Source organism: Rutidosis leptorrhynchoides, chromosome 5, assembly GCF_046630445.1.
Source record: "Rutidosis leptorrhynchoides isolate AG116_Rl617_1_P2 chromosome 5, CSIRO_AGI_Rlap_v1, whole genome shotgun sequence".
In the NCBI taxonomy this organism is placed as follows: Eukaryota; Viridiplantae; Streptophyta; class Magnoliopsida; order Asterales; family Asteraceae; genus Rutidosis; species Rutidosis leptorrhynchoides.
This window is the reverse complement of record NC_092337.1, coordinates 426,278,553-426,407,513: the sequence shown is the minus strand read 5'-3', so window position 1 is coordinate 426,407,513 and position 128,961 is coordinate 426,278,553. Positions and strand designations below refer to the sequence as shown.

General features: G+C 34.6%; 2 protein-coding genes across 8 annotated transcripts; both read right to left on the bottom strand.

The window, feature by feature from the left end:
- Positions 1-24,011: 24,011 nt before the first annotated feature.
- LOC139850032 (uncharacterized) lies at positions 24,012-81,387 on the bottom strand. Its single transcript, XM_071839631.1, has 4 exons — positions 81,266-81,387; positions 25,706-26,225; positions 25,447-25,626; positions 24,012-24,450 (listed from the first exon to the last, which is right to left on the bottom strand). Exons 1-4 carry the CDS (start codon positions 81,385-81,387, stop codon positions 24,097-24,099), a joined length of 1,176 nt encoding a protein of 391 aa, XP_071695732.1. The 3' UTR covers positions 24,012-24,096.
- A 528-nt stretch (positions 81,388-81,915) lies between these two features.
- Positions 81,916-93,101, bottom strand: LOC139847133 (uncharacterized). Of its 7 annotated transcripts, none has more exons than XR_011759332.1 (11): positions 92,769-93,101; positions 92,616-92,648; positions 92,243-92,332; positions 91,995-92,101; positions 84,072-84,200; positions 83,855-83,934; positions 83,558-83,716; positions 83,307-83,490; positions 83,117-83,212; positions 82,299-82,454; positions 81,916-82,201 (listed from the first exon to the last, which is right to left on the bottom strand). XR_011759332.1 is itself a non-coding variant. In XM_071836746.1 (11 exons), exons 8-11 carry the CDS (start codon positions 83,377-83,379, stop codon positions 82,157-82,159), a joined length of 306 nt encoding a protein of 101 aa, XP_071692847.1. In that variant the 5' UTR covers positions 83,380-83,490; positions 83,558-83,716; positions 83,855-83,934; positions 84,072-84,200; positions 91,995-92,101; positions 92,243-92,332; positions 92,616-92,648; positions 92,769-93,101; the 3' UTR covers positions 81,916-82,156. The 7 variants fall into 7 exon arrangements, 5 of the variants coding, with proteins under 5 accessions (XP_071692847.1, XP_071692851.1, XP_071692849.1 ...); XR_011759331.1 differs by having other exon boundaries at positions 82,299-82,390; positions 83,314-83,490; XM_071836746.1 differs by having other exon boundaries at positions 82,299-82,390.
- Positions 93,102-128,961: the final 35,860 nt, after the last annotated feature.

The window sequence follows — 128,961 nt, the reverse complement described above, 5'->3', positions numbered from 1 at the left end:
CTAAGTATAACTTTGTTGGTTCAATTTGCTGGTTACCCGGCTGAGTGAATTAAAGCTTTACTGGCAGAACTAAGCTCATTTGCTGGTCCGACTAGCTGGTTCTTCTTAATTGCTGGCTTGTCTTCAACTATCAAAAACTTTATTCATGAAAACTTAACTACTTCAGTTTAAGGACTGAAGTAGGGTAACCCCTGAGCTTCTTGAACCAGCTCCAAAAACATTTAGATGATACGAAATAGATGGCAACACGACCATTGCTTGACCAGATTCGAGTGTGACATCATTTGAGGTTGTGCTGGTTGTGTTGCTGGTTATATTGCCTAGCTCACCCGCATCATCCTCCCCCTCTAAAAAGGAACTTGACCTCAAGTTTTCGAGGTTGTCATTGTAGTGACCCGAACTTTTCCATGTTTATATATATTAATTGATATTGATATTTACATGATTAAATGTTTCCAACATGTTAAGCAATCAAACTTGTTAAGACTTGATTAATTGAAATGTGTTTCATATAGACAATTGACCACCCAAGTTAACCGGTGATTCACGAACGTTAAAACTTGTAAAAACTATATGATAACATATATATGGATATATATATAGTTAACATGATACTATGATAAGTAAACATATCATTAAGTATATTAACAATGAACTACATATGTAAAAATAAGACTACTAACTTAATGATTTTAAACGAGACATATATGTAACGATTATCGTTGTAAAGACATTTAATGTATATATATATCATATTAAGAGATATTCATACATGATAATATAATAATTTAAAATCTCATTTGATATTATAAACATTGGGTTAACAACATTTAACAAGATCGTTAACCTAAAGGTTTCAAAACAACACTTACATGTAACGACTAACGATGACTTAACGACTCAGTTAAAATGTATATACATGTAGTGTTTTAATATGTATTTATACACTTTTGAAAGACTTCAATACACTTATCAAAATACTTCTACTTAACAAAAATGCTTACAATTACATCCTCGTTCAGTTTCATCAACAATTCTACTTGTATGCACCCGTATTCGTACTCGTACAATACACAGCTTTTAGATGTATGTACTATTGGTATATACACTCCAATGATCAGCTCTTAGAAGCCCATGTGAGTCACCTAACACATGTGGGAACCATCATTTGGCAACTAGAATGAAATATCTCATAAAATTACAAAAATATGAGTAATCATTCATGACTTATTTTACATGAAAACAAAATTACATATCCTTTATATCTAATCCATACACCAACGACCAAAAACACCTAAAAACACTTTCATTCTTCAATTTTCTTCATCTAATTGATCTCTCTCAAGTTCTATCTTCAAGTTCTAAGTGTTCTTCATATATTCTACAAGTTCTAGTTACATAAAATCAAGAATACTTTCAAGTTTGCTAGCTCACTTCCAATCTTGTAAGGTGATCATCCAACCTCAAGAAATCTTTGTTTCTTACAGTAGGTTATCATTCTAATACAAGGTAATAATCATATTCAAACTTTGGTTCAATTTCTATAACTATAACAATCTTATTTTAAGTGATGATCTTACTTGAACTTGTTTTCGTGTCATGATTCTGCTTCAAGAACTTCGAGCCATCCAAGGATCCGTTGAAGCTAGATCCATTTTTCTCTTTTCCAGTAGGTTTATCCAAGGAACTTAAGGTAGTAATGATGTTCATAACATCATTCGATTCATACATATAAAGCTATCTTATTCGAAGGTTTAAACTTGTAATCACTAGAACATAGTTTAGTTAATTCTAAACTTGTTCGCAAACAAAAGTTAATCCTTCTAACTTGACTTTTAAAATCAACTAAACACATGTTCTATATCTATATGATATGCTAACTTAATGATTTAAAACCTGGAAACACGAAAAACACCGTAAAACCGGATTTACGCCGTCGTAGTAACACCGCGGGCTGTTTTGGGTTAGTTAATTAAAAACTATGATGAAATTTGATTTAAAAGTTGTTATTCTGAGAAAATGATTTTTATTATGAACATGAAACTATATCCAAAAATTATGGTTAAACTCAAAGTGGAAGTATGTTTTCTAAAATGGTCATCTAGACGTCGTTCTTTCGACTGAAATGACTACCTTTACAAAAACGACTTGTAACTTATTGTTCCGACTATAAACCTATACTTTTTCTGTTTAGATTCATAAAATAGAGTTCAATATGAAACCATAGCAATTTGATTCACTCAAAACGGATTTAAAATGAAGAAGTTATGGGTAAAACAAGATTGGATAATTTTTCTCATTTTAGCTACGTGAAAATTGGTAACAAATCTATTCCAACCATAACTTAATCAACTTGTATTGTATATTATGTAATCTTGAGATACCATAGACACGTATACAATGTTTCGACCTATCATGTCGACACATCTATATATATTTCGGAACAACCATAGACACTCTATATGTGAATGTTGGAGTTAGCTATACAGGGTTGAGGTTGATTCCAAAATATATATAGTTTGAGTTGTGATCAATACTGAGATACGTATACACTGGGTCGTGGATTGATTCAAGATAATATTTATCGATTTATTTCTGTACATCTAACTGTGGACAACTAGTTGTAGGTTACTAACGAGGACAGCTGACTTAATAAACTTAAAACATCAAAATATATTAAAAAGTGTTGTAAATATATTTTGAACATACTTTGATATATATGTATATATTGTTATAGGTTCGTGAATCAACCAGTGGCCAAGTCTTACTTCCCGACGAAGTAAAAATCTGTGAAAGTGAGTTATAGTCCCACTTTTAAAATCTAATATTTTTGGGATGAGAATACATGCAGGTTTTATAAATGATTTACAAAATAGACACAAGTACGTGAAACTACATTCTATGGTTGAATTATCGAAATCGAATATGCCCCTTTTTATTAAGTCTGGTAATCTAAGAATTAGGGAACAGACACCCTAATTGACGCGAATCCTAAAGATAGATCTATCGGGCCCAACAAGCCCCATCCAAAGTACCGGATGCTTTAGTACTTCGAAATTTATATCATATCCGAAGGGTGTCCCGGAATGATGGGGATATTCTTATATATGCATCTTGTTAATGTCGGTTACCAGGTGTTCACCATATGAATGATTTTTATCTCTATGTATGAGATGTGTATTGAAATATGAAATCTTGTGGTCTATTATTATGATTTGATATATATAGGTTAAACCTATAACTCACCAACATTTTTTGTTGACGTTTTAAGCATGTTTATTCTCAGGTGATTATTAAGAGCTTTCGCTGTCGCATACTTAAATAAGGACGAGATTTGGAGTCCATGTTTGTATGATATTGTGTAAAAACTGCATTCAAGAAACTTATTTTGTTGTAACATATTTGTATTGTAAACCATTATGTAATGGTCGTGTGTAAACAGGATATTTTAGATTATCATTATTTGATAATCTACGTAAAGCTTTTTAAACCTTTATTGATGAAATAAAGGTTATGGTTTGTTTTAAAATGAATGCAGTCTTTGAAAAACGTCTCATATAGAGGTCAAAACCTCGCAACGAAATCAATTAATATGGAACGTTTTTAATCAATAAGAACGGGACATTTCAGTTGGTATCAGAGCGTTGGTCTTAGAGAACCAGAATTTTGCATTAGTGTGTCTTATCTAGTTTGTTAGGATGCATTAGTGAGTCTGGACTTCGACCGTGTTTACTTGAAAAGTGATTGCTTAACAAATTTTTTGGAAACTATATATTTTTAACATGTGAATATTATGTGATATATTAATCTCTTAACGTGTTTGATATTATGTGATAGATGTCTACCTCTAGAACAAGTCCCATTGACTCACCTAATAATAATGAAGAGTCAAATGTAAATTGGAATGATTCGTGGACTGATTCACAAGTTCCCGAAGAGGAACCGGAAGAAGAGTCGGAACCGGAAGAAGAATCGGAACCGGAAGAAGAATCGGAACCGGATGAAGAAATAGAACCGGTGGGGGAAATAATAAAACGGTTAAGTAAAAGAAAATCTTCAACCAACCGACCAAGGTTAATTATGGTCAATGGTGTTTCCGCCAAGGAAGCAAAATATTGGGAGGATTACCAATTCTCCGATGAATCGGATTCCGACGAGAATTCCGATGATGTTATAGAAATTACCCCAACTGAATTTAAAAAGGCAAAAGAAAATAATAAGGGAAAGGGCATAAAAATAGAGAAATCTAATTCCAACCCCGATGAACTTTATATGTATCGTCAACCCCCGAAGTCCTTAAGTTGTAACAATGACCCGGGAACCTCTAAACCACCAGGTTTTTCTAAACCAATGTGGAAAATTACGGCTCGTATTAGGGGAACATCATATATCCCTAGAAACTTGGCAAAACGAACCAAAACCGAAGAAGAAGAAACAAGCGAGTCGGAATAAGATAGTTGTATTCGTGTGGTGTAATATATGTAATATAGTGTGCTTATGCTTTATGATGTGTAAAAATTGCTTATATTAATAAGTATTTTTTTTTATGAATCTAACTCTTGTCTATTTTACAGTTTAAAAACACAAAATGGATTGACAACCCAATATTTTAAGAGACCTACCCGGAGACATGATTGATGAAATCTTGTCTAGAGTCGGTCAGAATTCCTCGGCACAACTATTTAAGGCGAGATCAGTTTGTAAGACATTCGAAGAACGTTCCAAGAATGTCTTGGTTTATAAGAGACTTTCGTTTGAAAGATGGGGGATATCACATTGGGAAACCCATAAGTTACGATGTGTTTACTTTGACGCATATATTGCGGGGAACCCAAATGCTATTTTACGCAACGGGTTAAAAAATTATTTTGACTCAATATATCCGAATATTGGACTTCGTGATTTAGAAAAAGCGGCTAACATGCAACATAAAGAAGCATGTTATGCTTACGGATTAGTAATGTTCGCTTCTCACCAAAGTGAGAACAAGAACATCGGGCTACAACTATTAAACAAAACGTTCCCACAAGTGACGGAGTCGGTAATTGGGGTAAGAAATGAGGTTTTTAGATTGTTACGGGACTGTTGGACATTACGTAACCCTCGTCCCTTTGACGACGTTACAACACGCTGTCTTATCAACGGCCATAACGGTTATGTTCCACAAGACCAAGGATGGGAAGTAATCCTAGTAAAACCAGAATGTATGACTTGTTTCTGGACGTATGAATTACGTGTCTTTATTGCCTTTGCTGAACGACTTGTGTACTAGCTAGAATTATCTTCACAACCATCTTGTATCAAATTTATTGTGTGCTATATTTCATGCTATATGTAAAATAAGCGGTATTGTAAGTTTGTAAAATATTGTGAAAAAGTTTGAACGCGAAATATTATTATAATCAGTTTTTCATATAGAATTGTAGTAGTTGAATTGTATATTAGCTACTAAGTATGAACTTAACGGGTAGGTACTACCCGAATTTAAACTTATAAAATGCTAATATGAAGAAAAAGCTTTTATAAATGAGTTCATATTATGCTACGAAATACTATTAACTACTCTTAATATTCTGTATGATTAACTTGTTCCATTTGACTATTTTGAAGGAAATGGCACCGACTACTCGACACACCGTGAATATGAATGAAGAGAAATTCCGTACTTTTCTAGCTTCAAACATAGCCGCAGTACAGGCTGCGCTACATACCAACAATAACCTTGGATCTAGCAGTACAGGAAATCGTGTAGGATGCACCTACAAAGAATTCACTGCCTGCAAACCTTTGGAATTTGATGGAACCGAAGGACCGATCGGATTGAAACGGTGGACCGAGAAGGTCGAATCGGTGTTTGCCATAAGTAAGTGTACTGAAGAGGACAAAGTGAAGTACGCTACGCATACCTTCACAGGTTATGCGTTAACATGGTGGAATACCTATCTAGAGCAAGTGGGACAAAACGATGCGTACGCACTACCGTGGTCAGCATTCAAGCACTTGATGAACGAGAAGTACCGTCCCAGAACCGAGGTCAATAAGCTCAAGACAGAACTTAGAGGGTCACGAACCCAAGGATTTGATATTACCACGTACGAAAGACGATTAACAGAATTGTGCCTATTGTGTCCGGGAGCATTCGAAGATGAGGAAGAGAAGATCGACGCGTTTGTGAAAGGATTACCGGAAAGAATCCAAGAAGATATAAGTTCACACGAGCCCGCCTCCATACAACAGGCATGTAGAATAGCTCACAAACTAGTGAACCAGATTGAAGAAAGAATTAAAGAACAAACTGCTGAAGAGGCCAATGTGAAGCAAGTCAAAAGAAAGTGGGAGGAAAACGGTGATAAGAATCACCAATACAACAACAACAACAATTACAACAATAATCGCAACAATTATCCCAACAATCGCAACATCAATCGCAACTACAACAAACGGCCCAACAACAACAACAACTACAACAATCATCCCAACAACAATAATAACCGCAACAACAACAACAATCAGAAGCAGCTATGCCAAAGGTGTGAAAAGAATCACTCGGGGTTCTGCACCAAATTTTGTAACAAGTGTAAAAGAAATGGTCATAGCGCGGCGAAGTGTGAGGTCTACGGACCAGGGGTTAATAGAACGAAAGGAACAAATGGTGTCGGAACGAGTAATGGCGGAGCAAGTAGTGTCGGAGCAAGTTATGCCAATGTAGTTTGTTATAAATGTGGAAAACCGGGCCACATTATTAGAAATTGCCCGAACCAGGAGAACACGAATGGACAAGGCCGCGGAAGAGTTTTCAATATTAATGCGGCAGAGGCACAAGAAGACCCGGAACTTGTTACGGGTACGTTTCTTATTGACAATAAATCTGCTTACGTTTTATTTGATTCGGGTGCGGATAGAAGCTATATGAGTAGAGATTTTTGTGCTAAATTAAGTTGTCCATTGACGCCTTTGGATAGTAAATTTTTACTCGAATTAGCAAATGGTAAATTAATTTCAGCAGATAATATATGTCGGAATCGAGAAATTAAACTGGTTAGCGAAACATTTAAGATTGATTTGATACCAGTAGAGTTAGGGAGTTTTGATGTGATAATCGGTATGGACTGGTTGAAAGAAGTGAAAGCAGAGATCGTTTGTTACAAAAATGCAATTCGCATTATACGAGAAAAAGGAAAACCCTTAATGGTGTACGGAGAAAAGGGCAACACGAAGCTACATCTTATTAGTAATTTGAAGGCACAAAAACTAATAAGAAAAGGTTGCTATGCTGTTCTAGCACACGTCGAGAAAGTACAAACTGAAGAAAAGAGCATCAATGATGTTCCCATTGCAAAAGAATTTCCTGATGTATTTCCGAAAGAATTACCGGGACTACCTCCACATCGATCTGTTGAATTTCAAATAGATCTTGTACCAGGAGCTGCACCAATAGCTCGTGCTCCTTATAGACTCGCACCCAGCGAGATGAAAGAACTGCAAAGCCAACTGCAAGAACTATTAGAACGTGGTTTCATTCGACCAAGCACATCACCGTGGGGAGCTCCTGTTTTGTTTGTCAAGAAGAAAGATGGTACATTCAGGTTGTGTATCGACTACCGAGAGTTGAACAAACTTACCATCAAGAACCGCTACCCACTACCGAGAATCGACGACTTATTTGATCAACTACAAGGCTCGTCTGTTTATTCAAAGATTGACTTACGTTCCGGGTATCATCAAATGCGGGTGAAAGAAGATGATATTCTAAAGACTGCTTTCAGAACACGTTACGGTCATTACGAGTTTATGGTCATGCCGTTTGGTTTAACTAATGCACCAGCTGTGTTCATGGACCTTATGAACCGAGTGTGTGGACCATACCTTGACAAGTTTGTCATTGTTTTCATTGATGACATACTTATTTACTCAAAGAATGACCAAGAACACGGTGAACATTTGAGAAAGGTGTTAGAAGTATTGAGGAAGGAAGAATTGTACGCTAAGTTTTCAACGTGTGCATTTTGGTTGGAAGAAGTTCAATTCCTCGGTCACATAGTGAACAAAGAAGGTATTAAGGTGGATCCGGCAAAGATAGAAACTGTTGAAAAGTGGAAAACCCCGAAAACTCCGAAACACATACGCCAATTTTTAGGACTAGCTGGTTACTACAGAAGGTTCATCCAAGACTTTTCCAGAATAGCAAAACCCTTGACTGCATTAACGCATAAAGGGAAGAAATTTGAATGGAATGATGAACAAGAGAAAGCGTTTCAGTTATTGAAGAAAAAGCTAACTACGGCACCTATATTGTCATTGCCTGAAGGGAATGATGATTTTGTGATTTATTGTGATGCATCAAAGCAAGGTCTCGGTTGTGTATTAATACAACGAACGAAGGTGATTGCTTATGCTTCTAGACAATTGAAGATTCACGAACAAAATTATACGACGCATGATTTGGAATTAGGCGCGGTTGTTTTTGCATTAAAGACTTGGAGGCACTACTTATATGGGGTCAAAAGTATTATATATACCGACCACAAAAGTCTTCAACACATATTTAATCAGAAACAACTGAATATGAGGCAGCGTAGGTGGATTGAATTATTGAATGATTACGACTTTGAGATTCGTTACCACCCGGGGAAGGCAAATGTGGTAGCCGATGCCTTGAGCAGGAAGGACAGAGAACCCATTCGAGTAAAATCTATGAATATAATGATTCATAATAACCTTACTACTCAAATAAAGGAGGCGCAACAAGGAGTTTTAAAAGAGGGAAATTTAAAGGATGAAATAACCAAAGGATCGGAGAAGCATCTTAATATTCGGGAAGACGGAACCTGGTATAGGGCTGAAAGGATTTGGGTACCAAAATTTGGAGATATGAGAGAAATGGTACTTAGAGAAGCTCATAAAACCAGATACTCAATACATCCTGGAACGGGGAAGATGTACAAGGATCTCAAGAAACATTTTTGGTGGCCGGGTATGAAAGCCGATGTTGCTAAATACGTAGGAGAATGTTTGACGTGTTCTAAGGTCAAAGCTGAGCATCAGAAACCATCAGGTCTACTTCAACAACCCGAAATCCCGGAATGGAAATGGGAAAACATTACCATGGATTTCATCACTAAATTGCCAAGGACTGCAAGTGGTTTTGATACTATTTGGGTAATAGTTGATCGTCTCACCAAATCAGCACACTTCCTGCCAATAAGAGAAGATGACAAGATGGAGAAGTTAGCACGACTGTATTTTAAGGAAGTCGTCTCCAGACATGGAATACCAATCTCTATTATCTCTGATAGGGATGGCAGATTTATTTCAAGATTCTGGCAGACATTACAGCAAGCATTAGGAACTCGTCTAGACATGAGTACTGCCTATCATCCACAAACTGATGGGCAGAGCGAAAGGACGATACAAACGCTTGAAGACATGCTACGAGCATGTGTTATTGATTTCGGAAACAGTTGGGATCGACATCTACCGTTAGCAGAATTTTCCTACAACAACAACTACCATTCAAGCATTGAGATGGCGCCGTTTGAAGCACTTTATGGTAGAAAGTGCAGGTCTCCGATTTGTTGGAGTGAAGTGGGGGATAGACAGATTACGGGTCCGGAGATTATACAAGAAACTACCGAGAAGATCATCCAAATTCAACAACGGTTGAAAACCGCCCAAAGTCGACAAAAGAGCTACGCTGACATTAAAAGAAAAGATATAGAATTTGAAATTGGAGAGATGGTCATGCTTAAAGTTGCACCTTGGAAAGGCGTTGTTCGATTTGGTAAACGAGGGAAATTAAATCCAAGGTATATTGGACCATTCAAGATTATTGATCGTGTCAGACCAGTAGCTTACCGACTTGAGTTACCTCAACAACTCGCGGCTGTACATAACACTTTCCACGTCTCGAATTTGAAGAAATGTTTTGCTAAAGAAGATCTCACTATTCCGTTAGATGAAATCCAAATCAACGAAAAACTCCAATTCATCGAAGAACCCGTCGAAATAATGGATCGTGAGGTTAAAAGACTTAAGCAAAACAAGATACCAATTGTTAAGGTTCGATGGAATGCTCGTAGAGGACCCGAGTTCACCTGGGAGCGTGAAGATCAGATGAAGAAGAAATACCCGCATCTATTTCCAGAAGATTCGTCAACACCTTCAACAGCTTAAAATTTCGGGACGAAATTTATTTAACGGGTAGGTACTTCAGTTTAAAGCTTTACTGGCAGAACTAAGCTCATTTGCTGGTCCGACTAGCTGGTTCTTCTTAATTGCTGGCTTGTCTTCAACTATCAAAAACTTTATTCATGAAAACTTAACTACTTCAGTTTAAGGACTGAAGTAGGGTAACCCCTGAGCTTCTTGAACCAGCTCCAAAAACATTTAGATGATACGAAATAGATGGCAACACGACCATTGCTTCACCAGATTCGAGTGTGACATCATTTGAGGTTGTGCTGGTTGTGTTGCTGGTTATATTGCCTAGCTCACCCGCATCATCCTCCCCCTCTAAAAAGGAACTTGACCTCAAGTTTTCGAGGTTGTCATTGTAGTGACCCGAACTTTTCCATGTTTATATATATTAATTGATATTGATATTTACATGATTAAATGTTTCCAACATGTTAAGCAATCAAACTTGTTAAGACTTGATTAATTGAAATATGTTTCATATAGACAATTGACCACCCAAGTTAACCGGTGATTCACGAACGTTAAAACTTGTAAAAACTATATGATAACATATATATGGATATATATATATAGTTAACATGATACTATGATAAGTAAACATATCATTAAGTATATTAACAATGAACTACATATGTAAAAACAAGACTACTAACTTAATGATTTTTAAACGAGACATATATGTAACGATTATCGTTGTAAAGACATTTAATGTATATATATCATATTAAGAGATATTCATACATGATAATATCATGATAATATAATAATTTAAAATCTCATTTGATATTATAAACATTGGGTTAACAACATTTAACAAGATCGTTAACCTAAAGGTTTCAAAACAACACTTACATGTAACGACTAACGATGACTTAACTACTCAGTTAAAATGTATATACATGTAGTGTTTTAATATGTATTTATACACTTTTGAAAGACTTCAATACACTTATCAAAATACTTCTACTTAACAAAAATGCTTACAATTACATCCTCGTTCAGTTTCATCAACAATTCTACTCGTATGCACCCGTATTCGTACTCGTACAATACACAGCTTTTAGATGTATGTACTATTGGTATATACACTCCAATGATCAGCTCTTAGCAGCCCATGTGAGTCACCTAACACATGTGGGAACCATCATTTGGCAACTAGCATGAAATATCTCATAAAATTACAAAAATATGAGTAATCATTCATGACTTATTTTACATGAAAACAAAATTACATATCCTTTATATCTAATCCATACACCAACGACCAAAAACACCTACAAACACTTTCATTCTTCAATAATCTTCATCTAATTGATCTCTCTCAAGTTCTATCTTCAAGTTCTAAGTGTTCTTCATATATTCTACAAGTTCTAGTTACATAAAATCAAGAATACTTTCAAGTTTGCTAGCTCACTTCCAATCTTGTAAGATGATCATCCAACCTCAAGAAATCTTTGTTTCTTACAGTAGGTTATCATTCTAATACAAGGTAATAATCATATTCAAACTTTGGTTCAATTTCTATAACTATAACAATCTTATTTCAAGTGATGATCTTACTTGAACTTGTTTTCGTGTCATGATTCTGCTTCAAGAACTTCGAGCCATCCAAGGATCCGTTGAAGCTAGATCCATTTTTCTCTTTTCCAGTAGGTTTATCCAAGGAACTTAAGGTAGTAATGATGTTCATAACATCATTCGATTCATACATATAAAGCTATCTTATTCGAAGGTTTAAACTTGTAATCACTAGAACATAGTTTAGTTAATTCTAAACTTGTTCGCAAACAAAAGTTAATCCTTCTAACTTGACTTTTAAAATCAACTAAACACATGTTCTATATCTATATGATATGCTAACTTAATGATTTAAAACCTGGAAACACGAAAAACACCGTAAAACCGGATTTACGCCGTCGTAGTAACACCGCGGGCTGTTTTGGGTTAGTTAATTAAAAACTATGATAAACTTTGATTTAAAAGTTGTTATTCTGAGAAAATGATTTTTATTATGAACATGAAACTATATCCAAAAATTATGGTTAAACTCAAAGTGGAAGTATGTTTTCTAAAATGGTCATCTAGACGTCGTTCTTTCGACTGAAATGACTACCTTTACAAAAACGACTTGTAACTTATTGTTCCGACTATAAACCTATACTTTTTCTGTTTAGATTCATAAAATAGAGTTCAATATGAAACCATAGCAATTTGATTCACTCAAAACGGATTTAAAATGAAGAAGTTATGGGTAAAACAAGATTGGATAATTTTTCTCATTTTAGCTACGTGAAAATTGGTAACAAATCTATTCCAACCATAACTTAATCAACTTGTATTGTATATTATGTAATCTTGAGATACCATAGACACGTATACAATGTTTCGACCTATCATGTCGACACATCTATATATATTTCGGAACAACCATAGACACTCTATATGTGAATGTTGGAGTTAGCTATACAGGGTTGAGGTTGATTCCAAAATATATATAGTTTGAGTTGTGATCAATACTGAGATACGTATACACTGGGTCGTGGATTGATTCAAGATAATATTTATCGATTTATTTCTGTACATCTAACTGTGGACAACTAGTTGTAGGTTACTAACGAGGACAGCTGACTTAATAAACTTAAAACATCAAAATATATTAAAAAAGTGTTGTAAATATATTTTGAACATACTTTGATATATATGTATATATTGTTATAGGTTCGTGAATCAACCAGTGGCCAAGTCTTACTTCCTGACGAAGTAAAAATCTGTGAAAGTGAGTTATAGTCCCACTTTTAAAATCTAATATTTTTGGGATGAGAATACATGCAGGTTTTATAAATGATTTAAAAAATAGACACAAGTACGTGAAACTACATTCTATGGTTGAATTATCGAAATCGAATATGCCCCTTTTTATTAAGTCTGGTAATCTTAGAATTAGGGAACAGACACCCTAATTGACGCGAATCCTAAAGATAGATCTATCGGGCCCAACAAGCCCCATCCAAAGTACCGGATGCTTTAGTACTTCGAAATTTATATCATATCCGAAGGGTGTCCCGGAATGATGGGGATATTCTTATATATGCATCTTGTTAATGTCGGTTACCAGGTGTTCACCATATGAATGACTTTTATCTCTATGTATGGGATGTGTATTGAAATATGAAATCTTGTGGTCTATTATTATGATTTGATATATATAGGTTAAACCTATAACTCACCAACATTTTTTGTTGACGTTTTAAGCATGTTTATTCTCAGGTGATTATTAAGAGCTTTCGCTGTCGCATACTTAAATAAGGACGAGATTTGGAGTCCATGTTTGTATGATATTGTGTAAAAACTGCATTCAAGAAACTTATTTTGTTGTAACATATTTGTATTGTAAACCATTATGTAATGGTCGTGTGTAAACATGATATTTTAGATTATCATTATTTGATAATCTACGTAAAGCTTTTTAAACCTTTATTGATGAAATAAAGGTTATGGTTTGTTTTAAAATGAATGCAGTCTTTGAAAAAAGTCTCATATAGAGGTCAAAACCTCGCAACAAAATCAATTAATATGGAACGTTTTTAATCAATAAGAACGGGACATTTCAGTCATCTTCCAAGTAGGTCATTAAATCACCAACATTAAAAGTGCTAGACACAGTAGTATCACAAGGCAGCTCGATTTTGTAAGCATTATCACCAACCTTTTCCAACACTTTAAATGGACCCTCAGCTCTTGGCATCAACTTGTTCTTCCTTTTTGCTGGGAACCTTTCCTTCCTTAGATGAATCCAAACAAGATCACCAGGAATAAAAGTGGGCTGCTTTCTGTGCTGGTTAGCTTTAGCCTTGTATTGCTGGTTGGTCTGCTCAATTTTGGCCTTCACTTGTTCATGCAGCTTCTTTATTTCTTTGGCCTTTGCTACTGCATCAACACTTGCCTTAGGCTCAATTGTAAAAGGAATTAGATCAATGGGTGTGAGTGGATTTGCACCATAGCAGATTTTAAATGGTAATTTTCTAGTGGAGTAATTAGGTGCTCCGTTGAAAGCAAATTCAGCATGTGCAAGCTTCAAATCCCACTCCTTCAAACTTTTCTTCACAAGTGTTCGTAGAAACATTCCCACAGTTCTATTAGTCACTTCAGTTTGACCATCAATTTGGGGATGGTGAGAAGTGCTGAACAAAAGCTTAGTACCAAGCAGCTTCCATAATGTCTTTCAAAAATAACTTAAGAACTTTGTATCTCGATCAGACACAAAGGTTTTGGGAACTCCATGAAGACGAACAATTTCTTTGAAGAATAAAGCAGCAACAATAGTAACATCATTGGTTTTGTTGCAGGCTATGAAATGAGCCATCTCTGAAAACCTGTCAACGACAGCCATAATAGAATCTTTGCCTCGCTAAGTCCTTGGCAATGCAACAATGAAATCCATGCTCAAATCTTCCCATGGCTGGTTGGGGACAGGAAGAGGAGTATACAAACCCTTGTGAAATGCTGACTTAGCTTAAAAGCATGTAGCACAATGATTAATCACAACTTTGACATCTTTATCCATACATGGCCAGTAGAAGTGTTCACTTAGGATATTGTGACGATTGCTCCAAATCCATATGTACGAACACGTCATTCATTGATTTCATTGCGAGGTATTTGACCTCTATATGATACATTTTGTAAACATTGCATTCTTTTGAAAAGGCACACCATAAATGAATATTTAAATTAAAAGTTTTCGACATCTGATGATTTCTACATATAGACAATCACCATAAATAATAGTTTACAACAGTATTTCCGTTGACAATGCAGTCAAAATAAGATACATGGTGATGATTTGGTGAATGCAACGTCTCCTTAAAAAATATGTCATGTAAGACTCCATGCACATAGCTTGTTTAACATCTAAGCAAACAGCGGAAGACTTCTAGGAAACCTGAGAATAAACATGCTAACAAGTGTCAACACAAAGGTTGGTGAGTTCATAGTTTTAATGTTGCGCATAATCTGTATATAAAGGTGGATCACAAGATTTCAGTTGTTTCATCCAGAAACGTTTATCAAAATATTCTATGAAATTGAGCACCCTGGTAAATAAACTTAACGTATATATAATTTATACCCTTTGTATAATTATCTTAATAATACACGCAAACCAACGTGTATGCTTCTCAAATAGCATACGTCCGTTAAAAGGCTAGTGCTTTAGCTCGGACGGGGATATCAAGCCCTATGGATCCATAAACTACTACTCGCGCCCACCAGTTCTTATAACCGGCAGTTACTAGTTACCAAAGCTAAGGGATTTTCGGTTCAAACTCAGTATAGAATTTAGTATGTACTTGTGTCCATTGTTTAAAATAAAGTGCATGTATTCTCAGCCCAAAAATATATATTGCAAAAGCATTTAAAAAGGGAGCAAATGAAACTCACGCATATAAATATTGTAAATCAGTTAATAAAGGATTTGCATGTATTCTCAGCCCAAAAATGTAGAGAGTAAAAGGGATCATATGAAACTCACCTTGGCAGCATATAAAGTCGTTCACCAAAATGTGATAGAAACACGGATTACCAAATAACCGTAGATCTCAACATATCAATATTGAGATTCAATATTGTAGAAAAGTACGTAGACGTAACGGAGATGATAACACTAGGTTTGACTTGCAAATAATACCCATGAATATTACCATAACCTCCTTGGCAATAACCCATAATTTCCTTAGCTTTATCCCGCTCATAAAACTATTTTGAAAGTGACACGCTCATGACCTCGTCGTAGTATTTTATGTATAATACTAATAATAATACAAATACTACTAATAATAATAAGATTAATAATAATATTAATCTTAATAATAATAATAATAATAATAATAATAATAATAGTAATATAATTAATAAATATAATACGGAGTAATTTTTAAATTAAAACAGAGGCAGATATCTCGAGCTTTATAGGTGTGGCCTGTCCAGGACTGCCATGCGATCGCATGGCCTCCAAGACCATTTCCCATGCGATCGCATGGGATGGATTTCCAGCTCATGATCTTTTAACTTCTAGTTTGTCGACATATTTTTTTAATTATTAATATAATATATTTAATTTATATAATTAATTATATATTATATTAAATTCACATGCATAGTTGACTTGTAATTTTCGTTCCGATAAGTCGTACGTCGTCACTCGACTTATGTCCCGGTTCCGGTTTTTCGAACGTCCTATCGTATACTGAGAAAACTTGTACTTTTATGTTTCGTGAATCGTACCTTTGTCAAAATATAGTCTTAAATCATCCATAAGCTATACCACTGTAGCAAGCTACTGTAGCAAAGTCAATTTTTTTACTGTAGCAAGTCAATTTCACTGTAGCAAATAGGGATTTTCAAAAACACTGTAGCATTTTGGTACTGTAGCAATTTGAAAATGTTACTATCGTTTACTAAATAACTTGAAATTATATATATGTATATATCTTTTTAATATACATAAATCAGTTTTTAAATACACATTGGAAGTTATTTATAAATAAATTTTAATAATAAATATTTCAACTTATCATATATATTCAAATAGATATTTAAACCAATAAGTTTAATGTACGGTATCAAACAATTAATACATTGTTACCTTTTCAAGTTATAGTATATATGTATCTATTTACATATAATTGTTCGCGAATCGTCGAAAACAACCGAAGGGTATTTAAATATATAAAGGTAGTTCAAAAATTTTGAGATTCAGTTTTACAGACTTTGCTTATCGTGCCGGAAATGTTAATCATACAAAGATTAAGTTTAAATTTGGTCAGAAATTTCCGGGTCATCACAGATATCCAATGTCTTGTTAATCCCAAAATGACCAGCTAAACCACCTCCATGTGCTTCTCTAATCAGCAACTCCCTGATCGAACCTTTTGGAATGCATAACCTGCTGCCCTTGAATAGAAAACTATCTTGCTCAACATAATCTCTTTTGAACTCAGCAGGAGAACAGTTTAAAATAGGAGCAAAGTCTGGATCAGCTTCATATAACTCCTTAACAAATGAAAATCCAAGAATTCTAGCTTCCAGAATTGACAACAAAGAATATCTTCTTGAAAGAGCATCATCAACAACATTAGAAGTACCAGCCTTGTGTTTAGACACAAAGGAGTACATCTACAAGAATTCCACCCATTTTGCATGCCTTGAATTTAATTTGTGCTGCCCATTAATGTACTTCAACGCTTCATGATCAGAAAAGAGAAAAAACTGCCTTGGCTTCAAATAATGAGACCAGTGATCAATAGCTCGAATGATGGCATAAAATTCTTTATCATAAGTGCTATAATTCAACTTTGACCCATTTTGCTTTTCACTGAAATAAGCTACTGGTCTTTTCCCTTGCACTAGCACAGCCCCAATGCCAACACCACTTGCATCACATTCAAGTTCAAACAGCATATCAAAATTAGGAAAAGCAAGTATAGGTGCTGAACTTAGCTTTTCCTTCAATGATTCAAATGCTGATTGGGCAGAACTAGACCATTCAAATACCCCTTTATTCATACAATCAGTAATTGGAGCAACAATTGTGGAGAAGTCTTTGATAAATCTTCTATAAAATGAAGCTAAACCATGAAAACTTCTGACTTCAGTGATGGAAGAAGGACTAGGCCATGATTTGATTGCTTCCACCTTAGATGGATCCATTGAAATGCCTTCTTCAGAAACCACATACCCAAGAAACACTACTTTGCTGACAAAGAAATCACACTTCTCCAGCTTTTCATATAATTGATACTGCTTTAACAGCTCAAATACTTTTCTTAAATGATCCAAGTGTTCTTCTTTAGTTTTTGAGTACACTAGAATGTCATCAAAGTAAAAAACTACAAACTGCCCAATAAGTGGTCCGAGCACTTCATTCATAAGTCTCATGAATGTGCTAGGTGCATTAGATAATCCAAAAGGCATAACCAACCACTCGAATAAACCATCTTTGATCTTGAAAGCTGTCTTCCATTCATCTCCTTCTTTCATTCAAATATGATGATACCCACTTCTAAGATCAACTTTGGAGAATACACAAGAACCATGGAGCTCATCTAGCATATCATCTAATCTAGGTATGGGATACCTATACTTGATGGTGATGTTGTTAATAGCTCTGCTGTCTACACACATTCTCATGGAACCATCATTCTTTGGAACCAGCAAAGCTGGTACTGAACAAGGACTCATGCTGGTTCTAACATAACCCTTTGCAACCAGCTCATTAACTTACTTCTCTAATTCTTTTGCTTCATGAGGAGAACATCGATAAGCTGCTTTGTTAGGAAGAACAGATCCAGGTACAAGATCAATTTGATGTTCAATACCCTTGATTGGTGGTAAACCAGCTGGTAATTCACTTGGGAACACATCAGCAAATTCAGATAACAATGGTTTTACCCGAGCTGGTACTTCATCATGCTGGTTCAACTCGTCGCTTTCAACCAGCAGCAACAGGTAAGCACCAGTACCCCCCTTTAACTCAGTATCAACTTCAACTTGAGTCATAAACAAACTCTTATCATTTTTAACAGTAGGGTCAGCTCTAGGTATTTCACTGGGTTTTGGTGAAGTGAGGGTGATCTTTTTACCATTCATATACAGCGAGTAATTATTTTGGTGTCCATTATGATAGGCATACTTATCAAATAACCAAGGTCTACCAAGCAGCAAATGACAAGCATCCATAGGAATAACATCACATGTGATCTCATCTTGATAAACAGTACCAATAGAAAATGGAACAGTAACTTGGCGAGTAACCTTTACCTCACTGCCTTGGTTAAGCCATTAAAGTTTGTATGGATGAGGATGCTTCTTTGTAACCAGCTCAAGCTTTTCCACCATGTGAGCAGATGCTGCGTTTGCACAGCTGCCTCCATCAATAATCAGGCTGCACACTTTGCCCTTGACTGTGCACCTTGAGTGAAAGATGTTTTCACGCTGGCTCTTATCTTCAATAGTCTCAGCTGAGTGCATTACTCTTCGAACCACTAAAAAATCTCCAATATCAGCAGCAACAAACTCTTCACTATCAGACTCATCATATGCTGGTTCAGTTTCAAAAACCCCTTCCAAATCTTCAATCTCCTTTAGTGTAAGAGCACGCTGGTTAGGACATTGAGCTTGAAAATGCCCAAATCCATGGCACTTGAAACATTTCCTTCTATCATCTTTAGGACCAGCTACAACCTGCTCTTTGCCTTTAGATACTTTGGATGCTGCCTCGTTATGCCTAGGCAGCATAGATGATTGACCCTTCATAGGCAGCACAACTGGCTTGGAATAAGACTTAAAATTAATTTTCTTCTGTGCTTGTTTCTCTACTTGAATAGCCAGCTTGCAAGCACTCTCAAAAGTCCATAGAGGCTGCATTTCAACTTGATTAGCAATAGAAGCATTTAAGCCTCCAACGAATCTTGCTATAGTGTGTTCTTCAGCTTCTTTAACATTTGTACGAATCTTGAGCTGCTCAAACTCTCTGATGTAATCAACAACATTCATGCTGCCTTGCTTGAGTGTATTCATCTGGATATACAGCTCTTACTTGTAAGCTTGAGGAACAAACCTCTTTTGCATACACTCTTTTAACTTGGACCAGGTTTTGATTGTTTTCTTCCCTTCATATTGACTTTCTTTTCTTAGATTATCATACCACATTGAAGCATACTTCTTTAATCTAATTACAGCAACTTTAAAAGCCTTTTTATCATCATAGCCCTTAATCTCCATAATTCTATCCATGGTCTGAACCCATTCAAAGTAATCTTCAGGGTTAGACGACCCTTCAAAATCAGGTAGATCTATTTTGATATCTTTCAAATCATCAGCTTTTTTCCTATGCCTTCTTCTTCTTTGTGAAGAAGCATGAGATCCATCAGTATATCCATGGCTACCATCTTCTGATTCAGTACTAGAAGACACAATGGTTGTATCTCCATTTTCAGATCTGGCTCTATTTCTTCTTGGCACACCATCTTCCAACAAATTAACCATTCTTTCCATCTGATGTTGTAGAGCTTCAATAGCTCTATCTCTTCTAAGATTATGAGCTTCTTCAAGAGTCATATTTCTAGGAATCTCAGCCATTTTAAATCAGATTTGGAAATAAGCTTTTCAGCTCAAAAACAGAGTATAAACTGAAACAACAATAAAAATGATAAGAAAGCTTCGATTGAACAACCTAAGCTCTGATACCACTTTGATGCATAATTATGACTTTAAAAACGCAATTTAGAACAAGCTTTCTTCACCCAACATATCTGAACACAAAGACCCGATTTGTAACAGTAACAGCCCCAAAACAGAGTATAAAACTCTGAAATAAGAACACAAAGGATAGAAGAATTTAAACCCCAAATTGATAAAGATACCACCACAATTAGAGATCTAGAAACACTCCAAATCTTCAACTACAGCTGATAAAGATTCTACCACAACTATAATATCAGATATGAAGATTTGGATTTCACCACAATGTTTGATAAAGTAACACCACAAACACTGATAAAGAAACCACTCTTAGCCACCGGAATCAAAGATTCGTAAAGGACACAGAGATTTTGTAAATAGATAAGCTCTATCAAACTTTTCATTCAATCATCAACCAAGTTTTACAATTACAAGAGCTCTCTATTTATAGGAGAAGCTTAACAGCTATTTTCTAGATAAGACAAAAACATAAAAAGGAAATAGAGACAAAAAGGACAAACAATTACAAATTAGCCAATAAGAATAAAGGACACAATCTGCAAAAGCCTGCCATTTGATAGTGCTCCTCCCATGATAAACAACAGCCAATGATATATAAGAATCTTCCTTGGACAGCTGAACATTCTATAACAACCACGCACGTGTTAAGCACATGACCTGACCGGTTTATTTTAAGCATTAGATAAACTTTGAATCGTATCAGCAAGCTGGCCCTTTAGAAAAAAATAGCGTCGCCTGCTGGTTGAACTAAGTTTCGTGTGCTGGTTGAACTTACAATTCTTCAGCTGGTTGAACTAGCTGGCTCATCTAAGTATAACTTTGCTGGTTCGATTTGCTGGTTACCCGGCTGAGTGAATTAAAGCTTTACTGGCTGAACTAAGCTCATTTGCTGGTCCGGCTAGCTGGTTCTTCTTAATTGCTGGCTTGTCTTCAACTATCAAAAACTTTATTCATGAAAACTTAACTACTTCAGTTTAAGGACTGAAGTAGGGTAATCCCTGAGCTTCTTGAACCAGCTCCAAAAACACTTAGATGATACGAAATAGATGGCAACACGACCGTTGCTTGACCAGATTCGAGTGTGACATCATTTGAGCTTGTGCTGGTTGTGTTGCTGGTTATATTGCCCAGCTCACCCGCATCATTAAATATAATATTATTTTAATCTATGATGATACTGTTTTTAATTCAATGTTAGACTCTTTTTAATTCAATGCTATAATTACTTTCTAAAAAATAATTTTATAATGTTACATGGTTTAGTGGTTTTTACTAAAGAGCTTAGAACTTAGCGGTATTTAAAGAGCCTATTATTAAACAAAATGAGGTTTAAGTCTCATCGTGAATATATTGGTGGATTAATAAGTATTTAGTGTGTATGATGTCGTTCTAATAAAATATTGTTTAGTCTTCAAGCCTCATACTTTATCCAACATCAGCACTACACTGTCCACACATTTGATGTAGAGTCTATGCGTTGCCATGTTTGAGATAAAAGTTGCAACAATGTATCCGTGAGGGTGTAAATGTTAACCCTGGTAAGAATGAGGGGAATAAATAGAAAACAATAAAGATAAAACAAATCAGCATATTCCGAATTATAATCGCGTGCATGTGGCGCAAGACATGTGGTTGGTTGGTTACCCATCTCGGCGAATAACTACGACACGTCCCTTTTATTAAAGTTAATATTGATAATTTTGTAAAATTTTAAATAATATTTGACATAATTATCTTTTTAAAGGCAAACACACCAACACGACTTGAACCCGTTATTTTAAGATAAGAGAACACCCCAAGTCCTCTCAACCAATAACCCATTGATAAATTGACAAACTTATATCATTTTTTCCCTAAAATACAAAAATTATATATATAAAAATTAACGATTTTCATCAGAAATGTAAGACCAACTGGAAACAATACAACAACAAATCTAGACATTACAACCCAAACTAAGAAAAACTAAACGCAAAACAATCGCGAAAGCAAATGTCACAAAGAAGTTAACTATAAACAGAAACAAAGCAGTCCAACGAAACAAACAAAAAAGGCACAAACCAAAATCCAACAACAAAACCGCTTCTTTAACATTATATACTGTCTACCGTTCATAACTTATTTTTCTAATTTCCGTGAGCATATATTTATGAATAAAATTAAATAGCACAAACGACATCTCATACACCCATAATTAAGAGTCCCTTGATACTCTAAAATCAATTGGTAGTAGAGGGATATTTTCACTAGCAAATTCAGAACTCAAATTAAATGGGGTCTGATTTTTTTCTTTTTTTTTCCAAAACTAATTATATTTTAAGAGTACTTTAGTGGTTGTTACTTCCAAAAATCATAAATTTTAAAAATATACGGAGTTTTATAGCTAAATTTAGTGGTATTTTATAGTCTTATACAATCCGAAGAGTTATTGTTTAAAAAAACTAAAAGTAATGGAGTCATGGGACCCGACACCCCTAAGGGTGGAGTCGCCACTGAATTTCTGCCTAATCTTAGAGACACATATTTGTTTCTTTTCATGTTTGAAGTGAGACTTTAGAAGAACTCGATGGAAAACATCTATTTGAGTAAAATAGCTCCAGCCAACTACTTAACGGACTAAGAAGAATCCCCAACATATTTCCATAACTTTCTTTATAGCATTAACAAATAACTATCTTATTACTAATCTCCGTATACCATTTTTATTGCTTAAATTATATTTTTAGTATAGCTCTTAAGATTATCTTTAAATATATTTTTTTCTTTGTGATTATTGCGATTTGTTTATGCACATTCGCAAATCTCAAATGGCTTTTGCGAATGCGTGACCGAGATCGTGAACCATATATTTTGTAAGGTCATATCTTTGAATTGTAGCTTCAATGTAGTCACCATTTCTTTGAATGTGTGTTTGTTTATTTTGCGATCTATATGCTTTTATTAATGTCGAAGTCCCAATTGATTATCTAAAAATCGATCCCATGTTATGATTTGCATTTTACGTAAAAACATGCAATTTTTCGATTTGAGTTATTTATCCATAATAATTGAGGGGTTTCGTGTACTTTTAGTCAACCACATATTCGTTCCGAGTGTGTGACTAACCGTTCTAAAAAGGATAGTGATATATCCACCACAACTTTTACTACATCCACCATAAATTATGCATTAACTTGTTGTACCGTACAATCCGTTAATACACAGTTATGATGAATGTAGTAAAAATTATGATAGATATATCAATGCCCTTCTAAAAAAGTAAACAAATCTTCCATAAATTCTAGAGCATCACAAACTCCTTTTATTAACTTATATAGTAAAAATAAAGATGGTAGAGTAATTATGATTACATGATAACCGGATTAAGCAGCGTACATCCATGATTCTGGTACAATCAACGTTGATTTTTATAAGGGTTAAAGGATCGTTCAGCTTCCATTTCTAAAACTCGCAACAAATAGGTTTAACGTAATTATTTTCATACAATGTAATTCAACCAAAGGAAGACTCTTTTCATATAAAAGTAGAATCAATGGCAGCAAGTCAGCAACGTAATCAAAAGACATAACTCTTGAATCAAAATGAATCCGAGTCTACACATACTTGATTAAGTTCTAATAAGAGAGAGTACTTGGGATATCAAATACTTACGATGTGCACGAAGAATGACGCTAGGCAATTTAGATCACCAAAGCAGACATTTAGTTTGCCTTGCGATTTACTGAATTGGCTCTTCATGCAATCCATTATGTCATTTATAAGATTGTTAGCCTCTGCACACAGACTAAAAAAAGGAGTAAGAACCATAGCTCTTTTTGATGCAGGAAGCTGCACAATTTTACCTTCAATAAATTCCAACTTTCTAACGATGCAATCAATTTGACCTATACGAGAGATATTCCTCTGAGTATCAAGTTTATCCTTCTCTAACAGCACCCGAGACTTTACAATAAATTCCCGTAAGCATCTGTCCATTGACACACCTCTAGCCTCCTGCATCGCTCATAACAACAGTTTCCATTCATCAAAAAAAAAGTTGTCATTACCGTTGAACAACAAAATAAAAACATGTTGGGGATGTCAATTTTTGTTCTTCAAAAACAAAATCTAATTAAATTTATACCTGGCAAACGAGTCAGGTTGGGTAACAGGTCAATATGGTTTTGGTTTGAAATGAGTCATGGGTCAAGCGGGTCAAATTTTTAAACGGGTCCAAATGGGTCAGGTTGGTTTCTGTTGGGTAAAAGGGTCACAGGTCAAAGGGGTACAAACAGGTCATATACTTATATATTGATTTTTAGACTTTTTATATTATTTATTTATTTATTTATTTATGATATATAAGAAAATATTAATATACATAATAAATGATATAACCATAAATGCTTTCATTAACGTTTGGCAGATAAAACTTGTTATGCTCGACCCATTTGACCCATTAACAAGACCCATTAGACCTATCTATATTTATTGAGCTTTGGAAACCAATACCCATTAGACCTGTTCTTTAATATTTTTATAGGAACAAATAGATTGGAGGGAAACTTATTGGACCTTTTTTCAAGTTTTGATTTACATTGCTAGACCTAGTTTTTCTAAAGACCCAATTGACCCGAAACCTTGACCCAATTGACCCGAAACCTTGACCCAATTGATCCAAATTTGAGAGTATGGGTCTCAATTGCCGGGTAAAGTCGTAATCATAAGCTTGAAATCTCAATCTCAATCCCAACCCATATAGACTCAATCATTCAACGCAATATTTCTCTCGTTGAAAATATCTAATCTAATATCATGATTAAACACGATTGCCAACCCCTGAATAAACAAAGACTCGAACTTGCTCTTTTTTGGATAGACACCAATACAGAAATCAAACTAAAGTCTATAAAAACACCCTCTGTTTCAGATTGAAGATATAAGACAGATAAAGGCTGATCAGGTGACCTAAACTCCTAAAGTTCAGTTCAATTACAATGGTGTAAATACCTCACGTGAGATCAATGTAAAGGCGGCACTCGTTGAACGACTTAGAAAATAGTTTTTGACTTCAGTAGACATAGATACTTTTCGATCCACTTCTAAATTTTCTGGATATATCTTTAAACTCCTCAAGTTAGCAAACGGACAAGGTTGTTGTGATATCAATTTCGAATGCGAGGATAGAAACTGCATAAGGATTAACAAAAGAAAATCACAAACAAAATGCAATATTAACATAAATTAACATAAATAAAGGACTATATACCTTAACAAGTTCTAAGTTAACTGTCAGAAATTTGACAGTGTTGAGCTGTTGAAGAAAACTGACAATTTTAAGCACATCTCCCCTGTTAAGATTTTCAATACAAAGATGCATCGTCTCCAAACAACGAAAACCATCTGCAGAGACATCTAAAGGATTATAACCTTTAAAAAGAAAAAAAGCTAGTTCGGGTGCAGAAATAAGATGTTTGCGTCCGCAGTCCCTAATGATGAGATTTACCAATTTAGGTGCTACAATATTAATAACCTTCCCATCTCCATTTTGAAGTCCATTTTCAAGCGTTAGATTTGATATCATGGGATGACATATATAAAAACCATCCAATCCCTTCACCTCACAATGTTTTAAGGTGAGATTCTGCAAGTTTGTGCACTTGGAGAAAAGACCAATGCCCTTATGATCAATATCATCATCATCATCATCATCGTATAATGTGACATAATCGAGGTACAATGTTGTTAAACCTAGGAGCTCCCATTTTGATGCGGGAATAAGCAACTGACTGTATTGAGAACCAGTTAAAGTGATATGTGTAAGGATATTAGGACCCAAAACAACGCAAGTGATTCAACAAGATCACTCACCGATAGTAATTCTACAAGATTATTAACCCACTTAATGAACGAAAGATTATAAATGCAAGAAATGTAAATAGACACAAGAGATAACGTGGTTATATGCAATCGTTGTGATTGCTTTAGTCCACGGACCAACTAGAGAATGTATTTACTGAATATTTGTGGTGTATTTACAATGAGTTACAAGAGGGTCTATTTATAGAATGGTTTAAGGATTAAGCTAAAAAACAATTTCTTGAAGCTTCATGTGAGTTTCCTGACAGCTTCATGGAGGCTACATGTGAGTTTCCTGACAGCTTCGTGGAAGCTACATGTGAGTTTTCTAACAACTTCGTGGAAACTACATGTGAGTTTCCTAACAACTTCGTGGAAGCTTCGTGTGAGTTTCCTGAAATCTTCCCTCTAATTGTTTAAAGTTCTCCATATGTCCAACAATCTCCCACTTGGAGACTTTGAACAAACCCAGCATTCGTCAACCCAAAAATATCAACGATCTAACCAAGAACGTTAAACCACCATTATACCGCCAAACTCCATTTGGGACACGCACACTCAACACATACTTCGGATGAGCAGACTTTCGATACAAGGTCTTCAACACTACTTGTTAGAATTGAAATATCAACTCTCTAATTCTCCAGTTGGGGTCTTCTCTCATCAATTCATTAGAAGACCAATTGAGGTAATGCAAAACTTCAATTTCTCTGTCGTAACAACCTTAGTAAACATATCAGCAGGATTCTTCGTACCAAGAATTTTCTCCAATAATAAAGTACCATCATTTATATGTTGTCGAATAAAATGATACCTTATCTTGATGTGTTTCGTACGACTATGAAACACCGGATTCTTCCCAAGATGAACCGCACTTTGATTATCACAATTCAAGACGCAATAGTCTTGTCTTTTACCCAACTCACCTAAGAAGTTTTTCAACCAAACAAGCTCTTTAGAAGCTTCTGCAATAGCCATATATTCGGCTTCGGTGGTTGATAAAGCAACACTCTTTTGTAGTCGAGACATCCAACTAACCGCCGTCTTCCCTATTGTGAAAACATAACCCGTAGTGCTTTTCCCCGAATCATCACATCCACCCAAATCAGCATCCGCATAACCCCTAAGTATGAGATTATTTTTGGAGAAACACAATCCCATATTAGAAGTACCTTTCAAATAACGAAGCAACCATTTGACCGCTTCCCGATGCTCTTTCCCCGGATTAGACATATAACGACTTACAACTCCCACTGCTTGAGCAATATCGGGTCTTGTACAAACCATGGCATACATAATACTACTTACGGCCGATGCATATGGTGTAGTGACCCGAACTTTTCCATGTTTATATATATATTAAATGAAATTGTTATTTACATGATTAAGTGTTTCCAACATGTTAAGCAATCAAACTTGTTAAGACTTGATTAATTGAAATAGGTTTCATATGAACGATTGACCACCCAAGTTGACCGGTGATTCACGAACGTTAAAACTTGTAAAAACTATATGATGACATATATATGGATATATATATAGTTAACATGATATTATGATAAGTAAACATATCATTAAGTATATTAACAATGAACTACATATGTAAAAACAAGACTACTAACTTAATGATTTTGAAACGAGACATATATGTAACGATTATCGTTGTAACGACATATAATGTATATATATCATATTAAGAGATATTTATACATCATAATATCATGATAATATAATAATTTAAAATCTCATTTGATATTATAAACATTGGGTTAACAACACTTAACAAGATCGTTAACCTAAAGGTTTCAAAACAACACTTACATGTAACGACTAACGATGACTTAACGACTCAGTTAAAATGTATATATATGTAGTGTTTTAATATGTATTCATACACTTTTGAAAGACTTCAAGACACTTATCAAAATACTTCTACTTAACAAAAATGCTTACAATTACATCCTCGTTCAGTTTCATCAACAATTCTACTCGTATGCACCCGTATTCGTACTCGTATAATACACAACTTTTAGATGTATGTACTATTGGTATATACACTCCAATGATCAGATTTTAGCAGCTCATGTGAGTCACCTAACACATGTGGGAACCATCATTTGGCAACTAGCATGAAATATCTCATAAAATTACAAAAATATGAGTAATCATTCATGACTTATTTACATGAAAACAAAATTACATATCCTTTATATCTAATCCATACACCAACGACCAAAAACACCTACAAACACTTTAATTCTTCAATTTTCTTCATCTAATTGATCTCTCTCAAGTTCTATCTTCAAGTTCTAAGTGTTCTTCATAAATTCCAAAAGTTCTAGTTTCATAAAATCAAGAATACTTCCAAGATTGCAAGTTTACTTCCAAGTTTTCTAAATCCATTCCAAGTAATCATCCAAGATCAAGAAACCTTTGTTACTTACAGTAGGTTATCTTTCTAATACAAGGTAATAATCATATTCAAACTTTAATTCAATTTCTATAACTATAACAATCTTATTTCGAGTGGAAATCTTACTTGAAATTGTTTTCGTGTCATGATTCTGCTTCAAGAACTTTCAAGCCATCCAAGGATCCTTTGAAGCTAGATCCATTTTTTTCATTTCCAGTAGGTTTATCCAAGGAACTTTAGGTAGTAATGATGTTCATAACATCATTCGATTCGTACATAAAAAGCTGTCTTATTCAACGTTATAAACTTGTAATCACTAGAACATAGTTTAGTTAATTCTAAACTTGTTCGCAAATAAAGTTAATCCTTCTAACTAGACTTTTAAAATCAACTAAAAACATGTTCTATATCTATATGATATGCTAACTTAATGATTTAAAACCCGGAAACACGATAAACACCATAAAACTGGATATACGCCGTCGTAGTAAAACCGGAGGCTGTTTTGGTTGGGATAATTAAAAGCTAAGAAGAACTTTGATTTAAAAGCTATACTTCTGGAAAAATGATTTTTCTTATGAACATGAAACTATATCCAAAAATCATGGTTAAACTCAAAGTGAAAGTATGTTTTTCAAAATGGTCATCAAGATGTCGTTCTTTCGACGGAAATGACTACCTCTTTCAAAAACGACGTGTAACTTGTATTTCCGACTATAAACTTATACTTTTTCTATTTAGATTCATAAAGTTAAGTTCAATACGAAACCGTGGCCACTGGAATCACTCAAAACGGATTAGAAACGAAGAAATGGCGAGTAAAACAAGATTGATAAAAACTACTCATTTTACCTACGTGAAAGTTAGTAATAAATCTATTCCAACCATAACCTAATCAACTTATATTGTATATTATGTAATCTTGAGATACCATAGACACATATACAATGTTTCGACCTATCATGTCGACCCATCCATATATATATATTGCGGAACAACCATAGACACTCTATATGTGAATGTTGGAGTTAGCTATACAGGGTTGAGGTTGATTCCAAAATATATATATATAGTTTGAGTTGTGATCTATACTGAGATACATATACACTGGGTTGTGGATTGATTCAAGATAATATTTATCGATTTATTTCTGTACATCTAACTGTGGACAAGTAGTTGTAGGTTACTAACGAGGACAGCTGACTTAATAAACTTAAAACATCAAAATGTATTAAAAGAATTGTAAATATATTTTGAACATACTTTGATATATATGTATATATTGTTATAGGTTCGTGAATCAACCAGTGGCCAAGTATTACTTCCCGACGAAGTAAAAATCTGTGAAAGTGAGTTATAGTCCCACTTTTAAAATCTAATATTTTTGGGATGAGAATACATGCAGGTTTTATAAATGATTTACAAAATAGACACAAGTACGTGAAACTATATTCTATGGTTGAATTATCGAAATCGAATATGCCCCTTTTTATTAAGTCTGGTAATCTAAGAATTAGGGAACAGACACCCTAATTGACGCGAATCCTAAAGATAGATCTATTGGGCCTAACAAACCCCATCCAAAGTACCGGATGCTTTAGTACTTCGAAATTTATATCATATCCGAAGGGTGTCCCGAAATGATGGGGATATTCTTATATATGCATCTTGTTAATGGCGGTTACCAGGTGTTCACCATATGAATGATTTTTATCTCTATGTATGAGATGTGTATTGAAATATGAAATCTTGTGGTCTATTGTTACGATTTGATATATATAGGTTAAACCTATAACTCACCAACATTTTTGTTGACGTTTAAAGCATGTTTATTCTCAGGTGAATACTAAGAGCTTCCGCTGTTGCATACTAAAATAAGGACAAGATTTGGAGTCCATGTTTGTATGATATTGTGTAAAAACTGCATTCAAGAAACTGATTTTGATGTAACATAATTGTATTGTAAACCATTATGTAATGGTCGTGTGTAAACAGGATATTTTAGATTATCATTATTTTATAATCTACGTAAAGCTTTTTAAACCTTTATTTATGAAATAAAGGTTATGGTTTGTTTTAAAATGAATGCAGTCTTTGAAAAACGTCTCATATAGAGGTCAAAACCTCGCAACGAAATCAATTAATATGGAACGTTTTTAATCAATAAGAACGGGACATTTCAGTTGGTATCCGAGCGTTGGTCTTAGAGAACCAGAAAATTTGCATTAGTGTGTCTTATCGAGTTTGTTAGGATGCATTAGTGAGTCTGGACTTCGACCGTGTTTTCTTTAAAAATGATTGCTTAACATTTTTGTTGGAAACTATATATTATTAACATGTATATATTATGTGATATATTAATCTCTTAACATGTTTGATATTGTGTGATAGATGTCTACCTCTAGCACAAATCCCATTGACTCACCTAATAATAACGAAGAGTCGAATATATATTGGACTGATTCACAAGTTCCCGAAGAGGAACCGGAAGAAGAATCAGAACCGGAAGAGGAGGAACCGGAGGAGGAAATAGAACCGGTGGGGGAAATAATAAAACGGTTAAGTAAAAGAAAATCCTCAACCAACCGACCAAGGTTAATTATGGTCAATGGTGTTTTCGCCAAGGAAGCAAAATATTGGGAGGATTACCAATTCTCCGATGAATCGGATTCCGACGAGAATTCCGATGATGTTATAGAAATTACCCCAACTGAATTTAAAAAGGCAAAAGAAAATAATAAGGGAAGGGGCATAAAAATAGAGAAATCTAATTCCAACCCCGATGAACTTTATATGTATCGTCAACCCCCGAAGTCCTTAAGTTGTAACAATGACCCGGGAACCTCTAAACCACCAGGTTTTTCTAAACCGTTGTGGAAAACGACAGCTAGTATTAGGGGAACATCATATATCCCTAGAAACTTGGCAAAACGAACCAAAACCGAAGAAGAAGAAACGAGCGAGTCGGAATAAAATAGTTGTATTCGTATGGTGTAATATATGTAATATAGTGTGCTTATGCTTTATGATATATGTAAAAATTGCTTGTATTAATAAGTATTTTTTTTTATGAATCTAACTCTTGTCTATTTTACAGTATAAAAACACAAAATGGGTAGACAACCCAATATTTTAAGAGACCTACCCGGAGACATGATTGATGAAATCTTGTCTAGAGTCGGTCAGAATTCTTCGGCACAACTATTTACGGCGAAATCAGTTTATAAGACATTCGAAGAACGTTCCAAGAATGCCTTGGTTTATAAGAGACTTTTGTTTGAAAGATGGGGGATATCACATTGGGAAACCCATAAGTTACGATGTGTTTACTTTGACGCATATATTGCGGGGAACCCAAGTGCTATTTTACACGGGTTAAGAAATTATTTTGACTCAATGTATCTGAACATAGGACTTCATGATTTAGAAAAAGCGGCTAACATGCAACATAAAGAAGCATGTTATGCTTACGGGTTATTAATGTTCGCTTCTCACCAAAGTGAGAACAAGAACATCGGGCTACAACTATTAAACAAAACATTTCCATAAGTAATAGACTCAGTAGTTGGGGTGAGAAACAAGGTTTTTAGATTGTTACGGGACTGTTGGACATTACGTAACCCTCGTCCCTTTGACGACGTTACAACACGTTGTCTTATCAACGGCCATAACGGTTATGTTCCACAAGACCAAGGATGGGAAGTAGTCCTAGTAAAACCAGAATGCATGACTTGTTTCTGGACGTATGAATTACGTGTATTTATTGCCTTTGCTGAACGACTTGTGTACTAGCTAGAATTATCTTCACAACTATCTTGTATCAAAGTTATTGTGTGCTATATTTCATGCTTTATGTAAAATAAGTGGTATTGTGTAACATCCCGCGTTTTTCCGTTAAATTTATTTTTAACACTGTCTTTTTTTTTTTAAATAATACCTTTCGTTATTTAAATTCGTAGTTTCCGTTGACCAACGTTCTTAATTTTCCCGTTATTTAATTATAACATCACTCGTTTACTCGAGCGTTTTTAAAATATTCGTTTGGTTAATTCCCGCACCCGCTTTGAAACTTGAGGGACCGAGGTTGCCAAGTGGGCAAACTAGTTGACTAGGTCAACTAGTCAACCCACCTTATCCATCCATTCATTTCACCTCCCACCTTCTTCCTCTTTTCTCTCTACTCCCCTTTCATGAACTCAAACACCTAACTCACAAATTCATCATCTAAATCCGATTGGAGAAGCAAACATCAAAACAAATTACATTTTCGTGATCCTCTCTTCATCCTCTACATTTTGGTACCAATTTCATCAAGTTTGGGTAACATTTCTAAAACTCTAGATTTTCTCTAAATTCGTGTTTTTATACTTGAAATGGTGTTAGTTAGTGTCTATGGCTCGTGTGTAACATGAATATATATTTTGTTTGCTCGATTTGTTGTTTTGAGTAAATAGTTTGAACATTTGAAATGGGTTTGCTTAATCTTGCATTTTGGAAGATTAAATGTTGTTTGATTGTTAAACTTCATGTTTTAATTGTGTTACTAGTATCACTAGCTTCGTTTTGATGCGTAGGTTGATTAAGAAAACTTCAAACACATGATTATTGATTTTTGTGAATTTTGGTTAGGGTTTGATAGACTTTGAAATGAACTTTTGATGCGTTGAATGCTTGTTAATGTTGTTAGTAAGTGTTTAGATGCAATGTATGCTTAATTACCTTCGAAACGGCATATCGTATGTGTAAATTGGATTCCCGAATCATAAAATACGTTTTACGAACTTGAAACTTTGAAAATAAACCTTTCTTGATCAATTGACGAGTTTTCGGTTATTGTAATTGATGTTTTTGCTTGTGAAAGGTAGTTAATTGTATTCCTTGTCAAAAGAGCTTTCCAATGATATAAGATGCGTATTCTAAGTGTTTACGGTTTGCGTTTTGTGCTAAATTGAATTTTGGATCAAGACTTGAACTTTTGAAACTGACCAGGTACCAGGCCACGCCTAATGTCGCGGCGCGACACCTCTGGCCGCGGCGCGGCAATAGCCGTGTTTGGGTTCTGACCTACTTTGTCAAATTTCGAAAAATGTTTGCTATGCTACGCACCTCTGATTCACATGTAACTTGTTCTAACATGCTTATATATGAATAAAAACCTCAGAAAAATAGTTCGGGACCCGACCCGACCCCGTTGACTTTGACTTTGACCGAGTTTGACTTTTAGTCAAACTTAACCAAACGTTTATGCAATCGTTCTAACGTGCTTTTATACTTGATTCTTGCATGAAACTTGACAACGTGATTCACATGCTATACTATTCGAGTCATAACGAGCCATAGGACTAATTGAACACATTTCGCCCGACCTTGTGTCGTAACTAGTTAATTGATACAACTTACTTGTTTAGGTCAAGGCTAAGCAACTTTCATGCACACGTTTACTTTGTGAAGTACTTTTATACTCGTGCACTCGAGGTGAGATCATAGTCTCATCTTTCAACAACTTTTATACTTTTAAATCATGGGATGAGAAACATATACGGTTTTATACTACATACTTTTACACTTTGAACACAAGTACGGAAACGAACATTCCACGTGCGGGTTTGAACAAAAAGCCTCAATTCAATTATCATTAGTTACACTTGCAGGGTGTAAACGAGAACTTATATTATGTGATCACATGGGCTTGACGAGCCTCATTCGGACGGTTCGCTACCGTTAGCGGATGAAATATATTTTCAGGTCTAGTGTATATTCTAACACTACGCAAAGGGTGCAAAACAGTTAAGTTTGATAATTGGGTGCCCGGGATACAAATAACAACTTTTGGAATGCAAATGATTTTGATAATCATCTTATATTAAATCTTGTGGTTCAAATACAACGTTTACTAAAACACCTATGATTTCACCAACGTTTTTCGTTGACAGTTTTCTATATGTTTCTCAGGTTCATACATGGCTATTTGATACATGATTCCGCGTACACTCATACTTGCTTGGAGTCAAGCATACATGCATACACTCTGATTTCTTGCTTGGGGTCAAGCATACATACATACATACGCTAGTGATAGCACCTTTGGATTCAAACATATCGTTTACATACTTACGCTATTTATAGCAACCGTGATTTTAAACTAATTATGTCGCAAGTTATCTCATTTATAATTTATACTTTTGCAAACTTAAAATTGTTGTCGAACGGTTTTGTAAACTGAACTTTGTAAGTTTTGTATGTTTCAAATGAATGCGACATAATTTTGGTCAAACGTGTCTCATATAGGGACTACGACCACGTAACGGGACCTAAGTTAACGGCGCCGTCAATGACGATTTTGTCGGGTCGCTACAGATGGTATCAGAGCGTTGGTTGTAGGGATCTAGGATGTGCATTAGTGTGTCTGACAGAGTCGTTAGGACGCATTAGTGAATCTAGACTACAACCAGATAGTTAGCCATTGCATTCTGACATACATTTGCTATAGATAGCACTTACTTGACTACTTGTGCATTATACTTGAATCATTCTTAGGCAAACTTCTTAATGGTACCAAGTTTTCATCATACGAACTCGTATTCTGCAACTTTCTGGTAACACGCGTAAATTCAGGATTCATACCCGTAAGGATGACGACGACTTCATTAGTCACACTTGTTCGGGAACTCTGTCTCCCAGATTGTTATTCGCCACCGTTTCAACTTACTATCGGTGTCACACCGGTGTACCTTACTATCTACCACTTCTTGTTACGGCCATCACTACTCTAGGTGAGTATCGTCATCACTACTTATCACTACGATTGCGTACTACTCGTTATCATGATTCGTTGCTCTTTTCGCGCCTAAATACATTATTGTTTGACTTGAACCGCATTGACGTGAACAATCATTTATACACTTCCCTCGGGGAACGCTTCTTTAGAATTGCACAAATTCTTTCGATTCAATACGAGTCACGTTAGAGATGCCGTTGCACTTTGTTCATTTTAGATCTTCACGGTTACACGAACTCGAATCTATGGAGTGATGTGGGAATGGAGGTATGAGTTAGCGTAATATAACGACACTCGATCAACGTGGTTATATTACGGTAATTCACACCAAAGTTCTAGTGACACGTGATGGTGATTGGACTCGATCAACCTAATCACCACCATGTGCCATGTACATGACTTCATTTTTCTTGTTTGAACATCCGACAACTCCGAGAATACTGATAACAACCATACCCGGGACACATCATCGATTATTATCGAACCATACTTATGCTTCCAAATGAATGACAAATTCTTTCGACTTCAAACATATGTTATACGCGTATACTATCTCGTTTTCTTACAGTTTATCGACGAACTACAATATGCTTGTTATGCTCACATCGAGGCGGAAACTTCTCTCGCCTTACACTCGTACTTCCGTTTAAGGAAATCCTTTTATCTAAATTCTTAATGGAGAGAGAGACTCTTCACATTATACTAGTATTCGCCTCGAGGGTGAGTAGTCATAACGAACGTTTTCGGAAACCGATAAATCTTTCGCGGCGCGAAATTCTTGAGAAACAAAAACTTGTTCAAAATATATCTTGTGGAGATATACTTCGTTTCGGATCGAGATCCTCGTTTCACTTCTAGATTTTGGAGTGCCTCACAAAAAGTCTCGGGACCACGTTTAGACATGAGTACCGCACATCAACCACAACCCGACGGACCGAGCAAACATACGATTCAAACCTTGGAAACCGTAATACGAATTTGTATTATCAACTTCAAATTTACTTGAGAAAAGTTTTTTCCTTTAACCAAATTCTCTTACAACGATGGTTATCATTCAAGTCTTAACGTCACACATTTCGAGGACCCGTATAGCCGTAATTGTCGTTTTCTTAAATTGTTGAACCGAAGTAGGTGACAAGCGAACCACCGGACCCGAAATCATTCATGGAGTAACCGATAAAATCGTTCCAATCCGAGAAAGGCTCGAGACGGCTCGTAGTCGCCAAAGGAGCTATGCCAATGTTAGACGTAAACCTTTCGAATTCCATGTGGGAAACCGCGTAACGTTAAAAGTCGCACCTTGAAAAGGTGTAGTCCGTTCGGAAACGTAGAAAGCTAAACCCGCGATATTTTTAGTCCTTTTTTTAAATCTTCGGGCGTGTTGTGCCCGTTGCATACCGCTTCGAACTTCCGAATCAAACAAATTCCGTTCATCCTACATTCTGCGTATCAAACTTAAGGGCGTGTCTCGCGAAACAAGAACTTGTTATCCTCCTCGATGAACTTACTATCAACGATAAACTTCACTTCCTAGGAGGACCGGTTGAAACTATAAATTGTGAAGCCAAACTTTAAACCAACGTAAAATCCCGACCGTCAAAGTCCGTTGAAATTCCCAAAGATGTACCTTCACTTATTCGTAGAATCGGCAACACAACATCTCTAGAAAGAACCAACAACTACTACTTCCAACTAAATTTCGGGACGAAATTTCATTTAAGGTGTAGGTAATGTAACATCCCGCGTTTTTCCGTTAAATTTATTTTTAACACTGTCTTTTTTTTTTTTAAATAATACCTTTCGTTATTTAAATTCGTAGTTTCCGTTGACCAACGTTCTTAATTTTCCCGTTATTTAATTATAACATCACTCGTTTACTCGAGCGTTTTTAAAATATTCGTTTGGTTAATTCCCGCACCCGCTTTGAAACTTGAGGGACCGAGGTTGCCAAGTGGGCAAACTAGTTGACTAGGTCAACTAGTCAACCCACCTTATCCATCCATTCATTTCACCTCCCACCTTCTTCCTCTTTTCTCTCTACTCCCCTTTCATGAACTCAAACACCCAACTCACAAATTCATCATCTAAATCCGATTGGAGAAGCAAACATCAAAACAAATTACATTTTCGTGATCCTCTCTTCATCCTCTACATTTTGGTACCAATTTCATCAAGTTTGGGTAACATTTCTAAAACTCTAGATTTTCTCTAAATTCGTGTTTTTATACTTGAAATGGTGTTAGTTAGTGTCTATGGCTCGTGTGTAACATGAATATATATTTTGTTTGCTCGATTTGTTGTTTTGAGTAAATAGTTTGAACATTTGAAATGGGTTTGCTTAATCTTGCATTTTGGAAGATTAAATGTTGTTTGATTGTTAAACTTCATGTTTTAATTGTGTTACTAGTATCACTAGCTTCGTTTTGATGCGTAGGTTGATTAAGAAAACTTCAAACACATGATTATTGATTTTTGTGAATTTTGGTTAGGGTTTGATAGACTTTGAAATGAACTTTTGATGCGTTGAATGCTTGTTAATGTTGTTAGTAAGTGTTTAGATGCAATGTATGCTTAATTACCTTCGAAACGGCATATCGTATGTGTAAATTGGATTCCCGAATCATAAAATACGTTTTACGAACTTGAAACTTTGAAAATAAACCTTTCTTGATCAATTGACGAGTTTTCGGTTATTGTAATTGATGTTTTTGCTTGTGAAAGGTAGTTAATTGTATTCCTTGTCAAAAGAGCTTTCCAATGATATAAGATGCGTATTCTAAGTGTTTACGGTTTGCGTTTTGTGCTAAATTGAATTTTGGATCAAGACTTGAACTTTTGAAACTGACCAGGTACCAGGCCACGCCTAATGTCGCGGCGCGACACCTCTGGCCGCGGCGCGGCAATAGCCGTGTTTGGGTTCTGACCTACTTTGTCAAATTTCGAAAAATGTTTGCTATGCTACGCACCTCTGATTCACATGTAACTTGTTCTAACATGCTTATATATGAATAAAAACCTCAGAAAAATAGTTCGGGACCCGACCCGACCCCGTTGACTTTGACTTTGACCGAGTTTGACTTTTAGTCAAAATTAACCAAACGTTTATGCAATCGTTCTAACGTGCTTTTATACTTGATTCTTGCATGAAACTTGACAACGTGATTCACATGCTATACTATTCGAGTCATAACGAGCCATAGGACTAATTGAACACATTTCGCCCGACCTTGTGTCGTAACTAGTTAATTGATACAACTTACTTGTTTAGGTCAAGGCTAAGCAACTTTCATGCACACGTTTACTTTGTGAAGTACTTTTATACTCGTGCACTCGAGGTGAGATCATAGTCCCATCTTTCAACAACTTTTATACTTTTAAATCATGGGATGAGAAACATATACGGTTTTATACTACATACTTTTACACTTTGAACACAAGTACGGAAACGAACATTCCACGTGCGGGTTTGAACAAAAAGCCTCAATTCAATTATCATTAGTTACACTTGCAGGGTGTAAACGAGAACTTATATTATGTGATCACATGGGCTTGACGAGCCTCATTCGGACGGTTCGCTACCGTTAGCGGATGAAATATATTTTCAGGTCTAGTGTATGTTCTAACACTACGCAAAGGGTGCAAAACAGTTAAGTTTGATAATTGGGTGCCCGGGATACAAATAACAACTTTTGGAATGCAAATGATTTTGATAATCATCTTATATTAAATCTTGTGGTTCAAATACAACGTTTACTAAAACACCTATGATTTCACCAACGTTTTTCGTTGACAGTTTTCTATATGTTTCTCAGGTTCATACATGGCTATTTGATACATGATTCCGCGTACACTCATACTTGCTTGGAGTCAAGCATACATGCATACACTCTGATTTCTTGCTTGGGGTCAAGCATACATACATACATACGCTAGTGATAGCACCTTTGGATTCAAACATATCGTTTACATACTTACGCTATTTATAGCAACCGTGATTTTAAACTAATTATGTCGCAAGTTATCTCATTTATAATTTATACTTTTGCAAACTTAAAATTGTTGTCGAACGGTTTTGTAAACTGAACTTTGTAAGTTTTGTACGTTTCAAATGAATGCGACATAATTTTGGTCAAACGTGTCTCATATAGGGACTACGACCACGTAACGGGACCTAAGTTAACGGCGCCGTCAATGACGATTTTGTCGGGTCGCTACATATTGTAAGTGTGAAGACCCGTCCTAATCCATCCGGACGAAGTCCATATCGATTATAAACGATTCACAACAGTTGATTACATCGCGAGGTACTTGACCTCTATATGATACATTTTACAAACATTGCATTCGTTTTTGAAAAGACAAACTTTCATTACATCGAAAGTTGACAGGCATGCATACCATTTCATAATATATCCAACTATAATTGACTTGATAATAATCTTGATGAACTCGACGACTCGAATGCAACGTCTTTTGAAATATGCCATGAATGACTCCAAGTAATATCTATAAAATGAGCAAATACACAGCGGAAGATTTCTTTCGTACCTGAGAATAAACATGCTTTAAAGTGTCAACCAAAAGGTTGGTGAGTTCATTAGTTTAACTTAAACAATCGTTTCCATCATTTTAATAGACCACAAGATTTCAGATTTCCATTTCTCATAAACATACGTCCCATGTATAGAGACAAAAATATCATTCATATGGATTGAACACCTGGTAACCGACATTAACAATATGCATATATAAGAATATCTCCATCATTCCGGGATCCTCCTTCGGACATGATATAAATTTCGAAGTACTAAAACATCCGGTACTTTGGATGGGGCTTGTTGGGCCCGATAGATCTATCTTTAGGATTCGCGTCAATTAGGGTGTCTGTTCCCTAATTCTTAGATTACCAGACTTAATAAAAAGGGGCATATTCGACTTCGATAATCCAACCATAGAATGTAGTTTCACGTACTTGTGTCAATTTCGTAAAACAGTTATAAAAGTTGCGCATGTATTCTCAGCCCAAAAATATAAAGGGTAAAAAGGTAAATGAAACTCACGATACTGTATTTTGTAGTAAAAATACATATGACGTCATTGAACAATGCAGGGTTGGCCTCGGATTTACGAACCTATATCAATTGTGTATATATTAATACGTATAATGTAAGTTACAAAATTTCATTTATTAATATGTATTATTTATATATTATAGTTTTGTAGAATTTATTCTAACCTTTATTTTAAAACGTATACTTATATTATATTTTATATATATATCGATTTTATGTATATATATCTATAATGATTTACGTTTATATAAATAGTGACATTAATATATTTATATACATATATTTGTGGTTAGTATTGTATTTATGAAATTTTATTAGTTTGTTATGTGAATTATTAATACAATCCTAGTATATACCATAAGTATATATATAGTGTACAAAATATTTATTTGTTAAAATAATAATTTAGATAATAATGATTTACTAATAATAATAATAATTTTATTAATAATGATAATACTAATAGCAAAAAAAATGAAAATGATAACTGTTAATGATACTAATAATAATAACTCTAAAATAATATTAATACTAATACCATACTTATGTTAATAATAAGGGTTCTAATATTTATAAAATGATAAATGATAATCATAATAATACTAGTAAATATTAATGATGATACTGATAAATATGATATTATTAATTGTAAATGTACTAATGATACTATTATTTATAAACCGGTACAAATTCTAATATTGATGATAATAATATATTTTTATTTCCTTCATAATAATAATAATGATAATCATAATCATAATCCTAATGATGATAAAATACTAAAATGATAAGTTTATTACTAATAATAATATTATTAATACCTATCATAATAATAATAGTAATGTCTATAATACTTTCAAATATGATAACAAGTATGATACTAATAATAACAATAACAATAACAATCAAAACAATCACAATAATAATAATAATACTAATAATAATTAATATATAATAACAATAATAAAATTAGAAAAGAAAACTACCTCACATGAAAAGAGTTTCAAAAAAAAAAGAAACTACCGTCCTCTGGAATCGATCTCGTGACCACATGCTCACACGCAAACACTCTCGACCATCCCACCAATTCTGATTCTCTGTACTAATATCGAATTTAAATTTTATATATAAACTGTTTTTCTTCTATTCCTCTTCTTCTCCACAAGTCTCATGGATTCAACAAAACATCAATAACCAAAAAAAAAAACAAAATCGGGGTTCCCTTTAAAGCTTCAAAACATTACAGAAAAAAAATAATTTGGGTTCTAAAATAAAAAAAAAATACTAAAGGCCTACTGCAGCGTCGGTTCTTGGAACAAAAAAAAAATTGATTTCGTAATAGATAACATTATAGATAATGTTTATAACACGAAATAGTTTTCTAAACATGTATAAAAACTACTGGAATCGTCAATTTGATCAGAAACATATACACGAACGCGAATTTGTCTCAAGAACAATTGTTGACTTTTTTTAAACTAAACTTTGACTTCAAAATTCAAGATCGATATAAAGATTTGAGAGTTGAGATTTTGCAGATAGATTCAAAGAAAGATTTCTAACCTTTCTGCATTTTTAGATTTTGAAACTTTATTCGAAATTGAATTAAGAGAAAAAAAAATTGGAGCGTGCAGAGAAGAAGAAAAAAAAATATCGCTGTGCTCTTTAATCCCATTGGATTTTCTTTTTATTTGATTTGCAATTATACATAATCATGTTGTAATAATAGAGATCGGTTGATAAAAAATGGAGAAAATGTCAACACAGGTTCACGAGTTGGGAGCAGGAAAGAAACAAAAAAATAATAATAATAGAGATAAAGGATACAGAGGTCACGCGTATAATATAGATCCCTACTGTTTTTTTTTAATTAATAATAATAATATATAATAACAATACTATTAATATCTAATAATATTAATAAAATTAATAATAATGATAAATATAATATTAATGATAATAATAATTGTAAAAATGATAATAATAATAATAATAATAATACCATACTAATTATGATAATATTAATATTTTATCGATAATAATAATATTAGTAATAATAATCTAATATATACATCCAATTTCATCTTTATATGATATAAAGTAATATTATGAATACAAATATTGATATTTGACGATACAAATAACATTACTACAACAACTATATTTGTATTTAAATTTAATTTATTAATATCATCTATTATTATGTAATATTTAATAATTATGTAATATGTATTGTAACATATACTGAATATTATATATTTATGCATTTTAATATAAATATATTATAATATTTATTTACATACTAATTATATTATACTTATGTATGTAATTATGAAAAATATAAATGTTTTATATATGTAAGTATTATATATATTTATTAAAATAGTACATTATTTCATCATAGATATATTATAAATTTCTACATATACATAATATAATAATTATGTATAAAATCATATATATATAGTTATATTTATGTATATATGTATACTACCATATATATAAAATCATGTTTTAAATGTTGAGTAGATGATTAATTATGTATATTAAACAATTAACTACAAAGTATAACATTGTACATTTAATATTTTGATAACGTTGGTAAAATATGTTTGAATCATTTATATACAATATACTATATATATTCAAAATGAAAATCTTTAGTTATTAAATGTTATCTTTTATAATAACAAAATTACTTAATAGTTCATTAATACTAATATAATTAGTTTTATATATAATTATTTATATTTACATTCTTAGTTACAATTAAAGGTTCGTGAATCGTCGGAAATAGTTAAAGGTCAAATGTTATCATGAAATAGTTCAAACATAATGAGACTCGGTTTAATAGACTTTACTTATCGAGTCGAATCATATAAGATTATGTTTAAATTTGGTCGGAAATTCCCGGGTCATCACAGTACCTACCCGTTAAAGAAATTTCGTCCCGAAATTTGAGTGAGGTCGTCATAGCTAACAATAAATATGTTTTCCTGACGAATATGAGTTGATAACTTGAGTTTTATCATCATTGAGTAATATGGATAAAAATAATTCGATTATTCGAAGAGTGCGAATGAAGCTATTCACAAAAGGATGAAATGAGAAACAAAGATTTGTTTTTAACTTTTGACGTAGTCAGGTTTGAATTTAGAAAATAAGGCGCGTCTTAACTTTTGACATTGCCTTGGTTGAATTCCGAAATTTAAGGGATTTAAAGAAAATCTTGAAGATCTATAAAATCTGATTCTTCGGGATTTATGGAAATTAAGATCTCTTTAATTAAATACGGTGATCTGCCCCGATTACTACGTCTGATATTTCCAGTATAAATTAAGCTCTTCCTTTCCATTATTCTCACCATTCTTATACTTTCTTTCTTAGTTCATACATCCAAAAGATTCTGAAAATGATTAATCCAGTTCTGATCGTTGTCCTCATCCTTACTATCGCAACAATCATTCTCCTTTTCCAACTTCCACCAGAGGAATCTGCTTTCTTCTACTTCGCCCTCGGGATTATAATGTTTTTAATTCTCCCGTGTCTTTATGTTGCGATAAACATTGATATACACGGTTTGTAATTTATGTGTTGTTATCGGACTTTATATTCTCCCTTATATTTCAAAGCTCTATGCTTTTGTTTTCTCTTCCCGACTTCAAGTCAAGCGAATTATGGTCCAGAATTTATAGATATAGAGTTTCGAATGATTATAATGTTCTAAGCATGAAGGAACGTGATAGCACGATTTGATTTTCAAATTTATCAACATCACGGAAGATAGAACCATCAAGAATACATTTTCTTGATTTGTTACGGAGTTAAGTAGGATGAAAGAGTTATGTAACATGGCACATGATGACGTTATGATCTGTGAATCATCACGTTTCATTTAGAAACTCAACATGACTTACTGTAATATAATCACGTTGATCAAGTGTCATTATATTATACTAACTCATGCATCAGTTCCCATCATTACTTCAATAACATTCATATTTTAAGCTTGAAAATTTACAGAATATAGAAACTAACAGTTTCTATATGATGTAATACTGATAGCACGAAAAGATTAATGATTTCAGATAAGAATAGTTATAAAAATATCTCCAGAAATATGGAGGATATTTATAATGAAAGGTACGATAATATCTCAGAATATCTAAGATCAGAGGATGATAGAAACTATTGTCTGCAAGGGTTTAGAGTAAGGAGCAAGTTATTCACTATAGACTTTAGCAGACATTGAATTATTTGGATTCTTTGAAGTCAAACTTATTCTTTGTGATTTATCCACGGCTTTCTTCATAGTTTCGCATAATCTGCTTTTCGGTACTATATTTTCTATTGAATGTTTCCAATATATTGATACACAGGAAGCACGAAGAGGTATATAATTTCGGACGAGAATATTTATGAAAATATCCTCAGAAATATCAAAGATATTGATGATGATATTTTGGAATTTCTAAGTTCGACGGTTGATGGAGAAAGATTTTCCGCAAGATTTTAACATGACTTCGGAGCAAGATATTCTCTAAAGATTTCAACGGATCCAGAATTACCTGAATCCTTTGAATATAGGATTTGGTCCTTGTATTTGTCCTTGGTCTCCTTCATGGGTAACTCAATCTGTTTTTCAATACCCAATTTTCTATCGAGCGTTCCTAACACTCCTTTCTTTATCATCAAACTTTGGTCCGTTTAGACCATCTACCATTTTTCTGTTTCCTCTGCATTTAATGCTATGATATCTGAATCATCGGTTATTAATCCGAGGTGGTTTCAGGAGAATTGTGTTTTTAGATGATTAAACGCTGATGGTAATATGATGGAATATGAAAGGTTACCTGGTAACAATAAAAGAGCACGCGTATATATAAACGTTATAATAAGGTTGTTTCATACAAAAAGTCGAAGTTGACTTGTTGGAGCTGTGACAAAATTGGCTAATTTTGAAAAGGGATCGCAAAGTTGTTTTTGTTAATAAATGCCAAAGGATCTGACGCGGCTACGTGTTGAACTTTTACTCAATTGCCGAGAGTTTCTCAGGTGCATAACTATATGCATAAATCTTTCCTTCCGTAGATGAAGTGCGGTTGATTCATCCTATCGATTGAGGTGTTTTCAAGAATCATGAAAGGTTTGAACGCAGAATGTAATCGTGAAGATACAAATGAGGTTTAAGACGAAATCAAGTGGCAAACTTGAAGAATTGTTTAGTTTCATATGTTATATTCAATATTTTAATTCATTTTAATTGTCCAATGTTATTAGTCCACAGTCGATAGTCCACAGTTGACAGTGCAATCATTCATATATAGTTTAATATATAATATTTGAATTAATTAATACGTATCGTGACCCGTGTACATGTCTCAGACTCGATCACAACTCAAAGTATATATATTATTATAGAATCAACCTCAACCCTGTATAGAGAACTCGATCATTACTGCATATAGAGTGTCTATGGTGATTCCAAATAATATATATAGATGTGTCGATATGATATGTCAAAACCTTGTATACGTGTCCCGATATTTAAAGTGCGTAAAATAAATAACAGAAATTAAATGACGATAAATAAAGTGCGTAAAGTAAATAACAGAAATTAAATGACAATAAATAAAATTGCGAGAATATAAATTGCGATAAAATAAATTGCGATAAATAAATTGCGATAAATAAAATGTAATACGGAATTAACAGTTAGCTAGGAACAGTTAGCTAGGATTTTGTTAGCGTGGTTTCTTAATAAAATTTAATATTGTTAATTAGTCTGTTTCTAATCAATTTTTATTGTGTCCATTATTTCTTCATTATGCCACTTGTTGGATTCTGATAGGTCAAAATTCAAATATGAAATTGAATTTGAATGAAAATAGTTATTCTTTGGTGAACGGATAAGTATCCCGGTGGTTTTAAATAGGATAGTGAATAACTGTTGAATCAGATTCGAAGAATATACAGTGTAACTTATTAATGTGAAATTTAAATATTCCTCGGGTATTACCTACCCGTTAAAATATTTTTATTATTAACAGTTTCTACAAAAGAATTTTTAATTACAATCTTTATGAAAACATATATACATATATATTTTCTTCAGATGTAATCATGAATTTAATGAGTTAACATGATATTAAACTCATTTAGTTTTCAGTTGGAACTAGAATAAATAATCTCTAAAACATTAGAGATTACATAATCACCATGTCGAACGAAGATAACTGATGTAGAATGTCATGTAGAATGATGATTATACTCGAGGTATAGATTGAGATGTTGAGGCATGTGATATTGAAATTTGGGTTGTTGGTGGTACTGTTGGTGCCGGTGATTTGGATGAAGCTGGTACGTTTTGCACCATATTTTCCAAGACTACAACTTATGCGCGAAGTTCGTTAACTTCTTCTATTACACCGGGATGATTGTCGGTTCGGACGAGCGGATGAATGAGGTTTAGAATCTGAGATAGTATATGATCGTGATGAGATACTTTGGAAATGAGAGAGAAAATGGTGTCTCGAACAGGTTCGCCGGTAAACGTTTTAGGTTCATTGTCAAGAGGTGAATTTGGTTAGTGGAAATGATCGTCTTCTTCGCGTTTCCAATGATTAAGTCGACTACGAACCCATCTCCAATTCATTCAGAATAGATGATGGCTAATTGATCGATTCATTCCGGTTACTCTGCTTTCGGAGCTCGAGTGGAAATCCATATCGAAATAGCTGTCGGAATAACTATCGAAATAGCTATCGAAATCTGATGGACTCGAACTGGTTGAGGGATTCATCTCGTACGATCAGATGAAGGATTTTCGATAAGAAATAGATTATAGGATGTAGATTAGTACCCTGCAATACATAATTTACATATGCATATAAAATACTAAAATCCCATAAGCTACGGAGGAATCTACGGAAGCTGTCAGGCAAAGGTAACAATAACAGATACGCTAAGATATGAATTTAACTATACACTGTCTATGCAATAAAGGCAGTAAGACGTGTCTTAGACTTTAAGGATGATAAGCAAATAATTTTTCGACACTAAATGATAAGCAAAACTTTTGACATGCAGACACGGTCGAAGTCCAGACTCATTAATGCATTCTAACGACTATCAGTTAGACTCACTAATGCAAGACCTGGTTCGCTAAGACCACCGCTCTGATACCAACTGTGAAGACCCGTCCTAATCCATCCGGACGAAGTCCATATCGATTATAAACGATTCACAACAGTTGATTACATCGCGAGGTACTTGACCTCTATATGATACATTTTACAAACATTGCATTCATTTTTGAAAAGACAAACTTTCATTACATCGAAAGTTGACAGGCATGCATACCATTTCATAATATATCCAACTATAATTGACTTGATAATAATCTTGATGAACTCGACGACTCGAATGCAACGTCTTTTGAAATATGCCATGAATGACTCCAAGTAATATCTATAAAATGAGCAAATACACAGCGGAAGATTTCTTTCGTACCTGAGAATAAACATGCTTTAAAGTGTCAACCAAAAGGTTGGTGAGTTCATTAGTTTAACTTAAACAATCGTTTCCATCATTTTAATAGACCACAAGATTTCAGATTTCCATTTCTCATAAACATACGTCCCATGTATAGAGACAAAAATATCATTCATATGGATTGAACACCTGGTAACCGACATTAACAATATGCATATATAAGAATATCTCCATCATTCCGGGATCCTCCTTCGGACATGATATAAATTTCGAAGTACTAAAACATCCGGTACTTTGGATGGGGCTTGTTGGGCCCGATAGATCTATCTTTAGGATTCGCGTCAATTAGGGTGTCTGTTCCCTAATTCTTAGATTACCAGACTTAATAAAAAGGGGCATATTCGACTTCGATAATCCAACCATAGAATGTAGTTTCACGTACTTGTGTCAATTTCGTAAAACAGTTATAAAAGTTGCGCATGTATTCTCAGCCCAAAAATATAAAGGGTAAAAAGGCAAATGAAACTCACGATACTGTATTTTGTAGTAAAAATACATATGACGTCATTGAACAATGCAGGGTTGGCCTCGGATTTACGAACCTATATCAATTGTGTATATATTAATACGTATAATGTAAGTTACAAAATTTCATTTATTAATATGTATTATTTATATATTATAGTTTTGTAGAATTTATTCTAACCTTTATTTTAAAACGTATACTTATATTATATTTTATATATATATCGATTTTATGTATATATATCTATAATGATTTACGTTTATATAAATAGTGACATTAATATATTTATATACATATATTTGTGGTTAGTATTGTATTTATGAAATTTTATTAGTTTGTTATGTGAATTATTAATACAATCCTAGTATATACCATAAGTATATATATAGTGTACAAAATATTTATTTGTTAAAATAATAATTTAGATAATAATGATTTACTAATAATAATAATAATTTTATTAATAATGATAATACTAATAGCAAAAAAAATGAAAATGATAACTGTTAATGATACTAATAATAATAACTCTAAAATAATATTAATACTAATACCATACTTATGTTAATAATAAGGGTTCTAATATTTATAAAATGATAAATGATAATCATAATAATACTAGTAAATATTAATGATGATACTGATAAATATGATATTATTAATTGTAAATGTACTGATGATACTATTATTTATAAACCGGTACAAATTCTAATATTGATGATAATAATATATTTTTATTTCCTTCATAATAATAATAATGATAATCATAATCATAATCCTAATGATGATAAAATACTAAAATGATAAGTTTATTACTAATAATAATATTATTAATACCTATCATAATAATAATAGTAATGTCTATAATACTTTCAAATATGATAACAAGTATGATACTAATAATAACAATAACAATAACAATCAAAACAATCACAATAATAATAATAATACTAATAATAATTAATATATAATAACAATAATAAAATTAGAAAAGAAAACTACCTCACATGAAAAGAGTTTCAAAAAAAAAAAAGAAACTACCGTCCTCTGGAATCGATCTCGTGACCACATGCTCACACGCAAACACTCTCGACCATCCCACCAATTCTGATTCTCTGTACTAATATCGAATTTAAATTTTATATATAAACTGTTTTTCTTCTATTCCTCTTCTTCTCCACAAGTCTCATGGATTCAACAAAACATCAATAACCAAAAAAAAAAAACAAAATCGGGGTTCCCTTTAAAGCTTCAAAACATTACAGAAAAAAAATAATTTGGGTTCTAAAATAAAAAAAAAATACTAAAGGCCTACTGCAGCGTCGGTTCTTGGAACAAAAAAAAAATTGATTTCGTAATAGATAACATTATAGATAATGTTTATAACACGAAATAGTTTTCTAAACATGTATAAAAACTACTGGAATCGTCAATTTGATCAGAAACATATACACGAACGCGAATTTGTCTCAAGAACAATTGTTGACTTTTTTTAAACTAAACTTTGACTTCAAAATTCAAGATCGATATAAAGATTTGAGAGTTGAGATTTTGCAGATAGATTCAAAGAAAGATTTCTAACCTTTCTGCATTTTTAGATTTTGAAACTTTATTCGAAATTGAATTAAGAGAAAAAAAATTTGGAGCGTAAAGAGAAGAAGAAAAAAAAATATCGCTGTGCTTTTTAATCCCATTGGATTTCCCTTTTATTTGATTTGCAATTATACATAATCATGTTGTAATAATAGAGATCGGTTGATAAAAAATGGAGAAAATGTCAACACAGGTTCACGAGTTGGGAGCAGGAAAGAAACAAAAAAATAATAATAATAGAGATAAAGGATACAGAGGTCACGCGTATAATATAGATCCCTACTGTTTTTTTTAATTAATAATAATAATATATAATAACAATACTATTAATATCTAATAATATTAATAAAATTAATAATAATGATAAATATAATATTAATGATAATAATAATTGTAAAAATGATAATAATAATAATAATAATAATACCATACTAATTATGATAATATTAATATTTTATCGATAATAATAATATTAGTAATAATAATCTAATATATACATCCAATTTCATCTTTATATGATATAAAGTGATATTATGAATACAAATATTGATATTTGACGATACAAATAACATTACTACAACAACTATATTTGTATTTAAATTTAATTTATTAATATCATCTATTATTATGTAATATTTAATAATTATGTAATATGTATTGTAACATATACTGAATATTATATATTTATGCATTTTAATATAAATATATTATAATATTTATTTACATACTAATTATATTATACTTATGTATGTAATTATGAAAAATATAAATGTTTTATATATGTAAGTATTATATATATTTATTAAAATAGTACATTATTTCATCATAGATATATTATAAATTTCTACATATACATAATATAATAATTATGTATAAAATCATATATATATAGTTATATTTATGTATATATGTATACTACCATATATATAAAATCATGTTTTAAATGTTGAGTAGATGATTAATTATGTATATTAAACAATTAACTACAAAGTATAACATTGTACATTTAATATTTTGATAACGTTGGTAAAATATGTTTGAATCATTTATATACAATATACTATATATATTCAAAATGAAAATCTTTAGTTATTAAATGTTATCTTTTATAATAACAAAATTACTTAATAGTTCATTAATACTAATATAATTAGTTTTATATATAATTATTTATATTTACATTCTTAGTTACAATTAAAGGTTCGTGAATCGTCGGAAATAGTTAAAGGTCAAATGTTATCATGAAATAGTTCAAACATAATGAGACTCGGTTTAATAGACTTTACTTATCGAGTCGAATCATATAAGATTATGTTTAAATTTGGTCGGAAATTCCCGGGTCATCACAGTAAGTTTGTAAAATATTGTATAAAAGTTTGAACGCGAAATATTATTATAATCAGTTTTTCATATAGAATTGTAGTAGTTGAATTGTATATTAGCTACTACGTATGAACTTAACGGGTAGGTACTACCCGAATTTAAACTTATAAAACGCTAATATGAAGAAAAAGCTTTTATAAATGAGTTCATATTATGCTACGAAATACTATTAACTACTCTTAATATTCTGTATGATTAACTTGTTCCATTTGACTATTTTGAAGGAAATGGCACCAACTACTCGACACACCGTGAATATGAATGAAGAGGAATTCCGTACTTTTCTAGCTTCAAACATAGCCGCAGTACAGGCTGTGTAGCGACCCGACAAAATCGTCATTGACGGCGCCGTCTACTTAGGTCCCGTTACGTGGTCATAAGTCTTTAAAACAACGTTTGACCAAAAGTATGTCGCATTTATTTCAAAAGTAAAGATGTTTCAAGGTTTACAAAGTAGTTCGACAACTAGTTACATAACAAAGTTTAAAGTACAATTGAAACATATGCGACACAATTTAAAAGTAGCCAAAAGACGCTCCACGTATGCATGTATACTCGATATCCAAGCAAAGCATCAAAAGTAATGAGCGGAAGCATGTATCACAAAACGTTCAAGGACCTGAGAAAAACATAGAATCTTTCAACGAAAACGTTGGTGAAATCATAGGTTTAAGTAAGTAAGTACAAATGAACCACAAGATTTGTAACATTGATATAATAGTAATACATTCCAAAAGTTTGTTTCACGAGCACCCAATTATCAATGCTTAACTTTCCTTCCATAGAACCCCATCACAATAGTGTTAGAACATACACTGTTTCACGAAAATATATTTCATTCGTAAACGGTAGCGAACCGTTTGAATGAGGGTTTGTCAAACCCATATGGATCCATACAACATAAGTTCTCGCTTACACCCGGCAAGTGTAACTAATGATAATCGAATTGAGGATTTTGTTCTAAACTCGTATGTAGAATGTTTGTTTTCCTGTACTTGTGTTCACTTAGTAAAAGAAATGTTTATGTTTTCTCATCCCAAATGTAAGTTCAAAAAGAGTAAAAGTGGGACTATGATCTCACCTTGTGTGCACGAGTAAGTAGTACTTCAACAAGTAACGTGTGCAAAGAACAATGCTAGTCTTGACCTAAACAAATAGGTCGTATCAATAACGGTAAACACTATAGGTCGAAGATGTTCAATTAGTCCTATGGCTCGTTACGACTCGAATATATAGCATGTGAATCACGTTGTCAAGTTTCATGCAAGAATCAAGTATAAAATAAGATTAGAACGATTGCATAAGTGTTTTGTTATGTTTGACTAAAAGTCAAACTTGGTCAAAGTCAACGAAAAAGTCAAAGGGGTCGGGTCGGGTCCCGAACTATTTTCCTGAGCTTGGAAATCATATATGAGCATGTTAGAACAAGTTACATGTGAATCGGAGGTGCGTAGCATAGCAAATATTATTCAAAAATCGTCAAAGTTGGACAGACCACTTTAGCGCGCCGCGCGGGTACATGGCGCGCCGCGCCATTACCTGTGCAGAGAATTCTGGCAGTTTTCACACTCAAGCACGAATCCAACTTCAAATACCCATAAATCCTAAACCGTAAACATCCAAAACAAGTATCTTATATCGTTGGAAAGGTATTTTGACAAGGAATACAACTAACTACTTTTCACCAAGCAAAAACATCAATTACAATAACCGAAAACTCATCAATTGATCAATAAAGGTTTATTTTCAAAGTTTCAAGTTCATCAAATGCATTTTAAGTTTCGGGAATCCAATTCACACATATGATATGCCGTTTTGAAGGTAATGAAACGTGCATTACAACTAAACACTTACAAATAACATTTCATGGCATTCAAGCATCAAAAAGTTCATTTTAAGTCTATCAAACCCTAACCAAAATCATGAATTCAACCATTTTGTAAATAAAGCTTTTCTAAATCAACCTACACATCAAAATGAAGCTAATGATGCTAGTAACACATTTAATACATGAACTTTAACATTTAATCAACCAAAAGCAAGGATTAAGCACACCTATTTCAAATGTTCAAACTAGTTACTCAAAACAACAAATCGAGCAAACAAAACATGTATTCATGTTATACTTGAGCCATAGACACTAACTAACAACTTTATAAGTTAAAACATCAAGAACACAAAATCTAGTGATTTTAGAAAGTTACCCAAATGAGATGAAATTGGTATCAAGTTGTAGAGGATGAAGAGAGGATTCCAAATATGTAATTTGTTTTGATGTTAGCCTCCAAAATCGGATTTAGATGATGAATCTTGTTTGAGTTCTTGAGAGAAAATGGAAGTATGAAAAAGAAAGAAAGAGAGAAATGAGAGGAGGAAGTTGAAGGTTTGACTAGTTGACCTAGTCAAATCTTTAGCCTCTTTGCAAGTTTAGTCCCTCTAGTTCGAGTGCGGGTGCGTAAATTAACCAAACGAATTATTTGAATTTCACGAGAGTACGGGAGACGTTATAATCCAATAACGAAATTATTAAGAATGTTAGCTAATTTAGGATACGAATCTAGTTACAAAGGATATTATTAAAATAAAAAGACGGGCGTTAAAATAATTTAACGGAAAAATGCAGGATGTTACATTATCCACACCTCAAAAGAAATTTCGTCCCAAAATTTAGTTGGAAGTAATAGTCGATGTCTCTTACTCGAGACCTTATGTTGTCAATGCTATGAATAAGTGAAAATACGTCCTTGGGCATTCTCATAAACTTTGACATTCCTTGGGCATTCTCATAAACTTTGACATTCGGGATTTCACGTTGTATTAAGGCATGATTTTACGATCCATAATTTCAACCGGTTTTTCCACGAAGGGGAGTTTGTCATCCATAGTAGGTTTATCTAGAAGGATAGCACATTCCTGTTCCGCAAAACACGTCTCTAAGTTTGTTACATGAAACGTAAGGTAAACGGAAACTTTAATTGAGTCAGGAGATCTAAACGGTAGGAGGCAGTTCCAATACGCCCCAAGATTTTCAAAAGGATCAATATTACGGATATAACTTTCCTCGATTTCTCGAAACGGATTACACCTTTCCAAGGTGTGGTTTTTTTTTTTTTTTCAATGTTACGCGGTTATTGACTTTGAACTTGAGAGATTTTCATCTAACCTCGATATAACTCCTCCGATGATTACGGGTCGTCTTGAGCCCTGCTCGGGCTTGAATTATCTCAATGGTTATTTCTTAAATGATTTCGAATCTAATGATTTGCTTGTCACCTACTTCGGTCTAACAAAATAGGAGAACAACACTTGTGGTGATGTAAGGTTTCGAAAGGTGCGGCGTTAATACACGAGTGGTAACTACTGTGTGAGAGGAGACAACTAAAGGCAACAATACAAGTTTGTAACATGTCTTTCCAAGATTTGAATCGCACGTTTGTTTGGTCTGCTGGTTTGTGGATGATACGTGGTACTCATGTTTGGACGGGTCCCAGAGGTTCCTTGTAAGGCATCCCGAATTTAGAAGTGAGACGAGTATCCCGATCTGAAATTTTAATGGAGATGGCACGCCGTGTATAACAACCCTCACTTTTTGACTTCTGAAATTACTGAAATGACCCTAGGGTTTACTGTCTGACTATACGTATTAATTATTTAAGGGTTGTTATATACACAATCAATTTAACGTTGACCAAATAATAAACTTTTATTCGACACTCACTGCTAATTAAAATTTATGCATTTCAATAATATTATTTATAACTATTAATCTATAAGTAATAAATAAAAAGTGACATTTATATAAATAATAAAACAATTGGGAACTAAATAAAAATAAATACAAGTCATGAATTAGTAAAAAGAAAATAATACTTATCATGTAGTAAATGTAAAAATAATAATAAACATAATAATAATAATAATAATAGTAATAATAATGAGACTAAAGAATCTTAAACAATTACATCCTTATGTTGACTAAAAATAAAGTATAAACTAGTACATCCTTATGTTGACTAATTATAAACTAGTACCACGTTTTGTTGACTAAAAATTATAAAACAAAATAAAATCATTAATTAGAACATCCTTATGTTGACTAACACTCTAATACTTGCACTATATAAACACTCCTAGACTCCTAGTTTCCCATTCACAAATCACACCAAAATCCTCTCTCAAAAACAATCTCTCCCTCTCCCTCTCTTGTGGTATTCGGATCTTCAAGCTTGTTCTTCGTGTTCTTCAAGAATCTTCAAGGAGTTCTTCAAGATTTTTAAGGCTTTGATCTTCCATCTTCATCGTGTTCATCTTTTCTTTGTTAATTATCTTGAATCTTCAAAGGTATAACATAAACCCTAAACTATTTACATAAACTTTAATCTTTGTTAATTCATATTCATATTATAAACTTGTTATTCATAAGTATATACATAAACACTCCTAGATTTATATATACATATATACATGTAAAAAAAATAATATATATTTTTATGTATATATACGAATTATATATACATATACATATTAAAACCGTAAACCCTAATACTACTTATACTAGTACTTAACATGTATACACTATTACTATTACTAGCACCTATAACCTACTACTTATATTGTAGCACAAAAACATTTTGGGATATGTATTAGAGATGTATAGATCTTCGAACTTTCTTGACGAATGGTTTCTACGAGATTCTAGGCAGAGGGTTTGGATTTCCGATTTAAAGGGTCCTATGGCTCAAGCCCCTAGATCTAAATTAGCCATTCGAAGGGAAAGGGGTGATTGGAAGCTTATCTAATACGGCAAGTATCCTAAAATGAAAAACACTCATAAAAGTAGAAACTCTCTAGTCATAGAAACTTAGTAAAATAAGAAACTTTCTAAAAATGGAAACTTTATAAAAATAGTAACTTACTAGGAATAGAAACTTAGTAAAACAAACTATACTTAAACACATACTTAAACTTAAACATGGGCAAAACACTTAACTACTCTTAAATGTCAATAGGTTGACTTTCCTGCTCACTCGTTCAACTCTTTATTCCGAGGAATAACTCTCTCTCTACTTACTAAGGTGACTTTCATAGCCCCACTCTTATTGCTATAGCACTTTTTATACTTACTGGGGTGAGACACATGCTGCTTTTATACTTTAAACAACTTAGACACAAGTACGAACCTAAACTGTACTATGATTAGCTTATGCTACTAAGACCCCACAGTGATATTTTTTAATTGCTTTCAGGATAAGGCATTCTTAATTATTGGGGGTAGGCCTATCGGGAGTAACGTCCCCGATACATTTGACCGTGATGTCTTTGTATTACTTAATAATGATTTAAACATGGTGATAAGGTTCTGCCAACTTATCATCGGGGCAACAAAACAAACGTTTAGTCTAAAATATCACGAATCAGTACTACTTTTGGATCTGCGAGATCTACTTTTTGATCCTGCGGGAGATCAACTTTACAACTAAATCTTGTGGTCTAAAAACAACGATAACTACTTTTGTTAAACCTATGAACTTCACTCAACCTTTTTGGTTGACACTTTAGCATGTTTTGTCTCAGGTGCTGTTTGATTCAAGCTTTCTTATCTACTACTTATGTGATGCTACTTGGACTTAGGATCAAGAGATATCGCATTTATTACTTCTGCATATGAACAATTACTTTATCGTTATTTCCATTATTGTAACGACATTTCATTTTCCGCTGCGTACTCAATAAAGTTAAATTTTCTCATTTAGTATTGTTCTCGTATTATAATATGTTGGTTTATTTGATATTAGTAACGTTTCTTCCAGACCCTATTGGGAGGACGTTACAGATTGGTATCAGAGCATAACCAGGCTGTTATAGAGAACCAGGATTGCATTTTTATGTGTGTCTTACTTGCTAGCTAGGGTGCCTTAGCAATCTAGGAAACTATAACCTTTCCTGCCTTAGACTTAAAGCATTTAGAATTGCCTTATAATCTTAACAATCATGCTTTACCAAACTTGACTTAAAGATTCTAATCAAAGTCTCTTTCCTAATGTAGGACTACAACTTTCCTTGACCATAGTGCCTTTAATTGTTGCCTTTAACTGTTAAATGCTACACTATACTTTAGAAACTTTACTTATCTTAGAATGCCGAGCTAATCTAAGAACTCTGCTCACTTTCCTGAGTACTATCCAATTACACCACCGCATCTAAATGCGACACAATGATTTCAGAAATTCTTGACATTCATAAGTCATCTATCATGGTTATGTGTATTACATATGTATTACATGAAATATTATCCATGATTTTGAAATTCTTATAATTGTTACTACTCACACTCAAACGTATATAACTCTCTGTTATATCACGTACCTATATGCCTTATGCCTTTATGCATCGGTTTGCGAATTGAAAAATGTCATTGGGTTATCACAGTATACGAATTGAAAGTCTTTAATCAAAAGATTATTAGATTACATACTTATCACTTTATGATCTCGACACGTCATACTGCCATTATTAAAGTAAAGACACATCATATCTTATTATATCTTATCGTATCTATCCTAATAGATTTTGTCTAACACTTTCCCTAAATTCCCTCCATAAATTACGGAAATCTTTTTGCTATATACACGTATTCGAGGAGACGAATATATCATCCAGTATTCAAAACTAATCTCATATCAAAAACCCTAATTCCAAACACATAATATGGATTCCTCGAACTCTTCGAGCTCCAATGGCAGCGTAACCGGAATGAACCAACCAATCAGCCATCATCTATTTTGGATGAATTGGGGATGGGTTCGTAGTAAACTTAATCAATAGAGACAAGAAGAAGGTGATCCTTTCCACCAACCGAATTCACCTCTTGGTGAAGAACCTGAAGCACTTACTGGCGAACCCGTTCGGAACACTATTTTCACCCTCATTTCCAGGATATCCAGTCACGAATATATAATATCTAAAATTTTAGATCTTATTCATCCACTTATCCGAACCGCCAATCATCCCGGAATAATAGAAGAAGTCAACGAGCTTCACGCTCGAGTAGTGGCTCTGGAGAATATGGTGCGAAACCTACGAACACCAGCAGCAGCACCAGCAGCATAACCAGTACCACCAGTACCATCGGCATCACCACCAACATCACCAGCTTCACCAACGAAAACATCCGCATTCCACGCCTCAACATCACACTCAGTACCTCAAACATCAACATCATACGCCCAATAGATACCAAGGAATATTAGTAATAATGAGTTAAGATGTATTGACTCATTCTTCCTGAAGAATTACATATGTATACTTTATATATATGGATTGGAACAATAATAAATCTTTTCATACTAAGCTATTACGTGTGAATCTTAACTAGTATGTACTACTTGATTAATTCATATCATTAATATGCTATGATGTACATCCTTCGTTAATGACTTAACAATCGTTAATCACTGCTTCAACACAATAAACTCCATTTCATAATAAACCAAGTGTATTACTCAAATACATGATTGATTGTATACTTTCATTTTCGATGTACTCGAAACTTTCTAGAAAACATCATTCGTGCCTTATGAATTTCACAAGAATTCCACGAGCACCAACATCATATACTGAGGTATATCAATAACAATGAACGATGAAGTATTGATTCATAACTTCATTAGCGAAATATTTTGCGACAATTATGAAATCTCTAAGGTTTTGGAGATTATTTATTCTCGTTTCAACCGCAAATCAAATGAGTTTAATATTATATTAACTCATTAAATCTATATTATATCTGAAGAATACATATATGAACGTATATCTTCTCTTTTGTACAAACTGTTAATTGTGAAAATATTTTAATGGGTAGGTAATACCCGAGAAATATTTATATCTCACATTAATATGTTACATTGTACATTCTTCAAAATCTGATTCAATAATCAGTAACTATACTACTTACATCCACATATGTATCCGCGCACCAAAGAACAACCATTTTCATTCAAATCAAATTACATATTCTGAATTTGACATATCAGAATTCAAGTAAAGCTATAGCAGATGTTATCTTTCTAAAGATCACTACATTCATGAATTATATTCATTCGTATTCTATGATGAATTATCACATCAAACAACCAAAATTATCATTCATTACTTTTGAAATCAACAACGCCTATTCGTCAACCATTAGATCCATTGACAATTACAATCAGCGTTTAATCATCTAAAAATAAAATTTCTTGAAACCATCTCGGGTTGTCAATCAATGATTCAGATTCGTTAACCTTGAGAATGCTGACGAAGCAGCAAATGCTATAGATGTTCTTAAGGGCTAACAGTTTGATAATAAAGAATGGTACGTTGGAAAAGCCCAAAAGAAAATTTGGAACTGAAAAACGGATTGAGCTAACCATGGAGGAGACCAAGGACAAACACAAGGGCCAAACCCTATATTCAAAGAATCCAGGAAATTCTGAATCCGGTGAAATCTTTAGAGAATATCTTGCTCCAAAGTCATGTTAAAAGCTTGCGGAAAATTTTTCTTCATCAACTTTCGAACTTAGAAATTCCAAAATATCATCATAAATATCCTCTATATTTCGGAAGATATCTTCATAACGATTCATGTCCGCAATTAAGTATCTCTTTGCGATATCTTTATAAAGGAAACTGTTTTAGTTTTTATATTCTGTAAAATTCGAGTTTAAATTATAAATGCTTTGAAGAAGTGATTGGGAATTGAAGCATGAGTTAATATAATATAATGACGTCAGGCCAACGTGATTATATTACAGTAAGTCATGCTCAGTTTTTAATGGAAGATGATGATTCATAGATTTTATAATCATCATTTGCCATGTTACACGACTCTTACATTCTATTTAACCTCTAAACATATCAAGAAAATATTTTTCTTGATGATTCGGTCTTTTTCGGATATTCTGGTAATATGACAAATCAGATCGTGCTATTACCTTTCCTTTCTACTTTATATATTATGATCATTCAAAACTTCATACCTATGAATTCTGGACCATTACTCGCTTGACTTGAAGTCAGGAAGAAGAAACAAAAACATAAAACTCCGACATATAAGGGAAAATATAAAGCCCGATAACGACTCCGAAATTACAAACCGTGTATATCAATGCGTATAGCAATATAAAGACACGGGATAATTAAAAACACTATAACCCCAAGAGCATAGAAGAAGTAAACAGATTCCTCTGGCGGTAAAAGAAAAAGAAGAATGACTGCATAGATGGTCAATATAATAACCAGGATCAGAACTGGATTTAGCATTTTCTTAATCTTTTGGAAGTTTGAATTGAGAAAGAAAGTATAGAAGTGGTGAAGATAATGAAACGGAAGAAGCTAATTTATAGCAAAATTCCAAACACATCAATCGAGGCAAATCACCGCATTTAATCAAACAAATCTCAAAATTTCGTAAATACCGGAGAATCAAATCTTATAGATTACGAAGATTTCCTTTAATTCCTTGAATTCCGAAAATCAATCGTGACTACGTCAAAAGTTAAGGCGAACATTTAATTTTCTCATTTCACTCTTTTATGATAGCTTCGTTTATACTCTTTCTATAAACGAATCGTTTTATCCATATTATTCAATAGTGATAAAACTTTATTTTTCAACTTATATTCATCATTAAAATATTCTTGTTGTAAACAATGAAGATCTCTATCAAATTTCATGACTGTGATTTTCACGAACTCCTCTCTGTTTGTCTGCCCTAATATTGTGGCATAAAATGCTCAAGGTTTTAAATGAGCTCAATACCATTCATAACACATTTCATGTATCCAATTTACTGAAATGACTTGTATAACATCATCATTTTGAATGATCTTCGCATTAATGATAAAATGCACTTCGTTGAAGAACCTATAGAAATCATGGAAGGAGAGGTCAAACAAACGCGTAAAAGCAACATACCTATCATTAAAGTCTGTTGGAATTCGCGTAGAGGCCCCGAATATACCTGGGAACGCAAAGACCATATGAAACGGAAATATCCCCATCTCTTCTCAACTGCTGATGCATCCGAGAATTCTACCAAAAACTTCGGGACGATGTTTTTATTAACGGGGAGGTACTATAACAACCCTCACTTTTTGACTTCTAAAATTACTGAAATGACCCTAGGGTTTACTGTCTGACTATACGTATTAATTATTTAAGGGTTGTTATATACACATTCAATTTAACGTTGACCAAATAATAAACTTTTATTCGACACTCACTGCTAATTAAAATTTATGCATTTCAATAATATTATTTATAACTATTAATCTATAAGTAATAAATAAAAAGTGACATTTATATAAATAATAAAACAATTGGGAACTAAATAAAAATAAATACAAGTCATGAATTAGTAAAAAGAAAATAATACTTATCATGTAGTAAATGTAAAAATAATAATAAACATAATAAACATAATAATAGTAATAATAATGAGACTAAAGAATCTTAAACAATTACATCCTTATGTTGACTAAAAATAAAGTATAAACTAGTACATCCTTATGTTGACTAATTATAAACTAGTACCACCTTTTGTTGACTAAAAATTATAAAACAAAATAAAATCATTAATTAGAACATCCTTATGTTGACTAACACTCTAATACTTGCACTATATAAACACTCCTAGACTCCTAGTTTCCCATTCACAAATCACACCAAAATCCTCTCTCAAAAACAATCTCTCCCTCTCCCTCTCTTGTGGTATTCGGATCTTCAAGCTTGTTCTTCGTGTTCTTCAAGAATCTTCAAGGAGTTCTTCAAGATTTTTAAGGCTTTGATCTTCCATCTTCATCGTGTTCATCTTTTCTTTGTTAATTATCTTGAATCTTCAAAGGTATAACATAAACCCTAAACTATTTACATAAACTTTAATCTTTGTTAATTCATATTCATATTATAAACTTGTTATTCATAAGTATATACATAAACACTCCTAGATTTATATATACATATATACATGTAAAAAAAAATAATATATATTTTTATGTATATATACGAATTATATATACATATACATATTAAAACCGTAAACCCTAATACTACTTATACTAGTACTTAACATGTATACACTATTACTATTACTAGCACCTATAACCTGCTACTTATATTGTAGCACAAAAACATTTTGGGATATGTATTAGAGATGTATAGATCTTCGAACTTTCTTGACGAATGGTTTCTACGAGATTCTAGGCAGAGGGTTTGGATTTCCGATTTAAAGGGTCCTATGGCTCAAGCCCCTAGATCTAAATTAGCCATTCGAAGGGAAAGGGGTGATTGGAAGCTTATCTAATACGGCAAGTATCCTAAAATGAAAAACACTCATAAAAGTAGAAACTCTCTAGTCATAGAAACTTAGTAAAATAAGAAACTTTCTAAAAATGGAAACTTTATAAAAATAGTAACTTACTAGGAATAGAAACTTAGTAAAACAAACTATACTTAAACACATACTTAAACTTAAACATGGGCAAAACACTTAACTACTCTTAAATGTCAATAGGTTGACTTTCCTGCTCACTCGTTCAACTCTTTATTCCGAGGAATAACTCTCTCTCTACTTACTAAGGTGACTTTCATAGCCCCACTCTTATTGCTATAGCACTTTTTATACTTACTGGGGTGAGACACATGCTGCTTTTATACTTTAAACAACTTAGACACAAGTACGAACCTAAACTGTACTATGATTAGCTTATGCTACTAAGACCCCACAGTGATATTTTTTAATTGCTTTCAGGATAAGGCATTCTTAATTATTGGGGGTAGGCCTATCGGGAGTAACGTCCCCGATACATTTGACCGTGATGTCTTTGTATTACTTAATAATGATTTAAACATGGTGATAAGGTACTGCCAACTTATCATCGGGGCAACAAAACAAACGTTTTGTCTAAAATATCACGAATCAGTACTACTTTTGAATCTGCGAGATCTACTTTTTGATCCTGCGGGAGATCAACTTTACAACTAAATCTTGTGGTCTAAAAACAACGATAACTACTTTTGTTAAACCTATGAACTTCACTCAACCTTTTTGGTTGACACTTTAGCATGTTTTGTCTCAGGTGCTGTTTGATTCAAGCTTTCTTATCTACTACTTATGTGATGCTACTTGGACTTAGGATCAAGAGATATCGCATTTATTACTTCTGCATATGAACAATTACTTTATCGTTATTTCCATTATTGTAACGACATTTCATTTTCCGCTGCGTACTCAATAAAGTTAAATTTTCTCATTTAGTATTGTTCTCGTATTATAATATGTTGGTTTATTTGATATTAGTAACGTTTCTTCCAGACCCTATTGGGAGGACGTTACACCGTGCCGAACTAGATTTTTTTTTTTAAAACACGTTTGAACATGTTTCGTCTCTCAAGAGGTCCGCGCCGCGGAAGATCTATTGGTTTTCGAAAATGTTATTTAAGACTATTCATCCTCGTGGCGAATACTAATATAATGTGAAGAGTTTCTCTCTCCATTGAGAAATTTTATAAAAAGTTTCCTTATACGGAAGTGCGAGCGAGGAGTGAAATGAGAACTTAGAATAGGATGAGTTCACACCTTGAGGTAACCATGTCGCGCATCTAGTGGTCAAATGTTGAGACTTGGTGGGAAAACGAGATAGTACACGTAGTTGTATAGTTCGGAGTTGAGTAGTAGTTGGCCATATCAGAAGCATAAGAGCGATAAGTCAAAGAAGAAGGAGGTATCCTTGGATTGTGTGTCATCTTGGGTCCCAGTAATATCAGACGGTCATAGTGAAATAGCAGAGTTATGTATCATGGTACGTGATGACAAGAAGATTAATCGGATCCATAAATAAGTATGCAAATTCTTCGTGCAAAATAACGAATTTCAGTTTCCTTGATCTCGAGTCGATAGAGTATGCCTTTCAGGCGTTCAAGTAGAAATATTTCCATATTTGAATTCCATTGTGCTACACGAATTTAGCTAGTAAGGTTGGTGTGAATAATCGCGTTCAAATTTCGTACATGGAGAGGTTTAATTCTTTCCTCGGTGAGTTAACGGGGTTAAAGGACGAGCAACACGAGAAAAGTCAGAAATGAATCTACGGTAATAACCGGCGAGATCTAAGATTTTACGAATACAAGTCAGAGTCGTGAGGGTTTCCCGATTACGCGGGGTTTCGATTGCGAGATTTATTGTAATACCTTGACCACTAACAACATGGTCTAGGATTTGAACTTCGTTTAACCAAAATTCTCACTTGGAGAATTCGGTATAGAGTTACTCCTTTCTCGATAGTTCGAGCGTAAGACGGAGACGTTGTTCGTTTTCTTGTTTACCTGAATAGGTTTAGACATCATTTGTAAATACGATAATGGATTTGTCTAGATAAGTTTGCATACGCAGTTCAGGAGGTCTATGAATATGGACGGAGCCTTAGTTAAAACGATATTAAAAGAAAATTATAACTATCGTAGCGAGTTCGGAAAGCGGTTTAGGAGGCATTGTCTCCCTTAACCCTCAATTGATGATAACCAGCATGAAGGTCGAATTTGGAATACACGCGGGATCCTTGTAATGGTTCAAGAGGTTGTTGATACGGGGAAGAGGATATCGGTTCTCAACCGGAAATTATTTAGTTCACGATAATCCATACTCATGTAAGGAATCATTTTCTTCTTAACGAATAGGTTTTGAGCTCCCTAGTTCTATAGGTATCAAGTCAAAATTCAAATTATCCACCCAATAAGTTTAACGTACTCCCTTCGATAAAATTTATCGATACGCAATGGTTTTCCATTGGTCACTTGAATGGCGTAAGTAATATCTAGGGGGAGGGGTGGAGTGCAAAGAGTAGGCTCCAAAGCCTTGGATACAAAACATTTATCGATACCCGAATCGGATAAACATGAAACATAAGAGTCGTTGAGAAGAAACGTACCCGAAACTAATTGTCGTTCCGGGAATCCTATGTGTTAAGGTTGAAAGCTCATTCGCGTACATTAGGGTGGGCGTTCTTCTTGGGACATGCATTCTTAAAATGACCCAGTTGTCCGCATTCAAAACAAGCACCCCTTCTGCGTGCACTGGGCACCTTTTTAGCGACGGGGGCGGCACCCTTACAACCATGGGCCACATGGCCACTTCTTTGACACTTGATGCTAAATGGTTCGCCACATTTTCCATAATGATGTTTGTGGCACGTGTTGCAAAAAGGTCGTGTTCCAGCATAATTTTTCCTGCCGCCGGGGGTGAAAGGCTTCTTGGTGGAGTCGTTGTGGTTGTGGTTGCTTGATGGAGAGGCTTCCTGTTTTCTTTTGTTGTTAACTGGTTGGGCCTCGGCCGTTGGTGCCGGCGCTTCAATTTCATCCACCGTTTTTATAAATCGGCGGGCTATCATCACAGCCTCTTGTAGGTCGGCGGGTCTTAATGGTATTACTCCGTGTGGAATGCTCTTAGGGAGGCCATCCATGTAAAACTCAACTCCTTGGGGCCCGGGAGCCCGGAGGTTTGGACAAATTGAGGTTAGTTCGGCAAACCGTTGATTATAAGCTTCGAGGTCATCTCGGGCTATTTTTAAATTTCTTGGCCCCTGTTCGAGCCTTCGAGTCTCTTCGCGCGGGAAGTATTCGGTGGTCATTCTTTCTCTTAATTCGGTCCAAGAGAGTGTAAGGGCTTCATCGATACCCACCGATTGTACATACGTGTTCCACCATGAGAGAGCAATACCGGTGAGAGTGAGGGTGGAAAACTTGACCTTATCTTGGTCCCGACAACCGCTTATGCTAAAAACGACTTCTGTTTGTTCGAACCATCGGGTGAGAGCAACCGGTCCTTCGGTTCCATTGAAAGTGGGAGGATTGTACTTCATGAAGTTTTTGTAGGAGCACCCCCCGTTTGAATTACCGACCCCATGATTGTTGTTGTTGTTGGAGAAGTGACCGGCCACTGCCTCTCCCACAGCGGTGGCTATCATTCGTTGAAGAGCTTGTTCGAGAGTTTCGGGAGGGGTATTGTGTTGACCTTGGTAAGCCATCGTTCCTTCACGACACAAGAGTACCGTCAATTAGTATTATCAATAATACTAACCGTGATATGGAACCAAGATAAAGAGAAAAATTTTCCTTGACTCGCCTTAAATTCTTTATGTCATAATGTCGGAACATTCATATGAGTCACCGTAATATAATCCCGAAAATTATATTACCCTAATTCATATGTGCATTCGACATCATTTCATATAGTCAAGGTGGCGTGTCAATCAAATCAACCACGTGAGATTAAGGTAGAACAAGAGTTAGATGTGAATAAAAAAGTTCGAGTATAAATGCACAAGTAGTCAAGTAATTCCTACTTCAAGTCTATATGCCGGTTGTAGTCTAGATTCACTAATGTACCCAATGACTCGGGGTCGACACCAATGAACTCTAAATCCCTACAACCAACGCTCTGATACCATCTGTAGCGACCCGACAAAATCGTCATTGACGGCGCCGTCTACTTAGGTCCCGTTACGTGGTCATAAGTCTTTAAAACAACGTTTGACCAAAAGTATGTCGCATTTATTTCAAAAGTAAAGATGTTTCACGGTTTACAAAGTAGTTCGACAACTAGTTACATAACAAAGTTTAAAGTACAATTGAAACATATGCGACACAATTTAAAAGTAGCCAAAAGACGCTCCACGTATGCATGTATACTCGATATCCAAGCAAAGCATCAAAAGTAATGAGCGGAAGCATGTATCACAAAACGTTCAAGGACCTGAGAAAAACATAGAATCTGTCAACAAAAACGTTGGTGAAATCATAGGTTTAAGTAAGTAAGTACAAATGAACCACAAGATTTGTAACATTGATATAATAGTAATACATTCCAAAAGTTTGTTTCACGAGCACCCAATTATCAATGCTTAACTTTCCTTCCATAGAACCCCATCACAATAGTGTTAGAACATACACTGTTTCACGAAAATATATTTCATTCGTAAACGGTAGCGAACTGTTTGAATGAGGGTTTGTCAAACCCATATGGATCCATACAACATAAGTTCTCGCTTACACCCAGCAAGTGTAACTAATGATAATCGAATTGAGGATTTTGTTCTAAACTCGTATGTAGAATGTTTGTTTTCCTGTACTTGTGTTCACTTAGTAAAAGAAATGTTTATGTTTTCTCATCCCAAATGTAAGTTCAAAAAGAGTAAAAGTGGGACTATGATCTCACCTTGTGTGCACGAGTAAGTAGTACTTCAACAAGTAACGTGTACAAAGAACAATGCTAGTCTTGACCTAAACAAATAGGTCGTATCAATAACGGTAAACACTATAGGTCGAAGATGTTCAATTAGTCCTATGGCTCGTTACGACTTGAATATATAGCATGTGAATCACGTTGTCAAGTTTCATGCAAGAATCAAGTATAAAATAAGATTAAAACGATTGCATAAGTGTTTTGTTATGTTTGACTAAATGTCAAACTTGGTCAAAGTCAACGAAAAAGTCAAAGGGGTCGGGTCGGGTCCCGAACTATTTTCCTGAGCTTGGAAATCATATATGAGCATGTTAGAACAAGTTACATGTGAATCGGAGGTGCGTAGCATAGCAAACATTATTCAAAAATTGTCAAAGTTGGACAGACCACTTTGGCGCGCCGCGCGGGTACATGGCGCGCCGTGCCATTACCTGTGCAGAGAATTCTGGCAGTTTTCACACTCAAGCACGAATCCAACTTCAAATACCCATAAATCCTAAACCGTAAACATCCAAAACAAGTATCTTATATCGTTGGAAAGGTATTTTGACAAGGAATACAACTAACTACTTTTAACCAAGCAAAAACATCAATTGCAATAACCGAAAACTCGTCAATTGATCAATAAAGGTTTATTTTCAAAGTTTCAAGTTCATCAAATGCATTTTAAGTTTCGGGAATCCAATTCACACATATGATATGCCGTTTTGAAGGTAATGAAACGTGCATTACAACTAAACACTTACAAATAACATTTCATGGCATTCAAGCATCAAAAAGTTCGTTTTAAGTCTATCAAACCCTAACCAAAATCATGAATTCACCCATTTTGTAAATAAAGCTTTTCTAAATCAACCTACACATCAAAATGAAGCTAATGATGCTAGTAACACATTTAATACATGAACTTTAACATTTTATCAACCAAAAGCAAGGATTAAGCACACCCATTTCAAATGTTCAAACTAGTTACTCAAAACAACAAATCGAGCAAACAAAACATGTATTCATGTTATACTTGAGCCATAGACACTAACTAACAACTTTATAAGTTAAAACATCAAGAACACAAAATCTAGTGATTTTAGAAAGTTACCCAAATGAGATGAAATTGGTATCAAGTTGTAGGGGATGAAGAGAGGATTCCAAATATGTAATTTGTTTTGATGTTAGCCTCCAAAATCGGATTTAGATGGTGAATCTTGTTTGAGTTCTTGAGAGAAAATGGAAGTATGAAAAAGAAAGAAAGAGAGAAATGAGAGGAGGAGGTTGAAGGTTTGACTAGTTGACCTAGTCAAATCTTTGGCCTCTTTGCAAGTTTAGTCCCTCTAGTTCGAGTGCGGGTGCGTGAATTAACCAAACGAATTATTTGAATTTCACGAGAGTACGGGAGACGTTATAATCCAATAACGAAATTATTAAGAATGTTAGCTAATTTAGGATACGAATCTAGTTACAAAGGATATTATTAAAATAAAAAGACGGGCGTTAAAATAATTTAACGGAAATATGCAGGATGTTACAGGCTGCGCTACATACCAACAATAACCTTGGATCTAGCAGTACAGGAAATCGTGTAGGATGCACCTACAAAGAATTCACTGCCTGCAAACCTTTGGAATTTGATGGAACCGAAGGACCGATCGGATTGAAACGGTGGACCGAGAAGGTCGAATCGGTGTTTGCCATAAGTAAGTGTACTGAAGAGGACAAAGTGAAGTATGCTACGCATACCTTCACAGGTTCTGCGTTAACATGGTGGAATACCTATCTAGAACAAGTGGGACAAGATGATGCTTACGCACTACCGTGGTCAGCATTCAAGCACTTGATGAACGAGAAGTACCGTCCCAGAACCAAGGTCAATAAGCTCAAGACAGAACTTAGAGGGTTACGAACCCAAGGATTTGATATTACCACGTACGAAAGACGATTCACAGAATTATGCCTATTGTGTCTGGGAGCGTTCGAAGATGAGGAAGAGAAGATCGACGCGTTTGTGAAAGGATTACCGGAAAGAATCCAAGAAGATATAAGTTCACACGAGCCCGCCTCCATACAACAGGCATGTAGAATGGCTCACAAACTAGTGAACCAGATTGAAGAAAGAATTAAAGAACAGACTGCTAAAGAGGCCAATGTGAAGTAAGTCAAAAGAAAGTGGGAGGAAAATGGTGATAAGAATCACCAATACAACAACAACTGCAATTACAACAATAATCGCAATAATTATCCCAACAATCGCAACATCAATCGCAACTACAACAAACGGCCCAACAACAACAACAACAACAACAACAACAACAACAACAACAGCAACAGCAACTACAACAATCATCCCAACAACAATAACAACCGCAACAACAACAACAACAATCAGAAGCAGCTATGCCAAAGGTGTGAAAAGTATCACTCGGGGTTCTGCACCAAATTTTGCAACAAGTGTAAAAGAAATGGTCATAGCGCGGCGAAGTGTGAGGTCTACGGACCAGGGGTTAACAGAACGAAAGGAACAAATGGTGTCGGAACGAGTAATGGCAGAGCAAGTAGTGTCGGAGCAAGTTATGCCAATGTAGTTTGTTATAAATGTGGAAAACCGGCCACATTATTAGAAATTGCCCGAACCAGGAGAACACGAATGGACAAGGCCGCGGAAGAGTTTTCAATATTAATACGGCAGAGGCACAAGAAGACCCGGAGCTTGTTACGGGTACGTTTCTTATTGACAATAAATCTGCTTACGTTTTATTTGATTCGGGTGCGGATAGAAGCTATATGAGTAGAGATTTTTGTGCTAAATTAAGTTGTCCATTGACGCCGTTGGATAGTAAATTTTTACTCGAATTAGCAAACGGTAAATTAATTTCAGCAGATAATATATGCCGGAATCGAGAAATTAAACTGGGTAGCGAAATATTTAAGATTAACTTGATACCAGTAGAGTTAGGGAGTTTTGATGTGATAATCGGTATGGACTGGTTGAAAGAAGTGAAAGCAGAGATCGTTTGTTACAAAAATGCAATTCGCATTATACGAGAAAAAGGAAAACCCTTAATGGTGTACGGAGAAAAGGGCAACACGAAGCTACATCTTATTAGTAATTTGAAGGCACAAAAACTAATAAGAAAAGGTTGCTATGCTGTTCTAGCACACGTCGAGAAAGTACAAACTGAAGAAAAGAGCATCAATGATATTCCCGTCGCAAAAGAATTTCCCTATGTATTTCCGAAAGAATTACCGGGATTACCCCCACATCGATCCGTTGAATTTCAAATAGATCTTGTACCAGGAGCTGCACCAATAGCTCGTGCTCCTTACAGACTCGCACCCAGCGTGATGAAAGAACTGCAAAGCTAATTACAAGAACTTTTAGAGCGTGGTTTCATTCGACCAAGCACATCACCGTGGGGAGCTCCTGTTTTGTTTGTCAAGAAGAAAGATGGTACATTCAAGTTGTGTATCGACTATCGAGAGTTGAACAAACTTACCATCAAGAACCGCTACCCACTACCGAGAATCGACGACTTATTTGATCAACTACAAGGCTCGTCTGTTTATTCAAAGATTGACTTACGTTCCGGGTATCATCAAATGCGGGTGAAAGAAGATGATATTCCAAAGACTGCTTTCAGAACACGTTACGGTCATTACGAGTTTATGGTCATGTCGTTTGGTTTAACTAATGCACCAGATGTGTTCATGGACCTTATAAACCGAGTGTGTGGACCATACCTTGACAAGTTTGTCATTGTTTTCATTGATGACATACTTATTTACTCAAAGAATGACCAAGAACACGGTGAACATTTGAGAAAGGTGTTAGAAGTATTGAGGAAGGAAGAATTGTACGCTAAATTTTCAAAGTGTGCATTTTAGTTGGAAGAAGTTCAATTCCTCGGTCACATAGTGAACAAAGAAGGTATTAAGGTGGATCCGGCAAAGATAGAAACTGTTGAAAAGTGGGAAACCCCGAAAACTCCGAAACACATACGCCAGTTTTTAGGACTAGCTGGTTACTACAGAAGGTTCATCCAAGACTTTTCCAGAATAGCAAAACCCTTAACTGCATTAATGCATAAAGGGAAGAAATTTGAATGGAAGGATGAACAAGAGAAAGCGTTTCAGTTATTGAAAAAAAAGCTAACTACGGCACCTATATTGTCATTGCCTGAAGGGAATGTTGATTTTGTGATTTATTGTGATGCATCAAAGCAAGGTCTCGGTTGTGTATTAATGCAACGAACGAAGGTGATTGCTTATGCGTCTAGACAATTGAAGATTCACGAACAAAATTATACGACGCATGATTTGGAATTAGGCGCGGTTGTTTTTGCATTAAAGACTTGGAGGCACTACTTATATGGGGTCAAAAGTATTATATATACCGACCACAATAGTCTTCAGCACATATTTAATCAGAAACAACTGAATATGAGGCAGCGTAGGTGGATTGAATTGTTGAATGATTACGACTTTGAGATTCGTTACCACCCGGGGAAGGCAAATGTGGTAGCCGACGCCTTGAGCAGGAAGGATAGAGAACCCATTCGAGTAAAATCTATGAATATAATGATTCACAATAACCTTACTACTCAAATAAAGGAGGCGCAACAAGGAGTTTTAAAAGAGGGAAATTTAAAGGATGAAATACCCAAAGGATCGGAGAAGCATCTTAATATTCGGGAAGACGGAACCCGGTATAGGGCTGAAAAGATTTGGGTACTAAAATTTGGAGATATGAGAGAAATGGTACTTAGAGAAGCTCATAAAACCAGATACTCAATACATCCTGGAACAGGGAAGATGTACAAGGATCTCAAGAAACATTTTTGGTGGCCGGGTATGAAAGCCGATGTTGCTAAATACGTAGGAGAATGTTTGACGTGTTCTAAGGTCAAAGCTGAGCATCAGAAACCATCAGGTCTACTTCAACAACCCGAAATCCCGGAATGGAAATGGGAAAACATTACCATGGATTTCATCACTAAATTGCCAAGGACTGCAAGTGGTTTTGATACTATTTGGGTAATAGTTGATCGCCTCACCAAATCAGCACACTTCTTGCCAATAAGAGAAGATGACAAGATGGAGAAGTTAGCACGACTGTATTTGAAGGAAGTCGTCTCCAGACATGGAATACCAATCTCTATTATCTCTGATAGGGATGGCAGATTTATTTCAAGATTCTGGCAGACATTACAGCAAGCATTAGGAACTCGTCTAGACATGAGTACTGCCTATCATTCACAAACTGATGGGCAGAGTGAAAGGACAATCCAAATGCTTGAAGACATGCTACGAGCATGTGTTATTGATTTTGGAAACAGTTGGGATCGACATCTACCGTTAGCAGAATTTTCCTACAACAACAGCTACCATTCAAGCATTGAGATGGCGCCGTTTGAAGCACTTTATGGTAGAAAGTGTAGGTCTCCGATTTGTTAGAGTGAAGTGGGGGATAGACAGATTACGGGTCCGGAGATAATACAAGAAACTACCGAGAAGATCATCCAAATTCAACAACGGTTGAAAACCGCCCAAAGTCGACAAAAGAGCTACGCTGACATTAAAAGAAAAGATATAGAATTTGAAATTGGAGAGATGGTCATGCTTAAAGTTGCACCTTGGAAAGGCGTTGTTCGATTTGGTAAACGAGGGAAATTAAATCCAAGGTATATTGGACCATTCAAGATTATTGATCGTGTCGGACCAGTAGCTTACCGACTTGAATTACCTCAACAACTCGCGGCTGTACATAACACTTTCCACGTCTCGAATTTGAAGAAATGTTTTGCTAAAGAAGATCTCACTATTCCATTAGATGAAATCCAAATCAACAAAAAACTTCAATTCATCGAAGAACCCGTCGAAATAATGGATCGTGAGGTTAAAAGACTTAAGCAAAACAAGATACCAATTGTTAAAGTTCGATGGAATGCTCGTAGAGGACCCGAGTTCACCAGGGAAGGAGAAGATCAGATGAAGAAGAAATACCCGCATTTATTTCCAGAAGATACGTCAACACCTCCAATTGCTTAAAATTTCAGGACGAAATTTATTTAACGGGTAGGTACTGTAGTGACCCGAACTTTTCCATGTTTATATATATATATTAAATGAAATTGTTATTTACATGATTAAGTGTTTCCAACATGTTAAGCAATCAAACTTGTTAAGACTTGGTTAATTGAAATAGGTTTCATATAGACAATTGACCACCCAAGTTGACCGGTGATTCACGAACGTTAAAACTTGTAAAAACTATACGATGACATATATATGAATATATATATATATATATATATATATATATATATATATATATATATATGTATATATATATATATATATATGTATATATATATATATATATATATGTATATATATATATATATATATATATATATATATATATATATATATATATATATATATATATATATATATATAGTTAACATGATATTATGATAAGTAAACATATCATTAAGTATATTAACAATGAACTACATATGTAAAAACAAGACTACTAACTTAATGATTTTGAAACGAGACATATATGTAACGATTATCGTTGTAACGACATATAATGTATATATATATCATATTAAGAGATATTTATACATCATAATATCATGATAATATAATAATTTAAAATCTCATTTGATATTATAAACATTGGGTTAACAACACTTAACAAGATCGTTAACCTAAAGGTTTCAAAACAACACTTACATGTAACGACTAACGATGACTTAACGACTCAGTTAAAATGTATATACATGTAGTGTTTTAATATGTATTCATACACTTTTTAAAGACTTCAAGACACTTATCAAAATACTTCTACTTAACAAAAATGCTTACAATTACATCCTCGTTCAGTTTCATCAACAATTCTACTCGTATGCACCCGTATTCGTACTCGTACAATACACAGCTTTTAGATGTATGTACTATTGGTATATACACTCCAATGATCAGCTCTTAACAGCCCATGTGAGTCACCTAACACATGTGGGAACCATCATTTGGCAACTAGCATGAAATATCTCATAAAATTACAAAAATATGAGTAATCATTCATGACTTATTTACATGAAAACAAAATTACATATCCTTTATATCTAATCCATACACCAACGACCAAAAACACCTACAAACACTTTCATTCTTCAATTTTATTCATCTAATTGATCTCTCCCAAGTTCTATCTTCAAGTTCTAAGTGTTCTTCATAAATTCTAAAAGTTCTAGTTTCATAAAATCAAGAATACTTCCAAGATTGCAAGTTTACTTCCAAGTTTTCTAAATCCATTCCAAGTAATCATCCAAGATTAAGAAACCTTTGTTACTTACAGTAGGTTATCTTTCTAATACAAGGTAATAATCATATTCAAACTTTAATTCAATTTCTATAACTATAACAATCTTATTTCGAGTGGAAATCTTACTTGAAATTATTTTCGTGTCATGATTCTGCTTCAAGAACTTTCAAGCCATCCAAGGATCCTTTGAAGCTAGATCCATTTTTCTCATTTCCAGTAGGTTTATCCAAGGAACTTGAGGTAGTAATGATGTTCATAACATCATTCGATTCATACATAAAAAGCTGTCTTATTCAACGTTATAAACTTGTAATCACTAGAACATAGTTTAGTTAATTCTAAACTTATTCGCAAATAAAGTTAATCCTTCTAACTAGACTTTTAAAATCAACTAAATACGTGTTCTATATCTATATGATATGCTAACTTAATGATTTAAAACCCGGAAACACGATAAACACCATAAAACTGGATATACACCGTCGTAGTAAAACCGGGGGCTGTTTTGGTTGGGATAATTAAAAGCTAAGAAGAACTTTGATTTAAAAGCTATACTTCTATAAAAATGATTTTTCTTATGAACATGAAACTATATCCAAAAATCATGGTTAAACTCAAAGTGAAAGTATGTTTTTCAAAATGGTCATCAAGATGTCGTTCTTTCGACGGAAAGGACTACCTCTTTCAAAAATGACTTGTAACTTGTATTTTGGACTATAAACTTATACTTTTTCTATTTTGATTCATAAAGTTAAGTTCAATACGAAACCGTGGCCACTGGAATCACTCAAAACGGATTAGAAACGAAGAAATGGCGAGTAAAACAAGATTGATAAAAACTACTCATTTTACCTAAGTGAAAGTTAGTAATAAATCTATTCCAACCATAACCTAATCAACTTATATTGTATATTATGTAATCTTGAGATACCATAGACACGTATACAATGTTTCGACCTATCATGTCGACCCTTCTATATATATATATTGCGGAACAACCATAGACACTCTATATGTGAATGTTGGAGTTAGATATACAGGGTTGAGGTTGATTCCAAAATATATATATAGTTTGAGTTGTGATCAATACTGAGATAAGTATACACTGGGTCGTGGATTGATTCAAGATAATATTTATCGATTTATTTGTGTACATCTAACTGTGGACAACTAGTTGTAGGTTACTAACGAGGATAGCTGACTTAATAAACTTAAAACATCAAAATGTATTAAAAGTATTGTAAATATATTTTGAACATACTTTGATATATATGTATATATTGTTATAGGTTCGTGAATCAACCAGTGGCCAAGTATTACTTCCCGACGAAGTAAAAATCTGTGAAAGTGAGTTATAGTCCCACTTTTAAAATCTAATATTTTTGGGATGAGAATACATGCAGGTTTTATAAATGATTTACAAAATAGACACAAGTACGTGAAACTACATTCTATGGTTGAATTATCGAAATCGAATATGCCCCTATTTATTAAGTCTGGTAATCTAAGAATTAGGGAACAGACACCCTAATTGACGCGAATCCTAAAGATAGATCTATTGGGCCTAACAAACCCCATCCAAAGTACCAGATGCTTTAGTACTTCGAAATTTATATCATATCCGAAGGGTGTCCCGGAATGATGGGGATATTCTTATATATGCATCTTGTTAATGTCGGTTACCAGGTGTTCACCATATGAATGATTTTTATCTCTATGTATGGGATGTGTGTTGAAATATGAAATCTTGTGGTCTATTGTTACTATTTGATATATATAGGTTAAACCTATAACTCACCAACATTTTTGTTGACGTTTAAAGCATGTTTATTCTCAGGTGAATACTAAGAGCTTCCGCTGTTGCATACTAAAATAAGGACAAGATTTGGAGTCCATGTTTGTATGATATTGTGTAAAAACTGCATTCAAGAAACTGATTTCGATGTAACATAATTGTATTGTAAACCATTATGTAATGGTCGTGTGTAAACAGGATATTTTAGATTATCATTATTTGATAATCTACGTAAAGCTTTTTAAACCTTTATTTATGAAATAAAGGTTATGGTTTGTTTTAAAATGAATGCAGTCTTTGAAAAACGTCTCATATAGAGGTCAAAACCTCGCAACGAAATCAATTAATATGGAACGTTTTTAATCAATAAGAACGGGACATTTCATATGGAACCTTTTCCATATCTGTTTTGTCTTTTACCGTCTTTGGTGCTTGACTTTTCGATAACTTAATCGTGCTACCCAAAGGCATAGAACGAGCCTTTGAATTCTCCATATTGAACCTCTCTACTACTTTCTCTATATATTTGGATTGAGACAAGTATAGAGTACCTTTCACACGATCACGAGCAATACTCATGCCAAGTATTTTCCTAGCAGCACCAAGATCTTTCATCTCGAATTCACGGGAAAGTAATCCCTTCAACTTGTTAATTTCGGACATGTTGGAACCATTGTTGAGGTGCTTGCTTCAATCCATACAAACTTTTCTTTAGCTTACAAACCCACTTCTCTTTACCCTTTACCTCAAAGCCCTCGGGTTGCCTCATATAGATCTCTTCATCAAGGTTACCATGTAAGAATGCGGTCTTCACATCTAGTTGCTCTAGATGTAAGTCCTCAGATGCAACCATAGAAAGTACCAAACGAATAGTAGTCATCTTCACCACCGGTGAAAATATCTCTTGGTAGTCAACTCCTTTCTTTTGTTGAAAGCCTTTAACCACCAAACGAGCCTTGTACATTTTCTTGCCATCCAACTCATTCTTGATTCGATACACCCATTTACTTTGCAACGCCCTTTTATCATGAGGTAACATCACTAGTGACCAAGTTTTATTCTTCTCAAGTGACCCCATCTCTTCTTTCATGGCAAGCTCCCATTGTATGGATTCTTTTGTCTTCCTTGCCTCAAAGTAACTTTCGGGTTCACCATTCTCGGTATAGAGCAAGTAGTTTGCTGATGGAGAATACCTAGGATTAGGTTTGGGCACTCTAGTCGAGCGTCTTGGTGTAGGAGTAACCGGAATGGTTGGACCGGTTTCATTTGTGTCCTCCTCATCACTAGAACTCGCACTATATTCGGAATCATCACCGCTTTCCGAACCATCTCCATCATTAGCATTTTCCGACGCCTCACCGTTAATTGGCAATTCATTGTTACCCGTACTCCCACTAGAACCTGCGAGATCATCAATAGAAACATCGTCAAAAGTAACTTGACTCGGTTTAGGACTCCCCGTTTTCGGTTTGCCATAGACCGAATCTTCATCAAAAGTAACATCTCGCGAACGAATTACTTTTCTAGCCTCGTTGTCCCAACAACGATAGCCCATTTCATCCGACCCATACCCTATGAAAATACACTTCCTTGACTTAGCTTCAAGCTTGTCTTTATCCGCATCTTTGGTCTTCACATATGCATTACACCCAAAGATCCTAAGGTGACCATAACTCACCTTCTTACCTTGCAATTCTTCCTAGGGGATTCGAAAACCCAACGGTGTTGAGGGTCCCCTATTTATCAAATAAGCCGCCGTGTTAACCGCATCCGCCCAAAATATCTTAGGCAAACCGGCATGTAGTCTCATACTCTTAGCCCTTTCATTTAACGTATGATTCATACGTTCGGCGACCCCATTGTGTTGCGGTGTCTCCGGTACCGTTTTCAACATTCTAATACCGAGCTTTGCACAATGGTCTTTAAACTCAAGACTACCATATTCTCCTCCATTATCCGACTTCAAGCACTTGACTTTGAAGTTAGTCTCATTTTCTACCATAGCTTTCCACTTCACAAAAGTATTAAATACATCAGATTTAGCTTTAAGAAAATAAACCCATACCTTTCGAGTGGAGTCGTCAATGAAGGTGACATAATAGCGAGAACCTCCATGTGATTCTACATTAGTTGGACCAAACACATCCGTATGAACGAGCTCCAATTTCTCCAACTTAGGTGCATTCCCTGATTTCCCAAAAGTCACCTTCTTTTGCTTCCCATATACACATGGTTCGCAAAACCCAAGTTCTACCTTTTTCAAATCTGGAATTCTCCTACTCGAAACAAGCATCTTCATACCCTTCTCACTCATATGCCCGAGTCTTCGGTGCCATAGAGTTGATTCGGACTCAACATTAACTGTAGCAACCACCGTGTCTTCATCAAACACTTCAACCATATAAAGAGTTCCCCTTTTATGTCCACGGGCCACAATACAACTACCCTTAACCACCTTCCATTGGTGGTTTTCAAAAGTAACCGCGTTACCTTCATCATCTAATTGACCAACCGAAATAAGTTTCCTTTTTAATTTAGGAATGTACCTTACATTTTTCAAGGTCCAATTAGAGCCAAGAGTAGTCTTCAATACAACATCTCCAATGCCCTCTATATTGAGTTGTTTGTCGTCCGCCAATCTTACCTTGCCTTGATATGAACGGAAGTTCTTCATCATGATTTTGACATGAGTAGCATGAAACGAAGCTCCCGAATCCAAAATCCAAGACTCTATAGAATTTTCAACACTACATAAAAGTGCATCATCACTTTCTTCCGCGGTCAAGTTCACACCTTTCGCCGGACCATTTTTACAATTCCTTTGAAAGTGTCCTTTTTGATTGCAACCCCAACAAACAGCTTCACTTCTATCTTTCGATGGATACCTCTTCTTAGACTTCTTTCTACCCTTCTTCTCACCGCGATCAAATTTCCTACCACGGTTGTCGGTACTTAACAAAGAACCGGATGTCGATTCCCCCGAGTTTCTCCTACGAGTATCTTCACCAAGAATCAAATCCCTTATTCCTTCAAACGCTAGCTTAGTAGTTCCCGTAGAGCTACTAACTGCAGTAACCGTACCCGAACAACTTTCCGGTAATGATGAAAGCAAGATTAGTGCCTTTAACTCATCATCAAACACAATATCTACCGATGCTAACCTCGATATGATGTTGTTGAACTCGTTGATATGATCCGTTGCACTCGTACCTTCCTTCATCTTCGTATTGAACAATTGTCGCATGAGAAAAACCTTATTAGAAGCGGTAGGTTTCTCATACATGTTAGAGAGTGCTTTCAAGCAAACAAACGTCGTCTTCTCATTCACAACGTTGTATGCAACGTTCTTAGCAAGTGAAAGACGAATCGCACCCAATGCTTGACGATCCAAAAGCATCCAATCGGCATCGCTCATGCTTTCGGGCTTGGTCTCTAACAGAGGTTGATGTAGCTTCTTTTGATACAAGTAATCTTCAATTTGCATCTTCCAAAAGCCAAAGTCTCTCCCATCGAATCGGTCAATTCTAAACTTTTCGTCTTCCGCCATCGTTCCCTTAACGAAACCTTGTGCTCTGATACCAGTTGTAAGGATATTAGGACCCAAAACAACGCAAGTGATTCAACAAGATCACTCACCGATAGTAATTCTACAAGATTACTAACCCACTTAATGAACGAAAGATTATAAATGCAAGAAATGTAAATCGACACAAGAGATAACGTGGTTATATGCAATCGTTGTGATTGCTTTAGTCCACGGACCAACTAGAGAATGTATTTACTGAATATTTGTGGTGTATTTACAATGAGTTACAAGAGGGTCTATTTATAGAATGGTTTAAGGATTAAGCTAAAAAACAATTCCTTGAAGCTTCATGTGAGTTTCCTGACAGCTTCATGAAGGCTACATGTGAGTTTCCTGACAGCTTCGTGGAAGCTACATGTGAGTTTCCTAACAACTTCGTGGAAGCTTCGTGTGAGTTTCCTGGAATCTTCCCTCTAATTGTTTAAAGTTCTCCATATCTCCAACAATATGTTTGAGAGACTCAGAGCTAGAGAGACATGGGGAAATAAATTTTTGTGGATGAAAGACGTGTAAGAGTCACACGAATGCGTATTCCATAATTGTTTTAATATGCCCTGACTCACACATTCCACAACCGAGATTGATCGATGAAACGTGTACTTGATTGTTGCGACGGGACAAAACGTTTTTAGCAAATTTGATGAATCTTCTAAGAAAGTAATCCTCTTCGTCACCGATGTAGAAATCCTCACTTGAGAAATTGAGATAAGGCGACGAAGTCCAGACAAACCTCCATCTAGATGATAAAACACTCAGACCAATAACCTCTTGAATGTCAATAAAAGAGAGGATGTTATAAATAAAATTACTTAATCTGTCACCTTCTACATTCGTACTCTGCCCGGAATCCATTTCCTCCCACCAATCAACTTAATAGAAATATAAAATCATACACAGATTGTTAAAATATCATCATGCCTTTTCTCATTATCTTTAACGGCTGCAATATAATAGCATGTAACAATTATAATATACTAATTAAACACTGTTTACATGATTACTTGATTAAATTGTATATACATATTCATGGATTACAACAGCATTAACCAATAACATATTCGAAGAAGAGTATAATAATCGAGTGTCGTTGCGGTTGCGTCGTCGTGAATTTGATTTAGGGTTTAAAAAGTGGGAAACAATTACGACGAGAAAAAATCCGTGTAACCGCCCCTTGATGCACTATATATCCTGTTAAATACTCCGTAATTGCGTATAAAATTTAAATATTACTAGCCTTTAAGAGCCCGTGCGTTGCACGGCAACTCTAAAAAAATGGTTTCGTATTTAGCATTGTTTGTTGTTGATAGCAGTTTAATGACGAAACACTTTAGTAGAATATGTACTAAAATTAAAGAAAATGTTAAAATAGAGTTTCGTAAATGATATGAATCAATAGTCTTAGAATGCAAAATGAGATATTGATAGTAGTTCAAAACTAAAATAGACAAAATCAGAATGATACAATTTTGTGTCAAGATCTTCAGCAAAGTCGAAGTTACAAGTCTAGTTTTATTTGCTACCTTTTTTGTCGTTCATAATTAACACCATCATATGGAATTAACACCATCATATGGAACTGCTTGTCCTGCCAAATCCCTTTTGATGGCATAAATGTATAACTTCAACTATAATACTTCGTAGCAAACTTCACTTTGATTGGTGTTACCTGAGATATATGTACAATTTTATAATAATGCAAAATTCAAGACAATAAAATATTTCCTTGTTACTTATAAAAAAAAAAAGACAAATGAATAACTTACTTGGGGACAAACAATCATATTTGTTTGTTTGCATCCTTTCAAAGCTCTCTTCATTCTCATCAACATGTAATCTTTCAGGAAAATGTAACCACCTTCAGTTTTGACTTTTATTAGTCAAAAGTCTCATAGCCATTTGACTAATACGTAAAGAGTTATCTAAATAATATTGAAAGAACTATGAGGCTACTTTTCTTAACATGCAAATGAAAAATGAACTTGATCAATTCTCATTATATATTATTTTAAGCATAAAAAGATCGATTGGGTGATATATGTGACAGACAGAGACAATATGCCATATTGAATTATAGTATAGAAAAATGTGATTTAACTACCATATTCAACCTAATTTTAACAAACAGAACATTTTTTTTTTCAAACTCGATAGCAATTAAAGACTACTATTAAACATTGATGTTTTATAGCATTTGTTTGATTCTAGAATTCAATCCTAACTATAGAAACGGTGCCATTTAAAGATCTACCAAATATTTTCTAAGAGCTGTTGTATAAACTTCTTCTTGATCCACCACATAAGTGTTTGGTCCGACACGCTTCGATGCGTCACTTTCGATGTTATAAGTTTATACAACAAACGGCATTATGTTAATAAAATCTAAGGTGCAACAGCATATCACATTCGATGCGAAGATCAAACATATTAGTACATCATTTAAACAACCCATAAGCAACAAAAACATCATGCCAACCAAGAAAAACAAATAGGAGATTCAAATAACTGTTAAGTACGTACTTAACTGACCCAAAAAAATCACCAAAGCAGGCAGAGAACATAAAAAGACACTCAAAAAACATACCATGAATGAAAACAACCCCACCATCTCCAGCATTCTGAATAAAATTAACTGCGCTAATCATCGTAGAGGCAACCAAGTCATTATAGCAGACAATATCTACAACAATAGCATCGAAATAAAGTTATGAAAATTAAGAATGATGGTTAAGTTAGAAGGAAATATAAAATGAGACTAAAAAAGCCTGGCTCACAGTTCACCGTTTGACAAACATGTAAAAGGGTAACTTTGATATCAACTACATTTGACTTCCATAGTGAGCTCATGAGTGTATCTTTGTTGGATCGTCAATGCGATTCAACATCATTTGCAAAGCCACTTCCATCCATTTTAAAGACTCCGTGCGTCTTCTTGTAGTTGCAGCAACTGAAAAGCACCTGAAAAACAAACAAATATTTAACTATTAGAAGATTATTCTAAACTTATTTTTTCGTGAAGTGTTACCTTTTGCTGCAGTAATCTGTGACTTCCAGAAATGTCTTTTGTTTTGTACCCACTCAGCCATAAATGGTACCCCAAAATATACTACTTTCTTTCCTTATTCTTGTGCAGCTTGTCTTTCATATAAGTATCCGATGGTATGCAATATATTTGCTCCAAAAGCTGTTAAAAATTATCAAATAAGTTTATGGGTCAATCTACCATACCCATTCCCCGTCCCTCAATTACAACTCATCTTGACCCAGAACCCAATCTGCCCTACAATAACTTTGACAAATTTAGAGTGAGGGAATTAATTACCTGCTTGTGATAGTCGTAGCCTGACATAAAAAATCTTTAACTTGATCAACAGTTGACTTTGATCCATATCGACTTTGATCCTACGATAAGAATTAACTGGTCAGATAGCACTAATCAATTGAAATTAACAGTAATAGTCTTTGACATCATGAACTCCTTAATAAATACGGAGTAAACCAAAATTCAAAGAGTGAACATCATTGTTTAGTTTTGTCACCTGGAGCCCAAAGTGCCACTTCCACCATATCAGTAAGCACAAATTCCGGTAAATAACAACCTGTTATTCTTTTGGTTGCCTATTTCATCCAGTCAGCATGTGGTGTATTTGAATATTAGTCATGTAACACTATATTTCAAACAAAAAGTAAATGTATTAGGCTATTAGAGTACCCATAAAAATAAAACCGAGGAAGATTCCTTGTCAAACTACTATCTGATGCCCACACGTCGCAATTAGCAAGTATAATGTATATGCATAACTTCTAATATGATTATTAATCAATAACGTTAAGAGGCCACATGTAACATCCCGCGTTTTTCGTTAAATTTATTTTAACGCCGTCTTTTTTTTTTTTTAAATGACATCTCTCCTCACCTATACTCGTACACTTCGTTAACTAATGTTCTTGATAATCCCGTTATTCGATTACAACATCTCTCGTTAACTTGCGTTTTAAAAATATTCGATCGGTTAAATCCCGCACCCGCTTTGAAACTCGAGGGACCGGAGTTGCCAAATGGGCAAACTAGTTGACTAGGTCAACTAGTCAACCCATTTTTCATTCCATCATCTCCCTCATCTCTTTTCTCTCCATCTCAAGAACACACACACAAACCCATTCCATTCATTCATCATCTAAATTCAATCTTGGAAGCTCACAACAAATTCGACTACATATTCTTAATCCTCTCGTCATTCTCTACGATTTGATACTAACTTCATCGATTTTGGGTAACATTTCTAAAACTCTAGATTTCTCAAATTCGTGTTTTTGACTTGATATGTTGTTAGTTAGTGTCTATGGCTCGTGTATAACATGAATATATGATTTGTATGCTCGATCTTGATGTTTTGGTGTAACTAGCTTGAAAATGAAAAGTGTATGCTTAATCTTTGATTTTGGATGATGAAATGTGTTTAGATGTTAATGTTTGTGTGTTCAAAGTGTTAGTTACTTCAATAGCTTCGTTTTGGTGTGTTGATTGACATGAAAACCTTACATTAACATGATTAGTGATTTTGAGGTTTGGTTAGGGTTTGACAACTCTTAAAACGAACTTTTGATGCGTTGAATGCTTGTTAATGTTATTGATAAGTGTTTAGTTGTATTACACGTTTCATTACCTTCAAAACGGCATATCATATGTATAAATTGGATTCCCGAAACTTAAATTGCAATTGATGAACTTGAAACTTGAAAATAAACCTTTATTGGTCACTTGACGGGATTTTGGTTATTGTATATGATGTTTTTGCTTGATGAAAAGTGCTTAGTTGCGTTCCTTGTTGAAAGAGCTTTCCGGTGATATAAGATACATGTTCTAATTGTTTGCGGATCATAAATTGTGATTGTTTGAAGTTTGGGTCGTACACTTGTGTTTTTCTGCAAACAGGACCTGAATGCCCATTGGGACGCCGTCCTGATTTTTGGAACGCCGTCCCACTCTTCAATTTGGGACGCCATCCTGATTTTGGGACGCCGTCCCACTCTTCATATTGGGACACCGTCCTGATTTTGGGACACCGTCCTGATACACTAAAATGGGCTGTTTTGCTTGGTCATTTGACGTAAAATGTTTGCTATGCTACGGACCTCCGATTAACATGAAACTTGGCCAACATGCTCATATATGATTATATAACTTAGAAAAATTGTCGGATACCCGACCCGACCCCGTTGACTTTGACTTTGACCAAGTTTGACTTTTAGTCAAACTTAACCAAACGCTTATGCAATCGTTCTAGTCTTTCTTTTATACTTGATTCTTGCATGAAACTTGACAACGTGATTCACATGCTATACTTTTCGAGTCGTAACGAGCCATAGGACTAATTGAACACATTTCGCCCGACCTTGTGTCGTAACCGGTTAATTGATACAACTTACTTGTTTAGGTCAAGGCTAAGCAACTATCATGCACACGTTTACTTGTGAAGTACTTTTATACTCGTGCACTCGAGGTGAGATCATAGTCCCACCTTTTCAACAACTTTTTATACTTTTAAATTGTGGGCTGAGAAACATATACTTTGTTACATTTTGTACTACTTACTTTTATACTTTGAACACAAGTACAAGGAAAACAAACATTCCACAGCGAGTTAGAACAAAAATCCTCAATTCGATTATCATTAGTTACACTTGCAGGGTGTAAGCGAGAACTTATATTGTGTGGCCATACGGGTTTGACAAACCCTCATTACGGACGGTTCGCTACCGTCTACGGATGAAATATATTTTCGAGAAACAGTGTATGTTCTAACACTATTGTGATGGGGTTCTATGGAAGGAAACGTTAAGTCTTGATAATTGGGTGCTCGCGAACAATACTTTTGGAATGCAAACGATTATGATAATCAACGTTATGGGAATACTAAATCTTGTGGTTCAAAAACAACGTTTATTACAAACACCTATGATTTCACCAACGTTTTTCGTTGACAGTTTTCTATATGTTTCTCAGGTTCATACTTGGCTATTTGATACATGCTTCCGCGTACACTCATACTTGCTTGGAGTCGAGCATACATGCATACACTCTGATTTCTTGCTTGGGGTCAAGCATACATACATACATACGCTAGTGATAGCACCTTTAGATTCAAACATATTGTTTACATACTTACGCTATTTATAGCAACTGTGTTTTTAAACTAATTATGTCGCAAGTTATTTCATTTATACTTTATGACTTTTGTAAACTTAGACTTGTTGTCGAACGGTTTTGTAAACTAAACTTGCAAGTCTTGTACCTTTCAAATGAATGCGACATAATTTTGGTCAAACGAGTCTCATATAGGGACTACGACCACGCAACGGGACCTAAGTTAACGGCGCCGTCAATAACGGTTTTGGTCGGGTCACTACAAGTGGTATCAGAGCGTTGGTTGTAGGGAACTAGGATGTGCATTAGTGTGTCTGACAGAGTCGTTGGGACGCATTAGTGAATCTAGACTACAACCGGATAGTTAGCATTTGCATACTGACATACATTTGCTATAGATAGCACTTACTTGACTACTTGTGCATTATACTTGAATCATTCTTAGGCAAACTTTTTAATGGTACCAAACCTTCATCATACGAACTCGTATTCCGCCACTTTTTGGTAACACACGTAAATTCATGATTCATACACGTATGGATGACGACGACTTCATTAGTCACACTTGTTCGGGAACTCTGTCTCCCGGATTGTTATTTGCCACCGTTTCAACTTACTATCGGTTTCCCACTGGTGTTTCTTACTATCTACTTTTTGGTGTTACTACCATCACTACTCTAGGTGAGTATCGTCATCAACATTTATCACTACGGTTGCGTGCTACTCGTTATCATGACTCGTTACTCTTTTCATACCTGAATACCTTATTGTCTGACTCGAACCACATTGACGTGAACAATCATTTATACACTTCCCTCGGGGAACGCTTCTTTATAGTTGCACTAATTCTTTCGATTCAATACGAGTCACGTTAGAGACGTCGTTACACTTTGTTTATTTTAAACTTCACGATTACACGAACTTGAATCTATAGAGTGATGTGGGAATGGAGATATGAGTTAGCGTAATATAACGACACTCGATCAACGTGGTTATATTACGGTAAGACATACCAAAGTTCTAGTGACACGTGATGGTGGTTAGACTCGATCAACCTAAACACCACCATGAGCCATGTACATGACTTCATCTATTCATGTTGGACATCTGAAAACTCCGAGAATATTGATAACAACCATACTGGGGACACACCTTCGATTTTTGTCGAACTATACTTATGCTTCCGAATGAATTACCGATTCCTTTCGACTTCAACCGTATGTTACACGTGTATACTATCTCGTCCTCGCACAGTCTTATTGACTAACTACAATTTACTCGTTATGCTCGCATCGAGGCGGAAACTTCTCTCGCCTTACACTCGTAATTCTGGTTCAGGAAATCTTTTATTTTAAATTCTCAATGGAGAGAGACTCTTCACGTTATACTAGTATTCGCCTCGAGGGTGAATAGTCTCGACGAACGTATTTGGAAACCGATAAATCTTCCGCGACGCGAATTTTCTTGAGAAACTTGTCCTAACAAACTTGTTCAAATATACCTTACGGAATGTACTTTGTTTCGGATCGAGATCCTCGTTTCACTTCTAGATTTCGGAGTGCCTTACAAAAAGCCTCGAGACCATGTTTAGACATGAGTACCGCGTACCATCCAAAACCCGACGGACCGAACAAACATACGATTCAAACCTTGGAAACCATAATACAAGTTTGTATTACCAACTTCAAATTTACTTGAGAGAAGTGTTTTCCTTTAGCCAAATCCTCGTACTACAATGATTTTCATTCGAGTTTTAACGTCACACCTTTTGAAACCACATGTGACCGGAAACGTCATTCTCCTTTTTGTCGAACCAAGTAAACGATGATCAATTCACCGGGGCCGAGTTTATTCATGAACAACCGAGAAAATTTATACATATTCAAGCAAGACCCAACGCGACTCGTAATCACCAAGAGCTACGCCGATGTTAGACGTAAACCTTTCTAATTCCATGGGGAACCGCGTAATATTAAAAGTCGCACCTTGAGGAGGTGTAGTCCGTTTCGGGAAACATAGAAAACAAAATCCGTGATATTTTAATCCTTTTGAAATCTTGGGGCGTTTTGGACCCGTTGCTAGCCGTTTAGATTTTCCGACCCATTTTGAGTCTCCGTTTATCCTACATTCGATGTATCAACTTAAAGACGTGTTTTGCGAAACAAGAACTTGTTATTCCTTTTCGATGGGCTCACTATCGACGATAAACTTCATTCCTAGGAGGGCCGGTCGAAACCATGAATCGTGAACCCAAACTCTAAGACGACGTGAAACCCCGACCGTCAAAGTTCGTTGAAATACCCTAGAACGTACTTCTCCCTCATTCGTAGAATTGGCAACACAAGATCTCGAGGAAGATTCAACAACTACTACTTCCAACTAAATTTCGGGACGAAATTTCTTTTGAGGTGTGGATAATGTAACATCCCGCGTTTTTCGTTAAATTTATTTTAACGCCGTCTTTTTTTTTTTAAATGACATCTCTCCTCACCTATACTCGTACACTTCGTTAACTAATGTTCTTGATAATCCTGTTATTCGATTACAACATCTCTCGTTAACTTGCGTTTTAAAAATATTCGATCGGTTAAATCCCGCACCCGCTTTGAAACTCGAGGGACCGAAATTGCCAAATGGGCAAACTAGTTGACTAGGTCAACTAGTCAACCCATTTTTCATTCCATCATCTCCCTCATCTCTTTTCTCTCCATCTCAAGAACACACACACAAACCCATTCCATTCATTCATCATCTAAATTCAATCTTGGAAGCTCACAACAAATCCGACTACATATTCTTAATCCTCTAGTCATTCTCTACGATTTGATACTAACTTCATCGATTTTGGGTAACATTTCTAAAACTCTAGATTTCTCAAATTCGTGTTTTTGACTTGATATGTTGTTAGTTAGTGTCTATGGCTCGTGTATAACATGAATATATGATTTGTATGCTCGATCTTGATGTTTTGGTGTAACTAGCTTGAAAATGAAAAGTGTATGCTTAATCTTTGATTTTGGATGATGAAATGTGTTTAGATGTTAATGTTTGTGTGTTCAAAGTGTTAGTTACTTCAATAGCTTCGTTTTGGTGTGTTGATTGACATGAAAACCTTACATTAACATGATTAGTGATTTTGAGGTTTGGTTAGGGTTTGACAACTCTTAAAACGAACTTTTGATGCGTTGAATGCTTGTTAATGTTATTGATAAGTGTTTAGTTGTATTACACGTTTCATTACCTTCAAAACGGCATATCATATGTATAAATTGGATTCCCGAAACTTAAATTGCAATTGATGAACTTGAAACTTGAAAATAAACCTTTATTGGTCACTTGACGGGATTTTGGTTATTGTATATGATGTTTTTGCTTGATGAAAAGTGCTTAGTTGCGTTCCTTGTCGAAAGAGCTTTCCAGTGATATAAGATACATGTTCTAATTATTTGCGGATCATAAATTGTGATTGTTTGAAGTTTGGGTCGTACACTTGTGTTTTTCTGCAAACAGGACCTGAATGCCCATTGGGACGCCGTCCTGATTTTTGGGACGCCGTCCCACTCTTCAATTTGGGACGCCGTCCTGATTTTGGGACGCCGTCCCACTCTTCATATTGGGACACCGTCCTGATTTTGGAACACCGTCCTGATACACTAAAATGGGCTGTTTTGCTTGGTCATTTGACGTAAAATGTTTGCTATGCTACGGACCTCCGATTAACATGAAACTTGGCCAACATGCTCATATATGATTATATAACTTAGAAAAATTGTCGGATACCCGACCCGACCCCGTTGACTTTGACTTTGACCAAGTTTGACTTTTAGTCAAACTTAACCAAACGCTTATGCAATCGTTCTAGTCTTTCTTTTATACTTGATTCTTGCATGAAACTTGACAACGTGATTCACATGCTATACTTTTCGAGTCGTAACGAGCCATAGGACTAATTGAACACATTTCGCCCGACCTTGTGTCGTAACCGGTTAATTGATACAACTTACTTGTTTAGGTCAAGGCTAAGCAACTATCATGCACACGTTTACTTGTGAAGTACTTTTATACTCGTGCACTCGAGGTGAGATCATAGTCCCACCTTTTCAACAACTTTTTATACTTTTAAATTGTGGGCTGAGAAACATATACTTTGTTACATTTTGTACTACTTACTTTTATACTTTGAACACAAGTACAAGGAAAACAAACATTCCACAGCGAGTTAGAACAAAAATCCTCAATTCGATTATCATTAGTTACACTTGCAGGGTGTAAGCGAGAACTTATATTGTGTGGCCATACGGGTTTGACAAACCCTCATTACGGACGGTTCGCTACCGTCTACGGATGAAATATATTTTCGAGAAACAGTGTATGTTCTAACACTATTGTGATGGGGTTCTATGGAAGGAAACGTTAAGTCTTGATAATTGGGTGCTCGCGAACAATACTTTTGGAATGCAAACGATTATGATAATCAACGTTATGGGAATACTAAATCTTGTGGTTCAAAAACAACGTTTATTACAAACACCTATGATTTCACCAACGTTTTTCGTTGACAGTTTTCTATATGTTTCTCAGGTTCATACTTGGCTATTTGATACATGCTTCCGCGTACACTCATACTTGCTTGGAGTCGAGCATACATGCATACACTCTGATTTCTTGCTTGGGGTCAAGCATACATACATACATACGCTAGTGATAGCACCTTTAGATTCAAACATATTGTTTACATACTTACGCTATTTATAGCAACTGTGTTTTTAAACTAATTATGTTGCAAGTTATTTCATTTATACTTTATGACTTTTGTAAACTTAGACTTGTTGTCGAACGGTTTTGTAAACTAAACTTGCAAGTCTTGTACCTTTCAAATGAATGCGACATAATTTTGGTCAAACGAGTCTCATATAGGGACTACGACCACGCAACGGGACCTAAGTTAACGGCGCCGTCAATAACGGTTTTGGTCGGGTCGCTACACCACACTATCAGATACAGAAGATTACAATACCGGCTATGTAGATTTGATCAATAAAGCAATATTCATCTCACGTTGTCTAAAAGCAATCTGCACAAATTAGTCTATGATACGCTCATTTAGAATCTATGTATCGTTTTAAGTTTTTAATTAGAATCCAAAATATATGCTATACTTGGAGGTAAAAATTGTTATTAATAAGGTTTTATATGTACAACACCAAATGCAATAAACTTAAAAAGTCATAAATTACTGCATCAGTATCATCCAGGTAACATACAAAAATTAACAAAAAGTGCATTATCACGAATCTTACCAAGGAACCCTTACCTAATTATTTAGGGTAACGCCGAAACCGATTGAAGCAAAAAGATCGTGTTAGAAAGTGTTGATTTAACCTGGATTCACCCTGCTAATCCAACTATCCAAGCTTAACCCTACAATTAAACATTAAAACTAAGTCATTTACTCCTTATAAAACCAAGTAAAATGACCCATATAGCTGCACCAATAAGAACTTGAAATAAACATGTGAAAGAAATGTCTGAATATAAGAATGAAATCATGAACATAATTACTTGTGAATCCATAATCACTACCTGAAACATATGGGTCAAAATTGGGTTAGCTGCAAGCGTTGCTGCACTTTTATTGTCCTAAAAGATCATCTGCAAGTCATATAAATGAAGACCTATAAGTCAGAAATCTAAAAAAGGGTCTAACTAAATAACACAACAATACCCTATAAATTTCGCAAACAATACTACAAATAAATTAAATATAACTATTAGTGTGTGAATCTGACTTGTTAAAAACCTCACTCAATTACATAAAAATAAGTAAAAAATTAACCGTTATCAATCATCATCAATCTAAAAATACTTAAATATCATACATAAACATATACATCAAATTCTTTTATTAATTCATGAATTCAGTCAAATATCATACCAGATGACGTACGAAATGGAATTAATTAGTTCTCTGCACAGAAACACAAACAATCATCATCAAACACTTCATCTTCAATAAGATGTACTAATTTAACTATTCGAAAATTAAAAATATCAGATAATAACAATCGAAGCAAACTAATAACATCACCATCATCATCACGAAGAATTCGATGGAGGACGACGTTGATGTGTGTCAACCAACCATCAGAACTTAGGGTTTTTTTTACAAATCGAATACCGACGAAATACATCAGTACCGCACTGATTAAAACCACCACAGTAACAATCGATTTTCTTTGCCATCTAATCTTCACGTTCATCGCGTCGACATGAGGACACGCAGATTCGATTATTATGGTGTTAATATACAAATTTTATACCGATTTGTAGAAAATAACGAAACGGATTTATTGGTGGTAGTGTTGGATTTTATTACGGATGCATTAGGGCAGGATCGGCGGTGAGTATGATTTTGGGGTTTATTCAGTTGCCAAGAATGAGAGAGAGTGATTGTTTCCGTTTTATATTCTAGAAAAGAAGAAATTGAAAAAATCGCAAATTTAACTGGGCCACGTGTCTTTTTTCCAGTAATTATCAAGAATTAGGAATCTTAATCGTGGGATTAACACGTGGACTTTAAATTCAGAAAAGCTGTCAGAGTGACATGTCAGACTAAACCTTTACGGTTTGTAATATGTAGAGATGCATATTTCTATGCTTACAAAAAGTTATTATACTATTTAATAGGGGTGTTCGTTCCGCCGGTATATGATTTACGTGATTTATTCGGTTTGGTTTATTCGGTTTTCAAGAATATTTTTGAGAATCAATAACCGAATCAAATTTTTACAAAAACAAACCAATCCAACCAAATAAGAAATCGGTTTACATGGATTAGTTTTGGTTAAAACCAAATTAAAACTTGTACATAAAAAGTGTGTATTTCTAAAATAATAATAAAAAAAACAAACATATTTTATTGACTAAACTGTAAGTATACAATTGATAAAATATTTTATGCCACCCATGCAGTATGAGAAGTAGCCCATGATTATACAACCCATATATACAATTTAAATTATATTAATGAACTGAGTAGCAACAAATAAAAACGAAACTATCGGTAGCTAAATTTTCAGGTATAAAAAATTCATAATACGGAGTAATTGATAAATAAATTCAGTTGTTCAATTGTCAAAGTGAAATCAAACTAATAAAAGCATTAAACTCAAACAAGAACAAATAAAAGATAACCCATGCTTAAAATCCAAAATAAAATAAAACAAATATAATATATATACCCTAAATAAAAGTATATTTCGGTTTGAAACCAAATGTTAATTTTACAAACCAAATTCAAACCGAAAACTGTAAATATTTTCGGGTAAAACCAGTAAACCAAACCAAACCAAAATCAAATAAGTCAACCCACTTTAACTAAATCAATTTGATTTGGCCGGTTTCGTGGTCGAAACCGTTTAATGCACACCACTACTATTTAGGGTTTAAATAGTATCACTACCAATTTGGTGTAATCGAAATTATAAGGTGTTCTCAAACAAATCGTAGGTTGGTTCGAATGCTTTATTGGAGATTCAACTAAAATCATTTGAATGGATCTCCAAATGCTTCAAAAGAAAGAAGATCGAATGACTTGAATGGTTAGCTAATCCTAGCTCGTGTGGCTTTTAGTGTCTGTTCCGTTTTGATCCTACAAGTAATTCGATGTATTGTTGCTTACTCTGCAACATGACTGAAATTTTTAAGCTTTTCGGGTTTCCTTGTTGCTATATTGTAAGGGGTTTCTCCTCTGATATGTACTCGCTTGATTTAATTGAAATGGTTGCTTTCAAAAAAAAAAAAAAAAAAAAAAAAAAATTATGAGTTATCACTACCCAAAAGTTATTATAAAAATTTGACAAAATGAGTTATCAAAAATATCATCACTACCCTAAAGTTAGAGTTTAAATATCATCACTACCCTTACAAAAATATTTTCAACTAAAATGTTATTAATTATTACTCCCTCCGTCCCATAATTATTGTCTTGTTTGACTTTTTCTAGTCTTTGTTCTTCAACTTTGATTGCAAATATTTTAATTTGTGTTATATAATATTTGATGAAATTTTCTGGGAATGGATTAAGTTTTTAAACGCGTTTTTATTGATATTACTTTTATTGAGTGTTATATAACACAATGAAAGAAAATTATAGTGAAAGTTGTTAATAAAATACTATAAAAAGTCAAACATGACAATAATTATGGGACAGAGAGTATTAAATTGAATAAGATCCGTGTAAATTCGTGACTCGCAAATATCCACGATCGAGTCAGTAGAATGAGTTAAACAATAAACTTGATAACGAAGATTCCCGAGTCGGGTCATAAAAATCTACAGGTATGAGCATGAGTCGAGTGAATTAGGAGAAGTCCAACCGCTATTATAACTAGCTACTCATTCACTTTAATAAAGTAAATTGCTTCACCGTTTTAGCGACTACACTTGAACACCCTTCGTAGAAACAGAGAAGATGCCAAATAGTATGTCCAATACCATCCTATCTTATGTTAGGGAAATATCATACGGGGTGTTTCATTAACTTAAATGTGTTAACATCTTAAATAAGTTTTTTACTGTTCAGATTATTCGAGAAGGGCTATTTTAATCAAATGTTATGTCAACTATCAAATACGGAGTATATATCATGAAACAGTAGAGTTAAAAAGCACAAGAAATTCAAAAACCCAAGTTAAGTTATTCAGGAAAAGCGTGTTGATTGTTGCATTATATTCTAGTAAGGCAACAACTATGAACAAGCAAACCTGAATTTAAAACACAAGAACAATATGACAAAGTGCCTGGTCTTTCAATTGCACACATCACATAAAATAAAATAATTACAAATTGCTAAAAGACAGCTTATCAACTTCTTGAAAATAGGGATTTAAATGTCTTTGCTCTTCATCACATTGCCACATTAAATATTCATACAGTCCGTTATTTTATGTAAAACGTTATTCGTCTCCACACATAAAGTAGCAATAATGGCTGAATCTCAGCCCTTTTTGAAGCAGAAAGCTCGGTCATTGATTCTTCAACGTCCCGCAACTTTGAAATGATTCGACGAGTCTTTGCATTCCCTTGATCAATCCGCACACTCAAATCTTCCCAACATTTATTGATATGTCCATTCGTTCCCTGAACAGGTTGTTGCATTTGAGCTATCCATTGATCCATTTGAGCCATATTGGTTTCAAGATTAGCTTTCTCTTGTTCTAGAAGCACACGTAACTCTACCATATAGTCCCGAGCCTGTGTACGTCTCCCCAAAGCGATGACATCCTGAAGTGTTTACATGAAATCATATAAATTATAGGTTATTACAGAGTAGATAAAAATGTACGGTCATGGTATAAATACCTTGTGTGAAATCATTTTGAATGCAGCACCCGGGGAACGGTTTAGCAAATAGACAATGACTTCAGTACATATAACATCTTGAGCATCCCAGAATACATTATCCATGTAAATTTTTAAACAATTCAAGTTAGCAAACGGTAAAGGTTGATGTGAGATAAGCTTCATGGATGAATAGAGAAACTACTTAATAAAATAAAATAAAAAATCATTAAATGAGTAAAGATAGTGGGTGTGTTTGGGGTGGAGCAGGACTTCGAAGCTTATAGCTGGAGCTTAATTTTTTAGCGGGAAGATGATACTTATTTTTTTTATAAATGTTTCGTAAAATAGCTAAGCTGAGCTTATAGTTGTGAATTAACCTAAAAAGAACCAAATATAAAATAAAAGACAATATAGTATATTAGTAATTTTATCATTAATAAGCTCTACTTTATATTAATAAGCTGCATCTTATCATATGCTCTACTTTTAATAAGCTACCAAACAAAGTTTGAAATCATAAGCTCAATAAAATTATAAGCTCTATTTTTTTGAGCAACTCTTAAAATGTGTCGTCCAAATACACCCATAATATGAAATTGTCACATATATAAATGAGTTAACCAATATACCTCAACGAGTTCCAAGTTAAGCGTAAGAAATTTAACATTATTGAGATATCGAAACAGACCAAAAACTTCACTAGGATCTATCTGACTTCGAAAACCTAAATCCACCTTCTGCAAAAGAGGGAAACCATCTGCGAAAAAAATGCAAAGGAGAAATATCTTCTAAACTAAAGGTAGGTGCATAAATGATATGCTTCCTTCCACAAGTATTAATAGTAAGATTCACAAGTAGAGCTGCTACCACATTAACAACCTTCACACTATTGTCTCCATAATTAAGCGTGAGACTAGAAATTCGAGTGTTCAAAGTAACATAAGTTAAGCTTATTTTGAAACTTTATGAAACATTACTAATTTGTGGTGTTTTCTAGAGTAATTGCAGGTACCCTCTTCCTTTAGATTGTACCTGATTAAATGGTAGCAGCAGATGCTTGGTTGATCTCTCAAAGTCTAAAGCTTAGAAGTCAAGGATGGTGCTACAAGAGTTAATTTATTTAATTTATGGACATAAGTGGGCTGTCTTTCTACTTAAAAGAAGTATTGGGCTAGTTGTTAAATGAAGAAGCCCAAAATGATGCATAGCCCATTTATTATTGAAGTCCGAAGCATGTGGGCCTATAAAAGCTACCTAACTCCTTGTTAGGGTTAAGAACCGTGCAATTGTGTGTGTGATATCTCATCTGATTATTCGTTTTCTCTCTAGGGTTTCACAATCCAGATTTGATGTTCTTCCTCTTTATTGAGTGATTTTAGTGTCAATCCACATCTTGTGATTTTGATTGTGAGGTGTTAGTTCTTGTATTCAATCTTTATGAATACGGTTGATTGTTTGTAATAACTTTGGGTTGTGATTTGATTCTGGATTGATATCTTGTTGTAATTTTGAGATATTTAGTTAATTAGTGAAGATTGTTATTTGTTTTACAATAGTTTTCATCGAGGATGAAAAATATAGAAACCGTCCAATCCCGTCACTCGACAACGTTTTAAAGTGAGATTTTGCAAGTTTGTACACTTGGAGAAAAGACTAATGCATTTAGTATCATTTTTATACAAGGTGACGTAATCAAGATGTAATATTCACTACAAAAAAGCATACACTTTGTAACACTTTCTTAATCAATTTATGACAGCTTAAAAACCTCACTAATTTAATTTTTGACGCATCCACTTGGTGTCAAGAATATGGGTGTTAGAAATTTTTGCATTCTCTAACGCTTAATAGTGTTAAGAAACACTTAAGTTTTTGACGTTTGATTGTGTCAAAGAGCACCTCACTTATTGACACTTGAAAGTGTTAAGAAACATTTCATTTTCTGACACTTGAAAGCGGTAAGAAACATTTCATTTTCTGACACTTGAAAGCGTTAAGAAACACTTCAATTTTTGACGTTTGATTGTGTCAAAGAGCACCTCACTTTTTGACACTTGAAAGTGTCAAGAAACACTACATTTTTGACAGTTCAAGAATAATGCAAACCTTTAATATATAATAAAACCAGCTTCAAAATATATATATATATATATATATATATATATATATATATATATATATATATATATATATACACCAACATCTGAATATTTCATAAACAAGCAGTTCAAACTAATTTTTTTTCCCTGAACTCATAACAAGCCAAACTAGAACATCTACAGATCTTTTAACTAACCATTTCAACTAACAACCAAATTGCATCTCCAAATAAAGGCTAACTTAACAAAAACAACCCAAACTAGAACATCTCTATGTAATAAAATTTTCTTAACAAACAACTAAACTAAGCTGCAGGTAATAAACTATCTTTATCATATACACATTCTTGTAAGCTGCAACTCCCTGCATTAAATAAAAGACATAATAAAAATGGCCAAACATGTTAAAGTATAAAGAGTGTTTATTATTTAGTGCATTCCTTGTACATAATAATCAACCATATATACGCTAATACCCTAACCAAACGCTAATGGCCTAAGCCCAATACATAAATGCATGGACTAATAAATATGGGCTAACATCCCCCGACAGTTGGAGCGGGAGTACTCCGGACATTCAAACTGGATCTGAACTCATCAAAAAGCGCAAACAGCAGACCCTTAGTAAAGATATCTGCAAACTGGTATCTGGAGGGAACATGTAAGACCCGAACATGTCCCTGAGCAACTAGATCGCGAAAAAGTGAATATCAATCTCAATGTGATTGGTCCGCTGGTGTTGAACCGAATTAGAAGAGAGATAGACAGAGCTGACATTATCACAGTAGACCAATGTAGCCGAAGTAAGTGGACAATAAAGCTCGCGCAAAAGATTACGGATCCATCAGGTCTCGGCAACAGCATTGGCAATTCCTCGATATTCCGCTCCTGCGCTGGAACGAGAAGATGTGAGTTGCAGCTTAGAAAACCATGACAGAAGGGTGTTACCGAGAAAAACACAATATCACGAGGTTGACCGTCTGGTGGTGGGACAACCTGCCCAGTCAGCGTCAGAATAGGCGACTAGTGTGGTGGGAGAAGATGCATATAGCTGTAAGCCAAGGTCAGTGGTACCCTGAATGTAACGAATGATCCTCCTGAGAGCGTGCATGTGTTGCTCTCGAGGGTCATGCATGAAGAGACAGATCTGCTGAAGAACATAAGAAATGTGTGGCCGAGTAAATGTAAGATACTGTAGTGCTCCTGCGAGGCTGCGGTAGAGGGTCGAGTCCTTAACAGTGGGACCATGACTAGTAAGTTTGGTACCCGGTTCGACCGGGGTCCGGCATGGATTAGATGAAGACATACCAGCCCGCTCAATGATCTCGGTAGCGTACTGTTTCTGGGAGAGGAACATCCCAGACGAAGTACGAGTAGCATGAAGGCCGAGGAAGTAGTTCAACGGCTTCAAATCAGTCATAGCAAATTTCTTATGTAAGGAAGCAATAATCCGCTGAAGTAAACTTGTATAAGAAGCAGTCAACACAATGTCATCAACATATAGGAACATGAATAAAGAGTTGTCAGAACGGCTCTGATGAAAACCAATCCGCTGAGCATAACCTGCAAATCGCTGAAACTATGAATGGGGGCCTACTTAAGACCATATAAGGATTTCTGTAGGAGGCAGACGTGATCCAGGTATCGAGGATCCCGAAACCCTGGTGGCTGATGCATATAGACAGTCTCTGAAAGCTGTCCGTGGAGAAAGGCGTTCTTGACATCTAGCTGATGAACTGGCTAGTGCCGAGATACCGCCAAACTGAGTACAGTGCGTATCGAAGCCGATTTGACAACCAGACTGATGGTCTCATCACAATCAATACCAACCTATTGGCTTCGACCGTTAACAACAAGTCGAGCCTTATACCTACTCAAATTACCGTTTGCATTAAACTTATGCTTAAATAGCCACATGGGGCGAACTATGTTCGTGTGCGATGGTCGAGGCACAAGTGTCCAAGTACTGTTGTTAATTAAAGCGTTATATTCATCAGTCATAGCTTGTTTCCAATTGGGGTCGTGAAGGGCTTCAGAATAAGTACGTGGAACGGGAGAAATGACACTTATGTGAAGGTTGAGGCATGAACATGTCTTGTAGTTCCAAGGCGAGTACGAGTGATCATGGGGTGAGTGGAGGTGGATGAAGATGTAGCCTCGGTAGGAGGAGGCTGTGTCTCCGAGGTAGGAATTGGAGGAGGTACTGTAGCCTCAGTAGGGGGAGGCCATGTCTCCGAGGTAGGAGTGTGTGTAGGTGCAGTGACGGTAGCCTCAGTGGGACGAGGCCGTGTCTCCGGGGACGTAGTAGAGGGAGTGGAAGAGAGGTGAAATGATCGAGAAACTACATTTGGTGGAGCATCCAGAAAGTCGTAGGATGGTGGCCGAGTAGGTGTCATGGAACCGAATGGGAAAGAGGACTCGTCAAAGGTGACGTGTCGAGATAGGATGATTCTGTTGGTGGTAAGATCAAGACATCGGTAACCCCGGTGGTTAGAGGGGTACCCAAGAAAGATGCAGGGAGTAGAACGTGGAGCGAGTTTGTGCGGAGTAGTTAGGTGAGGGTAGAAGAGGCATCCGAACACTTGGAGGGTCGCATAGTTGGGTTTTTGGTGGTATAGGCGTGAGTAAGGAATGTCATGATTAATTGCGGAAGAAGGAATAATATTAAGGAGATGAGCTGCCATGTGAAGGGCTTCAACCCAGTAAGTAGGAGGAAGGTGAGCTTGAAAGAGTAGTGTGCGAATTAGGTTATTGATGGTGCAGAGCATGCGTTCAGACTTTCTGTTTTGCTGAGAGGTGTGAGGGCAGGAGAAGCGGAATTGAATACCATTAGTTTGAAGAAGTTTATGGAAAGCAGTGTTATCGAATTCACCCCCATTATCACACTGAAAAGCTTTGATTTCTTGGTTAAATTGTGCGCGAACAAATGTACGAAATTGTATTAATGTGGTAAGTGCATAAGATTTATTGCGTAACGGAAAAACCCATACATAATGTGAAAAATGATCCAAGAAATATAATATAATACTTCAAACCGCTAAGACTAGAAATAGGAGATGTCCATAAATCTGAATGGATAATATCATAGGTAAAATTAACATTAGAACTAGAAACAGAAAATGAGAGTCGCACGTGTTTGCCAAGCTGACATGCATGGCAAAGAACGGGGGGCGACATTTTATTACAAATGATATCTTTATTAGAATGGATTTTTCGAAAAACATCGTGTCCGGGATGTCCGAGACGTTGATGCCATATAACTGGACTGGTGAGAAGAGCCTGCTGAGAAGAGTGAGAGGTGGGTGATAAAAGTGGGTAGAGATCCCCGGTGCTATCACATCGGAGAAGTAGACAACGTGTCGCATAATCTTTTACAGAAAAATTAAAAGGATCAAATTCAACAGAAACTAGATTATCACGGGTAAATTTACGAACATATATAAGGTTTTTAACAATGTTCGGGGTTACAAGTACATTATTTAAATGTAACTATTGGTGGACATTGGGTAACAAGCTATGGCCGGTGTTAGTGACGGAAATGGTGTTCCCGTTACCAACGGCTACTGATGAATATTTGCAATTATAAAAAACAGTACTAAGAATATTAATGCAAGAGGTAAGACGTGAAGACGCACCCATATCCATGTGCCATCCAGCACCACCGTAATCGAGTTAAGCTGTGTAAAAGTATTGAGCCTGCTGTTGGGCTTGCTGTTGAGCCTGATGTTGGGCTTGAATTATTCTCAGAAGTTGGAAATTTGTATCATTTTTGGGCTTCTTGTTACCTTCATGACTCTGACTAGTTTGTGCCATCAAGTTTTGTTGATAGAGAGGAGACACAAGACAATGAGAAGTAGGAGAATAGAGTTAATTTAGGCCGTTTAAAAAAAAGGTTGTTTGAAAGGTTTGATCGAATCTAATATTCTATAAAAGGAAGAAGATTTGAGAATTAATTTTAAATGGAGTAAACGTGTAACAGATATAAATAAAAAGAGGAAGTGATTTTTTTTGGGTGGTTTAAAATTCTTGGATGATAGAGAGAGGTATAATAGGAAAGGAGATTTTATTTTAGGTAATGGTTTAATGAAAAATATTAAAGGAAAAATAATGCAGTAGACTAGTGAGTTGTCGGATGAAATTTGAGAAGGTAAAAGAAAGATGGTAGAGTCTTATATGGAGAGTAGGAGATAATGAAAGTGATATTGGGAGAATAAGGACAATATTGGTGTTGAAAGTTGACTAAAGGAGAGAGAAGTCAGGAAAAGAGTATGAAAAAGAAATTTGAGATGAGATAAATAGTACTTTTCTCTTATTATTATGCAAAAGAAGAAGAGATGCAGGAACGAAAAACCTTCTTATACCATGTTAAAGTATAAAGAGTGTTTATTATTTAATGCATGCCTTGTACATAATAATCAACCACATATATATATATATATATATATATATATATATATATATATATATATATATATATATATATATATATATATATATATATATATATATATATATAGGCTAATACTCTAACCAAATGCTAATGGGCAAACCCAATACATAAATGCATGAACTAATAAATATAGGATAACAAAACAAACCATATACAATATAAAATCAAATATAAACTCGAAAATAAAAATAGATGAACAAACAAATAAATAAACAATGTTCGTTGACATGAAGAAGCTACTTGCCTCTTGCATATGATTGATAGGAACAATTCTCATACAATGCAAACAATACGTGCTGACACCTTTCAGATTCTCCATCTTCAAACGTACTAAAACAAGTCAAAATACAGTCAGGTGAAGATATATGTCACCAAATTTCAAATCAATTTCACACGCACACCAAAACAAATATGTAAAATAAACGTGAAACGAAATCAATCACTATATTAAAATACACTCGACAGAAGTTTCCAATTACTTAAAAACAATACAAAGAACAAAATCAAAACCTCACCTTTTACTTCTCTTTTTTTGAAACACGCACTGTTTGTCGATATAATTCGTGTTTATGAGCATACTGCATACAAATGAAAAAAAATCAAAACTTTACATCATTTATAGAAAAACAAAATCAATTCAGCAAGCCAATAACAATAAATGAGTAAACATAATAAGCGTTACATGATACATAGCACAAAAATAATCAAACCTCAACTATAATAAAAGAAAGAGCAACAAAAAATAAGGGTAGACTGAAACAAAATCAACTCAAAACTTAACCTCAATCTTTGAGTTGTATATATCAATCTGAATTATTTGACACAAGTTCCCAATTATATGAAATAAACTCCTTGCTATCCCAATCTTTGAGCTATCAAAAGTCAAAACCAAACTATATTATAAGAATGAAACAATCAATAAACCCTATGATTTGTATAAGAAAAAAAATAACATATTGGCTATGAGTTATAAATAACGAGTTAGACTTTTGTTACTCATGGTTGGACACTTGCAAATGGTTCAGATGCGAGAACGAAAAAACTACACATAAATAACATATTGGCTATGAGTCCTGATAGCTATTAACAAATGATTAACATCATGAACATGTAGTTGTCTGTTCCAATTTATTGTGTTTAGGTATTGGTACAAAGTTATTAGAAGAAGCAAAAGAATAAGAAAAATTAATACCTTAAAGTATATTGCCTTTTTTTAGGTCATGTGGTAACAAGGAAACTGAGGATACTTCTCTTAAAGGTATTGGTTACTCTTAATCAAAGAAACTGAATTTGACATCCTGCAAAAACAAACACAAACATAATGTCATAATTGTTACTTACTTAACATAACGAGAAGGTAAATATTCAACCATTCTCTTCAAATAACTTAAATACATGACATATAGAAGAACTTACATTGTTGGACTCTTCTTTCTCTATCCTTATCCTTGACCTAATACAAGAACAAGTATACAATTAATATATGTAAAATTATATACATTTAATCCATTAGCGAAGGTACCTCAAATATATAATATATAATAACGTGATTAGCAAAAAATCCATCAACGATAAACATCACTAAAAATATTTGCAGCCTATTTCATTAATAAAGGATAACATTATTAACCATATATGTATGCACCTGATGAAACACAATAACCTTTATGAGTAAGTAATCAGCCTAGGTGTATTTTGAAGACTTAGAGAAATTGATCACAAGACCTCTGTCAAACAGTCCCGAGTTAGCTGAAAAATCAGAAAAACAAATACAACCATGTCAAAAAGTGATGGATAAAGGACCGTGGCTAAACAATAATAATATGATAGATACAATTAAACCTTCTCGGTTTAAAGTTTAAACAGACAATAAACCTTCACGGTTTATATGGATAAACAAACCTTTACGGTTCAAATTTCTTATTCAAGAAAAACAAATAATCAAAATCTGAATGACAGAAGAAAACACCTAGGAATATAAATACTAAAATAACTTGCTAGCAATTAGGAAACACAATCAAAATAAATCTTAATAAAATCTTCCAGCTATGTGCCAACTAGCCACGTCGTTATTATTGTCTTGTGCACCAAGTTGCAACAATCCTGATCCAATAAGAAAGTCCCCCAAAGTGACAGCCTGCTGGGCCTATTGGGCCTGCTGCTGTTATTCCCAGCCCACAAGCCTTGAATTGAACCTCCGGGATCAAACACATATACATCATTCTCCCCTTCTTCAAAAAGACTCGTCCTCGAGTCTACATCATTGCCCCTGATAGGACCATTTGCCTGTGGTTTGAACTTGTCAAAGTGACCCCTTGATAACCTCTCCTTTCGTAACAACTGAACCCACACTAAGTCATCAATATCGTACACTACCTTCTTCCAGTGTTGATTTGCACGACTATGATAAACTTGAGTTTGTAGAGGAATCTGGTCTCGAACATGATGAGATATTTGAATGTGGCCTGTGTGCTCAATACTACCTTCATGATCCATAGGATGTGCTAACAGATCAGGTGGGTTCTTTTTAACGACAGTGAGAACCACCTCTTTAGTTAGCAATGGAGGATAGTCGTTACCCGGTTTCACTTGTGCTTGTTCTTCCTCTTCACCATCCGTATCATAGATGGGTTCGGAATCTTCATCTACAATAGTTTCAGGAACATATTTCATATTAAAAACTTGATCAACCGAATCAACAAAGTCATCTCATTGAGTCGGTCTTGAAACTTGGAGTTGTTCAAGCTTCATCTCTATATTATGCAAGAGATGTTGCATGTCTTCCAACTCTTAAATCTTGCGATTCAGTTTCTCGAGCTCAGCTTGTTTAGCCATGTCTGGAATCTGATACCAATTGATGGATAAAGGATCGTGGCTAAACAATAATAATATGATAGATACAATTAAACCTTCTCGGTTTAAACAGACAATAAACCTTCACGGTGTAACAGACTGAAACCCGAGCTAGTTGTAAGTTGTCTATTTTGCCCTTAGGGTTTGTGCTTAGTCTTAAGTACTTTTATTTTAATTATTTAATTAGTGTTTTATTATATTTGTGTTGTGACCAGTTTATGACAAGGGTCCCAGAACAGGTTTGTTTATTTTAATTGGACCTCGTTTGGGTTACCTAATCATGTGCAAAAGATTTTAGATAACTGGTAAATACCCGTGTGTTGAGGGGTATTGTGATATAACACAATTAAGTGTTATACCAGCTGCCACTTTCTCATTTTCTCTAGAAAATTCACTAAATCACTCACTATCACCTAACCTCATCTTCATCATCTCAACCAACCCTAAATCATTTGATCTCGAATTGAAGCTTGATTTTGGTGTCAAAACGTTCCTTGTGTCATTGTGATTCTAACAAGGTAAGGTTTGTAAGATTTCATGATCAAATCTGTGATTAAATGGGTTTTTGAGTTAGTTTTTGTTAAAATGGGGTTTTGTGTCAAATTGGTAGAAATTGATGTTGTTTGTGTTTAAATGTTGTGGGTTTATGTTCCAAAAAGTTTAGTGTATGAGTTGTGTTCAGTTTTGAGGTCAAAAATGTGTCCAAAGTCGAGATTTGGTGATTTTGGGTTGAAACCCGTCACTTTGCTGCTGTTGCAGCTGATGAACTACCTTCGGTCGATGGTCGTTGACCATCGAACGATGGTGAGGGACGATCGGCCGGTGGACAAGACCATCGACCGATGGTGTATGACTTCTGACCAGCGGATGTAATTTTGACGATCGACCGATTGAGGGAGACCATCGACCGATGGACCGTTGACGATCGGCCGATGGATGGGACCATCGACCGATGGTCTTAGGCAGTGAAATTTTTACTAAGTGTTGAATTATAGCTGTTATGTTGTCCGTGTGTTTTTATGATTTTCAGGAAGTGTTAAATATGAAAATTTTAGCGGACGCATTTTTTTTATACTAATTTTGCTATAATGCGATGTCAGTATGTCTAACCTTGATTGGAACACTATTCTAACTTGGTTTTTGTTGTTCTCAGGAGATAAGGACAAGGAGGAAGCTCAGAAATAATAACTGAGCAGTTGCTGGTAATTGGTGAGTGGGTCTATCTCCGGATAGAGTTTAAGTAGCATATCATGCTACTGTGGTTGACTCTTTTATCATGCATAGTGTAGAAATTGCCATGTTAGAATAATATAGTATGCCTGAGGTTGTATGTGAATTTATGTGTACACTGTGTGAATGGCACCAGTCGGGCCTAGGGAGACTGGGGACTCGAGACTGTGCCTGGGAGAGGTTAGAGTCCGTATGAGGTCAACCGTGCCTAGGGGAGGTTGGATCCATAGGCTACTAATTGTGGAGTATAGTGTGAACGATGCACCCCCTGCATCTGAATAACTATACTGTGAATTGAGTAGCAAGGACTATCGGTAGACTCAGGCCCGATCAGCTGGGAGTCGTGTGCTCATACAAGCCGCCGATCCTCGTATTGTCTTATTGTATGCTAGTTGGTAGTTAGCAAGTGTTGTTGTTAGTATATAGCTTGTGTGTGGCTTAAGCTATATCTGTTAGATAGATTCCATTCACTTAGCGGTGCGCTAATCCCCCACATATTCTCCCCTTGCAGGTTTAGGTACTGCTAGTCGGGATGGGTGCTGTTGCAGAAGACATGTTTGACAACCCAACTCTGATGTGGACTTTTGTATAAATAATGTTTTGTAATAACGTAACACCGTTGTGTAAACTTAAACTTAATTACTCAGATTAATGTAATGACGTGACTTATATTGTGTTTGTTAATAAAGTCTTCCGCTGTGTATTTAAAAAAAAAATGGCCGGTGTTACACACGGTTTATATGGATAAACAAACCTTTACGGTTCAAATTTCTTATTCAAGAAAAACAAATAGTCAAAATCTGAATGACAGAAGAAAACACCTAGGAATATAAATACTAAAATAACTTGCTAGCAATTAGGAAACACAATCAAAATAAATCTTAATAAAATCTTCCAGCTATGTGCCAACTAGCCACGTCGTTATTATTGTCTTGTGCACCAAGTTGCAACAATCCTGATCCAATAAGAAAGTCCCCCAAAGTGACAGCCTGCTGGGCCTGATGGGCCTGCTGCTGTTATTCCCAGCCCACACGCCTTGAATTGAACCTCCGGGATCAAACACATATACATCACTAATTCAAAAAAATAAGATTAGCATCAAAAATTGACAACTTGTTAATTGTGACTTAGGAACAAATCAAGTGCAACTCAAAAAAATAAAAATCGGCGACCTTTAAATGGAACTCTTTTTCACTTCAGGCGACCTATATAAATTCTGAGTATGTGTACGTACTACGGCCTCCACCATAACCTCCATTCGAATCGGGCTATCTTTAAAACCAACACCGTCTTAATGTAGCCGATTAAATTAGCTTAAAAGCTCAAACTTAATACGTAGTACAATTTATTTGTGTTTTATAAAAGAGACTACCTCAAACTGAGTTTGGTGAAACAAGAATGTTGAAGATCTAGTAAATCTTTAGTATGGGTTTCATGTAAGTCTTAATGATTCCTGGTAACTGAACTCTATCTCAAACATTAACCTGCATTTATGTTTGTAGTTGGGTTAGTTCCATATTAAATTGATTATTGTACCATCTCCGTATTATTTATAGAATGAAAATAGGATATACTATTAACTAATTTGTTGCGAAATCTTGGGCCAAGATGTTATCTTAAACCTTAGTAACACCAGGGTTAGTGAAATGTTGGGTCAACGACCCCCGTTACTTTCATTTTTACAACACTTTGTATATTGCTTGGTTTTGATGGAATCCGTAAAACCACTTTGTATGTTGCTTGGTTCTGTTGGAATCGATAAAACCAATGCAGCTTGAAGGTATACTTATTTTTGAAATATCTGATTACAGTTGGTCAGGCATTCCATTTTAGTTTGTGCTTTAAAGTATTTTCATTGTTAAAACACGTTTTATGTTGTTTGGTACTAGTGGATCAGCTACTCGGGATGAATATCTTCACTCAAATACAACAGAAAAGGCATTTGCCAAAATTTCACTCAATTTGGTTTATGGCAGTATAAAAAGTTAATTATAGTACCAGTTAATTTTGTGACCATATGAACACTAACTTTTTTAAAGTGTTGTTAACAAATCATGATTAAAATAAATATACAACAAACAACAACAACAACAACAACAATACCCAATCCCGCGCCTGCGAGGTATGGGGGAGGTAAGATGTAGACAATCCTTCCTCTACCCTAGAATAGAAGAGAAGTCGTTTCTTTAACCACGAGTCGAGAAAAGATTCTCCACCCACAGGAAAGGAAATTCATCCCCCTCTCTACTTCAGGGTAGAGAGATTGCTTCCGCGGGGACCTCCGGCCAGGAAAAAAAATAAATAAAAAATAAAAAAATAAAATAAAATAAAAAGAAATGAGATAAAAAAGAAAGAAATAAATACATAAAAAATAAAAGATAGACGCCATGAAAATGGTAGAATCAAATTTTCATGGGTTTTAAAGTCTGCCTGGAAATCAATTTAGGCTCTAAGCAGCAGTCAAGGCGCCACTAAATCGACGCTTGTCGTTGCCTCAATAAATAGAGCCAAGATTAATTCTACAATTATGTTAGGCAGGTGGATATATCCCTCATACTTTTGAAGGCATGAAGACAGTTTCTTCAAGGTAATTATTTACTAAATTAAGATGTTGTCTGCAGGCTTATATAAATGATGATGCCAATTGTAGTTTCGGTAGACACAAAGGTTTGCTTCTTCTTATCTATTTTTTTAGTTCATTAATGTGGATAAAATATGCCCCAAGTAATTAGTTGATTCGCCGATAACGAAAGAGATGGGTCGTGTTGGTTCAGGCCCCTAACACAAATTTGTTCTATTTTCAATATATACGATACGATTCTTGATCAATAAATAAAGGTTAAAGTTTACACCACATTTCACCTATTTACTAATCAGCTATTTGTGCTACTAAGTTCTATTTTTTCTTAGTCGTGACCTTGTATATATACCACATATGCTTCATTAAATTATTCGAGAATCGATGTACGTGTATTTACTTCTAAATGTATTTTTTTTTTTTTCAGTATACTGATAGATAGGAATAGTGAGTAAATTGTTGCCAATTATAGATGTATAAGCAGGGCATATCATGCACTATATAAAGATGAGCTGGCCTTGTGAAAGCGATATTTCCACATTATTGAAGTTTCACCCAAGTGTAATCACATGTAACTATGTAAGTCATTTTTTAAGATTCTTTAATAAAATTAGTATATATCAGAAAATTACAGAAATTGTTATTGATTCATAATATTTTAACTATTAACTACTATGTATATATCTATATTTGAGTCACGGAATTATTTCAGCCACCTACATGAATGATGTAAGATTATTTATCATATGCTTGAAGTAGATGTGAAAACTGGTACATCAGGAGATTGGTTTGTAGGCAAAACCGGGTAATTGATTCTGTTTTGGCTTGAAGTTTGTATTAAAGGATGTTATTTTCGACTTGTAAATTCATATGGAGCTCATTTTCCTTAAGAGTTAACCAATTTCTTGTGCTAAGTGTGTGATATGAAACTTTTAAACATGATGTTTTCAGTTGTTAAAAATATGGACAGATAGTTTTAGGCTTCTAAAGTCTTAAAATACTAAGATCCCTGTTAATACTACTTTTAATCTTGAATTATAACTGCAAATATCATGTCTGGTATATGTGTGTGAGGCACTCCTAATCAAGCATGTCCTTTTGGTAGGTAATAAAAGTGGACGATAAGACTAACATAAACAAAAACTGGTGAAATAAGGTTTGCTTTAAATTGTTGATCATTTAGAAACTTACTTTTGATCAGGTATGTAGCTACTAACTATATGAGGAAACTTGCTATTGGTTGCTTACTATTAACTCATGTTAGTTAGGGATGATACCCAAAGGACTTGTGGATATCATGAATCCTCATATTGGAGATAAACACATGTTAAGAGAGGATAACATGGTTAATTGGTTGTTGACTTGAGTAGTAGTCATATGTACTTCTGGACCATAACCCAAAAGAGTATTCAGATGATTTAAATCAAGTATGCGATTGATTTGAAGCAATCAATCAAAATCCAGGTTTGTAGTATACATCAACTAAGACCAAAATCTCAAAAATTGGTTTAGATCAACGTATGTCAACCAAACCTATTGTACTTATCAAATGATGTAGTTTATTCTACTTGAGATCGTTTTGATTGTTGGGCTAACTAAATCATGACTTTTAATTGTTGGCCGCTATTCGATTACTACATAATACGGTACATACATATTTTGTAGGTAGATATTTTTCCTTAAATACATTGCTTATACACTGATGGTTTAATTTTATCTTGCTTTTATTTTCTTCTAATTTCTATTAACTTTCTTAATATTGTCATTTACTGTGAATATAATTTATTTGCCTCAAAATTCACAGTTTGTGAATGATTCTATTAGATTGTTCAACCTAAGTACGTCGATATTGTAACTTTACTTTGATAATCTCGCGAATTTGCGGGTATGAAGCTAGTAGTAATACAAAAGACGGTCTTCTTTGTAAAAATCATCGTCCTCCTCGGATTTGTCACTCGCCGAGTCGCCGGTCGAATCCTCCGGTCACTTTTTAGTAATCGAATTGGGATAAGACAAGAACGCGATTCGATTGCAGGTAAGAACAATACGAATATGAAGTATTAGAGAGAATGTGTGTTTGAGAATGAAAAACACTGAATGATTTTCTGGAATGAAAATCAGTTATAATTCGGTAGTTAAACCCAAGGGATGCAACCCTTCAATTTATCGGGAAAAACTGTTAACGAACACTCACGTCTTTTGGTGGGAGCCCAGCCAGGGGGCGCTGACCCTTAGACCCCTTAAGGGGGCGCAACCCTCCTTGACCCCCGATATTTTCGTGATAGTATCTAATAAGCTATTACGGGGCGTGCAATTCACACTCTCCAAAATCGTTGTTAATTATAACTAAATAGCTCACATTTTTTCAAGTAAAATCCCAATTATCTAAAATGATTGTTGGATGACACTAAAATCACCGACAAATTATGTATTCTGTATGATCTTTACGATCTATTTATATGTGTAATAATGTATATGTTCGGAAACAAAGAAAAAACTGAATAAAGAGCAAGTAAATTACAAAGAAAAAGCAGGAGTGGTTTTAATTGTATCGCTGATAAAAGCTTTGAAAACCCCGCCTTCATCTTCCTCATCTTTATATCTTTACTTTACATTATCAATTTTCTACATCTATCTTTTCCAATTTTCATATTTCAATTTAAATTTAAATTTTATTCAAGGTGTGTGGTGGGTACACCTACCACCCCTTTCATCAAACGTTGTTCATCTGCAACAAACAAATCACAAATGGCGGCGAGCACTTCATTAGAAGATGTACCTTCAGTTGACATCATGACCGAATTACTTCTCCGATTCAAATGTTCATCAAAGCCGCATAAATGCCTCATTCTCATCGGTATTCTTTTTCTTATCATTATTGATACTTATTACTTTAATTTTCCAATTTTAGGGTTTTGACTCGTGTTAGGGTTTTTGTTCTTTAAGATCTGAAATTGTTTGCATCAATTAATGATTGAATTGTGTTAATTTATGTTTATTGTCACGAGAAAATTACCCAAATAGACAAATAAGCCCATCTCTCTCTAAAATAAACAATGTCAGAAGCATTTTTTCACAACTAGACATTGACTTCTCGAAAAAACTGGGTCCAGGATCGCGACTCGCGAAAACAGCTTAAAACCAATGAAGAAGAGCCACGTTTGTCATAACCCGTCCTTAACCATAAGAACGTGTTAGATAACGTATGATTTCATTGCGAGGTATTGACCTCTATATGCGACATTTTTAAAAGAACAACTGCATATATTTTACATTACAAACCATAATTCTTATTTTGATACAAGCTTTAGACAAAATAAAGATGATTATCGTTTAGCGATAATCTTAGACTTACAAACTTTACATGTGATGATAACAATACGATTTCTAGCATATTTTACATTACAAATCCTCCGATATGCAGTTTTATTTTTGACACAAATATGCATACTCAAGATCTTGTTTAAATTCAACATGTTGCAGCGGAAGCTTCTAATTATCACCTGAGAATAGACATGTTTAAAACGTCAACATAAAGTTGGTGAGATATAGGTTTAATGCTGGCAGCGATATAAATATAGACCACAAGATTTCATATATAAACATTTTAATAAAAATATTCTAAGTGGTTGAGCACTTGGTAACCATACTTAACATTTAATCACGTCGCATATTCCCTTTATTATGAAATCTTACTACACCGTACCAAGTGTAGTCACAAAACGAAGTACTGTGCAACCGTTGAATACTGGTCGTCCAGTCCGGTTGGGGTTGTCAGGCCCGATAGATCTATCAACAGGATTCGCGTTTACAATACCGCTGTAAATAACAGTTACCAAGCTACAGGGAAGTATGCCAGTGGTACAACTCAACGTAGAATATATTTTTCAGTTACTTGTGTCCATAACGTAAAACATAAAATACATGTATTCTCATCCCGAAATACTTAGAGTTTAAAAGTGGGACTATATACTCACTTTTGTCTTGAAGATATGTAATTTCGACTTGGTCTCCGATTGATATCACGAACCTATCCATATATAGTTTATCAATATATTTCTATTTTAAACAATCGTCACATATATATACTTTTTATACTTTTAATAGTTTTAATAATTTCTTAGTCCGTAGTTAGCAGTCCGATGTTAGTAATTCAATTTTAATGGTTCATTTTTAGGTGTTTAATAAACCCCCAATGAAATAAATAAAAACCCCCATCGTATATGTATTGGTCGAGATTAATCTTGACCCACGGTACCGGTGTTGTCAAATGACGTGTTGCGTACATAAAGTACCGGTGTTGTCAAATGACGTGTTGCGTACAATCATGGGATCTTATGATTAATCTTCTCGTATTGTTTACGGGTGATCCTGAACCATATAAAATTAAATTATGAGTACATATATATAAAATATCATGTTATTTTAAAAAGATGTGATTTATTTAATTTTCTCCAATTATTTTCGTAGCTAAACTAGTCTTAGATATCCGATCTCGTTTTGGTCATAGTTTCTTCGTTACAACTCCGTTTTCGTTGATTCAACTTGCCACTTCCTTGGATCGAGTCCCTCTTTAAGACTATGAACTGTAAATACCTTAGTTTGTATTCAAAATCACAGGTCATAGGTCAAACTTTAGTGAAACTTATGGAGTTGATCATTTTCCATCATGTAAACAACCTTAAATGATTATTTTTCTAAAAATACTTATACTTTGAGTTAAATCATGAAATTTTTATGTGTTAACATATTCATAGTAAATATCAATTTTCCAGAAAATAAGCCTCCAATTCAAAGTTCAAAATAGTTTTTAATTATCCAACCCAAAACAGCCCCCGGTTACACTCCGACACCGTAGATTCAGTTTTAAGGTGTTCTTTGAAAAACCAAGGTATACCTTGTTAAATTAGCATATATTTAAGTTATATTACAGGTCTTGAAGTATTTTAAAAGTTAAGTTAGAAGGATCTATTTAGTTTGCAAACAAGTTTGAAAACATTCAAACTATGTTCTTGTTGTTAAAATTTTATACCATAAAATAAGATAGCTATATATATATGAATCGAATAAGGTTATGAACAAAGTTACTACCTCAAGTTACTTGGACAAGATTGCTGTAAAAGAGGAGTAAGAACCTAGAACCAAAAGAGTGATGGAATTGGATGAAAGATTGGAAGTAAACTTGTGTTCTTTAAAGGATTCTTGAAGTGTTCTTGTATGGTTTTTCTTATGATGATTAAGGGTTGTTTTTGAAGCTAAATGATGGGAAAAATTCTTGGAGATGATCAAGTATGAAGTTAAGAGTATTTTGAGAGAGAAATGGGAGTGTAAGTATGAGAAAATGGGGTGAAGAAATGGTGTGCATGCATAAAAACGTTTTTAGGTTATAAAGGAAAAAAAAGATACCTAACTTTGTTTTCTTGCTAAATAATTCATGCTACTTGACAAATGGTTGGTTCCACATGTTTCTTAATCATTTAAGGCTGCTAAGGAGCAGATTTTTATTGGTATATACCAATAGTAAATACATCTAGAAGCTGCGTATGATACGGGTACATATACCCTAGATATACGTGTAGAAATCTTTGAGAAAACGGAACGAGGATTCAAATATAGCTATCTTTTGTAAATATACTTATATTGTTTTATGTATGTAAGCCCTTTAAAAGTGATAAAATACATATCTATACGATGCATGTATAAGTATTATAGGTTATAAGTATTTATGTCGAAGAACGTTACGTATAGTTATCGTTTTGAAAACTTAAGTTAGTAGTTTCAAAATATACTTATAACTCATTGTTATTAGTACCCAATGAGATGTTAAACATCCTTAGATCATGTTAAATATATATAAATACATATATATACATAAACGTATAATTATCGTATGTTATATAGTTCGTGATATCATCGGTCAAATTGGACGGTCAAACGTTGTGTAAAACTCTTTTCAAAAACATAAATCTCAACAATTTAGATTGCTTATCATGTTGGTAAGGTTTAATTTATGTAAATATTAATCTTATAAGTATAAATTGATCGAAAAAGTCCGGGTCATTACAGTACCTACCCGTTAAATAAATTTCGTCCCGAAATTTTAAAATCGTACCTATTTTGCGTCATCGGGAAACAAATGCGGGTATTTTTGTTTCATTTGATCCTCTCGCTCCCAAGTAAACTCGGGACCTCTTCGTGCATTCCAACGAACTTTAACGATCGGTATGTTGCTCTGCTTGAGCCGTTTAACTTCACGATCCATGATCTCGATTGGTTTTTCTATGAATTGTAGTTTCTCGTCAACTTGAATTTCTTCAAGAGGAATGGTGAGGTCTTCCTTTGCAAGACACTTCTTAAGGTTCGAGACGTGAAATGTATTATGTACTCCGGCGAGTTGTTGCGGTAACTCGAGTCGATAAGCTACCGGTCCAATGCGTTCGATGATCTTGAACGGGCCTACATATCTTGGGTTCAGTTTACCTCTTTTACCGAAACGTATTACACCTTTCCAAGGTGACACCTTTAGCATAACCATGTCACCGATCTGAAACTCTAATGGTTTCCTTCGGACATCGGCATAGCTCTTTTGGCGACAACGGGCTGTTTTCAATCTCTCCTTGATTTGTACTATCTTTTCAGTAGTTTCATGTATGATCTCGGGACCAGTTAATTGTCGATCTCCTACTTCATTCCAACAGATAGGAGATCTACACTTCCTTCCGTACAATGCTTCGAATGGCGCAGCTTTAATGCTCGCATGATAACTATTATTATACGAGAATTCTGCTAATGGTAAATATTTATCCCATCCGTTTCCAAAATCGATCACACATGCCCTGAGCATGTCTTCAAGAGTCTGAATTGTTCTTTCACTCTGCCCGTCGGTTTGCGGATGATATGCGGTGCTCATATCCAAACGAGTTCCTAGGGCCTCCTGTAGTGATTGCCAGAACTTTGAGGTAAATCTACTATCACGATCAGATATAATGGAAATAGGTATTCCATGCCTTGAAACAATTTCCTTTATATACAATCGTAATAGTTTCTCCATTCTATCCGTTTCCTTTATAGGCAAGAAATGTGCAGACTTGGTGAGACGATCAACAATCACCCAAATGGTGTCGTATCCCCAGGCAGTCTTTGGTAACTTCGTGATGAAATCCATGGTAATACCGTCCCATTTCCATTCTGGAATTTCTGGTTGTTGAAGTAACCCTGACGGCTTCTGGTGTTCTGCTTTGACTTTGGAACAAGTTAAACATTCCCCAACATATGTTGCAACGTCTGTCTTCAAATTAGGCCACCAATAATGCGTCTTAAGATCTTGGTACATCTTTCCAACTCCAGGATGTATCGAATATCTTGTCTTATGTGCCTCGTTCAATATCAACTTCCTTAATCCACCCAACTTCGGTACCCAAATACGATTTGCAAAATATCGAATTCCATCTTCCCGCATAACGAGTTGCTTCTCATACTTCTTCATTATTTCATTTCCTATATTTTCTTTAGTAAGTGCTTCTCGTTGAACTTCTTTGATTTGTGAGTTGAGATTCATGCGAATTTTTATGTTCATCGCTCGTACTCGAATTGGTTCTCGTTCCTTTCTGCTTAGAGCGTCGGCCACCACGTTCGCTTTCCCGGGATGATAACGAATTTCACAATCATAGTCATTTATTAACTCAACCCACCTACGTTGCCTCATGTTCAGCTGTTTTTGATCGAAAATATGTTGAAGGCTTTTATGATCAGTAAACACAGTGCATTTAACCCCATACAAGTAGTGTCTCCATATCTTCAATGCAAACACGACTGCTCCCAGTTCTAGATCATGCGTCGTATAATTCCGCTCGTGAATATTTAATTGTCGGGATGCGTATGCAATAACTTTCTTTCGTTGCATAAGAACACAACCAAAACCTTGTCGCGAAGCGTCACAATATATTTCAAAATCATCGTTCCCTTCAGGTAACGATAAAATAGGCGCCGTAGTTAACTTCTTCTTCAGTAATTGAAATGCGTTCTCCTGCTCCGAGGTCCATTCGTATTTCTTCCCTTTTTGCGTTAATGCTGTCAACGGCTTAGCTATTCGGGAAAAATCTTGAATAAACCTTCTATAATAACCGGCTAAACCCAAAAATTGGCGTATCTGCATTGGTGTTTTAGGAGTCTCCCATTTTTCAATGGCTTCAATTTTTGCTGGATCAACCTGAATTCCTTTGCTACTAACAACGTGGCCAAGAAATTGCACTTCTTTCAACCAGAAAGCACACTTAGAAAATTTAGCGTATAGCTGTTCTTTTCTCAACAACTCTAATATCAACCTTAAATGCTGCTCATGCTCTTGCTCACTCTTGGAATAGATAAGAATGTCATCAATGAAAACGATAACAAACTTATCTAAATACGGACTACAAACTCGATTCATGAGGTCCATGAATACAGCTGGCGCATTCGTCAATCCAAACGGCATGACCAAAAATTCGTAATGACCATAACGTGTCCGAAAAGCAGTTTTCGGAATGTCCTCTTCTTTGACACGTAGTTGATGATAGCCCGATCTTAGGTCGATTTTCGAATAAACACATGATCCCTGGAGTTGATCAAATAAGTCGTCAATTCTCGGTAGTGGATACTGATTTTTGATAGTTAACTTATTTAATTCACGATAATCTATACACATCCTAAAAGATCCATCTTTCTTTTTAACAAATAGAATCGGAGCTCCCCACGGTGAAGTACTTGGTTGTATGAATCCATGATCCAGTAATTCTTTTAACTGACTCTGAAGTTCTTTTAACTCGGACGGTGCAAGTCTATATGGAGCACGAGCCACTGGTGCGGCTCCTGGTACTAAATCTATTTGAAATTCTACAGATCTAAATGGAGGTAATCCCGGCAACTCTTCCGGAAAAACTTCAGGAAAATCTCTTGCCACAGGCACGTCGTTGATGCACTTCTCTTTTTCTTTCTTTTCGACTTTATTAACATGTGCTAAGATAGCATAGCACCCTTTCTTCAAGCACTTTTGAGCTTTCAAATAACTAATGAGTTTTAGCTTTGAGTTACCCTTCTCTCCATAAATCATCACCGGCATTCTATCCTTACAAGGAATGCGAATTGCCTTCTTGGCACACACAACTTCAGCTCCTACTTTGGACATCCAGTCCATGCCGTCTATTACATCAAAACTTCCTAATTCTACGGGTATTAAGTCAATTTTAAATGTTTCTCCGGCTAAATTTATTTTACAATCACGGCAAATTTTATCGGCTTTAATTAGTTTACCATTAGCTAACTCAATCATGTACTTAGCATCTAGAGGTAATGATGAACAATTCAATTTAGCGTAAAAGCCTCTACTCACGTAACTTCTATCGACACCAGTATCAAATATAATAGATGCGGATAAGTTATTAATGGTAAACGTACCCGTAACAAGCTCCGGGTCTTCACACGCCTCTCTAGCATTAATAACAAATGCTCTTCCACGTGCAGATCCATTATTCTTCTCTGGATTCGGACACTGGCTCTTATAGTGACCTTGTTTTCCACACCCATAACAAGTAATGGTAGCCAAAGCAGTTCTATTTGCATTGGTGGCAGGAGTCTTGGTACCATTTGTATTTGTAACGAGAGCCCTACAATCTTCAGCAAGATGACCCTTTCGATTACATTTGTTGCATACCACATTACAGTAGCCAGAGTGATGTTTGTGGCATCGGTTGCATAAAGGATTTTGTCCTTTGTAACCAAAGCTTGAACCACTACCTGCACCTTGCATGGTTTCTTGTTTCTTAAAAGATTGTTGTTGGTTACCTCGATCATAATTTCCATTCCACTTTCTTTTGTTACCTGATACCTTCACATCAGTATTGGATGCTTTCTTATCCATGATGACCTGATCCATTAGCTCGTTTGCCATGGTTATAGCTTCATGAATTGTCTTAGGTTTCGATGCTGTAACGTTTGCCTTGACCTTTTTGGGCAAACCATCTTTGTACATTTCAATCTTCCGTTCTTCGGTTGGAACCAATTCAGGACATAGCAAAACTAATTCCATGAATCGCTGATTGTAGTTGGTGATTTCAGTACCAACAACCCTCAGGCTTCGTAATTCATCTTCCAACTTCCTAACCTCGTTCCTTGGACAATACTCGTTGATTAACATTGTTTTGAATTCTTCCCAAGGAGTATCATAAGCTACATCTCCTCCTACAGCCTTCACATAATTTTTCCACCACGTGAGTGCACTATCTTGTAAAGTGCACGATGCATACTTGGTCATGTCCTTTTCAACACAACCACTTATTTTAAACACAGTCTCCATCTTTTCTATCCACCGGGTTAAACCGATCGGTCCTTCTGTTCCACTGAATGATGAGGGCTTGCAAGCTTGAAAAGTTTTGTAAGTGCACCCCACACGAGGATTTGGGTTAACTGCAGCACCTCTTGCAGCCTCGACCCATAACATTCTGTCGTTCACTCGCTGATTGATGAGTTCCTGGATTTCTTGTTCCGTCATTCGGTTCAATCGCGCCATATTCTTCTATAAGAATGAAAAGAAAATAATTATTCACATGGAATATTATAGATGTAGTGTATATTTACAGTACATTATAGCTTATTAATAATATGAACCAGGTATTATTATAAAAGCCTTTTCTTCTTATTAGCGTTTTATAATTATATCTAGGGTAGTACCTACCCGTTAATGTCCATACTTAATAGCTTAGTACAGAATCAATTACTACCATCTAAGTAATACTTAACCATGGAAAATTATTGCATTTCATACTTCACTATTTTACATATGCTTATCTTACATCGAACATTAAGCAAACCACACTAATAATATTATACAAAACATTATATGATCCCATGGTTTAATACGGCAGCGCATCGTTTGGTCTATTTTCTAGGACGTTTAGGTTCAAAGAATCGCTTAACGCTTATCCTGGCTGTCTGCCTATATTTTGGCTGTGGGGCTGAAGAACTGGATGCCGGGATAGAACGAATAGGAATAGCGGGAATAGGGGTGGTAGTGTCTAGTGGAGTTGGTGCCACATCATCCTTACTAAACTCGGGATTTGAATTTTCTAATTCATTAGCCTTTCATTTCTTTCCTAGTTCGAACTCGTCTTTTGTAATTTCCTGTATTTCTTCCTCGGGTTCACTTTCCTCCTCGGGTTCACTTTCCTCCTCGGGTTCACTTTCCTCCTCGGGTTCACTTTCCGGGTTCTCTATAGTCGGTTCATCCGGAATTTGTGAGTCTTCCCCAAAGATATTATTTTCGTCATCGGATAGGTTAATGACTGGAACACCATCTGAAGATTCTGGTTCGGAGTCGCTGAATGTGATGACAAGTTTTGAGCCCGACATCTATCACACAACAACTAACCCATTAGTACTACATAATATTTACATATAAATTTTAACCAACAATGATAAGCAATGGTTTTTAAATCAGACCCGGTCAAAGTCCAGACTTACTAATGTATCTTAACGACTTATCGGTTAGAGACACTAATGCAAACCTGGTTCGCTAAGACCACCGCTCTGATACCACATGTCATAACCCGTCCTTAACCATAAGAACGTGTTAGATAACGTATGATTTCATTGCGAGGTATTGACCTCTATATGCGACATTTTTAAAAGAACAACTGCATATATTTTACATTACAAACCATAATTCTTATTTTGATACAAGCTTTAGACAAAATAAAGATGATTATCGTTTAGAGATAATCTTAGACTTACAAACTTTACATGTGATGATAACAATACGATTTCTAGCATATTTTACATTACAAATCCTCCGATATGCAGTTTTATTTTTGACACAAATATGCATACTCAAGATCTTGTTTAAATTCAACATGTTGCAGCGGAAGCTTCTAATTATCACCTGAGAATAGACATGTTTAAAACGTCAACATAAAGTTGGTGAGATATAGGTTTAATGCCGGCAGCGATATAAATATAGACCACAAGATTTCATATATAAACATTTTAATAAAAATATTCTAAGTGGTTGAGCACTTGGTAACCATACTTAACATTTAATCACGTCGCATATTCCCTTTATTATGAAATCTTACTACACCGTACCAAGTGTAGTCACAAAACGAAGTACTGTGCAACCGTTGAATACTGGTCGTCCAGTCCGGTTGGGGTTGTCAGGCCCGATAGATCTATCAACAGGATTCGCGTTTACAATACCGCTGTAAATAACAGTTACCAAGCTACAGGGAAGTATGCCAGTGGTACAACTCAACGTAGAATATATTTTTCAGTTACTTGTGTCCATAACGTAAAACATAAAATACATGTATTCTCATCCCGAAATACTTAGAGTTTAAAAGTGGGACTATATACTCACTTTTGTCTTGAAGATATGTAATTTCGACTTGGTCTCCGATTGATATCACGAACCTATCCATATATAGTTTATCAATATATTTCTATTTTAAACAATCGTCACATATATATACTTTTTATACTTTTAATAGTTTTAATAATTTCTTAGTCCGTAGTTAGCAGTCCGATGTTAGTAATTCAATTTTAATGGTTCATTTTTAGGTGTTTAATAAACCCCCAATGAAATAAATAAAAACCCCCATCGTATATGTATTGGTCGAGATTAATCTTGACCCACGGTACCGGTGTTGTCAAATGACGTGTTGCGTACATAAAGTACCGGTGTTGTCAAATGACGTGTTGCGTACAATCATGGGATCTTATGATTAATCTTCTCGTATTGTTTACGGGTGATCCTGAACCATATAAAATTAAATTATGAGTACATATATATAAAATATCATGTTATTTTAAAAAGATGTGATTTATTTAATTTTCTCCAATTATTTTCGTAGCTAAACTAGTCTTAGATATCCGATCTCGTTTTGGTCATAGTTTCTTCGTTACAACTCCGTTTTCGTTGATTCAACTTGCCACTTCCTTGGATCGAGTCCCTCTTTAAGACTATGAACTGTAAATACCTTAGTTTGTATTCAAAATCACAGGTCATAGGTCAAACTTTAGTGAAACTTATGGAGTTGATCATTTTCCATCATGTAAACAACCTTAAATGATTATTTTTCTAAAAATACTTATACTTTGAGTTAAATCATGAAATTTTTATGTGTTAACATATTCATAGTAAATATCAATTTTCCAGAAAATAAGCCTCCAATTCAAAGTTCAAAATAGTTTTTAATTATCCAACCCAAAACAGCCCCCGGTTACACTCCGACACCGTAGATTCAGTTTTAAGGTGTTCTTTGAAAAACCAAGGTATACCTTGTTAAATTAGCATATATTTAAGTTATATTACAGGTCTTGAAGTATTTTAAAAGTTAAGTTAGAAGGATCTATTTAGTTTGCAAACAAGTTTGAAAACATTCAAACTATGTTCTTGTTGTTAAAATTTTATACCATAAAATAAGATAGCTATATATATATGAATCGAATAAGGTTATGAACAAAGTTACTACCTCAAGTTACTTGGACAAGATTGCTGTAAAAGAGGAGTAAGAACCTAGAACCAAAAGAGTGATGGAATTGGATGAAAGATTGGAAGTAAACTTGTGTTCTTGAAAGGATTCTTGAAGTGTTCTTGTATGGTTTTTCTTATGATGATTAAGGGTTGTTTTTGAAGCTAAATGATGGGAAAAATGCTTGGAGATGATCAAGTATGAAGTTAAGAGTATTTTGAGAGAGAAATGGGAGTGTAAGTATGAGAAAATGGGGTGAAGAAATGGTGTGCATGCATAAAAACGTTTTTAGGTTATAAAGGAAAAAAAAGATACCTAACTTTGTTTTCTTGCTAAATAATTCATGCTACTTGACAAATGGTTGGTTCCACATGTTTCTTAATCATTTAAGGCTGCTAAGGAGCAGATTTTTATTGGTATATACCAATAGTAAATACATCTAGAAGCTGCGTATGATACGGGTACATATACCCTAGATATACGTGTAGAAATCTTTGAGAAAACGGAACGAGGATTCAAATATAGCTATCTTTTGTAAATATACTTATATTGTTTTATGTATGTAAGCCCTTTAAAAGTGATAAAATACATATCTATACGATGCATGTATAAGTATTATAGGTTATAAGTATTTATGTCGAAGAACGTTACGTATAGTTATCGTTTTGAAAACTTAAGTTAGTAGTTTCAAAATATACTTATAACTCATTGTTATTAGTACCCAATGAGATGTTAAACATCCTTAGATCATGTTAAATATATATAAATACATATATATACATAAACGTATAATTATCGTATGTTATATAGTTCGTGATATCATCGGTCAAATTGGACGGTCAAACGTTGTGTAAAACTCTTTTCAAAAACATAAATCTCAACAATTTAGATTGCTTATCATGTTGGTAAGGTTTAATTTATGTAAATATTAATCTTATAAGTATAAATTGATCGAAAAAGTCCGGGTCATTACAACGTTTCCTCCTGACTCGCGTATCGCGAAAATTTTGTCTCGAAAAGAGCCATAATCGCGAAAACACATCTCGGACTAGCAGGTTGCAAATGTCGCGAAAACCCTCTCGAAAACAACAATTATCGCGAAAATTTGAATTATTTCGAGATTGTTTTACCCAATGTACCGATAGTTGTGTTCTTTGGACTGTTAGCGTTTCATTCAATTCGTTTCATACACCGCAACTACCTTCACCTTCTCCATCGCCACCGCCACCATACACCACCTACATCATCACCATCGTTAACCATTGCCGCCAATAAAGGTATATGTTGATAATCTCTTAGTTTTTGTTTCATATTGAAATTTCAGTGATTGTTTTTTGATGAATTTTATTGTTACTTTCATAGTCTTAAACATGATTGTTGTTTAATTGCTAGTGATGCACGATTGTAGATCTGAGTTTCATTGTAGATCTGATTCGCATTGAATATATACCCTTTTTTACTATGTAAGAATTGAATCTGCACGAGTCCTTAAATGTTTATGTATAAGTTTTGATGTTATGTGATACCAAACACATTTGAAGATTGTTGAAGTATAACGCTAACTTTTCAATAACCTTTAGTACTAGCTAACATACTACTTAGTGTGGTTTTATTTTGAGATCTTCTCATTGTTTTCATTCTAATTCTGCTCTCGTTGTATAAATTATAAAGTGATAGTGACAAACTGTTTGTGCATACACATTTGGTATAACTTCACCATTATGTTGAAGTCTTTAATGATATTAGCTCGATTAAAGTCGTTCTATAAATGCAGGTCATTGCGTTGGAGTCTGTTTTTGTTTTTCTGAGTCCCGGTTATTGCCGAAATGACTTGGCTTCTTTGCTGAGATCAGTTCAAGTATATGAAAAGCAAAAAACTGCATCTGGTACTTCAAACTTTTGTCACTTTTTTTGTATGTTGATTATTTTTATTATTATTGTTGTTGTCGTCGTCGTCGTCGTCGTCATTATTTATCATATTATTATTAATAATACAATTTTTTTAAACAACACTTTTATTGATAAACATAAAATACGATTACATTTTTTTTTTAAATTACACAATTAAGTGAAAACGAAACATAAACTTAATAAACACATAATAATAATGAAATCAATAATTTTTATTAATCGTGTCATCGCTAACCCATCCTTCCTCATCGCTACTCTCTCTTGGCGGACGATAATCGTAATCAATGAAAAGAAGATGCACGTTTATGGGTTCATTTGTCGTAATTGCTCCATTTTTAACTTCAACCCAATCTTCATCTGTATCAAGAAACTTGTATACTTTCTCAGCATCATTGTAATACACCAAGTCCGAAAACCTGTACTCCACTTTTTCTTTGACAAACTCCAACAACTTCAGAATATCCATTTCACTAACGTCAACGTTTTCGAACGATTTTCTTTCGCCAAGTGTATACCATTTCCAATCATCCGAAAACTCAACCTTGTAGTAAACATAAATTGGGACTAGAGTGGGTGCCATTTTAAGTGATTTTTATTGTAGTGAATATTGTTTGATTTTGGAATAATTTGATATAGTTTTTATGGTGTTGAGGTATGGAAGAATGGAGTGTCTTTATATAGGAGGAAAAAAATAACTCTTGCACCCCTCGAACCCACAACCTCTCCCTCAAAATTGCATGTGGGTTGTTAGGTTTTGATATTTTTTAGTTTACCCGTTTTTACTTTTATCCCAATTACCTTTTAATATCTTCATAGACTTGCTTTACATTTACAACATTATTTTGTTCCTTAGGCACAAATGAGGTAAAGTCGCTGAAGTACCGACTTATAGATCAATGACTTCAAAACAGAATATCGTAAGTTTCTTATAACTACATTTTATGGTAAATATTATACTATATATTTAGTTGTAGATTAATTGTTATCTTTTTCTTTTCAGGGAAAATACTATTATGCGGATGTTGTAATAAAGTCTAAGATCAACATTGTGTGTAAAATAAATAGGTTATTTTGGTTATATAGGTTTAGATGTTGGCAGATATTTAATGAGACATGTTTTGGACAATTTTTGTGGGCTGACTGTAAATTCGGAGAACCTTCGTTGATACATTTTATGATTTCCAACTTAGTTGATGTTAATTATAAGACGGAGGGCTTGATTTTTGAGGTTGCTGGGAAGAAACTATTTTTTGGCCCGAAGGAATTCATGTTAATTACTGGTTTGGAATTTGGAAAATTGCCTAGAGTATCTGGAACAGGTTGCGGACCTTTAAGAACTCGGGTATTCACATTTGTGGACAAAAAACATTACGTACTTGGGTCTCATCTTTTATATGCTTTCGAACATCATCACAATTACACAGATTTGGATGTTGTTCGAATTTATTTGTTATTGCTTTTAGTTCACGGCTTTATTGAATCTTATGCTAATTATGTTGTTGATGATGAGTTACTAAGACTAGTTGAGGATTTGATGCTTGGAATAGTTTTCCATGGGGTAGCTATGTTTGGCATCACATTTTTAAACAACTTTCTCAATGTCCAAGACGTGTGGTAACATTTTTTCCTGAACGTCCTGTTGAGAATCCAGTGTATGGTCTTCAAGGTTCCATCCCTGCTTTTAAGGTTAATTGTTGTTTTAGTATTAATTATTCATACTTAAATTATTATAGATAATTAAATAATTTATTTTGTTAATGTCGAAAAATAGATATGGATTTTTGAAGTGCTTCCGTATCTAAGTGAATATTCGATAAAGGAGCGATGCTTGGAGCGTCCTCGAATTGTTGATTGGAAACAAATGGAAGCAATTGGTTGGGTACGGTGTGTAGAGTTGAAAAATAAGTCCATGGAGGTAATATTCTGTATGTAGTTAAATTACATCTTAATCTCTATTTATTGTGTTTTTCTATTGTTACATGTTGATTTTTGTTTTATTTTTTCAATTGTAGAGCGAGTATAGACCGAGTGAAATGGTGGCAACGGCTCTTGAAAAATCACATGATTACTATAAGCGTACCATGTTGTTTCTAGACGGGGTAAGTGAAGCAGAAGTACTTGCTATATTTGAACGTCGTTTCGATGACCTGAATGTAAAGCCTCAAATTACCAAATTTCGGAACATCCCAGAGCTTTTTGAGGTATTTTAAATATCAAGCTTGACTACTTGAATCATTCTTTTTTCATTATAGAAGCAAGGATCATCATGCTTTCGCTTATACATAATAGGCACTTTGGGAGATAGCTTACCCGACCATAACGTGGTCGCTTACTACTAAATCATCTCCCCCTAGAAAGAAAAAAAAAGTAAACTCGAAAAATGATGATAATCCTGAAATTGTCGTTATCCTTCAAGACCATGATGATGGTAATATTAATGTTGGCCAACAAGATTATGATTTTGGTATTTCCGATGAAGCACTGTCTCAATTATTTGAAGTTGTTGATAGAAATCAAAATTACCTAAATTGTGATGGTAATGATAATGCTGAAGTAAGTATCTTATTACATTATGTTGTTATTAATTATAAGGTTATAGAATTTTTATTATTATTATTTATAATATTTTTTTATACTCACTGTTTTTCGAGGATGTGGAAAAAAGATATGTTTTGGTTGAAGGCACGGCCCTTGAGTATTACAATAACGGACGATCAGAAAGTTTAAGTAAAAGTGTTGAGTGATATTACATTATTAAAGGCTTTCCTTACCATTTAAAACTGGAATTTTGGGGAAGACTTCTCAAATTAGAGGACGGTGGTTGGCTAGAAAATGAGGTGAGTTTTATATATTTTTTATAATTTCTATATACCCTTTTGTAGATGCCGATTGTGGATATATTTATCTTCTTAAGTTACTTAAAATGACATTTATTGTAGCATATTGATATATGGTCAATGATTATTGCGACATCACCAACTAAGGATCAGAGGTGCGGCATTCTTCCAGTTTTATTTCATAGGATATTAGAAGATTGTACAGAGTTATATGAGTTGGCAAACGGCACAAGAGGACCTTGTCAGCCTTGGTGGACTCTACACAGGGTTGGTATTATGTTAACGATTTAGTTTGTCGTCTACTAGTAGATTGATATAAACTAATGTTTTTTTTTTCTTCAGGTTCTTATACCGTTGAATGTCGGCAATAAACATTGGTTTTTGGGAGAATTAGATTTGCGTACTTGGGTGCTTACAATTTATGATAGTATGTTCAAACAATGTGGCGAATATGTGGAAATTAAGAAGTTTATACAAGACATTGGCTCTAAATTGTCGAGTTTACTACCTATATTTTTAGACAAACTTGATTATTGGAAAAGAGAAAAAGTCAAGAAAGTGGATAATTTACACTTAGTCATCAAAGTTGGAAGAGATGTTCCTCAACAGACGGATGGTAGTAGTTGTGGAATTTATGTATGTTATTTTGTCGAAATGTTAGCACACGGTAATCCGGTTCATGTAACTTGTGATTCACATGAATTTGAACACTACTATAGGCGTTATGTGACGGACACTATTTATTCTAACCGTATTTGAACACGAATTTCAACATTACTTTAGGTTTAAAATTTGTTTAAGTTTGTCCCAAAGTTTTGTTGTCGATATCAATTGTACGACACTTCAATTTCTGATTTTAGGTTGCCAACTAAATTGTAAAATATGTAAGTCTGCTTTAAAGATGACTAGACATGTCAAAACGTACAATTATGAGTTGTCTATTCAGTTGTACCAAATTATCTCTAAAATCAATGAGTTGTCTACTCGATTGTACCAAACTTTCTCGAAAATTTATGAGTTGTCTATTCATTGTACCAAACTTTCTCGAAATTTTATGAGTTGTCTATTCATTGTACCAACTAAATTGTAAAATATGTAAGTCTGCTTTAAAGATGACTAGACTTGTCAAAACGTACAATTATGAGTTTTCTATTCAGTTGTACCAAATTATCTCGAAAATCAATGAGTTGTCTACTCAATTGTACCAAACTTTCTCGAAATTTTCTGAGTTGTCTATTCATTGTACCAACTAAATTGTAAAATACGTAAGTCTGCTTTAAAGATGACTAGATTTGTCAAAACGTACAATTATGAGTTTTCTATTCAGTTGTACCAAATTATCTCGAAAATCAATGAGTTGTCTACTCAATTGTACCAAACTTTCTCGAAAATTTATGAGTTGTCTATTCATTGTACCAAACTTTCTCGAAATTTTCTGAGTTGTCTATTCATTGTACCAAACTTTCTCGAAAAATTATG

What these genes read in the sequence shown, in the direction of transcription:
- LOC139850032 (XM_071839631.1), bottom strand. Translation starts at nt 81,387, where the DNA reads ATGGATTCCGGGCAGAGTACGAATGTAGAAGGTGACAGATTAAGTAAT. An exon ending in GTTTTATCATCTAGATGGAG is followed by an intron (nt 26,226 to 81,265) that starts GTTTGTCTGGAC and finishes TTCTCAATACAG; the next exon opens with TCAGTTGCTTATTCCCGCAT. An exon ending in TTACATTGATCTCACGTGAG is followed by an intron (nt 24,451 to 25,446) that starts GTATTTACACCA and finishes TGAGCGATGCAG; the next exon opens with GAGGCTAGAGGTGTGTCAAT.
- LOC139847133 (XM_071836747.1), bottom strand. Translation starts at nt 83,379, where the DNA reads ATGAGCTCACTATGGAAGTCAAATGTAGTTGATATCAAAGTTACCCTT. An exon ending in TGTTTGTCAAACGGTGAACT is followed by an intron (nt 83,213 to 83,306) that starts GTGAGCCAGGCT and finishes CTATTGTTGTAG; the next exon opens with ATATTGTCTGCTATAATGAC. An exon ending in TGGGGTTGTTTTCATTCATG is followed by an intron (nt 82,391 to 83,116) that starts GTATGTTTTTTG and finishes TCAAAACTGAAG; the next exon opens with GTGGTTACATTTTCCTGAAA.